A 108144-nucleotide genomic window follows, 5' to 3' on the forward strand; every position below is an offset into this window, starting at 1 on the left:
AACTGACATGAAGAAGCTCGAGGAAGCAGTAAGATCTATTGAGATGGAAGGGTTGCTTTTTGGTGCATGTATGTTCTTATTGGCATTTTGTATATGTTTTGAACTTTTCCAACTGTTTTCATTTTGATCAATTTCATAAAATACTTGAATTATAAGATTCAATATACTGTAATTTGTAAATGTTTAAAATGCTGTTCACTAGTCTTTGACTCCTTTACCATCATGTTTGCATTGCTTAGCCGTTTTTTCTTTTCGCGATTCTGATTTTGGTTTTTATTTGTGTCGTGGCCAAACTTGTTCCTGTCCGGTACGGTATCAAGAAACTGCAGTTTCTGTCGACGATCGTATTGAGGAACGTCTCACAGTCGAGCCCATCAATGAATATGTCCAATAAAATTTGTAAGCATTTTTAGTGGCTTTTTTTCTCCTAGTAATTCCAAAGGGTTGGTTTTGTATTTGGTGATAACACGCATGCATATCTTTGTTATATGGTTTTACATCTTGTTCTAATGCTATTTCATAACCTTTGTAGCAGAATTTACAATCGTGGGACTTGGAGATCAAGGCAACCAGAGGAATTGCAAATTTTAGAAAGTGTGTTCTAGGGGAACTACTCTGAATTGAGAATTTTTGTTATTAGAAACCTACTTGTTATTGCTTTTATATATTAACAATAATGAGTGTCTCCACCTATGGTTTAGCTCTTCAATTTCTAAATTTTTTATTTATGCTATGATTTAGCCCATTTTATATTTAGCCAGGATTTGCAGATGATGTGCTGACTTGATTTATGCTATGCTTCACGGCAAATGGGATACATGCTTTAAGAAATGAAAATGTTAAAAAAAAATTGTAGAACGTGCCCTTGTAGCTTAGTTATTGATGGATGAATGAGAAATGTGATGCTTCAAAATTCAACTGGATAAAAGAAGTTCCCAAAGGTCCAAAGAAATAAAAAAGTTGCCAAAGATAAAATTAAGTGTCGTCTTGACCTTCTTATCGTCAAAACCATATAACTCAGCAGCCAGAAAGTATCAGTAGTAACTCTAAATTACAAACAGCAGAAAGCATAGTAAAGATCAAGCAAACATTGTTTTTAAAGCTAGAACTAGAACACGTAGAGTCTTAATTTTCAGCTTCAAATGATTGCAGAAGACACCTTTTGCAAATCTCAAGTTGATTTTTACAAAGAGGGAGGACAATAAACTGGCTGATTTGTTAGCCAATCTTACTTTTATTTATAGTAACATGTGGTGGATTAAGGATATTCCCTATCAAGCACTTCTAATAGCTAATGCTGATGTACAATTCTTTATCCGAATAAAATTTCTAGCTTTTACCCTAAAAAAAATATTGCACTATATATAACAGAATGCATATGTAACATGTGCAATAATTTCTTCTCAATTTTTTGAGAAAAAAAATATTTCTAAAAATACTTGTGTTCCCAAACAGACCTGGCTGGAAAATGCACTAGATGTCATTGCTAATGAAACGAAATGCATGCTTTTGGTTATTAAACAGTTTGATCAACGTGCTTCACAGTTGCTATTGCCACACAGAAGTCTTGGCTGCTGAATTATTGCACATGCCAAGGCCAATATCATAGTTTGGTATGTGCTAGGAGAAGATTGGACTATATAGCCACCCTAGGTAGCTTCTTGTATACAATCAAAAGATCCTTTACAGTAAAAATAAAATGCAAGGATCGAATGATCTTATTAGGTATAAAAAGTTATTTATTCTGTAATAAGAAAATAAAATTATAACTACAGCTCCGTATGAAGGTTTAATTTTGATGGGAACTTCCCACAATCCCCGTTGCCACTGAAAAATTCTTTCACACCTAAAATCTGGTCTATATTCTATTGATCACCTGTATCTTCTTAGCATCTTAGTCCCCACAATAATTTGTTGTTAGGCCTAATTAAACTTAAAACTTTGGAATTACATCCCATCTAGAGTAAAAAAATGTTTATCATTCATTAAGTTTTTTGTACTATTGAGTGATTGAGATTATTTTAAATAAGAAAGAATGCATAACTTTGTTTTTAGAAAACTTTTTTTTATCTAATATCTACATATAGGTATCTCTTATAGAAGGCAATAAATTATATAGTAGTTAGCATCCATGAGTTAGAATGTTCATTATATGTTATATTTATTTAAAAAAATTTATTTAATTGCAATGAGTTTCATATTATGCACTCAACCTTATAAGCATGCATCACTATATATAGGTATCCCTATAAGCACTAAACCTACATCCTATATATACACGATAAAGTTTTTTAATTTCTATACATAAAATTTTCTAGTTAATTTTTTGTCTTGCATTCATAAGCTTGGCTTGCACACTTGGACTTGTATATATCATCACACGTGAAAAATGGACAATTATTATTACATATGAAAGTCCAATTTTTGAGGAAAACAACACATTCTTGGAGAATCGGTTTGCTTAATTTGAAACTGATGTTGCTGTCATCCACATATAGTGAAAGCAAATCACACGTATTTAATTAGCGTGGTCCAGAACCTAAATTTTGTTTGACATTCGATGTTATGATAAATATATGCATGTGTGCCTGCAATGTAAAAGCTCCTTAGCATTCTCATCCATTCTCCTTTTCATTTCACTTAAGTCAAGAACTGTGACATGAATGCACCTTGCCCAAGGCAAACTCAGATCCACATTAAGGGAAAGCGATACATCATGTGAAAGCCATTTATAGGCTAATGTTATAGAAAGTAGGGCTGTTTTTCTTATTTTAATTTGCCCAATTTCTCTCTGTGATGCTGCATGTATAATATATAACTTATATGCTGTGAATATATATATATATATATATATATATATATATATATATATATATATATATATATATATATATATATCTTATGCAGATATGTTTTTTTTTTATATAAAAAACATACAATAGTTAACAATTTTACTATAAATAACAATCTATCTAGCTATGATTAAATGTTGGTGTGAAAAAAAAAATATTATCAATGCATTCTAATTAAATTCTTGATGCATTAATTCCTTCTTTCTTTGTTAATTGAGGTGAGAAAAGGGAGAAAGGAAATCATGGTTTCTCATCTCACTTTTGAACCACCAACAAATGGTTAATCCAATTGGTAATGGGCTTTTGGGTTCCTTAAGCAGCCAGGATTTTAAATCCTGGCTTTTGTCTATGAAAAAAACTTAGTTAGGGACAACTTACTTTTGAGTACCTTTAGATTTCCCAATAATCTCAATGAGTAATGAGGAATACTCCTTGTAATCATATCTCATTTTTTAAGTTTTATTTAAACATTCAAATAATTTAAAATTTAAGATCATTAATTAAATTGAATATATGTATATAGTTTTAAATATATTTTTAGTCTATAAATAATTTTGTTTAATTTTGATTTTTAAATGTATATTTTTAGTCTTTGTCTTTCATGACCCAAAATTCAGAATTTATGATTGGTCAAAAGTAGAAACATCTCTCTAATTTTAAAACCTATCATTTACCCTTTAAACAAAATTTATTTTTATCAAAATACACAGTATTGTATTGATCAAAACAAAAAATTTCAAAAGTTAAAATCGGTCTCCTTTTATAAAATAATTATATGAATTTAAAATCTAAAATTTATAATTTGTTTACAAAATTCATTTTGAAATTATTATCAACATTGTTAGATGGTTTTCAGAAGGTACTTTGATTATTTCCATAAACAATTCAACAGTAGTAAGTTTTGGTAATATTTTTTTGGTGAAAGTAAGTTTTGGTGATGAAATAAACAAAAATGGCTTTAATTAAAGAAAAGTAGCCATGTCAAGATATCGCAAGGATTACCTAATCCTTCAGAATTGGAGTCCTATATTTATATTAACATATACATTTCCATATCTAGATTCAATAATTAAAGGTTAAATTAGTTTTTTTTTCCATCTAATTTATTAGTTAGATTCAATTTGGTTCTTTAATTTTTTTTATTCAATTTAGTTTTCTAATTTTTTTTAGTTCAATTTAATAATCTAAATTTTAAAATCAATTTAATTTTTTGAGAAATATTCATTTTGTGATGGTTTAAATCACTTAGTGACAGTTTTAATCGCTACAAAAGATGATTTCTTACAATTTATATTAAAGGATTAAATTGAATCAATTAAAAAAATTAGAGGATCAAATTAAAAAAAATTAAAAAAACCAAATAAATCTAAAAAATAAATTAAAAGATTAAAAAATTAACTTAACCATAATTAAAATACATCACACCACCCAGGGCAAATTGGGCCTTGGACAAATCATGGCAAACATCAAGCTCCTAACATCACTTGAATAGGGAACTAATTATTTTTATAATCCTTCATTTTTATTAATACCAGGTTCAGAGAACTAATTATTTTTATCAGCAATAAGATAATTTGTTTAATCTCATCAAGTCATAATTTATGTAATTTATTCAAATACATGTTTCTTGAAAACAGGTTCTTAAGGTTTTTTTTTTTTAAATCACAAATATCATTACTGAAATTAATCTTATTTGAGTTTGGTAGGATCATTATAAGTGACAAAATTCTCCATCAAAGTATTTAACATAGTTGTATATCTCGAACTCAAACACAAAATCTCTAATTAAACTGAAATAATCTCATGTCAATTGATCCATATATTTGATGGTTAAAACTATGTTTCTTGAATACAAATTTGATTTGGGAGAGAAAGGAGAAAAATATGAGAAAAATTTAGTGCATCCCATAACCCACAATTTTTATACTCTATTTTAATTTTAAAAAAAATCAATTATATATTTTGATCCTCTAACCCAAACAAAATATTAAAGAAAAAGATTGTGATAATATAGAGGTTCAAGGTCGGGGTGGCAATGACATATATCTTGGTCATGATCATACATTGCGATGGATATTTGTTGGGAGTGCAAACTCTGGGGCACAAGGCGATTTCATGAACAGAGGTTAGGAGTCATATTTTATGGACGTGGCTTCATGGGTCTTGGCTTTTGTGGCAGTAAGATGCATACAATAGTTTTAAGTTTTGGGTCGACAATTTCCGATAAGGTTTGAAAGGAAGTCGTCGGCAAGGATGACACGGGGTACGGTTGTTGCTATGTTGTCTTGAGTGTTGTTGGCAAATTTGGATTCTGCGATGGAGGTTGAGATTTCTGGGTTTTAATTTGTTAGAGATGTTATAATGACATTAGCACATGTTGTGTTCAATGTTGCCTTAATTGGTTCTGCATACGGATTGTAGATATGAAGAACAACAACTGAACAAGATGTGGTACGGTTTGGGTTGATGGTACTCTGAAATTTCAAAGATTTCTTACATAATTGTATTTCGTGAATCGTGATATTTGCATAATTGCCATCGTCAAAATAAAGGAATGTTTTTTGGTAACATTTAAGTTTATGGTTTAAGTTTATGTTTGGTTTACTGTTTGAAATGTTATCAAGTATATTCTAATGCAGATCCATCATATGAAAACAAAATAAATGAAAAAGTAAGGATTATGATTTATTAACAAATTTTGGCTAACAAAACTGAAAATTAAACATGTACTAACTTATTCTTCATTTTCTTGATTATGTAAGATTGTTCCAATTTAGCATGAGGTTGTTTTAATTTTATCAAATAATCTCAAATTTAAGTATATAGATATGTAACTGCGTTAAATAGTGGGATAAAGAATTTTGTTTTCTATAATAATCATATTTAATTCAAATATGATTATCTAATTTATGTCTTATGATAAAATGAAATGTAATTGAGAGAAAAATTTCATTAAAAATAATCAATCAAATTTTTTGATAAAAATTAATTAGGAATAAGCAGTTGAATATTACATTTTATATTAATATTATAGGTCAAAAAAACACTTAAATCAAATATGATTACTAAAGATACAAATAGCCTTAAATAAAATATAACCCTTATAATTTATGTTTTTTATTTACCAAAATAGAAAAATATTTTACAAAACAGTAAGATCCCTAACTATTTTTTAATTTTTTTTTTCTCTTATTATTTTTCTTTCTTTCTCGTTTTCACTTTACAACTAATCATAGCATTAATAACAAAGACAAATGACGGCCTTTAATTTTATTGTGGAATATACTATCTGTAAGCTCATCCTTATCCCTTATTTTCCTTCCTTAGCCCCACGCACGTTGCAAGTTCTTCTAAATCCAAAATCATCAACTGTTTGGTGATAACACTTGTTTCCTTCTAGTAATAAAAATGATTCTTCCTTTATTTATTTATTATCCTGACAAAATACAACGGAAACAATTAGTTTTTTTTAATATAATAAAAGCATAAACATAAGTATAAATACAATAAAGTGAATAATCAATTTTGAATTATTTCAGAGAACTCAAGTATAAAAGGTTTGTTTGCCCATATTTTGGCATTTGTTTTTTACCTTCTATGTCATAACTCATAAAAACAATTAAATCAAACTTACCATAGAAAGTTAAGAAAATAAGAGACATAGAAAGCAAAACTTAAAAAAAAACAAAATACTAAAAAATGAAACTTCACATCAATTATCTACTCTTTTCCTTAGTCATTTATCATATCACAAACGTCTAGTATTTTTCTCCTAAGAAAATATATAGTGGAACTTTTCTGGTTTTGTAAATAATAACGTATAAGTTTGTAGCTTACTACTACATAATTAAGATGACGAATGATTTATTTACACAACATTGGATATTTCAGGGTACAGTTCAAATGAAAGTAGTAGTTTGAGTGAGTCCAGTGCATGTTCCTCCAGTACATAAACTATTTAAAAAACAATTACGTGGAGGGTTGATAAACAATATTTTATGTATGTCTAATATAAATTCAAACATATTTGGGAACATTATTGGAAGAAGACAAGACCAGAAAAAACATTCGATCTAAAAAACAATGGCTTTTGCTTCGGGATCGTGCATGCCCGTGTTTGAAAACGAGATACCCGGAAAAAAAACAACAAAACAATGACGTTTGGATCAAACTTGAAATCTCCAGTGTCATTTCGGAGAGATTTGTTGCTCGATGCAATTAAGGAGATTTCAGTTGTCACCTTCTTGCCTAGGCAAGGGAACTGGGCAATGGGAACACCATGGTTCCTAACTGGTGGGCATTACCTTGGGAATTGACTACACAACAACCAAGGAATCTTTGGAAAGATATGGTCATTAATCCCAAGGAGATGATACAGTAGTGAGGGTTTTTTTTTCTTCTATAATGTGGACATGTTACCAATCTCTTTAACCCCAACAAAACAAGAATGAATGGATATTCATCTTGGGTATTTTGGAATTTTGTGTCAAGTGATATAGTGATGTTTTATAAACACGTTTCGCTTAGCTAGGCAAAAACTGACAAATGGTACTGACTTTTTTTTCTTCTTTCCATCATTTTTTTATATACAAATTTTAGTATGTTAAAAGAGTAGTTTTGTTAGTGAAGAAAATTAAATTCATAACTTTTTTTTTTCTTTTTCGTTTTTCTGAAGTAACTGACTAATCAACTTCTTTTTTGGTAAAAATTGACTGATCAACTTTGATCAATTTTAATAGAATCTTCATTTTTAATTATATTTATTTTTTACCTATAAGATTTAAATTTAAAATCTTAATTAGAAAATCAAATTCACTTGGACTAACGAAAAAATTGGTAAATGGAATTGGTGACTAAACCTCTTACCTTTTTCTTGTCAACTTTAACTAGATTCTCAAACATGGGCTGGTGCACCTAGGCTAAAACGAAAATCCTGATTCAACTGACCTACTACCCTGCTACATTTTTTATTTGTTCATTAATACATAAATTTTATAAAAAATATTCTATTCTTAATAAGTTTTCACTCTTTTATATAATAAATTTATAAAATATTTAAGAATTGAATAAAGATATAACTGTAAAAAAGAGAGAGAATAAATTTTAAACTTAAATGTTTTTTAGTTCTTGTAAAAATGGTAAATATAGTCTTAGTCTGATGAAAAAACATTTTGTTGATCTTTGTCTTCCTAATTATAATTTTTTAGAAAAAATAATGTCAATTACCCCTTAATAATATGACAAGCATTTAGTCATATCATGTCTATGATCCTCGGCATGTAACATAACATGTCTATCTATATATATCAAATCATTATTAAATGATGATAAGAATCATTAATTTTTAAAAATAATTCTAAACCTCAAAAATGATAAATCAATCATATTTGTGAGAATTAAAAATATATTTTTAGTAGGAAATTGAAGTACAAACTACAAGCTGGTTAGACACGTTTCCATGACAAACACAGTTCCACGGAGTTATCCACGGACAAATGGCCCATCCCAACGTGGGAAGAGAAAGAAAAGAGGATCTAGACATAGATTATGGTACCCATCTATGTACTTCCTATCTGCTAGCAATCGACTTGTGTCCTGGGAATGGGACCATTTTTGTGTTAGACTTTGAAAAAAAATATATATGGTAAATTAAACTATTCTAAGTTTCTAACCTATTATTTACGGTTACTGATAATTGATATATATTTTAATTATGATGTTATATTTATAGGCTTTATTAATAATTAATTTTTATTAGAAAATTTGATTGATTATATTTAGTGAAATATTTTTTTATTATATTTTTTTTATCTATGAGACTTAAACCTTAAAGGAAATTGACTACTTGGATCACTTTTTGATATACTTGATATTTTTTTCTTAATTCTCTGGTTTAATAGAGAATTTTTTTTTACTAATTTAAAGTTTGGCCAAAATATATGTAAAAAGATTAATATATATATATATATATATATATATATATATATATATATATATATATATATATATATTGATTCTAAAATTATTTATATATATAACTTGAAGCTATTATTTTGTTCAATTATGTTATTAGCAAAATTTAACTTTTTAAAAAATTGAACTCTCTTCTTATTTTAAACTTCTTCCCTTTCAATAGTTTAATATATACTATAATTTAACCCATTTTAATATAAACGAGCCTCTAAGAGTGTTTCCCCCCTCTCTTTGTCGATATAACTAATTTTTATGACTTTAAACTTCCAAAGATAAATTCAGATCATTAAGTTCTAAAGCCAATGTAGTACGAGTGTTCTAAATATCTCTTCATCTTCTACAACCTGAACATTGACAATTTAATGTTCAAAATTAACTCAAGAAGAAATTAAATGTTCAAAGAAAAGAAGAAAAAAAATCTTAGGTAGTTCCTTTATATTTGCTTACTAACAAATTAAACTCATTATTCACATTGAAAGGGAAGTATATATAATCACGAGATAAGAGGATAGAACAATATAATGAAGCATATGTTCAAAGGAAGAGTTTAATGTTTTATTAAACGTTTTAATATAAGCTTAGGTATGTGACTAATTAATGACCCTATAATAGATGAATCCAAACTAAACTCTCAGCTTAATTAATCATTATTCTAAAAAAAGCTTAATTAATCTTTTACTCTAATTCTGGATGTAGAAATGAGTACAGCCAAATAAATAAGAGATATATATAGGTTTAATTTTACTTTCATACCTAAAGTATTATGGTTGTACAATTTTAGTAAGTACATTCCAATTCTGTTAGAATTGGCTAGCTCCTAAATATTTTTTCAGTTACAATTGGGTCCTTCGTTGGTGTATAATCAATTCTAACAATTTTTCATAACATGATGTGTTAAATGCATGTGATGTGGCATTGACATGTTTACCTTACACCGATTGTTTGACATGATCATCAAACACAAAAACTAATGTGACACTATCATTACATGCAAGCAAAAATGCTGGTTAGAAATTTACACAAGTATTCAAGGTGATGTTTATATCCACAAGCTCATGCTCTAATAGCAACATAACAACTACTAAAACACTTACTTGTTTGATAAAAATAAAGTAAATAAATTTTTCACTCTAATCTTGTAAATTCATTTTCTTAATAAAAAATTGAGTTATAATATAGATATCCTTCCTATATGAAGTATTTCTCCTCATCACAAATAAGTACAAAATATAAAACACATTCAAATTGCTAATTGCCACTTTATGCAAACAAATCCTTTCTTTTAGACCCAACTCATGTTAACTTTATCAAACAAAATATGATTATTATATAATAAATTATAACAATAATTGTGTGAGAGCACAATCTTTTGATGGTATAACTCCACATTCCAACTACCCCTTTTAGCATGATGCCTCTACATGCATTAATGATTTCATAGGAACTGCCACTAATAAAATTTCATCATCAAAATACAATGGCCAAGAACATAATGGTTTCTTTAATTTGTAACTTAAATATATTTTTAGTTCTTATAATTTAATATTTTTTTTCTGTCTTTACAAAATTATTTTTATTTTTTTTATAAATTATATTTGTTTTGATTTTAGTCCTTAAAACATTTTAGATAAAAAATTTATCACTATTCAAAGTGTTATCAAAAGAGTCTCAAGAATTAAAAATAAAAAAAATATTTTATAAAAAAAATAAAAATAATTTTATAAGAAAAAAAATAAAAACATTAAATTACAGGACTTAAAAATACATTTAAACGTTTGCAAAAATCACACAGCTTATCGGATTGTAAGGGGATGGAAGCATATTGTCAGTCTCAGTGGTGCTTGCTTCAAGGGCTACCCAACTTGTTCGTTACCATCATAGTGTTCAAATAAAGTAGACAGAGTGATATATATTGGGCGCTAATGATTACATGGTGTATTATTATTGGCCAGCAATTCACCATTTCTTTTACCTGGTTCGGTTTTGGTACATGCATGCACATTAATTACTCTTCTTTCATTGTGTGCCCAGCGACAAATTTTTTTGGAAGAGGCCTTATATCATCTATAAATAGGTTCTGAAGCTAATGCTAGACATGATATCACTTTAGAAAGCATTATTAACCTTAGGAAATCTTTGGACTATATTTTATTGAGCACTGCTTTTCCCCGCTTAATTGATTCTCTCTAAACAACTTATGCGCAATGTATTGTGCTGTTTGTAAACTCCACTATTATTGAAAAAACAGAAATACATATATATATATATATATATATATATATATATATATATATATATATATATATATATATATATAACTAGAATAATTTATAAAATATACTAATTCTTTAATCAATGTCTTTAAATTCCTTGTCCACGGTCAATAATACCATACAATGGATAAATACTTGAATATTTTAAACATGTTACATGGATTTGATTCTCTAGTCATGTATATGAAAATAAATTTATTTAAGAAAAAATTTACTTTCATGATTTTTACATTTTAGAGGATTAGTCTCGTGATTTTCAGTTAAATACATATAGTATTTCTTGTTAAATATTTTTTATTATATAACAATAAATATTAAACAGTTTTGTACTATTGTTTTTTAAAACAGTCATTAGTATTTGTCATTTTTAACAACCAATACAGTACACATTGCTTGCCTTGCCTAGTGAAGCCACGTCGTGAGAATTTATATGAATGTCAATATGAACACGAATTCTTTGAATTGCTGCAGTTCCTTGGTTCCTCCTTGTTAGGCAGGTGGGAATCGAACGTTAACCATATTCCTCCCCGTTAGTTAGTGCCCGTTAAATCAAACTCCACCTCACACACTATTTTCATATTTAGAAATTAAACTTCTGTTCAAAGATGATCATGTGCCGGAATTGGAGCCACGAATCCGTTGGTTGGCATTCATGCTCCATGCGATCAACTCATTTGAGAAAACCTGTGTATTCAGAAAACTTCATTTCTCTGTATATCTCAACAGATGTGAATGTTACATATGTTGTGGTTTAATTCATCGTATATTAAAAAAAATATTTTCTTATAGAAGTTTAGTATACATTTTATTTTTTTAAAGAAAATATTAAAGTTTTGTTAATTTTTTTAGTGTTTTAAAATGGTTTGATTGAACGCTCTTAGTTTCAAGGAACACAAGAAAATGCCAAAAAGAATGTAAAAATGGTTATCTAACTTTTGGGTTGCCGTACTTGCATATTCTTCCTTGTGCCAACATATTTTATTTGCCCTAACATTATTCACTATAGAGTAGTTAAAAGTTATTAAAATCATTAATATAAGTCATTAGAGGTAACTAGGGAAACATTAAGCTTAAAGAACATCATAAAACTTAGGTTTAATGCTAAAAAAGGAAAATTAATTTTTAAAATCCTAATTATTGTGGGACTAAATATTTAAAAGTTATTAAAATCCATTTTCAATAAAATATTAACTTTTGGGGAAATTTTTGTACAAGGATTTGATTTCGACTATTTTTTATAGTTAACATGAAAATTCAAAATCTTAGGTAAGAAATTTGTAATTTAGAAATTATTAATTTAAAATATAATATAAAATATTAAATTTAATAAATATAATTTAATTTAGATTAAGGAGAATAAAATTATTTTTTGTAGCTTAATAGAGTACTAGAAAAGTAATATATATATATATATATATATATATATATATATATATATATATATATATATTACATAAGGGTAAAATAGTGATTTTCCTTAAAAATATTATGTTTCCAAAATTATATACATTATGTAATGTTAATTTAATTAGTTATCTAGGACGACAAATGGTGACTTATGACCCTTAATTATATTTGTTAGGAGAAAAAACAACTTATGAACCTTAATTATTTTGATTTAACAAACAAAGGAAACAAGTTTTTAAAAGCTAAAAGCAGATGAAAACGTTTTTGTTAGAAAGAGGAAGATAATCGTCTTAGTAAGACGATATACAATACACAGTGTTTTATTAAAGCAAATGGTCCTGCTAGCATACATACGTTTGGATATAGTCTTTCATGTTGTAGGAACAAAACACACATACAGTCTGGAGCTTATTATCAAAAGCGTTTCAAGGAAGTTTTGTGAAAGTTAAACAAAAATAGTTCATTGTCTATATAATAAAACGAGTCTACTTGCCCTAATAGAGTACAATAGTGTACTTGTTTGTGCAAAAGGATATATACTCTACAATACAGTAGTTCAATGAGAAAAACAAAATAAGCAAATTGCCAATTTAATTTATGCCACTTTTAATCAACCAGGCTACCATATATCTCTCGCGTGTGTAAGTTACTATAATAATGCGAATTTTCATACACTTTTTGGAGTGTATTTGTACAACCAAACAATTATTTTAGTTGAGAAAAAAAAAGATAATTTTCTATAGACCGAATACCATTCCAATAAATTGATTGTATGTGAGTTACACCATTTACCTTGATTCAGAAGTATGACTATGCTGATAAATGAAGTAGAGTTATTCAAAAGAATATGATATCAAAAGGGACGGGTTGTCTTTAACGGGGCTATGATTTAATAAACACTGATGAGAATTTATACAAACGATCGTTAATTGACCGATGAAATGTCAATCATTTCATAATTGAGACAACACGCATCATCAATCAATTCGGTTTAATGGGATAAGAGTGACAAAGGAGACATAGTGTGGTATATAGTGACAAAATATGCTCTTCACATTGCCACTTTATAAATCAGCATCGAAAGATAGTCATAACAACTGGGGTTGGAGTGTCCGGTTCAAAGGATTTGGATCATTAGTTGTTACAATGTCACTGAACACCTGAACAGCAAGTGTGTGTGAGCTCCACTAAACATTACACATTACACAATGTGTAGAGTGAAATAATAATAATAATAATAAGGTTTTAATAAATATCGATCATGTTTGCATTATAGTTTTCTCACATTTATTGATATCGTAATAAATTATGAACAAATGAATGATATGATTTCAATTGTGATCGTAACTTATTTTAAAACCTTGAAAATAATAATAAAAATGACAGGAAGCTATGAGTGTTCAGTTGAACCAAAACCAACAACAACGTGATGGGATGAAAATACAAAGATAGGAGACATCAATGCTCTCTGTCACATAGTACTTCCTCAAATTCCATGCACGTACGGCACTTAATATTGCTCATACCACTATCCGCCAATCAAAGTGACATGGAACGATGATACGATGGTGTTTGTGTATTTGAGCAGTACTGTGGAATTGAAAAGCTGTTGTTGTTTTTGTTTTGTTAGATCGTTTCTTGGACCACGTGATCTGATTGCTTCTGTGTTCTGCCTGGCTTAGATCCCCATAAAGATCTCCAATATCTTACAAACAGTGCCCCCCACAGCTCTTCTCTCTATCTCTTTCTCTTTTTTCCTTTTTTAACACTGCACTGCCACGCTACTCATTTTTCTTCCTCACATTCATGCACGCCAAATGCTGGCAAATACATGTAACCATAAACAGTCTTATTGTTATTAAATATCAACACACACACACAAAACTATCCACTGTTAAATATATTTTTAGATTATCATTCAATCATAAATTATTTATAATAAAATTATTAACTTTTAAAAATAATTATTTTATAAGTTTAAAATTATACAAACAATGATGTTGACGTGTGATTAATTGATAACATAAAATAATTTTATATTAACATTTAATTATAAATATAATAAATTTATTAATTTTTAAAATAAATATCTTAAAAATCATATAAATTATTATTTTTGACCAGTAAGATAATTTTACATAATTGACATTAAGACCATTAGACTCTATTTATATTCATATGCATTTTAAAAACATATTTCAAAATAAAAAAAGATAATATTTTAATATCTCATGTTATTATTCATAAAACATTATCTAATGTATAGAATAAAATTTTGAATTCTTTCTTGATAAATTACATAGTAGATGTATCAATTTTTTAAAAGTTTTACAAATAGCTATGTTGGTCTTTTTAAGGAATTATTGTGTCTAGCTAATACATAAAATCTAATATGACTGATATTTATGATTTCCAGGTGTATATATATAATGAGATTTTTGTATTATCAGAAATTAATATTTCTCACCTTAAACTTTTCAAACAGGAATTGGGAGTTTTCCCCTAAAGTATAAATATGATTATGGCTTTATACTAGTGCCATTATAGGGATTGATCGGAATATTGGCCTGCATGTGTTGTGTGTTGCTTATGCTTATATGATAACACACTAGAAAAAAGTGTCGAATATTCAATCTCAGTCGCTGATGGTGGCAACATATTACATCTCTATTCTATTCCCAAGTTGAATTTGAATTTTACCAAACATTTCCGAGACACGTAGGGTGGACCTACACAACGAGGTCATGAAATTTTGTTATGGTATATATGTTGAGAGCAACTAAATTTACTTTACAAAGAGAGAAAACTCTTCGTCTCTTTCCCTCTTGGTGTGATTACTTTTTTCCATCCTTCTTTTGAAGAGATAAGGAGATACTCGTTTCGTTAGGTAGAAGACCTAACTATCGCTGTTTGAACATGTGGAAAGGTATGCATAATTGTGCTCCTCAATTCCTGAATTTGAGTATCTCCAACATAAATTACACACAACACTTTTTGATTTCCATTGGCTCTATCCGTTTCGGTTAATAATTATGAGCCTCTAGCAATTTAAGAAGTTTTTTTTTTTGTTCATTTTTTTCCTTCTCTTTTTGCATTTATTAGTCATGCATGAAAAACATGTATTTGTCAAAGATCACAATCTTCAAATTGAAGCATTAGTAGAATATATGTTCTACAGAACCATGCTTGGTGGAGGAGGGTCTTGGTGTATGATAGCTCCTCCTACCAGCGAAATCTATTGGTCAAAGATTGTTCTTTGAATGCCCTTTGTTGTTACTCTAATTAATTTTCCCTCCCAATCAAAGTCCTTGTCTAGGACTTTTTATTAGCATTTGGCAATTTGCTTCATTAGCCAGCACCCCACTAATAGAACAATTCGGTACACATATATTTTATATAGTTCAAATTATTCGGGCATGTATACTTACAGATATATATCACCAACTATACAAGACCCCCTGAAAGCTAGCTAGCTAAATTAAATTATTATTAACTAGTTCACTGGATTCTCTTGCGTGTGCATAGCATGCCATTGTTTTCTTCAATATTCTGATTAAAGGCATGCCAGGTGCTTTTCATTTTTTTTATGTTCACTCACCCACGTAAGGCTTGACACCATTAACAATTGGGAAATTAATTTATGTGTAGTTCAGTCAGTAACCATTACTAATTAATTATTTGATTCTCCACCTTAGCAATTTAATATGTCATTGTAGCTATCATCTTTATTTTGTTTGGCTCGGAACATGTTGAATCTTTGGGTAATTAGGAAAAATCATGTCATCATGTAGAGACATTCAAATTATGGCTCTTATCTATTTATGTAAGAGGCGCATTCTTGTGTGTTACGGTTAGCTTTCATTTTCGTTGATTACATGCATATGTTGGGTATTGGTCAGGCTCTCTCTAACAAAATCTTGGCCCGAAGAAAATCCGGTGTGATGTCTCTCTCAGTTCCCATTGACATTACCCTTCCATGAATTAGAAAAGTTTAATGCAATATAGTTTGATCCAAGGATAAGTCATATGGTCCCAGAAAGAAAATCTTGAGAGATCCTTTTGGTAATATATTACCCGATTATTGACTCTCTCTCTCTCTCTCTCTTAATTCACGAAATTGGAAACTTCAATTGGTAATATAAAAATATGAAGGGTATATGAATTGACTAAATTTGACCAATCTTTGACCCTGAGATAAGAATCCAACGGTTCCAGTTGAATTGCAATTTTTTTTATTTTTACTACGTCAAGGGCCAAGAATGGAAGAACCTTGTGGGTTCTATTGCTGAGAATCTTTGTGATTACGATGATGACACGCAAACACAGGCAAGAACCGATTGGAAGGCCTAACACTTCATTAATTGCTTCATTAAATTTATTTTATTTTCTAGCTGCTCAATATAATTGCTTTACACAAATAGTTCATGACGTTTCAGAAGGAGGGCCAAATGCAATCTCTACAATGGTTCCATCGTATCTTTGAATTTGACATTTAGCATCCCTCCCTTTGCACAATGTACAATTTGGGTTTTGAATAATTTTTGTCACACCTTCATTTCGTGGGACTACTTCTCTAATCTATACCCATCCTGGTGAAAAATAAAGGGAGCGAGTTACTTACTTAATTAAACATACTTAAGTTTCTCTCTGACTCTCTCTCCTCTTTTTAATTAATTTATCATAAACAAATATGTGTGCGAGTATTAAACCCGTGCAAAATATTAGTATTATTGTTTAATTTTTTTTCCTTCTCATCAATCATAAATATACTTTTTAATACAAAATAAAAAATAGTTAACTCAGAAGATTTCTTCACTTAATCACTTCGATTCAATATTAAAAATCAATCCACGCTTTGTTGTTTTTTTTCCCATGACTTATCACGTACATTTATTATTTATTATTTTTCTGATGTTCTTACTATAAAGGGAATCACTATTTGTCACACACAAAACTATAAAGGGAATCAAATGATCAATTCTTATTTAAAAACTCTATTAATTAAAATTACAATTACAACAAAACCCTAATTTTATCCTCCTTATAATTAAACCTCCACATTCTCTCTCTCTCTATCAATACATGTGTTTCTCAAATTAAATATTTTCCATATCCTCCTTTTATCATGCAAAGTCCTCTTCCATTCTATATATAGCCCCTACCTCCTCCACCTCCTTTCCCCACTACAACACACACCAACAATCAAATCAATCCATCCAACCTAGACATCTCTCATCTTCTCCAAATTAACAAAAATGGTAGCTGGGAAATACCCTTCCCCCACATACTTCATCCTCCTGCTCATAACCATAACACGTTTGATCTCCACAGTGGGCAAGACCTCCCAATGGATGAAGGCCCTAACGCCGCCTCCGGAACTCGCCTCGGTCTCCCTCGATGACACCATCTTCAGCAAGCTCCGCAACGACCCAGAGGCCCTCCAGGGGAGGGCCTCCAGGGACTACGGGAACCTCGTCCGCGAGGTTCCCTCGGCGGTCTTCCACCCGACCTCGTCGAGCGACATCGCGAGGCTGATCAAGCTGTCGTACAACGGTTCTGTCCCCTTCAAGATAGCGGCGAGGGGGCAAGGGCACTCGACGAGGGGCCAGGCGATGGTACGTGATGGGGTGGTGGTGGACATGGCCGGGTTCAGAGAGAGAGGGAATGGAGAGGGAATAAGGGTTGTGATGAGTGTTGTTGTGGACCCTAATAATAAGAATGGTTATGGTTACTATTATGCTGATGTTGGAGGGGAACAGTTGTGGATCGATGTGCTAAACGCCACGCTTGAGCATGGACTTGCACCTATGTCCTGGACTGATTACTTGTACTTGACGGTGGGAGGAACTCTCTCCAATGCTGGCATCAGTGGCCAGACATTCCGCTATGGTCCTCAAATCACCACTGTCCGCCAAATGGACGTCATCACTGGTAAGACAACTTTCAATTTATTCAGTTAATTTTATCATATAATTTTACCAAATACTTATAAACCATATCAGAAACTTTTAATTTAATCAACTAACTCACAATTAGTTTAATCATATACTTTTAATTTAATCCACTAACTTATAAATTTGTAACTTTTCAGCTTGGAGGTTTGTAGGTTATAAGTCTCAACTTTCCACTAACTTATAAGTTAGTTTTAGTTTTATTGTATGTGGTACTTTTGAAAATTCAAGGATTTTGGTACTATAATAACTCGTTCAACTGTTGGCTTAGTATCAAAACTCTTGGATTTTCAAGTGTACTTCAACAACCATCTTAATTTAATTGATCAGGGTTTTAATATTGTGAAAATTGGTCATTGGACAACTTGGAAAGTGACACAGCTTGGAAAAGAAGGAAAGAGGGAGATGGGAAGGGAAAAGAAAGAAAATAACTTTTAAAATTAGTTGCGTGAAAAAATTAAGGTTGCTGAATTAAATTATGGTTCACCACGACTCTAATTGTGGCAACCCAACGTGCCGTGGTTGTGGATATTTTCAGAACTTTATTGCAACTTCGGTTATAGTGGCGTTTGTTCAATTCATTTTTTAATGTATCAGACTGTGATTGCGATTGAAATTTTATAAAATCTTTTTTTTTTTAAACTTGTTCTTTTGATTAGGATTAGGAATTTCAGAAACTTGATTCTATTTCATATACTTTTTTTTAATGTAATACCGAATTAGTGGTTGATAAACGAGTCTTTGTCTACAAATTTGGTGAATGTTAGCAACCGCTTTCCATCTGGTCCCATGCTTGAAAATTTTCTTAACCATGGAAATTAGTTCACACGGACAGTCATAGCCTTCAATTCTTGATTAATTGTTTCCTTTTCTAAAATATGGTGATACTATTATATTATTGGTCCAAGGTCTTGTTTTGGTCAAATTTTTTTATTAGAAATAAACGGGCTGCTGAATTTTAATTTACTCAAGTGTTTCTTAAAGAATATGTATGCATGCATGCAATTATATATTATTATTATTATCATTACTGTTATGTTTAATCAAGTTTAATTTGGTTTGGTTCAGGAAAGGGAGAATTTGTGACTTGCTCTCAGCAGACGAATTCGGAGTTGTTCCACGCGGTTCTGGGGGGCTTAGGACAATTTGGAATTATAACAAGGGCAAGAATCGCTCTTGCCCCAGCTCCCAAGAGGGTACGTTTAAAATCTTCAAGAATTGACTAGGACTTTGTCTTGTTGCTTCTTCCTCCAACATCTCTCACATAGTAACGCCAATTTCTGCATATGTTACATTATTAATTCAACCATCAAGCTTTAGGGAAGCATCAAATGTCCTTGTCCTAAATGCTTTATGTCATCATTTTTCTTGGCACCCTTTCGTTTCACATTGTGTTAGTGCATATTAGTCATCCATGAAAGACACATGAAAATAAAATTTGTTGGAAAAATATAAATCATATTTTCATAAGTCTTTTGAAATATACAGTAACCTTAGAGACCTTAAGCAATTAAGCCAATAAAAAGGGTCGTATTATCAAACCCCAACTAACAACTATTAGAAAATACTAACAAGTATAGGTGCATACATAAATATGTTTCCACTAGAAAGTATATAAAGTTGGTGAGATGATTCATTTTGAATTTTAGTACCTTAATTATTTAACTTTATCCTTCTATTTGATGGGACTCATCGCATAAGCCATACATATATACATAATCATGCGTTCATTATTGTTTTTCATTATGAGTTAATGAGTTGATTGTATGAACTAATGGTGAATTTCTCATTGGCAGGTTAAATGGGTGAGACTTTTGTACAATGACTTTTCTGCTTTCACCAAAGACCAGGAACAACTAATCTCAATCACTAGAAGGAAACAAAATATTGCACTGGATTATTTGGAAGGATTGCTGCTAATGCACCAAGGACCCATAAATAATTGGAGATCTTCTTTCTTCCCTTTAGCCGACCATGCCCGAATAATTTCGCTAGTAACTAAACACAGCGTCCTCTATTGCCTAGAAGTTGCCAAATATTATGATGGCCAAAATGAAAACAATGTGGACAAGGTACCGTCTCCATTCATGTGCATTTGCCTTCATGATGTGTCTTTTATTTCTTTTCTTTTAATTTTTTGTCTCACCTTATATAATAACCCTTTGTCACACTCAATATTATTATATTTTTAAAGAGTTTAATGGTTATACACTATTTTTACTTTATTTAATTATAAATTATCATTGATATATTTTTTAAGATAATTATCATAAAAGTTAATAAATTTATCAGTTATAATTGAATGATTGTATAAAATTATTTAATTTATATTGCATAATTTATTTTCTATTTGTAATCTTTTTTTACTATAAGTTGTTATATTGTAAGTAATTAATATTCTCATTTTCATGATTGTGTAGGAACTCAAAGTTTTACTACAAGGACTGAGCTATATCCCTGGATTTTACTATGAAAAAGATGTCTCGTATGTTGAGTTCTTGAATAGAGTTCGAAGTGGAGAGTTGAAGCTACAATCACAAGGACTATGGGATGTTCCTCACCCATGGCTTAATTTGTTTATACCGAAATCTCAAATCATGGAATTTGACTCGGGCGTGTTCAAGAATATCATCCTTAAACGAAACATTACCACAGGACCCGTCTTGGTTTACCCCATGAATAGAAACAAGTAATTGAGCTTAACTAACTAATCTCAATTTGTATTGTTATCATTAGGAAAAATGTTAATTGGTACGAAAACTATATACTACACTATTTTCATTAAAATTCATGAAAGTGAAATTTCTCTTTCCTAAAATAACTTCTTTCTCTTAAAATGAATTTTTGTTTTTCTCAATCTCCATCAATTACTTATTTCCTTTTTTGAACGTTTGAAAAGTCATTCATAACTTTTTTTTCATAAAAAGGTCATTTCGTACCAATTAAATAGCATTGCCTTTATTATCATATGTACACAATTCTTCTCTTCACTCACTTCTCTCTTTTTTTTTCCCATTAAAATTGTAAAACAAATAATCAGGTGGGACAATAGGATGTCAGCATCAATACCCGACGAGGATATCTTCTACACAGTTGGATTTTTGCATTCAAGTGGGTTTGATAATTGGAAGGCCTATGATGCTCAAAATAAAGAAATTCTACAATTTTGTAACGATTCTGGGATCAAGGTTAAGCAATATCTTCCCCACTACCGCACACAAGAAGATTGGACAAACCATTTTGGCCCTAAATGGAGGACTTTTGTAGAAAGAAAACACCAGTTTGATCCAAAAATGATTCTATCACCTGGACAAAGAATCTTTAACAATTAAACTAGCTTTAAAAAATATATATAATATGGTGGGACTACCCAAGTTAGCTAGCTGGCTGATCTCAAGTGTACACATAGGACCCAGAATTCAGATGATAGCCTTTGTACTTGTTTTTGTTAAGAGGGTGGGGTTAAAAGCTGCAGACTTTGGCATATATGTAGATCAGGTTACACATACTTTAGATACGTTAGGTTGACAAAATCATGTGTGAAAGATGCACACAGCTAGCTGTGTACCTTTCTTTCTCTCTCTCTCTTTCTTTCTCTCTGTCCCTCAATTTGTCTATCACTAAAAAGATTACTATAGTTTAGAACCTAGTGAAGATGGAAAAAAATCATTATATAGAGGATTTAATTTTATCACACGTTCTAATCATATACATTAATATTCTTAAATGTGCAATGAGTGTGTTCGGTGCCTTAATGATTCTTTATCTTTGTTAATTGTTAGTATATTATAGGGTTTTGTTTTTCCCTTCCTAATTTTGTAACGGCCATCCCTACTAGCAATAATTGAGATCCTAGGTTAACTAAGGAAGAGCATTATTGTGTCCAAATTGAGAGTCCTAGCTGTATGCCATAATAATAAATCATCGTAAGTTGCTAGATAGATGTGATAACGCCAAATGCCTTCAAATACTATTATTAATCTCCATCGCGAGATCCTTCGTTGTGATTATGTAGAAAAGATTACGCTGCTTTTACAAGAGAATACTCCAAGAAAGCAAGTGATTGCTCCTTAATATAAGAATCATACAATAAACAAATGGTGTTGTAGTCCATAAAGTGTATTTAATATTTGATGAAAGAGTGTGTAGACATCAAAGTGATAAAACTAATAAATTTAAGTTTGATGCAATTCGAAGTCGTAGATACTTAATTAATCTCTAAATCATATTAGTTTTAAACCATACAGATTTTAATATGTTGAATGGATTAATCTTTAATTGTGCATTGGAAAATATTATAATTCATAAAAAAAGAAATAAAGTTTAGACATGAATAATTACGGACTAATGAATGCAACCTATATATACTACGTCTCTCAATTTTGCGGAGAATTTAGGAATATTATAGTATTTCACTGAAAGGACACACAAGTGGCAATGATGAATATTTTAATTTGAAGTTTTAATTGGATTCCAAATTTTTTTTCCCTTCTTTTTTCCTGAAAAAAAAAATGTTCATCGAGTGATCAAGTCAATTACAACTAGACAACAAGAATACAAAAGAGAATACGTGGCTTCGTTTCACCATATAGAAAAGAAGGAACGCAATAACGACGTCAATAGTTATAAAATGAAATTGACAGAATATCTAAATGACTGTAGATATTTCTACATGAAATGAAAAATGTTTTTTTCCATTAAAAATAAGTTTATTTTTTGGGAATCTCGAACATTTTTAGTTCCAAAATATATGAATGAAGCCAAGAAGTTAGAAAAGAAAATGTTACGTCTGAAAGCAAGAAAAACATCTTAATTATATATGAAACAATCCAATCTAACTAAAATCTTAAATAATAGACTATTTCAATTAAAAAATGAAAACTAAGATGAGATCTGAATCAAACTAAGAAAACGATGTTGGAACAGCCAACAGAAATATACATCAAGAATATAAATAATAAGAAGAAAAATATGTCTAAGAGTTATAGGATTGGTTTAGTAACGAAGAGAGAAGAGAGAAATTGTGGTTCGAGTTATTATGTTCACAAACTATGATAGACAAGTAACACAACAACAAAAAAAATACAAATTCTAACAACCTAATTTTTTTTTATTGGCCTAATCATATGGCATCAATGTTTAAATACTCTAATCTTTATTTGGATATTTCTTATGTAAAGGGCTTAGTATTTTAGTCACTCACTTGCACACACTCTTAAAGTTCGGCAAGGAAGAAGAAAGATTTCATTAAGAGGATATAGGTACAAGGTACCTATCCTTAATTACAAACACAATACCAAAGCACTACAAATAACAATAGCAATAACAATAGTGTTGTTGTATCCTCATACCTAACTTCGATACTGGAATTTACCGTACACCTACGAAAAGCTTATGAGTGCTAATATGTGGACATTTTAATGCAAAGTTTGGGGTACATTTTAAGGGATACCTACCCTTGCAAACAAAAGTTTGAGGACCCGAATTCTAAACCTAATATGTGTTCATTTTAGGATGAAGAATGCTATCAACACATTCACTGACATCTTTTTTATTAATTGAAATTTATTAAAAAAATTATAAAATCAAAAAGTGTAATTCATTAAATAAGAATTAAACTCATAATTTTTATAATTTTCAATAAATTTTAACTGATAACAAAAAATGCGCTGACATAGTATGCTAGAGAATATATTTCTATCATTTTCTTTTAGTATTAATTCCTCTTTGTAGTGCTATTCTACTTTTCATTAATATTCCGAAAAATATGGTTCACAACATGTTTGGTATGATTAGTACAATGTAAATACCACCAACATATAAAAAGCTAACATTTCATACGACAAATTGGAATATCTTAAATGTGTTGGAATATTTAGCAACTAATTAAAAAAAAATAAAATAAAAGTAGTGTTGGATCGAATAGGAATAACTTTTTGCTTTTGGGGTATCCGACAGACCCACGAGTGCTTTTGTTGTGACAAAGTATTAAGCAACGAGTTCTTGTAGTACTAATCCAAAACGTTGATTTAAATTAAAGTAAACCTAGACCTAGTTGTCGTTCGTGTTATCCATCAATAAGAGGGTTGAATTTCTTGCTATCGTATTGTTAATTAACTAAGCAAGATTCCATAATAAAGTCACTCCGATCTTTGCCCCATAAAGCGAAACTTTTCTTTTACTTTTTATGTTAACAACGTGCTTTGCGGCCTCAACTGGGACCTAATTAGTTAGCTTATTTAATTAAAGAAGTGCATAATTGTAATTAATTAGCAAAAGAGGCCATGTAACAATTAATTCCAGCTTACAGGCAACAAGGAGACAGAAAAAGTTAGTAGCCTCATCATTTTGTTGACTTTTCTTGCTGCCTATAGAGTATAAATGCTTTATAGATCAATGTCTAATTGTTGTGCAAAATCTAGGACATGAAATCCCAACATTCACACAGTAACACTATGAATTAATTATGTCTGTGTTGATAATTAATACATTTTATTACAAGAATAACACTTGATTAATTCAACTATGATACCATATATATAATCATAACCAAATCGTAACTTCTTTGTCGCGCTTTTCCGCAAATCCTAAAGTTTGCCGCTGTATCTCTTTGTTACCCATTGTTTTCCACTTCCAAACATCTTGATATTAGTTTAATTGAAAGTTATAAAAAAAATTACCTAATTTGTTAAAGTTTGAATGTTGTGCTCGTAATTAACTAAGAACTTATACTGTTTAAGTTTGATCGAATTGCTTTGGAGGATTTTGCTGACCTGAGGGATTCCTTTTGCTTTTAGGATCAGAACCTATCTTCTATTCATATATAGCCGAATAAATCTATAACCTAACATAATAATTAGATGCTCGGGGGCATCATAAATGAGTGTCTTCGACAACCACACTCAAAGGGAATAAGTAGTAAAAAGAAAAGCAAAATTTAAAGTCGAATCTCGTCGCAATGAGTTAAGTTTTTTTTTTTTATGGTCAACTATATAATATATTTATCATATAATTGCTTTCAAAACTTAAGGTATGAAGTAGGGAGAATTCTCAAAAAAAAAAAAAAAAGTAGGACGTGTCGGAATTTTATGGATTAGTATTGTATGATTATTAGATTAATTTTTCATTATGAATATTAATCATGAAATTAAATTTTGTGGTTTTTTAATTACTAAATATTAGTTATTTGAACTCATGATTAGTTTGACCCTCACTTTTTTTTTTTAAATCAAAAGTTTAGATGAGTTGGATTCTAATGATTTACTATGGACATGACCGATGTTGAAATACAAGTATGAAGGTGAAGTCTCGTACTAGATATAAATAATAAAGTATAATATCTTATAAGTGAAAAGATTAACAAACCTAATGAATTAAAGTTTTAGATTAAAGTGTGTTACACTCCTGATACATTGATGAAAATCTCTCAATAATAAATCATAAAATATGAAGTCTCACATTAGATATATAAAAATAAGAAAGTTGATCACCATATAAGTTAAAAGACCCACAAACATAATATTTTAATATTTTAGATTAAAATGTAATGTCATTTCATTTATGTGGTGCACTGAGGACCTATTGGTGAAAATCACATTCACTAAGAATGTTCTCCCATCAACAATAGATATTGAACCTACATGCATAAGATATCAATCTATTTTTAACCAACTATATTAGCATTTGTTGGTCACTTTGACCCTCACTTGTTAAGTTAAATAAAAAGTATATATTATCTTATGCTAGTTATAAAATCATATTGTCTCACATTAAAAAAATTTATGAGGTACAATTTGTGGCAAACTGTAATATGTAGAGGAATTATTTCTCATTTGTTTACTCACAATTTTGAATTGAGACCGTAATCATAGAATCAAGGTTTTCTTTAATGCTAAACAAAGATTGTGGACATGAATTATGAATTCTTTTAAGGTACACAAATTCCAAATTTTCCTTTAATTAATTTGTGTTATATGAGCATGTCACAATTATACATCATTATATTTTTGTAAAATGAATCAGGGTGTTGATTGGTTTAAATTATTAGGGATTTTAAAAATCAAATCAAATCAATTTTAAGTTTTTTTCCTAAATAGAAGGGGATTTAGCCCCTTAATCAAGAAACAAAATCAATTTTAAAAGTGTGTTTGACAAGATACTCAAGAAGCTTGACTTCCTTTGACTAACTTATAAGCTAGTTTAACCTGTGTTTCATAAAACTAGCTTATAAGTTGGTTAAAGCTTAAACTAGTGGAAAAACTAAAAACTTATAACCTAAGTATCTAATTGATTGAATTGAAATTGTTTGATAAAATTAGTTGATAAATTTAAAATGATATAAAAGATTATAAATAATTATTTGATAAAAAAAATATTTGAAATAAATTAATGAGGATAAAAATGAAAAAAAAGACTAGTAACTTATATACTAATTAATTTTTATAAGTTACTTGAAGTAGTTTATGAAAATAAGGTAGAAACTATTAAATATTAAAAATGAACATAGCAATATTATCAAAAACAATGTTTTATGTTCAATATTAAGTATTGTAAAAATTATTATTATGTTAAAAGAAATTAATAATATCATATTTTAATAATACTAAATAGAAATAAAAATAATAATTTTCAATTAAAATATATTAATAAAAATAAAATATATTTTAAAAATAATATACCACAATAATTATGTAAGGTACACTACTAGAAAAATGGCTTTTTAAGACACGCGATTTACGACGGTTATTTGAGGAACCGCTTTAGAAAGTGGTGCGGTGGCATTTTTGTAATTATTGTGTAACAAATTTCATTTTACGACGCACTTTCTAAGGCGGTTATTGAAAACCGCCTTAGAATGTTATGTTTTATAAAATTTAAGCCGATTTTTAGAAAAAAACCGTCGTAGTTGTAAAAACAAATAAGGGAAATTGCCTCACGGGTGTGCACGTTTCTGCTAGCTTTCGAGATTGCGCTGCTTTGAACCCTAGACCTTTGTGCTTGCTCCTTCGTTTTCTGCTTTGAATCCTAGACCTTTGTGTTTGAACCCTATTGATTTTCGCTTTCTGCTTGCATGAACCCTACTGATTTTCGGTTTCTGCTTGCTCCTTCTTCCATTGAAGCTCCTTCACCAAAACTGGCAAATCGGATGCAACCCTAATTGAATCCAAGCAAGCAGGGAAGGGGAGTATTATTATTTGATACGAAATACAAAGCTCTTCAAAACCCAAACAACAACCGTACTGCACAACTCCACCACTGTGCAATGTAAGCCTCCAAGCTTCTCTCTTTCTTTCGTTTCTCATCTGCTAGATCTATTCTTTTTCTTCCATTATATATGTCCTCACTTTTCAAATCTAGGGTTTCCAAATTTCGCAGCAATTTTTTTAATTTTTTTATTTAGGCCTTTCTTTTTTTAACCGATTGCGATAATTGACTGTTTAGCGCACGCTTGATTGCCACAGATTTTGTGTGGATCGAAACGTCATTTGGGGGTTCTCTTTGAATTTGATTGAAAAGTTAAATTTTTTTATAGATATTCTGCGAATTCAAGTTGGGGGTTTGTTGATTTCAAGCATTTTAGGTGTGACCCCTTTGGAGATTGGGATCATATCCAATGCTAGAATTTTCTTAGGGGTGTTTGTTAGCTGTTTTCCACTAACTGATGTTGTTTGTTGCTACCTAGTTAGTGATAAATCGATGTTTGTGTTGAAAATGATTGCTTGTGTTTTGATTTACTTTATGATATGTTTTTGTGTGTGTGATAAATTCCTTAGAAAATGATGCTTTGAATGAGTTTTTTGATGGTCGGGTGCTCGATTTAATAAACATAATCTCTTAGGACCCAGACAAATATGTCTGACTTGACCCCTTCTCATTTTTAAGTTTTCTTTTATCAGTTTCATATATCTGGTTCCCTTCACTTGGTTGCGAAAGCTTTGAGTTTTTTTCTTTTCCTTTGTATTCATGGTTTTGCTAGTGCCTATTTAAATTTGCCACATTAATAATTAAGGTGTCTCTAATTAGCTTGTCTGCATATGAAAAGTTTGGCATCTATTGGAATTTGGTTGGTTTAATTTTGGTACTTCAATGTAATTGTGGTGTCACCATCAATAGCTTCCGCCGACTGCTGTGTTCTTCTGCTTGTGTTATTTTACTTTTCTTTTTTATGGCATTCTCTCCTATTTATTGCATTTCATTTGTTTGGAAAACAAATTTTTACATCTTTCTATGTTCGCATGTCATCCATTCACCATTCAAAATAACTAAACACTTAAAAATTCCAAGTATTGTTACCAGAACCTAATCACTTTGAGAGAAACACCCCAAATATATGAGAAATGAACTTTGACATATTTTAGGGTCCATGAAACTATTGAATATGTTTTTTCATATAGAATGTTCCATTATAAAATTCCCCTGTCTTCTTGATGGGCTAAAATGAAGTTTCTTTGTCCATGATTAAATGAGAGACTTTGACATCTCTGCCACTTATTGTGCTTGCTTCTAGTTCTCACACAGTTGTGATTTATTTTCAAACCAAGTAGAGAGAATGATCAAGAAGCATCAAACTACAGAGAATAATTCTTTTGTTTGTCTTACGTCTTGTTTTGCCTGATATAATTTATAATTATTGAGTCATGACTAGTTTGAAAAGTTCAGTTCTAACATGTTGATAATATAAATAGACTAATTTCTTCAAAAAAATGGTGATATTTTGGCAACTTTTTATTTTAAACCTCAAACTAACAACTCTTATTTTATTTTTTATTTTTTTTCTATCATATCAAGTTACATATAATCTATTATATAAATATTTTTGTTTCTTATTTCTTTATCTCTCTCAAATTATCAATTGGTCTTGGGTGTCAAAAGAATTTTTTCAAAAACAAAAGATTGAACTAAAACATCAATTTAATTCTTAAGATTCTTATTAATAATTAAACATTTTATTGTTTGATAATATGAATAAATAAATTTTGTCACAAGCTCTCAAAACTGTGAAGTAATTTAATTCATAAAATTGATATATTTGGGTTAGTGTCATGTTATAAGTATTAAGTATCTTTTAATTTTAATGTTATAAGTACGAAGTATCTTTTAATTTTAATTATGACTAAATTTTATTAACAATTTGAGTGACTATTTTTAGTGAAGGTTTTCTTCCTAATTATTTTTTTTATTTAGAAGGCTTACCTAAATTGATCTATCCAATTAATTTGATTTCTAATAATTATAAAAAATAATCAAACAATTTAAAAGTCTGAATTTGATTACTATGAATTAGTTTGATCCCTAAAATTAAAGATTAAATTAACTAATACTTATTTTACCAAACTTGACAAAAGCAAGCAAGCTAGTCTACCTCGGCCTAGAATACAGACTAACCCAAAGATTCCTCAGAGAACAAAAATGAACTAAAGTCCACAGAAGGATCTAGTGCATATCTCAGTACTTAGGGAGTAAACTCATAACATCACTAGATAGATGAATTGTTTGTAGTTGTATTTGTTTGAGTTTTTTTTTTCTCACAAATCTGTTTGATGGTGTGATTCGCCCAGTCTTCAGTGCTTCATTCACAACCAAAGTCAACTGTGGGAACTCCTGCATATATTGCTCCAGAAGTATTGTTGAAACAAGAGTATGATGGCAAGGTAGAGTGGTTATTGTTTAGTTTCATGGTATTGTTCTTTTTCTGTAGATTTATTACTGTTACTCTTAAATGAACAATTTTGTTGTTAACTTGTCATCATTTATGAGCTTGCAAATTTGTTGACTTTTCGTGATATAAGGATCTAAAGTAATAATATTGTCTAGTTTTTCACCCAGTCCAATGGTCATTAATTTGGTCTGCACTCCAAACAAAGGTCATTGTATTTTTTTGGTTTTCATCTCCACCTAATTTAGGTCTTTCTCGAACTAGGTGAGAATCTTTACTTAGCAAGAAAACACAGACAGTTCAAAATTATAGCCATGTCCGTGTTGTACCTGTGTCCATGTTCGACACATCTCGTACACTAGCTGAGAATCTTTACTTAGCAAGAAAACAGACAGTTCAAAATTGTAGCCATGTCGGTGTTGTACCTGCGTCCATGTTTGACATATCTCATACACTAAAATTACTTGTCGTCTCCGTGCATTTTGCAAAAAAGAAAAAAAATCAATGTAAAATTTTTTATATATCACAAGAACAGAATAACTTGATAAATTATAACCTTTTTATTATGTCTACAATTTAATTTTCTATATTTTTTCATAAGTGTCTAATGAGTTGCTTCTGTTATGTTTTCTTGCATTTAATATTAGCTTGCAGATGTCTGGTCATGTGGAGTAACGTTATATGTGATGCTAGTGGGAGCATATCCTTTTGAAGATCCTAATGAACCAAAGGACTTTCGCAAGACAATTCAGGTACATCAGATATTAAGATATGTGCTCATTTTTTTCTTGAGTAGTGTCTGATTGCTTGAGTATAACTTGTGGTTGCTGCTTGCTTCTTTGCAGTCTTTTATTTTAACTTGGTTTATTTTAACTTACAATTTCTATCTTATTCTGAAAATTTTCCGAAATGTTGATCACCACCCAGCTTTTGTTGTTGTATATAACATGGATACAACTGAAATTCTATCATTTTATCAGGTAAATGTTTTTCATCATGTTTTATTTTCTTGGGTTTTCTGTGTTTTCTGACTCATTTTTACATCTTATCAGAATTCACCAGACGAGCTTTATCTGTTGTTTGAGCAGTTCTGTGACCACTTCCATGCAACATCAAGGAATTCAATGTATATGAATTTCATATCTTCTCATTCAAATAATATCCACGCACTGGAACAGCTCCGGAGCATTAAAGATAAGGCAAGCAGCTCTGCAGGTAGTGTTGTTGGTTGTATCCTTCTAATCACTTGCCTCCTCTGTCCCTCCCTTCCTAGATAAAAGAAAAAACAAAAGACAATGTACGTGATGTGCTAATGTGTTCTGTGTATAAATTTTGTTTGTAGTTTTGCAGTTTGTGAAGAATATTTTTGAATCAAGATTCATTGTACGTACACATTACTTTTGAATCAAGAATATTTTGATAGAAAAGCTTTATACTCTATGATCACATCCCAGTGGCAAAAATATTTGCTTAGTAATATTCTAATTGATTAAAAAAAAGTTATAGGTTGTATACTTGTAATTGCATTTAATTCCAACCAAGACACGAGGACCAATCAAGTCATGGCTTGAGGAGTTATTTCCATCAACATGTTTCTAATTAATTTGAACCTTTATAGGCTGACAAAGCCATTGCAGAAATTGAGGCAAAGTGTGGCCAAAAAATTGAAGAATGCAAAGAAGAACAAAGGCAGCAGTTGATGCGCATTGAAGATGAACACACGTTGCTCGTAAGCATAGAAAAAGTCTTGAATTTGAAATTATTGGCTGCTTAGAAATATTCTATCATTGCATTCTATTACATGGGATCATAAGTGTTCTGATTTGTCTTTAGTTATATTTTTAATTACTTAATGTTCTAATTAATTGAAAAAACCATTTTTTTAAATAAAGTTACTTTCTGATTAGTATTTGTTAGAGATGCAATATAAAGTCATTCATGTATCGTTACCTAGCAGCTTGAGCTTTTTGGATAGTTTGTTAATGACATGGTACGAAATTCTCTATGACTATGTGGTCTAGAGATCAAAGCATTGAGGTGTGAACTTGAAGATGAGTGTCAGAAGCTGGAAGAGGAGTTGCATCTTCAAAAATCCAAAGTATGGAATACCCTGATATGATAAATTAATTTCTTGTCATAATTTTTATTATTATATTTATTCTTTGGAATATATTGCAGGAAGACAGACAAAGGGCTTTGTTGCAGTTGCAGTTGAAAGTGATGAGTGACAAGCCCAAAGAGGACCAAGAAGTGAATTCAAAATAGGTTTACTTGTGTTTCAATCTATTTGTTTGTGTCTGTCTTCAAATGGATGCCATATTTGCTAATTTTCATGTTGGGATACCTTTGGTAGTTTGGTTTGACAGGATATTCCATTATTTCAGAGCTTCCTAATTTTGTCTGGTGATGGTGTGTTTCTTGAATTCAAATGTCAAATCAGACACTGCATTCAAAGGCGGTTATTACATAATAACCGTCTTTGAATCTCGAGGAGATGTAACATTCAAAGGCGGTTATTACATAATAACCGTCTTTGAATGTCGACCAGACGTAACATTCAAAGGCGGTTATTATGTAATAACCGTCTTTGAATGTTGAACCAGACACTGTATTCAAAGACGGTTATTATGTAATAACCGTCTTTGAATTGTTCTCACTTTCAAAGACGGTTATTATAATAACCGTCATAAAAAGCTATTACGTTTCAACGACGTTATATATAACGACGGTTTACAACCGTCGTTAAAAGCACTTAATAACCGTCGTAAAAAGCCATTTTTCTAGTTGTGGTAATATGTCAAACAAACTGATAATATTTCTGTCTTGGTTTATATATTTTGGTTCAAATTGAACTAATTAATAAAATTCAATTATCTTGATTCGAATATCAACTTTAGCTTTTATTCAGAATTTGATGTGCCACCTAAACCATTCAATTCAAATTCTGTGTTCTTTTTATATGCACAATACAAAGTTTATTTAGCTGGTTCCTTGGCTACAATATGACTTTGTTTTTGTTTTTCTAAACCATCATAATTAAGGATTTTTTACCATTTGATGAGACCCCAAAGTATTGTTATAAATTTCAGTTCTTTAGATAAGTTGTGGAATTAATTTTTATTTCAGAGTTTAGGACTTAATTAGACTTAAAACTCTTAATCTCTCTTTAATTATGTATATTATATGAAAATTGAACTTAGATCTTTTCTCATAAATTTAAGGGATACTCGAGCTACACTCACTAGGTTTGCATTGCCAATTTTTGTGTTTATATTTGTTATTGAAAAAAGATAACATCAGGGTGTCTGTTGAAATAGGTCCAACAAAACATCTTTTTTTAAGGATAAGTGACAGTTAGTTGAGGCTTAAACACCAGATAAAATATGTCAATTGTGAAAGACTTACAAAAATATCAAGTCAAACTCTAAACATCCGTATCACCTATTTTATACTTTTAGTTTAGAGACTAAAAGATGCAAATTATTTGAGTATTGTTATATATAATTAACGGACCTAAGCTTGCAACGTTGATTTGTGTGGAGTAGGGGGAGCAGGGAAGATGTGAAGGACAAAGTGAAGGGAGACATGAAAAGGAAATTAGGTAAATGCATGAAAAAGTTGAAGCACCTTGCGATGACGTTGTGTTTTTTCTTACTAATTTTTATTGGCTTTGCAATTATTATAAGAATTTAATGTTTATGTACTAATAACTTTACACTGTTATTTAATCATAAATTATCATTAAATAAATTTATTATACAAGATAAGTTGTAGTTAAATGATTATGAAATTTTTTTATATTGTTAGTCTATAAGTTTTTTTTTTCTTATTACAATGCTGCGTAAGTGATGGTTATTGGTTAGTGATAAGTGAGGATTATTTGAGCTAATGTATTACGGTGAGGTATTTTGTACTGCAGTTAATTTTGATATTAATGAAACATTTGAGTTATTTGCGTGAATAAAGTTGTGTTAGAATTGATAGTTGGTACTGTAAAATGAATTTTAGTAAAAATAAAGAATGTAATAATAATTTTGAAAAAAAAAATATCAAACTATCTCTAATGAACTAACCTTTTAAATTGAAATTTTTTTAATTTTTTTTATCTTGAATCGCAGATTATATGCATCCCTCAATCAACTGGATTAAAAACTAATCATTCTTACGATATGTGACTGTTGTTAACCCAAAAGAATTTTTACATGTTAAAAATTAAACATAAATTCTTTTATTAAATTAATTATTTTCATGAATGTGAAGACAATGAAATATTACTTTAACGATCAATTGAAAAAAGTTAACAAGATGTTACAATTAAATTAAATTATAACTATATATCCTTAAAAAATTTCATTACCTTCTGAAACCATCTTCACTAGCATATGGTAACCACCAACCATGAACATTGATTTTTCTATTTTCATAAACTTATTAGGACCAGCACTATATTGAACACCAAAGCACCAAGATAGAATATCCAACTAATCCACAGTACCTATTTGGTATCAAACAATTGCACAGTCAATTGAAAAGCAGATCCATTTTCAAAACAAGCGAATATACATTCAACTTAAGACCATTATGGCTCTGAATCTTAATACATTCGACCTATGAAGACCACCATTTATGCATGAGTCAAAGTAGCAAAGAGTAACGAATGGACACATTCAAAAACAATTATTATGATACCTTTATTAATTTGTGCCCCACCCACATCCACTGACATCAATCTTACTTTTTCAGAGTCACACCAGAAGTGCTATCAACTATCCAAAAGAATTCATAATTACCAATTTAAGCACAATGCATAACAGAAATCAACTGCTAAGAATGATTTGAACCCCCCGAAGATAAGTTAAGTTTAGATACAGGCATACAAAGGAAAATTCGGACACCATGTTATACATAGCTACTCTTACTTAATCATCAAATTGTTGTTCCATCCCACATAATCACATTTATCAACTCAAAAGAAAGTTGTGGAAATTCTACCAACCATTATGATATGGCCTCCCAGGAAAACAATTCCGCTACTAGATTTCATAAACCAAAACCATCACAACATTATGTATATGTCCAAGATGCACAACAAAGTTAATAGATAATTGAGTTCTTTATGTATATTGTTAAGGATTTGATTTCTGACTGTGTATAGAGAAGACTTTATTGAAAGAGTTAACACTCACTTCATTGATTTCTATGCCTCAAAGGAATTGGTCTCTTACTATCATTGAAGAATATATTTGGTAAAACCAAAAAAATAGATGTAGGTGAGGATTTCAACTTAGTCAAGCCTTAATGAAGCAAACAACATTATCATATCACCACAAGAATACATCATGATACATAAAGGGGAAAGATCCTGAAACTACAATGTGTGACAACCATAAAATTAACAATGCGGATTTCCCAGATTCACACACGGAAAAGGTTTATGTTGCGTTAATTCTTAAGACCCAAAGGAGTATGAACAAAATTCAGTTTAAACTCCATGGCATTGTGTAAATGAAATATGCGAGATAATTCACATACAAAAGACTTATGGAGCCATAGACACTATTAGATTATCAGAACATGGTGTCAAACTATCAATATATAAAGCAAGAATGCAGCAGCACCTCCTTTACAGTCTCATTTCACTGCACAAATTTAGAATATTAAACATGATTCATAGAGCTTAACCATCCATTCATGATAAGAAGTGCTCATACAGACACTAAAGCTGATGAGGATCAACAATTACTAAGAAACAACTATGAAATGATAACATGACCAAATCTGATTTCTGATAAGAATGAATTACATTATAGCTCAACAAATTGATGGAATGTTAGAAAATCAGTCCTAGCCTCCTAGGAATTTTTACTTTTCCATGTCGCCTCCATTTGGTGCCACTTGGCATGCTTAGGATGTGGCTGTCACATAGCATGCTGACGTGAATTTTTGTTTGACGCATCAACGCTTAACGGATCTAATTTAACATCAGGACTAAAAATGCTGGCAGAAACCAAAACCTGCCAAATTTTTTTAAGGGACCAGAAATTTATTAACCCATAAAAATAATATATTCACATATGGTAATAATGTTTTTTTTAAAAAAAAAACATGTACAAGAAATTCGCAGACAAAGGCAATCAAGTTTGAGTGCTGTTTTTTTACACCCAAACAGTGCACACACTCACTTGATACCTCTTATTTATCTTTATTGTTTTGTTTTTTCTCCTGTCAATTGCTTGTCTTTTTATCCTTTCTAGTTTTTTCTTATCTCTTTCTAAATGTATACACTCTTGGATATCAATGGAATTTTTTTCCCACCAAGGACGAAGACAATACAGATACATCCTTATTTTGAATTAGTGTTTCAGAGCTTTTAAAACATCTGAAAGTGAAGCCAACTAGGAAAGTCTGGCCATATTTGGCACGAAATTATTGCTTACAATAACCGATTAACTTTAGGAAATTTCTCTTATGTTTCACGGATATTTTTAAATTTAAAATTAGATTTAAATAATAGTGTTTCAAATAAATTAAAAGCATAAGATTAGCTAGAGAATAATCTCTAAAAATAGTCTCTTTTAAAATTTATAACAGTGGCAGATATCCATGACTCCTCTTTACCATTTATTTTTCTTCCATTCAACCTAATGAAGCAAGATTTTCAACTTTGACAAACACAAAGCTGGTGATCTCAAATGGCATGGAACATCAACCCTATTAGGGTTGGCCTAGTAAGTTTGAGTAGTTACACAAGGTCTTAAATTCAAATTTCATTATCGTAATTGTATACACAAGACAGGATCAGTTGGGGACCCTTCAGGGTAAATTTTTGTTGTGGTTCCAAAATTCAATTGGCTTGAAACTTCGAGATATACCATAAGTATATCATTAGAAAAACACAACAAAGAGTTCACGGGTGTTTGACACATATGCAAGCAAGAACAGATACCTAGCTAGCAGTACCCTTGACCTGGTGCAAGGTTTCTTCTATAAAGTTCACAACAACTGAGGACAACTCTCCTTGATGATTACTGAACATATGATTAGCTCCTCCAATGACATGTAACTTATGGTTTTGTATGATCTTGGCAAACTCAAATGCATCTTCAACAGGAATAATTTCATCGGAAGAACCATGAATTGTAAAGACCCTGTCATAAATGATGCGATTTGACATTTAGCACACCTATGCATAGGGTAATTTCATAGCTTCATCAAGAATTGCTGCTAGAAGCACGACCTTCCTACAATGTAACTACCCAATTCTATTACCCAAGAAACAATGTTTCTCCTACAATGTAATAATACTTTACAGAAATTTGCATACCATACTAGTTTCCCAATAAATCAAAATCAAAGCGAAAAATAGTATCCAAACCACACACACAAAAAAAGAAGAAAAACAAAGTATAAAATATCAAGAGCATATTCTAATCTTGAAAATCCTCATTTCATCATAGTTTCCCAATGTCACAAAATAAATAGGTAGGAGTTCTTTTCATGAAGCACCAAGTACCAACTCTACAACATACAACATAAATTATGGCTGCTGGTAGAAGTCAAACAGGAAACCAAAGATAAAACAATAAAAATATTTCATTAATTTTTAATTCTCTCAAGCAGAAACTTGAAAATTTTTAAAGAATTATTTTTTGTGCTTATTTTCTATATATGATTAGTTTGACAATACTACAATCAACCTATTAAAATCAAATTTGTTAAGGGAATTCTTTTTATAAAATAATATGGAAATGTTCTAGAGAAAAATTCTTAAAAAATTGGACTTTGGCTATGAAAGAATAATTCAGGTGATCCAGCTTTTGTTGGATCTGCTTCAGAAATATTTTTTCGTGAAACTATGTAACATCAACCCACTTACTTAATCAACAAAGAAATGCAGCGAGAGGCAAAAGGTGGTAGCAGAAGGGACCAAACAACTTATTCATTCACCTGCATTCTTTGTCAATCTTAAGGCATGCTTCATGTATATTTATACCCAAGCGATCCATCAAACTTTCTTCAGTTACACGGAAATCAAAACTTCCTGCAACATAAGATGTCCTCAGATGATCATTTAATAATAAAATAACTGAGTACCAATGTGTGAAAGAGACAGAAACAAAGAATGCAATGTCATGTACCACAATATCCATGATAGTCATCAAGCCTGTAGAAAAGTTTATCTGAAGTCCCAAAGTTGAATCAATTTGCTAGTATTGGACAAGATTGTTAATGATTACTACTGCCTAGCTTTTTCATCTTTGTCCCTTATCTTTTTCTTTCTTTTTTCATCTTTAGAGGTTCATTTTATTATCACTAACCACAGAGCGGTGGTAAAATAAGGTCGTGAGACTCTTATTTGCCACCCTATCTAGTCTAGTAAGAGCATCTACAATGTTTGGTGCAATAAATATCAACAATCACTCGTCTTTAATTGATTGAGGACTTGCCTGACGTGGTAATCTTCCCACAACAAAGGTGGCTTTTGTCTGGGTAGATTATTTGCATATGTTGATCGTGTATGCTGCGGCTTAAACTAAAAGTTAATGATGAACAGGCCTTCATTTCCTTTAGGTATTTTATGTTCTTGTTGGTTAGAAGAGAAGTCTTCTCTTACTCTTGGTCGCAGGTGAAACTTTGACTGTTGCCTTTCAATTAGAACTTCATGCTGGGGAGATAAAAGGTTGGCTTGGTGGTTGAAACAAAAAACCTCAAATCCAAATTTTAGCATAAACTCATATGGAAAACAAAAGAAGTCATGGTTCTGGACAAGCTAATTAAGTATTGTCAGAGAAGTCTTATAACTGTTTTAGGGCAGTTAAAGGTAGTTAGTTAGCTAGTCTTTAGCTATAAATACAGACTAACCGCCTAGAATTAATCATTTGGTAATTATGGTGGTTGGTTAGGGAGGCTAGGCTCTAATCCCTAGATTTATCTTTGCACCACAAGATTAATAAAACGAGAGTTTTGGCCAGATCTATCACTGCTATCAGAGCAAAATTTTGATCCTGAACCGTGAAGCTATTCATGGTTTCAACGCGAGGAAGCATGGATGCGCGCGTGGAATTTCTGGAATAAGGCTATGAAGGCATGATCAATACGCCTGAGGACGTCGCGAGTTTGAAGCGTTTGTATGAAGATGAACGCATCTAGCGAGCGGAGTTGAAGGAACAATTAGCGGAGCTAATGGTGACGGTGCGGAACTTGCCGCGCACCAATCATGGAAGTGGCAATCGCGACCATGCAGAACGCCAGAATCGCAATTATCACGATCACGATTGAGATGCGAAATGGTGGAAACTCAAGATTTCGATTTTTGATGGAGAAAATGCATTTGGCTAGACGAATAAGGTGGAACGTTATTTCAAGATTAAAGGCGTGGAGGAAGAAGATCGAATCCATGCAGCAATGGTCGCAATGGAAGGGAAGGCGCTAACCTAGTACCAATGGTGGGAATTTTGCACGAAAAAACCCTAATTGGACCGATTTCAAGCAAACTGTGATTCAGCGATTTCAGCCTTCGATGAACCAAAGCCCCTATGAGCTACTACTCAGTCTGAAACACGAAGGAATAGTAGAAGAATATCGCGAAAAGTTCGAATTATATGCAGGTCTCCTGAGAGGAACAGAACCTGAGTACTTGAAAGGGATATTCCTGAATGGGTTGAAAGAGGTGGTCAGGGCAGAGCTGAAGTTGCATCCAGTAAACTCTCTCCCTGAACTGATGGACTATGCGCAACGAATAGATGAGAAAAATTCACTAATAGAAAAAGGTAACTCTGAAAGAAACAAAGGGGGTTCAACTAGAAGTTACAGTTCCTCAAGAACTATAACATGGGATCCAGGAAACAAAGGCACCACGGAAAAAACAAGAGAGACGAGCTCGAGCTCAAAGTCAAATAGTGTGAAGTCCACTCAATGTTGTTAATGGCGGATGGCGGTTCATGGCGGAAAGTCAAAAATCCGCCATAAAAATATGGCGGATGGCATAGCGGAAAATGGCGGATGTCATGGCGGACACAAAAAAAAAAAAAAACATATATATAAACTCATTGAAATTGAAAAAAACAAAGGATTGCATTCAAATAAACTAAAAAAGTTTCATGAGTTCATACAATAATCAAGTACCAACACCAAATAAACTCATTAAAGAGTTCAAAATAAGAAAATGATAAAAACATAATGCAAAGTGCAAAGTGAAGGTTGAGGCTCTAATCATCTTCTCCAATCCCAACATAATCATCTTCGTTGTTATCATATGGTAATGGAGCATCTCCCTCTCCCTCTTCCCCATCAGACGCCTCAAAATTGACCATGATTTCTTCTTCTTCAGATTCAACATCAATATTCTCCTCAACATCTAGATCCTCATCATTTTCTTGGATTGCTTTTTGCTTCCTTGATGAAGATCCAACAACCATTGCCTGTTTTTTAGAAGTTTGGGCAGCAGCAACACTTGTTTTTTGCTTTTTCCGCCTAGTATACATCCTACACTCTCCAACCCCCGAAGCCTGATACACAGTTGCCCAATTTAGAGCATCATCATCTTCAAATACCAAATCATTTCCAGCATCATTATCATCATCTTGATCCATCTCTCCCACGAGCCATTCATTGCATACATCAATATCATTAAGAGAAATTGGATCAATTTCATCTTTTGCATTATATCTTTGCTTCAATTGTTGGTTGTATTTGACAAACACCAAATCATGCAACCTCTTGTGCTCAAGCCTATTTCTTTTTTTGGAATGAATCTACAACATAACAAATAAATGTTGATTTCAATCTCAAATATACTCCAAATATAACTTGATCATCAAAATTAAATAAAATTAAAAAGTATAGTTAGAGTTTTGTCACAATTACTTGCTCAAACACACTCCAATTTCTTTCACATCCTGAAGCACTGCAAGTCAAACTCAAAATCTTAATAGCCAGCTTCTGCAAATTTGGAGTTTGTGACCCAAACATTCGCCACCAATATGCTGCAATACCAATTACCAACCAAGAGCATAACTTAGAATTCTGAATTCTAACACTAATACATAAAAAAAATAGTATGATAAAAGTTTCTTACTAGGAGAATGGGTTTTCCTTTGAGCCATTGCAAAGTCGGAACCAAAGTGGTCAGCACCAATCTTGTAAAGATGCAACTCGGTTAGAATTTTCTGTTGCACATCAAATTGTGGAATCAACTTCTTAATGCACTCAAACAAACCATTGGTGACCTCAAAATCAAACTCTAAGTCAGTGTTGTCATAAAAGAACTCTGGATTTAAGAAGTGGGCAGCTGCATGCAATGGCCTATGAAGCTGACAATTCCATCTTTTATCAATGATTTCAAACACATCTTTGTACTTGCTTTCATTGTTGTTGAAAGACTTCATAATTGTTTCTTTTGCCTTGTCCATTGCTTCATAAATATAGCCCATGGCTGGTTTCCTTTCACCATCCACAAGACGAAGCACTTTCACAAGTGGAGCCATGACTTTAAGAGTGTAAACCACACTATTCCAAAAAGAAGGCATGAGCACTACCTTTGCAGCTTCTTTTCCCTTAGGCTCCTTAGATAGCTTGTTCAAGGTCCATTCATCAGAAGTAAACATTTTTCTAATATTGGCTTTCTCTTTGTGAAGCCTTTCCAAGGTTAGATAAGAAGTGGCAAATCTAGTAATAGCATGTCTCACCAATTTCCTCTTGTTTGTAAAATTTCTCAACAAACTTAAGGTACTAGAATGGGCATAGATAAACCCAACTAGATTAATTGCCCTTCTAATGGTCTTCCTTATCAAGGGAAGCTTCCCAATATCTTCAAGCATCAAATCAATACAATGAGCTGCACAAGGAGTCCAATAAATATGTTTCCTTTTCTCCTCCAACAACTTACCCGCTAAAACATAGTTGCTCCCATTATCGGTTACAACTTGAACAACATTCTCTTCTCCAACTTCCTCCACAATGGCATCAAGCAACTCAAAAAGCTTTTCACCTGTCTTCACAAAATCAGAGTCATCAACAGACTTCAAAAACATGGTACCAGCTTGAGAGTTAATCAAAAAATTAATGATGCATCTTTGTTTCCGATCAGTCCATGCATCGGACATAATAGTACAACCATACTTGACCCATTGCTCCCTATGGCCTTTCATCAAATTTTCAGTATATTCAACTTCCTTCTTCAAGAGTGGAACTCTGATGTCATGATAGCTAGGAATGGGCAAATGTGGCCCATATTGACCAATGGCTGCAACCATGTTCTCAAAGCTTTTCAATTTAATGAGGTTGAATGACAAACCTGCTTGGTACCAAAAGCGAGCAATATGTTGATGCACCTTCAATACTTCATTCTTATCCATTGACTCTCTTATGTTCATTTGCCTCAGCATCTCTATTTTTCTCCGATTGATTGCATTTTCTAGATTCTTACAGAATTTGTCCATTGGTCCTTTTTTAGTCCCACACTTTGTCTTTGCACTTGCAGCAGCATTACAAGAGTCCGCAAACTCATCTTTTTCACTTCCATCACATCCAATCGGTTCACCAAATTCAAAATCTCTTATATTTGCCATATTACCACTGCCAGAAGTACTGTAAGTGGTCCCACTTTTTTTTGTAGCCATATATTCCTTCAACTCTTCGATTACATTTGGGGGAGTTTTTTTGCAAGCTGCAACGTTGCCCGACTTCCCAATCAGGTGTTGTTTGGCTCGGGTTATTCCTCCCTTAGTGATTTTTCCACAAAAATTACAAACAATGGTGTTTGTATCTCCTTCCACTAGTGAATGGCAATATTTCCAGCCTGGGTCTGCCTTATTTTTCCTCGTTGCACTTGCAGTAGCAGCATCGGATGATGGTTCAGCCATTTAAAAGAGGTCTGAACAGAAAAAAAAAAAATTGTGGTGTCAAATACGAAAAAAAAAAACAGACTGTTAACAGTAAAAAGGGGTGTCAAATAGCAAAAGGAAAAAAAAAAAGCTGTAGACAGAAAAATGGGGTGTCAAACAGCAAAAAGCCCAAAAAAAAATTAAAAAAAAAAAAGAAGCAGACCCGCGTCTTCTTCTTCTTCGTTCGTCTTCTTCCTTCACGGGGTCTTCTTCTTCGTGCGTTGTCGGGGTCTTCTTCTTCGCTCGTCGCCGCCGTTCGTGCGTGCTGCAGGGGGTGGTGTCGCGGCGGCTGGGTGGTGTCGCGGCTGCAGGTAGGCTGTTGGGTGGTGTCGGAGCTCGTCACGGCGGTTCGTTCGTGCGTGCGGCTGGGTAAGCTCTAGAAGTCGCGTGCGGTTCGTTCGTGGGTAGGCTGAAGGCAGAAGGATGAAGTTTTTTATTTAATGAATAGCCGGGTAGGGTTGGGTCGGGTCGGCCCAACTCCTACCGCGGACAAAAACCCACGAAATCCGCCATTTCCGCCACCCCGCCACGACCGCCATGGCTATGGCGGCCGCCATCCCAAACCCGCAACGCCACCGCTATTCGGTGGCGTTTTTTTGAAATTCCGCCACGGAAAACCGCCATGGCGCCGCCATGGCCGCCATTTAACAACACTGAGTCCACTAGAGCATACAGAGGTAGGCCTTTTAAGAGGCTTTCAGATGTTGAGTTCTAGTAGAGGGTAGAAAAAGGGCTTTGCTACCATTGTGATGGGAAATTTAGCCCTGGTCATATATGCCCCAATAAACAATTCCAAGTCCTTATTTTGGGAGAAGGACAAGATGAAGAAGACGAAAAATAAGAGGAGGCAAGACATGAGAAACAGCTACAGAGCATTCAGCTGTCCCTATACAGCATGTCAGGATTAACTTCAAAAAAATCCATCAGACTTTGGGGCAAAATTGATGAAAATAGAGTCATTGTATTAGTGGATTGTAGAGCCTCTCATAATTTCATTTCAGTTGAAGTATTAAAACAACAGCAAATACCTGTCACAACTACTAAACCATATAATGTGGAAGTAGGGGATGGACGAAAAATCAGGTGTGAGGGAGTATGCAATAATGTAAAATTGCAGATACAAGGAATGCAAATCTAGCAAGACTTATTTTTCTTTGAAATGAATGGAGTGGATGTGGTATTAGGGATGGAATGGTTGGCATCCCTAGGTGAGATAAGGACAAATTTCAGAGAGTTAACTTTGAAGATACCTACAACTGAAGGGTCTTTCACCCTAAAGGGAGAACCTGCAATGGCCAGATCTGCTGCTTCATTGAGGTCCATTGTCAAGGTCCTGCGAAATGAAGGAGAGGGATTCCTGTTGTGCTGTCAAGACCTACAAGCTGTACGAGAAGCAAACCTAATGCCTACATGGATGGAAGGTATTCTTAAGGAATATAATGAGGTATTTCAGGACCCTAGTGGTCTTCCTCCTTCAAGGAGACAAGACCATAGCATTGAATTAAAAAATTGAGCTGGAATCCCCAACATAAGGCCCTATAGGTACCCTCATTATCAGAAAAATGAAATTGAGAAGCTAGTTGATGACATGCTCAATTCAGGGGTTATTCGGCCCAATATCAGCCCTTATGCAAGCCCTATTATACTAGTGGAAAAAAAAAGATGGAGGATGGCGATTTTGTGTGGATTATAGGGCTCTCAATAAAATAACTGTCCCCGATAAATTCCATATACCTATTAGAAGAATTAGGGGGTGCAGCAATTTTTACTAAACTGGATCTCAAATCCAGTTATCATCAAATAAGAATGAAGATATTCCAAAAACTGCATTTAGAACCCATGAGGGCTATTATGAGTTTGTAGTAATGCCTTTTGGTCTTACGAATGCCCCTTCCACGTTCCAAGCCTTAATGAATGAGATCTTGCGGTCATACCTAAGGAAGTTTGCCTTGGTATTTTTCTATAATATCCTCATCTATAGCAGAAGTAAAGAGGACCATGGGACTCATGTGAGAGCTGTCCTATCCCTATTGGCTGAGAATAAGTTGTTGATCAATAAGAAAAGGTGCAGTTTCGGGCAGAGTCAGTTAGAGTATTTGGGGCATATAATTTCTGGGGAAGGTGTAGCTGCAGATCCCCAAAAATTAGAAGTCATGAGAAGTTGGCCTACTCCTAGCGATGTGAAATCCTTAAGGGGATTTCTTGGACTCACTGGGTATTACAAACGTTTCGTTCAAAACTATGGTAGAATTGCAAGGCCTTTGTATAACTTACTAAAGAAAGATGGCTTTAAATGGAATGAGGAGGCTGAGGAAGCTACCAGAAAATTGAAGATTGCAATGGCAGAAATTCCTATTCTCACTATATCTGATTTTACTCAACCCTTCACTGTGGAGACTGACGCGTCTAATAAGGGATTAGGGGTAGTGCTTATGCAGCAGGGGAGACCATTGGCTTTTCTAAGCCAAAGTCTCTCCAATAGGGCTCAGAAAAAGTCAGTTTATGAGAGAGAACTCATGGCTATTGTGTTGGCAATATAGAAATGGCGACACTACTTAATGGGCTGCAATTTCACTATATTGACCGATCAGAAAAGTCTGAAGTTTTTAACTAATCAGAGATTACTTGGTGAGGATCAGTTTAAATGGAGCTCAAAGCTAATGGGGTTTGATTTTGATATAGTTTATAAGTCGGGATGTGAGAATAAGGAAGCTGATGCATTGTCTAGAAGAATGACATATTCGGCCATTTCTATGATCAAATTTTTTGATGAAGATGGGGAGTCTGAAGTTTTGGCAGACCTGAAACTGAAAAAAATTATGCAGGAATTAGTGGTAAATGGATCTGCACATCCAAGATATTCCTTGCATGATAAAAAATTATGATATTCATTCAGGGTTTTTCAGAACATTTAAAAGGATAGCAGCCTTAGTTTATTGGGAGGGTATGAGGCAAGACATCCTACGATTTATGGCTGCATGTGAAACTTGCCAACAAAATAAATATCAGGCCCTATCTCCAGCTGGTCTGTTGCAACCTCTCCCTATCCCTACACAGGTTGGTCTGATATATCTATGGATTTCATAGAAGGACTACCAAGAGCACAAGGCAAAAACGCAATTCGGGTTGTGGTAGACAAATTAACTAGGTATGCTCATTTTATCCCCCTTAGTCACCCCTTCACTGTAAAGGACATAGCTGATCTATTTGTCCAAGAGGTTGTGAAATTGCATGGGTTTCCAAACACCATCATTTCTGACTGGGATAAATTTTTTCTAAAAAGTCAATTTTGGAGGGAATTATTCAAATGTGTAGGAACTAAATAGAAATTTAGTTCAGCATATCACCCTCAGACGGACGGCCAGACTGAGGTGGTCAATAGAGGAGTGGAAACATACTTAAGATGTGTTACAAGGGAAAAACTAAAGCACTGACCTTCCTGCTTAAGTTGAACAGAATTTTGGTTTAACTCTAACTATAATAGTTCATCTAAGCTCACTCCTTTCAGGGCTCTATATGGCAGAGACCCACCCCAATTGCTTAAAGGCACCACTGTTCCATCAGCAGTAGAGGAGGTCAATAGAATGACCCAAGATAGGGACTCTGTTGGACCAACTCCGAACTAAATTGCTTAAGGCTCAGGACCAGATGCGAGCCTATGCCAATAAGCACCGTAGGGATGTTAACTTGGCTGTAGACGATTGGGTTTACCTGAAATTACAACCGTATCGGTTGAAATCTTTGGCTAAAAAGTTGAATGAGAAATTAAACCCTAGATTTTATGGATCATATCAGATTTCTAAGGTCATTGGTAAAGTGGCCTATCAGCTCAACCTACCACCCGAGAGTAAAGTCCATCCCGTCTTTCACGTGTCTCTATTAAAGAAAGTCATTGCTCCCAAGGTGAAACACCCCAACCCCTCCTCCTATGCTGACTGATGAGTTGGAATTAAGGGTAGAGCCTCTTGCTGTAAAGGCTGTCAGAAACTACCCTGCAGGCACAGCTGAAGTGCTCATCCAATGGAAAGATTTACCTGACTTTGAAGCCACATGGGAATCGATTTCTGTTATGAAGCAACAATTTCCTGCATTTCACCTTGAGGACAAGGTGGCTCTCTTGGGGGGGAGTATTGTTAGCCTACCTGTAAAGCAAGTGCATAAAGGAAGGACCCATGGCAAGTATAAGCGGAAGCCAGAGCAGCCAGAACCAGCGTTAACTGTAGCTGACTAAGATCAGTTACAGCTTAGTAGTTAGTCTTATAACTGTTTTAGGTCAATTAAGGGTAGTTAGTTAGCTAGTCTTTAGCAATAAATAGAGACTAACCGCCTAGAATTACTCATTCGGTAATTATGGTGGTTGGTTAGGGAGGCTAGGCTCTAATCCCTAGATGTATCTTTGCACCACAAGATTAATAAAACGAGAGTTTTGGCCAGATCTATCACAGATTTGCCAAGAAAGAAGGATTGACGAAAGAATAGAGAGGAATTATATTATTCAAGAATCAAGAATGAAAGAATGAGTATGAGATACCCTGGCAGTTTGAGGAACCTGGACCCTCCCTAAACCAATTCTGAAATCTTTTCCTTAGTTACAGTTACAACAGTTACAATAATTCCCTCCTCCTCTTAACTCATTTTTGGGTTCCTCCTTATGTAAACCTGTCTAATAGGAAGCCTAACTCTATCAACAAACCATCAATAGACACTGAATATATTGATATATCTCTCAAAACATGCTAGACTCCTGGCATTAAAGAATAACCCTGAGTAAATGAAACTATGAAAGGTTACCTGACCTCCTCTTCTTCACATCAATGAAACCATCCCTCCTGATTCTTTCCAAATAATCTTTTCCAAGGTGTTCTTCAATGCCTGCCTTCATATCATAACGCCCAGAGAGGTTGACAACTGTTTTAATGTCACTATATTTTGAAGCATATAGAAGCACTACGCCACCTCCTGCGTAAAGATACAGAAAACCATTAGTAATAGTTCAACCATGCATGCAAACTTTATTTGGTCAAAAGATAGACTTGTTAGGTTCCACCAACTACAAATGAAATGCAATAACCACCCAAATGGAATAGGAATTTTCTCAACCTTGGTCCTTACCCAACTGGGATCTATAGAATACCTTTGCTCATATAATACAAGTTAACAACTATGGTAAAACGAAAGATATTGACCATGTTTATTTTTAGAACGGTTTGAGAAATATAACCAAAGTATTGACTTTTCTAATGCTAGACGTTTTGACTAGGTATTATGCATCAATTAAATGAAGTTTGAATCTGGCTTTATATCACAAGTTACACAACTCTTCATATTGCAGCATTCAAGGTTGCAATCTTAACATCCAAAGCATGGTTAACATGAAATCATTTTGATAAGGATAGTTCTCATCATTTTTCAGGCATATAATGAAATATGATCGATGAATGATTGGATAAATCAACATAGATAATCATATATCTAAAATGATATTTAGATCTATCTTTCTTAACTTTTTCTTGTTGGTAGAAATATTTACCGATTTGGAGAAAAAGTCAACCAACCTTTACTATGACCAACAATTGCACTGATTACACGGTTAGATTCATGGAAATGTTGAGCTACAGCATGTAAATCATCAACCTCGGTCCAATAGTTACCAAACTGAAACAAACCTTCACTTTCCCTTCAAGGAAAATCCAAGAGCTAAAGTTAAGACCAAACTAAGAGTGGAGCAAGGCTAAAGATCAAGACCAGATGACAGAAATTTTAGCATGTATAATGCAGTGTAAATGGAGAAACTACCACCCCAGTTTACACCAAGCAACTGAGTTCCTTCCAAGCAACAGGTTGGGTATGCTTGGGTACATATCCAAATTTCTTGGGAGCAAAAAAATTGTATGTGGCTTGAGACTTGGAAAAGAAATTATAAGGAGTACCAATACTGTATCTGTATTCATGCAACATAGAGCAGCATACGCAGTGACTGAATCAGATCTCAACAATTACACTATTGAAATTATAGGTAAATTGAGTTACTGAGGATGGTACATACCTACACTCCTAGCATGATAAGACTCCTAAAACAATACAAAGATCCTAATATCCTAGCAACTAGAACTACAAGAGTAATTTCAATATTAGTTATGATAAACAAAAATAGCCTCTGATACCAAAGCAATCACATTAGAGGATCACCTATATAACTTTTATGCTGTTTTAATGATCAAACTATCATATTCATTCATTCAGTGACGCATGATGTTGGTATTCACAAAGTATCAGTATTTTTACCATTGAGAAAGTATCAGTATTTAGTATCACATTAGCATGTGACCAAATTGATAAAATAAAAAATAAAAATATTCAAACCACATGCTGCTTTTCATACACGTAGTCATCTTGCACCTATTATTATCCATTGAAAACTGAAGAGCCTAGAATGCATCTCAAAAAGAGCAACCAAGATAAAGAGGGTCCAGTCCACTTTTCTCTATTTCTCAGTTTTTAGATTATCATTTGATAGTAAAATTCTGAAACTCTAATACAATTTAACAACCATTTACAGTAACATGCAAAGCCACCTAAAAAACAAACACGTACTTAATATGTTTAGACTTTAGACAAGTAATGGTTATACTCTGCATTGCTATAAACTTACCCATTTCCAGAAAAGTCAAAACGGAAAGAACTAATTTTTGCATTTTCCAATGCAACAGCAAGGTTCAATATGAGATTGGTATCCTAAAAAGAAAAAAGAAAAAAATAATCAGGCACTAAAGGAATTAAATAATAATAATCCACTCCCATATTATAAATTAAAGTATACAATTATTGATTTTAACTCTCAGTATTCTATCAAAATTTTCTATCTTCTCAGTTTTGGATGCATATTTCACATGATAAACTTGCAATTAAGCAAAAAAAAAAAAAATCCACTTAAAAATCTCAAACTATTGTGTGTGTGTACTGTGGTCTCATCATCTCATGATATTTTTTAATTATAAAGTTTAATTATTTTTTGCGTTACCATGATAATAGTGTGAAACATTCACTAGGAACTAACTAATGACCACCTTTGATAGCATCTCTCTTCTAGCAACGCTTTTTCCATTTTCCATTACATATTAAAAGCTATCTATTTATATAAAATATACATTTATACTGTGATAAAATAATAATAAGAAAAATAATAATAAAAGAATAAAAAGGCTTAGCATATGAAAGAAAGTAAGAAAGTATTAACCTTTGTGCATCGAAAACCATGGCACAAGATTACAATGTCCCTGGTTCCAGATTCATGCAATGTGCCCACAAGCTTTTCACCGTGCTTGTTGGGTATTATGACTCTGTGTCGCTGAACAGCTGAAAAAGCAAATGAAATACCAATCATCAAATTTCGTCAGTGAAAAAAAAAAAATCAATTCTGAATGAGCGTGTTGGTGTTGTGGATGCGATGAGTGGTGAATGTAAATCTCGCAAAACTCACTCACGTGGGTTTTGTGGAGGCAGAGCCATCTTCAAGGGTGGGTTCCTATCTTCTCTGCGCTTCTGAGTGGCTGTAAGGTAAATGCAAAACTGCAAAGAAGACGTCACGTTTCAGAAAATTGGCAATTTTTCGAAATGGCCACCAATTGCAGATCACAGTGTGCAAAAGAAAACATTCCCTTTTCTTTTGTTATAGAAATAATTGTGTTTTGGTTATAACCAAGTATCTCACGGACTAAAGTCAACAATTAATCTCATCCAATAAGTGTTTGTCCATATATCAAACTCATCAACATCTACTTAAAAATATAGGATTATTTAAGAGATTGACATCTTTTAGTAATAGATGTGTTTCTTTATATATCAAACTCAGGAACATGTATTTAAAAATAGAGTTATTTATCACTTATGTTATATTATATTGGTAAAATAATTGTGTTTGGGAGGTTTTAAAAAAAAATTAATAAAATGAGTAGTAATTTTCTGTTTTTTTCATATGTTTCTCTAAAGTTTAAAATACTTTATAAAAAATTTATTTTCTCCTTTTTTTTTTTAAGAAACAACTTTAACTCCTTAAAGAAAATTATTTTTTTTATAATATTTGTTTAAGTTTAAACAAATTGGTTCTAAGGGTATGTTTAGTCCTTTTTTTTGTAACTTTTTTTTGCTTAAAGGGAGAAGCTGAATCAAACATTTTTCATAAAAAATTCTGAAAAATCAAGTAACTTATCTTTATATAATAAAATTTGAAAAAGAAATAGCTTTTAAATAACTTAGTAGGAGGAACTTTATCGAAACTTCATGTAAACTCCTTTAAGATCTCCTCTTATCATACGAATAACTTTCTTCATCTCCACTTCTCATTCCAACTATTTTAGCTATTGAAGCATTCTTGTTCACCACCAAAGAATATAGTCTTGAATATTTTCCCTCAACAGTACTTTCCCCTAAAGCCAAAGGCCACACCAAAAAGATGTAAAATTTTCATCTCCTACCTTTTTACAAATCAAATTAGAAAATCATTCATTATATTCCAACTCTGAGGATTTTATATCCCTCCACCATTGAGAACGCATACTCCCCCTCCTCTCCCATACTTGTGCCTTAAAACCTTGTACCATAATGATTGGCACTCTACCTTCATACTCCACCTCCATTTCTCCATAAGGTTATATTAAATGTCTTTATATATTTTATCCCAAGACCCCTTTTCTCTTTCTCCATACACACTCTCTCCCAAGCAAGCCAATGAATTTTATCCCCCAACTTCCTTCCCACCCCATAAAAAACTTCTAAAAAGAGATTTAAGAAAAGAATGATACCTAACGGAACCTTGAAGAAGAAGAAAAAATAGATCAGGAGGGATATCAACACTAACTTGAGCAAAACCATACGATCTCCAAAAGAAATATGTTTATTATTCCATGATGTCAATCTTGATCTCACTTTATCCAACACCACCTATCAAGTAGACTTCTTATAATCTGCCCCAATAAGCAACCCCAAATATCTAAAAGGAACGGAACCAACTTTACAATTAAAAACATACATTGTTGCTTGTACCCAATCAGGTGATACATTAACAGCCACCGGACTCTCATGAAAATTCACCTCTAGACCAAAAAGACAGCTTGTACAATTGAAGAATTGCTTTAATTGTCATCTCATTTCTCCAGTTGTTCATACCAATAACCAAAGTGTCAATATCAAATTGTTAATGTGACACACAATTATATTGTCTCTCGAATTCAAAATCGTTAAACTTCATTCATCGTCATACTTAAGTCTTCTGTCACAACCAAGAAAAAAAAAAAGGAGAGAGTGGATCTCTTTGTCTTCAACTCTTTTCCTACCCTCAATTCTTTTGTAGGGTTATCGTTCACTAAAACAAAATTTTTTGTTGTGGATATGCACTCACAAATGAGCTTATTTCAAGTTGATTTAGTTCATTGCAAGCCCTAAAAGTAACCAACGAGCTTCCATTGGGTACCAAAAAAGTAAGGAAATATTTGTTATTAAAATTGTTAATAACTAGAACCAAATTGTTTAAAGGAAAAATGTCCAACTTTGAACCAATGATCGATCTTAATTACTAAACTTGAGATTATACCTTGAGTTAGAGTTTTTTCACATGAGTTTTAATTATTTATTTTCTAATTTTGTTTTCCTAATCAAATCCCTCTCAATTTATTGTTGCTTTTAATAGCATAAAAGAAGCAAAATTTATACTAGTTTATGTGGATCTATCTTTTTTTTTTCTAACTACAAAGTTAAGTTCTTTTGCTTTTTCGATGAGAGCTTCAAGTATCCTATAAGTTTGATCTCTTGGATAAGTTTTGTCACTAATTCAAAACTCAGTCACACCTCAACCTCTTCATCATTTCGTACGAATTTATTAATATACGAGATTCAAACCCAAAACCTCCTCATAAAGGATTCAACCTTATTTATTTCCTTACTCAAAAATATTTTATAAAAAGAGTAATAAGGTGGTGTCATAAGATGCACTTATATACATGCGTTACCTTATAACTCATGTAATGTGGATTTTTTGTGTAAAAAATGTAATGTGGACTTTTTAAGGTAAAATTCTAGAAAAGCTTCTTGCAAAAAGGAAATTAAATTCAAATCACTTTTCTAAATAATTATGTGACTATTAATTCATCGTTGTATTTTTTTTTAATAAGTCATCATTGTATCTGGTGATACATAAGAGTGAAATCAAGTCCTTTTGAGTCAATAATTTGTTTATGATAGTTTTATAATTTATCTCTTTATTGTTTTATATTTTTTTAAAGGACAATGTAAATAAATATTTTATAGTTATTAGTTTTATGATTATGTGTGATTCTATATTCTCATTCAATCATAAATTAATATTATATAATTTTTATGGTGATTATTAGTTAACAAGTTACTATACATTCTAGTTTGTAGTTTGTAATGAGATGATCAATATATAACATTTTTATCATTAAAGTTACATCCCCTTTCCTTCCAAAATGATTGCAGATTTAGTTTTTGAAAAAAATTCTAAATTTATTGATGTTTTTAGTTTTCAACGAGATATTTAAATATTTATTACAATTTTATCCTTTAATAAATATTGTTATCTTGAAAGACTTAATAATTATAATAAATTATAGAAAAAAGAAAAAGAATCAAAATATTTTAATAAAATTATCCTCTAACAAATTCTATTTTCTAGAAATATTTTTTTAATCTGTAAACCTTAAGTATAAGTTATTTTGAGATATAAAGTATATTATAAAATTGCACAATTCAACATGAGATACGATTTTTTTTTAGAAAAAGCGGCGTAGGGTATTATCGCTTTCTGTATATATCCGTAAAGATTCCCAAATTCAATTCTTTATTTTTTTAAAGGATTTTCCATATATTTTTTCCACATTAAATTAAATTTTGCGACAATTTTATTTTTCCTTTTTTTTATTTTCTTATATCATACCGTCATGATGTCAGTTGCAATACAGATGTAGTGTATTATTGTTCAAATAATAGTATACAATAATATTCTGTCAAAAAAAATATACAATAATATCAACAGTGTTAAGTTGTTTGATTTTATTTTTAAAATATCCAAATAATAATATGGGGAAAAGTTACAGGAGCGAAAAAAAAAAAAAAAAGAGGCTCTAAATAGTTAGATAATGAAAACCATACAGTTGTATAATGACTCCTATTATATTATTTTTTTCTTAATTTGCTTATATTCTCTTATAAGGATCTTCCAAATTGGTGTCTGTGCTTCTACTTTTGATCACCACACAAAGCTGGGCGAAGGAATAACACGTGATTAATTGGTAGCTGCATGTGCTTCTACTTTTGATCACTGAAAATTAGAAAATTGGGTCAATTCTTTGGGCAACACAAGACTCTGGTCCCAGGAAGAAGACTATTGGTGAGTTATGACTCATTGGACTCATTGGTTTGTCTGGAATTGGTGGAAAAGGGATGTTCACGGCGGTTAGCTTCAGATTTAGAAAAAAAAATCGAACTAATTAATTTTAATTAGGTTGATTTGATTTGAATTTTAGGGAAAAAATTTATCTAACATGAATCAAACCAATCTGATAATATTATAATAAATAGGTTGATTCAGTTTGAGTCATCCATTTTGACAAAAAAAAAACATGATTTTGTTCCCATTTTGACAAATAATAATGTCATACTACAATGTAACATATTTAAATGCTATTAACCTATAAAAACAATCAAATAGTAACAAAAATTAGAAAAAATAATACATGATTAATTATAATCATAAAATTCTATCTATATATAATAATTAAAAGAAAATAAACTAAATTATCTAACACACACCTTGATTTTGAAGACAAATGAAAAGTTAAACACAATGAACATTCAAAACAATAAATAGTAGGCAAATTAAGTATTAAAAAAATAAATATATAATTAGTTTGGTTTGAGTTTTAAAAGTGTGAATCTAATATCTAAACCAATTAACATCAGATTTTAATTAGTTTGATTTGGGTATAACCCAAACAAAAAAAAAATCTGAATCAATTTAATTGATACAATTCGGTCGTATTTGTCAACTTGATTTAAACCGATAAACACTCTACGTGAAACCGTGGAAACATGCATAAAGGAACCTTTTTATTAGGACTTGTATGAGGCTGACGTTGTGAGTGGTGACACAGGAAAGTTCATATATTACGGCTATTGTCCACAACCCACCAAACCAATGATGCTGCTGGCAAGAGAAAACGATGGTTAGAGCACAAGCAAATCTAGGGCGCCATTTATGCTTCTTTGACTTGTTGGCTTCCATCTTAGACAGGGTAATAAGGTGGACTATGACCATATCTAATATCATTATCACTTATACTCGTGTATTTGTCTAGTATATAATCCAGTACATAAATGGAACTTCTCATCTATGACCTAGCTAAAGTACAAGAAAATTGTATGAACGTAGTAAAACTCAAAAGGTTAATGTAACTGCCCCTTTCAATAAGGAAAAAGAATAATGGGCTTAACTTGTTAAAGTGAAGGGTGATGTTAGGTGCACTCAGCATTATTGCCGGTGCATCCAATATTTTAAGTAAATGGACGAAAATATCTTTCACTTAAGTTGATCCGTATGAATTATACAGATTTCATACGGATCAAGTTGATTAGTATGTTTAAATTATACTTACAAATCAAGTTCATTTGTACAAATCATACAAATCAATCATAGGATAATTTTGGAATTAACAAAAAATGTAGTAAAACTCAAAAGGTTAATGGGTTTAATTAACTGCCCCTTTCAATGAGGAAAAATAATACTTATAATGGGCTTATCTTGTTAAAGTGATGAATGATGCTAGGTGCACTCAACATTGTAAGTGAATGAACAAAAATGTCATTCACTAAAGTTGATCCGTATAAATCATACGGATTTCATACAGATCAAGTTGATCAGTATGTTTAAATTATATTTACGGATCAAGTTCATCCGTACAAATCATACAAATCAATCATAGGATAATTTTAAAATTAACAAAAAATGTTGGGTGCACAAGCAATAAAGTTGATGCACCTAGCATCACCCTAAAGTGATTAGAATGAAAAAAATATAGAACTGTTGATTTTCTTGTAAACTCTTGTTGAAATCTTATTATTTTTAACTTTTAAATTAACCAGAGTTTCACATATAGTATCTTAATAAGAGTTCAAGTTTTGATATTTTTTTAAAACAATCTTCTAACACTCTCTTTAATTAATTAATTAAAATTATAAAATTTTATTAATTTATCAAAATGAATAATTTTAATTAAAAATTAAATTTGATTTTTTTTTGTTTTGTCATTAGGTATAAAATATTGGTACTAGATTATTTTAAATATTTATAAACTTTGACAGAAATTAATTTTCACCCAAAAACTTGGTTGGTCGACTATTTTTAATGGGTTTTTTCTCCTAAAGTTATCAATGGCCTAGTCCAGTTTAACCTAAAATTCTCATGGGTCATGCTTTTTTTGGTATGTTAGGCTAGACCAAATTGACTCTTTTATTTTTTTTTAAATTATACTAATTTTAAAAGAAAAATAAAAAATAAGGTTGGGTCAAGAATTTTTAGGACTAACCTTGACCCGTTTGACCTAATTGGTCAGGCCTAATTAGACCGGTTCTTTTTAGGCCATCATTTTTACCGCTCACCCTAGTTTGGTGGTATGCTCATCAAACCGAGCCAATTTTAATAGTTCTACTCTCAACCTTACTTCTTCATTCCCAAAGTTTGAAGCAAAGATTGTATTTAAGAGATTTAAGTCTAATTTCACTAAGACCAACATAATATTAAAAGTATTGTCATTTATTAATTCTAAGCAAACAACATAATGTTAAGTGTAATTCACTAACACCCTCTTTTAAGATTTTATAATCTTAATAATATATCAAAGTGAATAATTAATACCTTTTAAATTTGATTTTTTTTATCTTAATATAAGTACGAAATAATATCAACTTTGACAATGATTAGTTTCCACAAGGAAACTTGGTTAATTGGGAAATATTTATTCAATGTTTATTTATTTTTATATAATTTAAAGTATTTAATAGGATATATTTAATATTTTCACACAATGAGTTTACCAATACACAATAATAAAACTCTTACAATTTGTTAGACTAATATTATACTCTCTTATTAATTCTTTTTAATTTTTAAAAAAATTAAATAAAAAGGTTAATATATTAAATATTTTTTCAACATAGAAAATATTAAATATTTTTTATTCAATAGGGTTGAATGATGAGAGTAGAGATAAACAATTGGGCTTAATGTGTGAAGCCCAATAAAGAAACATAATAAGACGTATAAGAAGAGTTTTTTTGTTTAGGGGTTTATTATACATGTAATAGAGTAGTGAGTATTGGAGAGAGCGAGGTGTTATTTGATTCATCATCCATCAGATTTGAAAAAGCGTGTCAATGTTCTTTCCATATAAACTCTTCCTTGGCCTCACTCGCTCTCAACTTATTCAGTGATTCTTCAAAGGGGTTAAGGTTGCTTTTTCAACAAATTTGGGGTCACAAATCACCATGGTTATTAAAATTGAGATTTTACCTAGGATCGAGAGGGAAATAAAAGATCAATACCGAGGATCGTAACTCAAATAGTAAGATTCTACTTTTTACTTAAAATATTAATATATTTTTTGCTGAATTTAAAAATATTAATATATAATATTACTACATATACATAAAATATAATATAGATAAAGAAATTAACATCTAAATCACAAATTTAAATAAACTTAAATTAAAAAACACAATCATAATAAATTATAATTGCATGACATGTAGATTAATAGAATTAAAATTCATAACATTTAATTTTTTAATACTATTATTTAATTTATTGTATAATATATTATGCATTAAATAGTTTGTTATTATTACTATTATTATTATTATTATTATCATTATTCAGTTTATTATTATTATTAATATCATCCAATTTAATTTTTTGTTTTATATAAAATGTTTATTTATGAAAAAACAAACTAAAAGAGAAAAACTTGGTTCGAAATAAACGTTTAAATAAATTATTGTTACTGCAAAATTAACGTTGAACCCAATTTATTAAGCAGAGACTCTATATCACTTCATAGTTTAATACTTATTTATCAATCTCTAACAATTTGTAAAATCAAAGCAAGTTCGATTATGCAATTGTTAATAGAATCTTTTTTTTAATAAGTTAAATAGATTCTTAATACTTCACCAAAATATAAAATCTTAATAAATTTTATTGATTAAACTTATATGTGTAATTATAAATTGATCTCACAATTTGAAATGTAATGTAAAATTAAGAGTATTGTCCCCAACAAATTTATGTAAATGAGTATTGTCCCTATAACATAAAATATTTGGATTTATCATTGATGATGATATTGGTCTTTTTTTTTTTTATGAATTGTTCTTCAACATCTCTTAGTTTAATTTATCCTCACTGAAGGTACTAACTTGTTTGGTTTCAATTTGTGCTTATTAAAATTCTCTATTGTGATAGTGGAGGCGTAATTAATCAAAGGAGTGAGGAGTATCAAAAGAACATATAGTCGGAGCAGGAAAGGCACGTGAAATATGGAACAAATAAGGTTAAATTCAATGTTAGGTTGACTTTGGTCTAACTAAAAGTAGGATTTTTTTTATTTACATTTACCTGAAATCCAAATCTATATTTTTTTTTAGTAAAAATGTGAATCTTATTTGGGATTTTATATTTGGCCCTATATGTTTATTTTGGTTTAGCTTTTTAAAAAAATATTTTTCCTACATCACTCAAGAAATATATTTCTTTAGAGAGAAGGTAAATAAAACTAAAAAAAAATAATAAATGTAATGAATATGTGATTGAAAAGGAAAAAGAAGTACAAAGATAAATACAAAAGTTGAAATATGAAAAAATAGGATTATAAATTAATTGAATGTGTCTAATTTATGTACATTTTATGTTGCTCATTAAATTTGCACTGATACATTTTTCCCCTTTTTAAACTAATAAGAAGAAAATATACGAATGATATTGTTAAACACCAACCGATTGTTCCAAGATCATCATCCACCAAACCGTCAAGAAGTTATGGGAGATCATGTACTCCTAACTTAAGTTAGCAATTACTAGTATTTTTTTTTTCCTTAGAAGGTTCACCTTTGATAATCTTAAGTTGGCAACACAAAATTTTATAGTTGAGAAATTTCTTAGTGAGGGATGTTTGGAACTATGTTGAAATGTTGGATAAGTCTAGATGATAACTTTGTAACAAGGCCTTGAATGGGGATTTGAGTGGTACTTAAGAGTCTCTACCTGACCTAATGAATGTTGATGAATGATTGCTTGGGTTGTTATTGCTCGTTTGTACCTAATGTTGAAATTGAAGGCACCACCCTTATACTTGGCCCACCTGGGATAGAGAAGAAATCAATCAAGAAGGCGAACTTGGACTTGAGTTTAAAGATCTAGGACATTTTGTATCTAGGGTTTTCAATTGATTTTTTGTGAACTAATTGAGTGTTTATTTTTTGTTTTCGGGGTTAGTGTTGGTGTTATGATTATCTTATGTATGGTATGTGTCTTTAATTTTTATTTCTAGCTAGTGGTTCTCTACTTTCACAATAGTGTATGCAAATTTGGCCCATTCATTATTAAAATATAAATTAAATACATTTACCCAAGCATAAGATAATTGGAACACCAACACTAACCTCAAAAACAGAAAATAAAAACTCAATTTAGTCCTAAGCCAACTCAATTGAAAACCCTAGATACAAAATGTCTTAGATCTTCAAACTCAAGTCTAGCTTCGCCTTCTTGATTAATTCCTTCTATGTCCTATGTGGGTCAAGTATAAGGGTGGTGGCTTCAATTTAAGCATTGGTGTAGGCGAGCAATATCAACTAGGTGGTTGTCCATCAACATCCAATAGGTCAAGTTGAGACTCTTCACTACCACTGGAATCCCTATTTCAGGCCTTGTTGTAGAGTTCTTATCTAGACTGATCCAACATTTCAACATAGTTCCAAACATCCATTCACCAAGAAAATTTTGAACTACAAAATTCCTTGTCAACTTAAGATCATTAAAGATTAACCTTTGAAGGGAATAATCTACTAGTGATTAAGTTAGGAATACATGGTCTTATAGTCTCCAAAAGGCCATAAAGTTGTGGAAGATCTTGTACACACTAAGAAAGGTGTTGTTCATAATTCTTCTCAATAACTTTAATGTTCAAATCTATTTTCATGCATAAGCTTTGCATGCTTTACAACAGTGTTATCAGTTCCATTTTAACTTTACTGTTATCACAACATCTTTTTGAGAAAACATTTTGAGCATACATTTTGATGAACTCTTCTCAACAATTTTCTAGTGAAGCTTATTGATGTAGTCATCTTCATCTAATGATCTAGTTTGAGAGGGATCTTTGATGTAGATGGAAAGCAATTAAGGTTCTTATTGTAGGTGTCACAACGTGGGTCACAACGGGACGAAAAAATAAAATTAGATAAAAAGATAAATTATTTTCCATAAAATGAAAAACATGGAGAGTCGCACCAACATTTATTTAAAGAAAACATCAAGAAAACCAAAAAGGATAAGGAATGGTCTACGATTTGAGAAAAAGAATTTGAGGATCGTTTACGCACGGGAAAGGTGCTAGTACCCCACATGTTCATCATGAAGATGACAACCTTTAATCGAGTGTGCTAAAAAAATAAAGTGACTTTTAAATATTTATCTTCCCTTGAAAATATGAATTATATTTTTGGTATATTATATTTTTATTTAGAAAATGAAATCAAATTTTTATTTTCTTTTAAAAAAAAGGTTTTTATTGTTTTTGTTTTTTTTTCGTTGACAAGAGATTTGCTCTCACTCCTATGTATCTCCAAGTGCAATGAGAAAATCAGACTTACGTAGTTCTTTATAAAAAAAATGTTTGCATGCTAGATTTATTTTATTTTATTATTTTTGAAAGATTTTGGTTTTGTGGTAAATCTTTTGAAGTCAAGCAAGTCGGAGACCCACTATGACATTCATAAAATTTACTCATACTTTATTGAAACATTATCAAGCAAGTCAGAGACCCAGCATGAAGTGCGTGAAATTGAATGATAATTTATTTGAGAATGTTATCTTTTTGGAAAAGACTTTAATTTTGTGATAAACTTTGTGAAATCAAGCAAGTCAGAAATTCAGCATATCATCCACAAAATTTACTCACATGTTTTTGAAAAACCACCAAGCAAGTCGAAGACCCAACATGACGTGCACATAATATAAGCGTGTACTAAAGAATGCTAATGCGGATTTGTAAAAATAAATAAATGAATAAATAATTGACATAGTGCTACGAAATCAGATAAATAGAATGAGAATAGAAAGGGATAGAATAGAAGTGGGAGAATACACATAGTAATTAAGGATGCATGATTAAAACATGGGGGGAAATAAAATGAATAATGAGATATTTACAATGTATTATTAATTAAACTAACTAGCTAGACAATGATAAAAAAAATCACATTGAAGAATAAAATAAATAATAGAGACCATAGAGAAATAAAATAAGATAAAGAGCTATCAACTAATATTTATAATTATTTTTATTTTCCTTTTTTTTCCTTTTATTTTTCAAAGTCAAAGGGCTGACTTGGATTTAGTCAACACCGATGGAGTGCTGACATGGCAGGCCTAATCACCCTTCTTAGTGGCAAGGGTGTACATATAAATAAAGGAGGCATAACCATCAATTTTATTTTATTGCGGATTTAAAAAATGGGTTGGGCCAAAAATGAAAAAGGTGCATGTGTGGAAAAATTGAGGTGTAAATAGTTGTGTTCATTTTTTTTCTCGCCAAAATTGACTAGGGCCAAAACAAAAAAAGGGGTGCATGTATGAAAGATGTAAATAACATTTTCTATTATATTTCAGATTTTGCAAAAAAGGGTAGGTCCAAAACGGAAAAGGGGTGCATCTATTAACAAATGGGGTGTAAATAGAAATTTTTGTTTTTTAGGGTTGAATTGAAACTGGGTTAGGGCGACCCGACCCAACCCGTGATTACGCAACTGGGTTGTAAAACCCTAGTTGCCTTGCGCAAAAAATGGGGCGACCAACGCGGAAACCACCACGGAGGGTGGCGCGCTACTCGTGGTACCACTGGTGCAAGGTCTAGCGGTGCAAGGCCACCATGGGGGCGGTGACGTGACGGTGGTGGCGGCACGAAGGTGCAAAAACGAAAAAGAAAAAGGAAAAAAAGAAGGTGAAAAGGGGACCTGATGACTCTAGTGAAGGGCCCAAGGGCGAAAGGTAAGGGCGGTGCTCCTACACTACCATAGGATAACGACAAATAGTGGCGGCAGTAGGGACAAAGGCACTGCGGCCTCGCTGAAGTTGGCAAAAGACTGGAAAAAAAAAACAAAATTGCATTGAAGAAGCATTTGCACAACCAAACAAAATAAAGGGATGATAAAAGAAAAGAAAAAAAAACAAGATCAAACCGTGTAGGCCTCGCTGACTGCCATGGTGTAGTCACCACGGAGGATGGCGCGGTGGTTCAAAAAATGAAAAAATAAAGAAGAAGGAGAAAAAAAAGAAGAAGAAGAGACAAAAAAAACAAAGAGAAGAGGGTCAGAAGGAAACGTGAGAGATTGAGGAAAGAGAGGTTACCTAATGATCCATCTCTCTTCTCTGACAAAGCTCGTCAAATGGTGCTGTCAAGTTGGTTCGTTTTCCTTCCCAGGATCCGTGTTTCTATGTGCATTAATTGTCAGACCTTCCTTTCTTCTTTTTTGGTGGCTTTTATCTTGTGCTCCTTTCTGACCTAATGGGTTCTCTTTGAGAGTCCAATAGACTACAAAATATATTATTATTACTCTTTTTCTTATTATTATTTGTTTTTCTTTTATGTTTGAGTTTTTTTTTACTCTTTTTTTTCGTTTTTTCTTCTTCTCTTTTCATTTCTTTTTTTATGTTGCTTTTCTTACTTTTTTCTTTTTCTCTTTTTTATTATCATTCTCTTTTAATTTTTTTACGTTGTTTTTTTACTCACTTTTTTATTCTTTCTTTTTTTCCTTTTTTTCACTTTTTATGTGTTTTCTTTTCTCTCTTTTTTTATCCTTTATTTTTCTTTTCTTTTATTTGTTTCCTTTTTTTTTTGTTTGTTTTCTTCTTTTTTGGCCCTGCCTGAATTAGGGTCTTATTATTGGAATACTTTGATGATGTAACACATCAAACTTGTATTCCATCACTTTGATATGCATCTTGTTGTAGCTAGAATTTTTTCCTACTACTTTATTTGATTTATTTGGCCCTTCATATACCCAAATTGGAATTTTGTTGTATTCATAAGAGTGTTAGATAATTTTTTTCCTTGAAATTCAAGGCATTGGTCTCATATCATTTAGATCTTTATAGCTCAAAATATTACAGTTGTATCATGTTATGTAGACAAAACGTCTCCAACTTCAAGTTATATTATGATCATGATCCAAGTTGCATCAATTCACGATTTCTTCTTTAAAAATATAGACCTTTCACCAATCTTTCCATGGACTACAAGGTCACCTCAAACGCATTTCTATAGCTCAGAATAAATCCTTCAAAAGTCTTTCCTTTTGTTGAAGTACCATGGTGAGTGTGCTCCAACTTTGTAGTATTTGTGTTTTTCATTATTGCTCATAATTTCTTATTAAGAGCAATATTCTAATTGTTCTTGAGAAATGACTCCTTCCCATGAATATCACTTTCTTTTTCATTTAGTGAGCTTATTGAGTTCATCACATGTAGTATATAACAGTCTGGAGCACACATCAAAGAAGACAATGATGGATCTAGAGGGGGACTGGAAGGGACCCTAGCCCTCCTCTCTTGGTATTTCTTATGTATATGTATATGTATTTTTAAGTTGGTTAGTGTAAAATTATGTAAAATTAATTTTATATTGTATAAAATAATGATGGTATAGATAGTATAAAATTGCAAAAAAAAAATAGTTTAATTTGTTGTTATCATGACAATGATTAAGGTTGATTAAGATGATATCTAGTATAAAATTATATAACATTAGTTGTGCATTTGTTGTTATTATATTAACGGTTAAAATTATTATATTTAAATAAAAATTAGTTTCAATTGTAAAAATAATAAATATTTTTTAAAAAAGAATATTTATTATAAGTTAGATATTTAAAAAATTACAAAGGAAGAAAAAAAATCAGCTCCCCTAGACTTCTGGATTCGTCCCCGAGAGAAGAAGCTAATTAATGGTAGTTAGAAGCTTGCATGCTTCAAGAATCAAACGTGGCTGTTGTACTCTAAAACTTACATTCGTGAAGATTCAAAATAACTTGAGTATATGGTAGATTGGTAACTTAAATAATAAAATTACCACTTGATTCACATGTATTAACAAAGAAAATAAATCCACTAGTTGATTTTCTTTTTTGTGCATTTAAAAGAGCGGCAAATAAATTTAAGGAGAGTTTTTTATAAGCACAAGCAAGAGTCTGATGCAACTACTTGAGTAGAGTCATCTAATAATAAAGCTCCATACCTATAAGTAGTCCAAATTACACTACAAAATTCAGAGTCAAAATTAAGCAATATCATTAGTAAACGCTACAATATCATTAGTCGTTGATTTAGTTGTCTCTCTCGAGAACTTGTTTAATCTTCTGGCACACAGCAGCATTTTTTTTTCTATAGTTCATTATATAATTAATAAAGATAGTAGGTGTTATTATATTATAAGAAGTATTATTATTAAGCAGTGTATGTATAAGAATAGACTAAGGATGAGTGGGTGTCATTATAATATTAGAAGTATTATTATTAAGCTGTATTTGTATAACAATTGACTAAGGTTCTCTCGTTCCATTTGTGTTTTTAAAATATATACTAATGTGTTTGAACATTCTAAACGAAAAAAAAATATGATGGGAGGAGAAATCTAATTAAAAATGTTTAAATAAGTTTTTTTATAAATTAATTATTAATAAAATAAATAAATATTATTAAATTCATTTCTCGCATCAACTAAAAATAATAATAAAATAAAATACAAAAATATATAATAATTTATCTTATAAGTCGATTTTATAAAATTAACCAATTTAATCTAAATTTAAATATTAAGATATATCAAAAAAATTCTTAAATTATTATCAAGCAGGTCTGTATAATAAGTTGAGAACAAACCTGATATTAACTTCTTTAGAAATTTCAAAAGAATTGATGTCAAGTACTGGAAAGAAACACCGTGCCTTCCACCCTTGACTAATTTTCAAAGCTTTCAAGCATATAGACTTTGACTTTACTACTTTTCCACCCATTCCTACTCTACTTTTCTTTCATGCTTTCACTTTCCATCAGTTCTAAAAACCATCTCAACTTCCATCTAGGCCCCCTCTTCTCTCTCTCTTTCTCTCCTTATACCTTCAGTAGTAAGTGCTTCTTTGCCGCTACTTTTCAAACTCTCTAACTTGCCTGGAAACAACAAGACAAATATATTTTTCCAACACCCACATGCAGGTGGTGCTATAGCTTTTATTTGCTTTTCTTTTTCTGGGCAAGCACAATTTCTTTCTAATTTTATTTATTTTCTCCTCCATTCGTTTTAGTTTCACACCGCATATCATGTCTCATCTCATACATTTTCCTCACAGTGGGATCAACCTACTTTAGTACTTTTCAAAACCCTTTCTTTCTCTCTTTGATCCATTCCTTCCTTTCACACGTGAAGTAAATATATTTCTTCTTGAAATTTTTAATGGCTAATTATTGATGAAAGCATTGAAGATTATTTTGTCTCCCTAGCCAGCAGCCAGCACCTAGCATCAATCTTGATTCTTCCATTCTACTCTCCTCACTCACATACACAGATCCACCACATGTAGGACTAGTAGATTGCATTTCATAAAAGTAATGGCATATAGAAAAGGGAAAAAAAGTACTATTCCTAGGGACACAAAATATATACTCTTCTATCTCATGATCATGATGCAAAAGCATTAGCATCAAGCACCATGCACCCCATGGAAAGCGTCTTCTCTCTCTCTGTGGCCGCAAGGGCTGATTTTATCCAATTTCTGGTGCAGTCTTTTGGCTGCAGTTACATTTGTCTATGGGCATATGATTCCATTTCACCAAAGTATATTTATGCAGCATATACACATATTATTCCATTTTAATTATATTATAAACATTACATATATAGTTCTGAGACTTTGCTGATTTTTTTTTTTTGGCATATATATATAGTCGTTTGAGCTTCTTGGATGGTATCTACAATCTAAGGAACAACCAAGCAAGTTCAAGTTTGGGGAGTGTGCAGGCACAACAGCTTTTCAGTCAGTTCCGGACTTTGACATTTGATATCAATGATGAGTAAGGCTATTAGCTCTAATGTTCACTAATTTTTAATTAATGCTTAATTTGCATATGGAATGTTATAATAAACAAATTATTCTTCTTTTCTAAATAAAAGCAAGCATATATAATTTGTTTGTTTTATTCAGCCGTGTTCCTGGACTAGCTTTTCGGAATCAACGGTCATACCTTGAGCTCCAACAATTGGAACTTCTCAGACTAGCATCCACAGAAATACAAACACAATTTTTTCAGGTAATCTATTCTTCTAAAGAAAGAAAATTCCCTTCAAAGTTCAAATTAATGCTATATATTTAACTATTCTTTAAGGTTATGATGGTACTAAGTTTAGTTTCTTTTTTTATTTAATTTTACAGGAGGCAAGGATTAAGGTTCGTTTGTTGTAAAAAAAAATCAAAATACTTTATGTTTTTGTTCCTAATAAGTTTCATGATGAACCAGAAATCTTATATATTATTGTATCTTCTTCTTCTCAGACTGCTGTTTTCATGGGGTGTAACAAAGGAGAAATTGAGCTTGGTTTCTTAAATATGTCCCAAGTAAGCAACTACATATATTCTACCATATATTAACATATTTAATGACAACTTCATATACTAAAAGATGAATCAATATTGTATTTTGAATATTGATTTCCCAAATTATTTTTTTTGTACAGGTTGACATTCAAACAACACTTAGGAGTTTGTTTCCTGAAGATTTTTCCACTAGAGTACTGTCCCAGCAAATTGATCAAAACCCTCCAGCATCATCTTCATCTTCTCTGAGATCAATCTCCACAGGAAGCCCTGAATACTCATCACTTCTATTCAGTATTCCAGGAACTTCTCAACCCCACTTTTCACCTGAGACACTTGGAGCATCATCATCATCAAGACTAGTGCCACCAATGCAGCCAGTGCCAAATAGTCCTCACCAACAAGCCATTAATAATATTCAAGCATTGGCACAAGTCCCTTCTCTAACCCAATTCCCCACACCAGAAACTGAACATGATGCAATCATGAGAGCAATCCTCTATGTTATATCTCCAACAACTTCTCATCATCATCATAATCAACAGCACCAACAAAACTTGCCTTATAGTAGTAATAATTCTCTTCCTGTGGTGCATCCTGATGCTAGTGCATTCCAGAGGTATAGACAAGACTTAGGCTCCAACAACATGGTCTCCAATATTCTCAGAAGGCAAAGCCTCATGAAGAGATCTTTTGTGTTCTTTAGAAACTTGAATTTTATGAGAATGAGAGATCGCATTCAAGCAACGTCTCGTCCCACCAATACTCAGCTTCATCATATGATATCAGAGAGAAGAAGGCGTGAGAAGCTAAACGAGAATTTTCAATCCCTTAGAGCACTTCTTCCTCCGGGAACAAAGGTACAAATTACTAATCAATTCAATGTTCTTTTATAAGCAATGCATTATGCAATGAGCAAAACTCATACACAACACCATAACTATATAGTTAATTAATGCTGTTTTCTAATCAAAATTTGACGTTTAATTTGGATGACTATGATAAAATATTAATTTTAATTAAAGAACAACTATAAAGTAGATACTACAGAGAGAGCTTAATAGGCTTCCAAAGCTCAAGTAATCAGAAATCATTCTTATATAATTTTTAAGATAATTATTATAAAAATCAATGAATTTACATGCAAGTTTATAATTAAATGATTGTATAAAAATAAATAAAAAACCAACCTTTACACCACTACAGGAAAATTAGATTATTCGTTGCGACTTTTGTAGTTGATAAATAAAAAATATCGTTGCAAAAACAACTTTAACCAGCGAGATACTTGTCACTACAGATCGCTACCTAAGTTTTTACCATTTTGTTTCCATTTGTTGTATATTACAAAATTAATGCCTTGAATTTGAACATATTTTAATATGATAGAAAGACAAAGCGTCTATACTGATAGCAGCAAAGGAGACATTGAGCTCTTTGATGGCTGAAGTTGATAAACTGAGCAAAAGGAATCAAGGGTTGACGTCATTTTTGTCAGCCAAAGAATCTACAACTGAAGAAACCAAGGTAGCTAGTTTATCGCCAAATAAAAGATTAAGTGTCATAATTTCACATGTACCCGAATCAAGCTCATCAGAAGAGAGAATGGTGGAGTTGCAAGTGAATGTGAGAGGACAAGTTTCTCAAACTGATTTATTAATCCGGTTATTGGAATTCTTAAAACTGGCTCACCACGTGAGCTTGGTTTCCATGGACGCAAACACCCACGTTGCAGAAGGGAATAATGCACTACATCAACTATCCTTCAGATTCAGGATTATTCAGGTATGTGTACGTATATCTATCTCTAGAATAATTCATGAAATAGCATAGAATAACTTAGTCAGAAAGAAATATTATATAACAATGGAAGCTTAAGTGCTTTCATGTATAATTTTTGTTTAACAAAAATTATACATTATAATTTTTGTGGGTCCAATAGACAATTCTATAAGTATAAGAAATTGATTGGTCATAAAATTAAACATTATACTATTATTATGATAATATATATCACAATGAACTTGCCTTTAGAGAAGGACTCTAAATGTACATTTGATTAAATAAAGACACTTGTTTCACCTGCTACTTCACCTAGGGATTAACTTAGTTTTTATAATGAATAATATATATATATATATATATATATATATATATATATATATATATATATATATATTTGAAGTCGAGTGAGCAAGTGGAATACATGTTTAAGTTAGCCACTCGTAGCTAAAAGAAAATATATTATATACATATAAAGTAATATGAGTATTATTTATGTTAATGCAATATAGTATCACTCAGTAAGGAAGATTTTACCTTTCAAAATCAGTCCCACCATGTAAGGACATGCAAGACATAAATATAAATATTCAAATTAAAAGAAAGTTTTGTCTACATAACTAGTTGCACATGTCAAACTTTTCAAAAATGGGTGGCGCACGACAAGTCTATTTTTGCATTATGAGAGTGGAATTCGTGCATACAAAATCAGACAATTAGATTAGGAAAAATAAGTGACGGCTTCTTTATTACAGGATCCAAGAACCCCCCTTATAAGTATAATGATGAAAAATATATTTTTGTTTACATATTACAATGTTTTAAAGTTAAGAGGAAGGAGCTTCGAACGTGCAGTTGTGATTGCTAAGATGGTTTGGTTTTGTGTGCTTAATTTGTCACCATCCGCAGATGACACAAATTACGTATTCAATTCAAAAAAAGTAGGTTCTATTTTGGCAGCCATAGAAAATGAATCAGCATAAAATATGCTGATAATTTCTATACGTATAAAGTTGTCTCGTAAGAGAAGAAAACTTATAAACTTGTGGTGGTGGCTGTTGTATTATAATTATACAAAACGACTAAAAAATAACGTCACAATTTTTTAGTACTACGTGTCATCCAATTCCGATTCAATTTGGTTTCGGTTAGTCTACTATTAAATGATTTTTTTATGGGAAAATATTAGTTTGATAGTTTTATTAAAAATATAAATTAAAAATATTTGAATTTGTGACTTTTCTTTCTTCTTTTCCGTTTCACCCTAATTATTACATCAATTTTATATATTTCTCTACCGATATATGTTACTTCCTCTGGTCTCCAAGAAGAAAAAAACATATTTCACACATAGGAATTAGTTATCTTCATTAAAAGTGAGTCTCAATTAAAAATTGAATATTTTTCTTAAACTATTATTTATTTGATTTTGATATCAAATATAAAAAAATATTTAATCTTATTAAATAAAAATTATTTTAAAAATAAACTCATTAAGACATTAATAATTAAAATTTGTTTATATTTTTAAAAAAAAGTATTGCTTATATTCGTAATAAAAGAGAGTATGATATATTAGTATATTATGATGTGTATGGATTATGAGTTAATAATTATCTACTGACAATATAAAATAATTGAAATAATATGACTTCAAATAAAATTATGGTAAAAGTTAATAAATAGTACAAATATATCATATATGATTTACAAATAAAATAGAATGTAAAACTATTTTTTTTTTTACTGAATGCAAGTAAAACTATTTTATTGTCAATGTATTCTGTCATGTTCTATTTGCCATCACGTATATATTATACTAGTATTAATTTCGTAAACCACATTAAAATTCGTGAAAAACATAACCCAAAAAGACTATTATAATTTATATATATGTACCCAAAAGATTATGATTAGTAGGGACCTTTTTGTGTGGAGAATAATCAGATGTGGATGTTATGTGTAGGGAAGTGAATGGGACGAGTCTTCCTTCGAGGAAGCAGTGAGAAGAGTAGTTGCTGACTTGCTACAGTACCAAATGGACCAATAACTTTCTTTGACCAACTTCACCACTCTTTGATTTATCCTGCGGCGATAGTGCATTCTTGATTTTAGTTTAAGTTCCATCAAATCCATTTAATTCAACACCCCACCAGTTGTTGTTATATGTTGGTTTCACAATTAAATTGGTTTTGTTAATTAAGTCTATTTATCATATTTGTGTAGGTTGTTGATTTTTTTTTAGTGTAAATCACGTATTTTTTTTATTAGAAGTAATTTTGCTCGAATTGAAGTAATCGATCTTATTATTAATAATTTTATGATTTTATTTTATTTTTCTACTGTATATGTACTTCAATGGTGATTGTTAAAATCCTAATCATCTTGTTAGATGATAACATGTCAAAAGGTCCTACATGACATTTATCAAAGTAATTTAGATGCAAGATCATCTTAAAGACTAGAAGTTGATGTAATTAGATAAATATTGATGAATTAAAATGAATAATTGTCAAGAAAGAAAAAAAATGGAAAACGAAAGGAAGATACGTCGTATAAATAGCCTTTCAAAAAGAAAAGATACGTCGTACGTATAAATAAAAAGACAGATAACCTAATTGATTTTAATGAAACTATAATTAATACTGGCTGATTCAATTGTATAGTGGTCGTGGACCGACTCTTGGCTATAATGTTATGCATATGATATTTTTTTGAGGTATAGAGACAGTGTGTATTGTAGGATATTAAATTTGTACATTGAGTCACCGACAACTAACTTATTTAATTAAACTGAAAAAGTAAAAATGAATTCATTGTTATTTTTAATTAGAATACTTTCAATTTAATTTCACCAAAAAACAATACTTATATATCTATCTACTTTATAGTAAAATGATCAAGTAAATGTATATTTATTTTCTCACTTTATATATTTATCTAATTTTGAAGGAGTCAATGAAATCCCACACATCATATAACCAATTGAACCGATTTAAAGGGACTTATATAATAATTATTTTAATTTATATCCAGAAATATCGTAGCTTATACATCAAATTTATTTTCCTTATATCCTTTGTGCTTATGTGTACTCTGTACTGATGAGTGCTTGGTGTGAAAGGGATTTTAATTACTAATTACAATCTATGTTAAAGCTAATTCTGGCTTTCTTGCATGCATTGATGAAATTTTTTATGTCGCCGACTTCAATTTAGCAATTTACACAAGGACCAAGGGAGCAACATTTGACAATGAAACAGATTGATGGATACAATCCATTTCAAAAGATGGTCAAAATCATAAAGTCATTATAAAATAGCAACCCACAAACTAATGGTTTTGTAATTATTCATTCTATCATGTACATAGGATTCTATCGTTAGTCAATGAATTTTCTTTTTGGAAATTTAAATTAATCATGTTGGGAGAGAGATGACGGTTTTGACTATGCATCCTCTCAGGCCAACTTATTGTTCAAAGAATTCAATAAGTTCTGAATACAATATAATGTTTTTGTTTTCTTCAGTAAGATCTATGCCGAATCTGTACCACAACCACAATTTGTTACATTACATGAACATATTATTGGAAAATTACCTAGAATTTTTTACGTGAGAATAAGATTAAAAACCATTGACTCTTAATCTTATCATAGATGGTTAAAATTAAAATAAAATAAGTCGTATATGATGGTATGATATTATATATTGATTATATATCTATACATAATTATATAGTCTATATTTATTTCTCTTACTTTTATATATTAAAATAATTCTCCATCAAATATATATGTCATATTTTATTTTTAATCATTTGGATACTATATGAGATATTAGCGAAAATAATTTTTTATTTTTTAGTTAAATTTTGGATTAGTCAAAAGTCAATTTTTTTTATGAACAAGATGGTTAATATAAAAAATATTCTACTTCTAGTTTCTAACTACTTTAATTAAAAAAATTATACAGTAAGAATTATATATATTCATCAAAAGAATACCAATGCAATTACCTATCAAGGAAGATAATTGTCACAAACAAACGAAGCTCGCACAAGATAAAACGTATTAAAATATGTATTCATAAACAAAGTCAAGACTCAAGATATTGGTTCTCACATTTTAGTATTTTAAGCACACAAATATTAATTTGGATAAAAAAAAAGATATTTTTTTGTAAATAAAATTTACTGACCGTAAAATTAATTTAGACCAAACGGAAAAACTAATCAAATACGGAAACTAATGTTCAATCCAACTTGTCTTCTTATAGATTTTAAAAAGGTTTTACTACTATTCATGTAATCCTTTTACTACATTGTTTTTTATATATATTTTGGTCCTTATACCTAAAAAAAATTACCAGTACATGTTTTAGTTCTACATAATAACTTTTAGTTATGTTTTGGTTGGTCTCTTCCGTCAATTATCTCTTTCAATGTTATTAGTTAATACTGCCACAAAATTGAATTAGGCAATGCAAGACCGTCACAAATTTTCTTATAATTATAAGCAGCCGAAAATTGTTCTCGTCACAAAATAGAAATTATTTTCACCTAACATTTGCTTGTAAGCAAACAAGTTACAAGCTAACTCGGTCACCTTATTTGTATTAGTGCATAATTGTTAGAATAAAATATATTTAATTAAATTTCTATGAAATAAACAATAACAAAAAAGATAATATAGGAATGTTATAGAGGAAACAAACGGAAAAAAAAGGGCAAATTGATGAAAAAGTGTAGAGATGCATTACCAATTTTAAAGGTTGTTGGAATGCAGGTATAATATGAAGTCTCATTATGGATAGAAATGAACAATTTGAGTAATATATGTGAGAAAAATATGCAAATCTAATGCCTTACAATTTTAGAGTTTAATATGGTATTAAATTCACTTATATAATTTTTTATGGGTTTCTAAACTCCCTCATATTTCTCAACAAGTGATATCAAAGTTGATGGTTCAACCAAGTAATTGGCTCATATAAGTATAGCGGTGGTAGTAACAATGTGGTGGAGGTAGCAATGAAAGTGGTGCAACCAATGGTGGCGGTGTTGACAATGGTGACGATGCAGATAGTGGTGATAATGACCATTACTAGAAAATAAACTTTTAGCATCGGTTATTAAGAACTTTTAACATCCATTATCAACTGATGTTGAAACTATCAATATTAAAAGTGTCAATGTTAACATCATTTTTTGAAAACCGATGTTAAATTAAACTACACAGCATCACAACATCGATTGTAATTATACATAGCACAACTGTAATTTGAGTTCTACCTTCCAAATTTTGTGATTGTGCAAAAGTCTTCCATCCATAACTAATTTTTGCAGATTTCCTCCAATGATTATAAACAATCTTGCATTTCGTAATCCATTCCAAATTCAGATGGGTGAACCTGCACCTTTCATAAATGAGTACATCGTACTCGGCACATCCTGAAAGTAACATTAAGTTCATCTTAGATATATATATGATTTTAAAATTTGGCAGACAATGGTGTTTTTGTACTGATTATATATAGTGTTGAGTTACTCATCAAACTGTTACAAAACACTTTGTACTCATTCAGCAGGAGTTTAAAAGTGAATGGGTTAGGAATTTGGTGGTACAATGAGTGTCATTTAGGATAAGCTTTTGGTTAAGAGTTGTTTTTGAAGATGTTCAAGAAGAAAATACTTTGTCCAAAATGGGTCATGGTCACTTGATGATTTCCTATGAGTCAATAGAAATCTCTAAGTTCTGTTCATCCAGCCAGTATAGTTGGGTTCACCAGATCTTGGTTATATGTAATAAAATGCATGTTGTCATTACTGTCTAGCAGCTCACTTCACCATAAGACTACATTTAAAGTAAATTAACATAAGCAATATTGATGTGTTATATCATGTCGCGTTTATTTGAGAACAGTCTTGAAATTCCTAACCTGATCCTTAATATGAACTGTGTTGAACATTTCATCTGGTTTTCTATTAATCTTCATCATTGTTGTAACCATTTTATTCTAATCTTTTGATCTTCATTCATTGTTTATAAACTCCATTTACAATATAAAAGTTACTATTAATCCACAACATCTGTTTTGCCTTAAATATGCTCAGTTAGAAACTATTAATCCAACGTTGTATAGTCTCTAATATAAAATTACCCTTTGGCTTAAAAGCTAAAGCTGCTTAAAAATAGATATGCATGCCTACCTACTAGTAGTAAACCAAGAGATATGAGATTGGTCTAGTACATGCCACGGAGTTGAAAGACACAGTGCATATACCCATTTTTGAAAACCAAGAATGGTATTCCTATTTTCAAAGTATCAATTTTTTGCTTCAAGTTAAAAACCCTAACATCATCTTGGGTCTGTGACAGAGGATCGAAAATTTTAACCTAGAGTGTATAAGGATTCTTATCAAGTGAAATAGGTCGACGCATAACTCTGTTGTGGTTGGCCGTTAGATGAACTGACCATGCTCTACCAGTTTAAACATGGATTTCTACTTGACTATATAGGAAAATTCAACTCTTTAAGTACACGTTAATCAATTAATGTTTTATCATTTGTTTCTCTATGGAATTGCATCAAAATTGCAAGAGGTACTTCAAGTTTCCCTTCACGTACACACATTTTTATTCATTATTTTTTTTCTCTCTAATCATATCAACTATTGGAAAAAAAAATTAGGGGCCTAAGGTCTAAGGTTGTGGCAGAATTCTCACACCAACACAAAGTCTCATTATAAGAAAACAAACAGAACACATAATTTAAGATTAACTGCAAATTTGACCGCTTTAGTATTTCTGGAAAACAAACAAAACATAGAATTATCTCACCAACACAAATCCGATATGAAATAGTATATTCAAAGTTTCAAACTGTCAGTATTTGTAGTCATTGAAGCATAACAGAGCAAGAAAATAAAACCAGAGATCCGTTGAGGACTGTCTCTAATGGCGTCGGTGAGGTGCTGAGAGTCCGAGATTGAGTGAGGAATGACAAGGTCTAGCGGCGGCGCAGTAGTGCAGAGGTCTGGCGTCGCATCGCGTCGTGAGTGAGGAATGTTGCAATGCGTTGTGGCGACGTGAATGAAGTGAAGACCGAGAGGCGAGAACGAATAGGCGAAGAGAAAGAGAATAGAGGTGTGAGAGGCAGCGATGACGTGGAGACGGAGAGGCGGAGAGGCACCACGAGAGGTTGCAGTGCCAACAGTGAGAGAGTTTCAATGCCACAAGTGCGAAAGTGAGGGATTTCGAGTGAGAGTGAAAGTCAGTAAGGCAGAGGAAGGGAGCTCGAGGGTTTTCGACGCCATAAAATCATTATAAAAGATCCCACAACATCGATTTTTAAATAAAATTGATGTTAATGAAGTAACTCAACATCGATTTTTGGAAAAATCGATGTTGAGTTTTTCTTACGTTTTTACCAATAACATCTATTTTTCAAAAAATCGACGTTAACACGAGTCCATTAACATCGGTTTTTGAAAAATCGATGTTAGTGAACTCATGTTAACATCGATTTTTAAAAGATCGATGTTAATGGACTCATGTTAACATCAATTTTCTGAAAAAACCAATGTTAACAAACTCGTGTTATTTACGAGTATGCCATCGTATTTTTGTTAACATCGATCTTTTATAAAACCGATGTTAATGTAGCAATGTTAAAACCATTATTTGTAGTAGTAGACGATGTGGTGGTGGTAGCAATGGAGGTGGTGAAAACAATGGTGGTGATGGTGGTTGTGGTATTAGTGGTGGTGGTGGTGGTTGTAGCAATGTCGGTGGTGTTGGTTACGATGGTGGTGGCTTTCACAATGGTGGCAGTGGTGGAGGTGGTATTGTTAGTAGTAGTGACAATGAAGGTGGTGGTGGTGATAGCAATATCAATGGTGGTGGTGATGTTGGTGATGGTGACGGTGACACTAATGGTGGTAACAATGTTGTTGGTAATGGTGATGTCGGTGACAATAATAACAGTGATAGTAATGCTTATGATTGTAGTAGTGATAGTCAATTATGACGAAGACGACAATGGTGACAATGATGAAAGTGTTATTAGTGATGGTGACAGTAATAGTAGAGATGGTAGTAATAGTAGTAGTACCAACAAAAAAAAATCATTGTTAAATGTAAAAAATATATTTTTTTTAAACTAAAAACCAAATTCACAAACAGTTTTTTTTCTTGGTTTTAAAAATTGGTATAAAAGTATTTTAAAAATGATTTAAAAACAATTTCAACTTTATTTTTGTCAAACATATGTATTTTAAAAATTACATTTAAAACTCTAAAGCCAAAAAATCACAACCCTTCCACACAAATCCTAAACTAGTGAGATGATGTTTCAATAAGTGCTGTAAACACACAATCAAGTAAAATTGTACATAAATGCATAAATCCTTTGAAATATCATAAATGCAAACATGGAAACATAGATATATAATTGTGCACGTTATTATTTATCTTTTTCATTTTTTTCTTCTTTAGAAAAATATTGAGCTTAATTAAGTTGTTAAGGAGCATCCCCTTATTTTTGTCATAAACTCGTATATTCATATTATTATATATACTCCTCTGGTTCAAGGAGTCCTCAACAACTTATATTTATCTTTCGCCAGTCTGACGAGCCATTATCATTTATTTGTAAGCATTTAGTATCATTGTGCAATTATATGTAAGTACGAAGTCTCATATGTCAAGGTAAAAACATGACTAATATAATATGTTGTTGTAGGGCTCTCGGGCATAGGCCAAGTATAGTCGTGCTTAGCATTGGACCCCTAGGGCGACTAGGTCAAGTATAGTCTTGAAACATGACTAACAAAGTAATTAAAATGATATTTAGTCTTTTATTAAACATAAAATTAATTATTTTAATCATAATGCTACTTTTATTTAGGTGAAACAAACATATTTTCCTCAATTAAACATAAAATTAATTATTTAAATCATAATGATACTTTTATTTGGGTGAAACTAATTTTTTCCTCAATTAACCTAAATATCAATTTATTTATTAAAATTAGACTGGATTTAGCTCTTATTAAACCAATCTTTTTTCTATGTTTACCAAATCCTAGTCAATCACTTTTAACCATCAATCGTATGTTAATCCCTCTATATTAAAGTGTTAAAATAAGATTATGTCATTGTTTTGTGCCAATAAGCCATTTTTAAAGTTGTAGAGATTAGAGTTCATCTTAATCCACTTAATCTTTGATTAGGAGTAACATATTTTTAATGTAACTCTAAACTGTATTGTAATACTTTGTTAGTGAATTTAGCTATAATCACTTTTCCTAAGAGATTTTAGTTGTCCCTAGGAATTTTTACTTCAAAAAACAAATGGAGTCAGAACATTAGATAAATAAGTTTCTTAATATAGTTAATGAGGTCATCTTGCAGTAAGGCCAAGACAATTGAGTACGGTCCTTTTGGGATGGAGATAACAGACAAGGATTAGTTATTTACTTTTCTAATTCTTCTTGTTTGTTGGTGTTAGTAATTTCTTAGCATTTTTATAAGAGTGGTCACCAATCGGGTCAAGTTAAGTTTCGGAAAATTCTTAATCTAATTTAATTAAAATTGATTAGATTGGGTTAGGTTGGAATTAAAGTACCTTTTGATAATAATTTCATTTATATCAACCCAGTTAAATTTAAAATAATAAAGAAAAACTTAAAATAGGAAAAAAAAAGAAAATATAAAAATTGAAAATCATATATTTTCTTAAAAAATCAAAACTATTTACAAAGCATATTTATTAAATTACATTTCTTTCTCGTGCCTTTAAATGTTTAAATTTAATACGTATAGATTAAGAAATATTCAATAGAAGTAAAATATTATTATATTTAGACTAAAATATTTTTATTTTATGCTTTATCTTTAATACCTACATCACTAATAGTGAGATATAAATTAAGGATATATTTGGGGGAAAGTATTAATAATTAAATTTTAAAATTTTAAAACATCAATTGTTTTGAGATTAAAAAAACTAAAACATTATAAGAAGATGTTATATTACATTATTATTTTTATTTTTTAATTGATGAGATTGAGTCAAATATATGTAACTGCTAAACTTAATATCTAACCCTAGTTAATCGAGTTTGTACAAACTTAACTCGGTCAAAACCGTGAACCCAACTCCTTTTTTTTCTTGGGTCGATTATTGTACCCATCATAATCCCTACTTCTGAATAATAATTTGTCAATCTGAAAATTCAAAGAATCAAAGCAAAAATGTCAAGTTTGACTTACCTAATGTATGAACAATTGCGTGATAAATGAAAACAATAAGAAAAGCTCGGTCCCCAAATATAAGAAACCCACTTCCTTATAACGCCTGGCCCGAAACCTTGATATTGAACGCAAATCTTGTTTGGAAGTTGGAATTAGGACAGTAGACTAATCCTGAGGTAGAAATTAGATTTAAGTAGCTGATGATGTGATGTGATGAAAACTTGATAAGTGACATCATTTCAGAGCATATTGAATGGATTAGAGGAAATTGAAACGAGCAAACTATACTCACAAGTCACACCCTGGTCTTTTATAATGCACAATTTGCAAACGTTACTCCTATTTTTTTTAACCTCTTTAATATACATTTTTTTTATAAGGATACCTACCGGTATAATATATTTGATGAACAATAAAGAATATTAATGTAATATATTTTGGGTCATTATGATATTAGGGTAAAATATTTATTAATTTGATTGATAATTAATTATTTATCGGAAATTTTGATTAACCACTTTATTTTCATCCACAAAATTTGAAGTTGAGATTTTATATAAGGAGATCAAGTACAAAATACATGATTGATACTTCATAAGGAGAATTTTGTAATTAACATAGATTGATTGGATGATGCATCTTGAAAATACATCAACTAATAGGTATATACATATAATTGCTTAGTTGTAAAAAAAATTGCAATACAATTTGTTATATGACGGGGTTGAAGGCACACATGCAAAATTGATGAGGCTATGTCATGATAGTATGAAAATTTTGTGTAATTGTTGGAATGCAACGAATAATGTGCTTATATTGCAACATTGTGATTTAAGGGTTCATTTAATAGAAACATCAATGTAATGGAGCATATGTTCCGTACCTTTTTACTAGAAGGTATGTGATTTTATATTAACAGAAGTGTAGATCTTCAATGAGTATCAACATATTGACAATGTTGGTGTTAAGTGTTAACATTTATGTTTGTGGTTGCACACTTAAAATTACTCATGGCCTATCATGTGCATGTGAACTCGTTAGATATACCTTTGAGATCCACTCATGTGCATTGAAAAAAGTTATTGGTTACTATAGAAGAAATGGGTAATTGTTGGGGAAGGTGGCTGAACTTGTTAGATATGTAAGAATTAATGTCTTATGTGAGAGGCATGTGATTTATGTAGGAACTAATAAGTAAATAATTAACGATTAATGGCTAAATTGTAATTGGGCTTAATAGGAGAAGTTTCTAGAACTAATTGCTACTTGATGGGAGTAGTGGTTATAAAAGGGGTTTAATACCCACTAACGTAAAATAAGGTCCCCTTTCTGACCAGAAAAGTGTTCTCTCTCACCCATAGCCATCACGAACGGAGAGAGGCAGAAAAGAAAGGCCAAAACGAAGTGAAATCTTATTTCTCTCCTTTTCCAAGGAAATCAAAGTACAACAGAAGTTCCTATGAAGAAAGGTACAAGTCTTCCTACGGAGAAAGGTACACAAAACATTATCTATTGTTTATTGATTGTTTGTGAGAATCATAGGTTTCAAGATCTTGTTGTTTCCTATAATTGATATTCTAGGAAATCTCTTAAGAAATTTTTACATGTGGTATCAGAGCATGTGTTATAAAATTTATGATTCTCCAAGAATGATTTAATTTTTCCAAATTATGCATGAACACTAATTATGAAATTTAGGGATAATTTAATTTCTTCAAATTATGCATCAAACCTAATTATGAAATTTAGGGATTTTAATTTTTGTTACATGTATCTTTAATTAATGTTTTAATAATGTGTCTTTCGCGTTAATTATATTTTCCGCTACAAAGTATGAAATTATGTATATCATGAGAAAGCTTCTACCGTGCCATTAATGGACGTTAAGCATTTAACTAGAATGAGAGTAGAGAAAGCCATTAATTTATTTCTAATGGAGAAAGGCTAATTCAATTGTTTTGGAGAAAGCTGTGTGACCGTAAAGTAGGTTCCTTTAAATTCCAAATCATGGAAAAGGTTGCTGCACGACGTTCCGGGAAGAAGAAAGGAAATATTTTGAAAATTGCTATTTGCAAACCTCTTTTTGTTATTTCCAATCCCACTTGTGATTTTTTTTTTAAAAAAAAATGATTATTAAACGTAATTAAAGGATTGAAAGTTTATATTCTTTAATTAAATTAACGTGAATGTTTTGCAATTATTGGTAATAGTAAATATATGTATATGCTACATATTTGTTTGAACGTGTTTGAATGCAAAAAACACAAATAAATATAAATATTATTTTATGGCCTGGAATGAAATTAATAGAATGACTAGAATTGTTAATAGCAATAAGTATGTGCAGACCATATATAATTGATTGAAATTAAATGTATGTTGAATTTGTTAGTCACCAAAGTGACCAAATTTGTAAGGTTATTTAATTCCAAATTAATGATATTTCAATTATATTTGGTTGGAATTAAATGTATGTTGAATTTGTTAGTCACCAAAGTGGCCAAATTTGTAAGGTTATTTAATTCCAAATTAATGATTATTTCAATTATATTGGTTGGAATTAAATGTATGTTGAATTTGTTAGTCACCAAAGTGGCCAAATTTGTAAGGTTATTTAATTCCAAATTAATGATTATTTGATTACTCATAGAATAATGGATGCTAAATTATATGATTATTGGTTTATGGGTAATTGAAATTCATTGTTATAAGGCATTTATGGATCGCCCAAAGGTTGATTAGTTGTTCTTATAATTAATGAATATAATTGTAGGCAATTTGTGTGTATCATTAGTTTTATTTATATGCCCAAAGGAAATAGATACTACTAATTGGTGCATATTTAATTGCCAAATAATGTTAAAATTTTATTAGCATCATTATGTTTGTATGTTGTTGTTGGTGTATCACCCAAAGGAGAACATCAATATACATTGTCCGTTATTGAATGAATCATATGTATGACATGTATTTTATGTCTCAAAACACTTATGTGAATTTTATTATGTAATACATGTTTTGAATTCATTGGATTCTTATGTATCATCTGTAGCCAATTTTAATGGGCTTAACTTCTCTGACAGAAATGAGCAAGTCCAATTTCACCTTAGTGTTTTGGATCATGATCTTGCTATGTTGGAAGAGAAGTTTGTTACTATTATTGATGCTAGTAGCAATGAAGAGAAAGTTCATTATAAAACTTGGGAAAGATCTAACAGACTCAGCCTAATGTTGATGAGAATGACTGTTGCAGACAGTATTAAGACAACTCTCCCTAAAATCGAAAGTGCTAAAAGTTTATGTGATTAGTGGGAGAGTGTTCTCAAACAGCTGATAAGTCTGTTGTTGGGACATTAATGAGTACATTGACCACCATGAAGTTTGATGGTTCACGTACTATGTATGAACATGTCATTGAGATGACAAACATTGCAGCAAGACTTAAGACCTTGGGAATATAATGGCTGTGAATGAGAACTTTCTTGTTCAGTTTATTCTAAACTCATTACGTCTGAGTTTGGCCTGTTCTAAATGAACTATAATACCATGAAAGATAAATGGAATGTGCATGAATTGCACAGTATGTTAGTTCAGAAAAAACGAGGCTTAAGAATCAAGGAAGTCACTTAGTCATTATGTTAGCCACCAAGGGAATCAAGGAGCTTGAAAAGAAATTTATGAAGAAGCATGATAAAGGCAAAGGGTCATTAAAGAACAATGACGACTCTTTGCAAATCCAGAAGAAAGGTATCAAAGGGCAATAATTGTCAATTTTGTGAAATCAAGACATTTCTAAAGGATTGCCTAAAGTGTAAGTCTTGGTTCGAAAAGAAAAGTGAGCTTAATGCTCATGTATGTTTTGAATCAAACTTAACTAAGTTTCCCATGATACATGATGGATTAATTCTGGATGTATGACTCATGTTTCTAACATTATGCAGAGATTCCTTACAATCCAAACCATAAGCCCAAATGAGAAGTTCATTTTCATGGGGAATGAAGTGAAAGCTCAGTGGAACAGTTGAGACTTATTGTTTAAAACTCAACACTGACATCGTTTAGATTTACTGGAAACTCCTTATGTACCTAGTTTATCTAGGAATTTAGTTTCATTATCTAAACTTGATGTTACTGCATACTCTTTTAATTTTGGTAATGAATGTTTCAATTTATTTAAGCATAATCATCTCATTGGTACTGGTATTCTTGTGATGATTTATATAAATTGGAAATAAACAGTTTGTATGCTGAAATGTTTTAACTCTGCATCATAATGTTGGCACTAAACATAGTTTAGTGAATGAACGATCTGCTTTCTTGTGGCATAAACGTTTAGGTCACATTTCTAGAGAAAGGATGGAAAGATTAATAAAGAATGAAATTCTTCCTTATCTAGATTTTATGGATCTAAATATTTGTGTGGGTTGTATTAAGGGAAAACAAGCAAAACATACAAAGAAAGAGCTACAAGAAGCACTCAGCTTCTTGAAATTGTGCATACTGATATTTGTGGACCTTTTGATGTTAGTTCTTTCGAAAGGAATGATACTTTATCACCATTATTGATGATTATTCACGTTACGGTTATGTCTACTTACTGCCCGAGATTTCTTAGGCAATGGATGCCTTAGAAATTTACTACAATGAAGTAAAAGGCAATTAGACATAAATGTGAAAATTATTAGATATGATAGAGGTGATGAGTATTACGGAAGATATGATGAAACTGGGCAACACCAGGTCCATTTGCTAAGCTTGTTCAGAAACGTGCATTTGTGTGCAATACACAATTCCCGGTACACCACAACAAAATGGTGTATCAGAAAGGCGTAATAGAACTTTAATGGATATGGTTAGGAGTATGTTAATCAATTAGACTTTACCCGTATCTTTGTGGATGTATGCCTTGAAAACTGTCATGTATTTGTTGAATAGGGTTCCTAGTAAGGCAGTTCCAAAGACACCTTTTGAACTGTGGACAAATAGGACACCTAGTATAAGGCACCTGCATGTTTGGGGTTGCCAGGCAGAAATAAGGATTTACAATCCGCAAGAAAGAAAATTGGATGCAAGAACAATCAGTGGATATTTCATTGGTTATCCAGAAAAGTTAAAAGGGTATATGTTTTATTGTTCTAATCATAGTATGAGAATTGTCGAAACTGGAAATGCAAGGTTCATTGAAAATGGTGAAATCAGTGGGAGTACAGTTCCACGAGAAGTGGAAATTAAAGAAGTTAGAGTGCAAGTCCTTTTAGCTTTGCCTCTAGCAGTAAGGTGATTCTACTTCAGTTATTGCTACAAACAGTAATGAAGAAGCAACACAATGATGAGCCCATGATACATAATGAACCTATTATGGAAGAACCACAAGAAGTAGCATTAAGAAGGTCTCAAAGAGAAAGGAGACCAGCTATTTCGAATGATTATGTGGTATACCTACATGAAACAGAAACAAACTTAAGCATTAATGATAATGATCCAGTTTTGTTTTCACAAGCTGTAAGTTGTGATAATTTGAGAAGTGGTTAAATGCCATGAAAGAAGAGATAAATTCCATGGAACATAATGGGTTTGGGACCTTGTAGAATTACCAAAGGTTGTAAGAGAGTTGGTTGTAAGTGGGTCTTCAAGACTAAACGTGACTCTCATGGCAACCTTGAACGTTACAAGGCTAGACTTGTTGCTAAGGATTTACTCAGAAAGATGACATTGATTATAAAGAGACATTTTACTGGTCTCACGAAAGGATTCTTTCAGGATTATCATGGCATTAGTAGCCCATTATGACTTGGAGCTACATCAGATGGATGTGAAAACGCCTTTCTTAATGGAGATTTAGAGAGAATGTTTGTATGGACCAACCAATGGGGTTCTCAGTTGAAGGAAATGAACACATGGTGTGCATACTAAAGAAATCAATATACAGTCTTAAAGCAAGCTTCCCGCCAATGGTATTTGAGGTTTAATGATACCATTGTTTCCTTTAGATTTAAGGAAAATACTGTTTATCGTGTATGTATCTGAAGGTCAGTGGGAGTAAGGTTATTTTCTAATTCTGTATATTGATGATATCTTGCTTGCAGCTAACGATCTTGGTCTTCTTCATGAGACTAAGAAATTTCTCTCTAGAAACTTTGAAGTGAAAGATATGGGTGAGGTAAGCTATGTGATAGGGATAGAAATATTCCATAATAGATCACAAGGATTGTTAGGCTTATCTCAGAAAGTATATATCGATAAAGTACTAGAGAGATTCAAGATGGAAAGGTGTTTAACATCACCTATTCTAATTTAGAAATGAGACAAGTTAGTCTCGCACAATGTCCTAGAAATGATATGGAACGAAAACAAATGAAAGTATTTTGTATGCATCAGTTGTTGTTGCATCTGAGAGCTGAATTTGTAGTATGTTTTGAGGCTACAATTCAGCTAATTGGCTGCGGAACTTTATTTCAGGGCTTGGAATTGTCGACAGTATTGCTAGGCCGCTGAAAATGTATTGTGATAACTCCGCAGCAATATTTTTTGTAAGAACGACAAGTACTCTAAGGGTGCTAAGCATATGAAATTGAGGTACTTTGTCGTGAAGGAAGAAGTTCAGAAACAAAGAGTGTCAATAGAACATATTAGCACAAACCTTATGATAGTTGACCCTTTGAATAAGGGATTATTGCCCAAGACATTATAGAACATGTTGAAAGTATGGGCATTATTGTTATTGATGATCATTAAGTGTAATTTACCTTATGTAATTTTGCTGACACTCTGAGCTCAATTATGATATGTTTCTGATTACCTGTTCTCTATGTTTGCATGCATGTTTGTGTTAGAGTAATGTTAACAGGTTTTGTCTTGAATGAAGACATTATGTTGGACCAATTATGTACTCCTAACTAATGGTCATATTAAGGAGAAGACTAATTTGTAGTACATGGAAGGGACTATGTCGATTAGATGATGTACAACCGCCATGACTCGAATTGGTTCCTATTCTTAATCATGAAATTATGATGTACCCAATGTATAGAAAATTTAGTCAATTTTAATGCGCATTATGTTAGTTAATCTATTTATTTATTTAGTCCATAATGTTTATTAATGTCACATGAGCCAAGTGGGAGAATGTAAGAATTAATGTCTCATGTGAGAGGCATGTGACTTATGTAGGGACTAATAAGTAAATAATTAACGATTAAGGCTAAATTGTAATTGGGCTTAATAGGAGAAGTTTCTAGAGTAACTGCTACTTGATGGGAGTAGTGGTTATAAAAGGGCTTAATACCCACTAACATGAAATAAGGTCTCCTTCCTGACCAGAAAAGTGTTCTCTCTCACCATAGTCATCTCGAACGGAGAGAGGCAGAAAAGAAAGGCCAAAGGAAGTGAAATCTTATTTCTCTCCTTTTCCAAGGAAATCAAAGTACAACAGAAGTTCCTATGAAGAAAGGTACAAGTCTTCCTACGGAGAAAGGTACACAAAACATTATCTATTATTTATTGATTGTTTGTGAGAATCATAGGTTTCAAGATCCTGTTGTTTCCTATAATTGATAGTCTAGGAAACCCCTTAAGAAATTTTTACAAGATATACCCTTGAGATTCACTCATGTGCATTGGAAAAAGTTATTGGTTACTATAGAAGAAATGGGTAATTGTTGGGGAGGGAGGCTTAACTCTTACACATGAGGTCGATGTATTATTAAAGTGATTTTCACAACTTGATGTGTGTGAAAAAAATCATAATGGAAACGAAAGTTCATGAACTTACATTTTTGAATATCAGTGCATTGTGTCCTCATCTATAAAAGTTTAAAACAAAAGAAGCACTAAAGTATGTGAAATTTACTAAATATGCACCTTCAATTTGAAGTGAGTCAATAGGTTGGATTCGTGAGTCAACCAATTTTAAAAAAAAACTCATGACTCAACCCATACATGAAGGAATTTGAACATATTGGTTAAATTTGACTTAAACCCTAAAAAAACTCAACCCAAATCATTTGGGGTGATTTGAGTCAAATCAGATTCATGAGTGATATGTACTTTGAACACCTTAATGTTAACACAAATTCAAACAATTATTCAAAAAATAATTTTGTACATTTGATGTAACTGAAACTACTAATAATTACATAATGAAGAATGTTTAAGAGTATGGGTGTTCATGGATTAGAATGAATTAGTTTTGAAGAGAAAAATCATTTGATCTTATCATTTCGATTTTGTTAATTTAGCATCCAATCAGTTTAGTCCAAATTTTTTATTAATTTGATCAAATCCAATTTAAAACAGTTTGGATTGTATCCGTTTTTTGTTTTAATCTTACTTTTAAATTTTTTTTAAGAAATACCAACTAAAAGATAAGATATATAATAAATATAATAACAAATAATTTCAAATATCAAATATTTTATTTATATGTCATTATATATCTAATAGTAGAATATTTGTTAACCCAAATACTTAGTAAAAATATCTTTAATTAAATATATTTTTCATAAATAGATATAAGTTTTATGATAATTTTACAAATATATAAGAAATAAAAATAGAAATAAATAATATTATAAATTTATGGATATATATATATAAAAGTTTAGTTTCAATCGATTTCTAAAATCAAATCCAAAATTCGATCCGATACAATTAAAAGTTTCAGTTTTCCAATATTTTTATCCGTTCAGTTTTTTATTTATTTGATTTTTGATTTTTTTTTATTTATATTGGATTGATCGTTTTATGAAAATCCTTATTTAAGAGTTTAATAATTATACATAAACCTTATATAATAAAAGTCATGATTTCATTTATATGACTTTTGAAATATAAAAGTCAACCAATTTATCAATACACGATAAATTCTGACTATATAACTATATAAAGCTGTTTTGCATCGTTAGTATATAAACATTAAATTTAATTTTTAATTATCCAAGTTTCATACAGAAATGTTTACCTCATTATCTCACGTTAATTAAATTTGCTAGATTGGACTAAATTCTTTTTATGCTTAACTGATGCACACAAACACACATGACGCACTCTAGGCTTTTCAAAATGCGCAGTTGATTATGCAATCACTTCGACTTTCAAAAGTGAAAGTGATTTGTTACATTAACAAATTGATTTTTCAGCACAGTAGATATATGATGAACTAATTGCCGGGTGCCATAATCAAATCAGTTTTGTTAAAGCTAGTAATTAAGATAAAAATAGTAAAACACGGTAAAATTGCATGAGTAATAAATATTACATTTTTAATGAAAATATTTTTCAAACATTACTTATTGAAAAGAATGTTTGCGTAAACTGTTTGAGAAACAGTCAGCAAAAACTTGTCAAGTTCTACTCATTATTTGATAGTTCTCATACGTAGCTTCTCTTTTCTATCTGACTGCAGGCAAACTCATCCATTCCCTTCAATCAACTTCATCACACATTCATGCAACCAACAAATCAGAAACATTGGATAAAAGATCAAACAGCTCAAATATCAAACATGTGTTTTAAACGTGATTGATTTCTCATTCTACAGCAGCAGATTCGGGCCAAAAAAGGCAAAAACAATAAGTAGCTAGTATTAGCTTCTGCATCATTTTGTAATTTGACGTGAATTTCAGATCAGTTGACTTGTATCCAAACACAGCATAAGTCTAATTTAATGATACAAGATGATCTGAGATCTTCATCTAATAATTTTGACCAGCTGGAAGGGTAAATGCATGCAAAATCTTACAGCAAGGAATACATATACACACAGACCATTATATAAAGTGAAGCTTAATATCCTTCTAGGGCCCTTGATTCCTATCATTAGATAGTCTTTTCCTCCCAGTCACAAAACTTGGACGCCCCATGTGACTCGTGGCTCGCATAAAATGACCAAAAATTTCAATTTACAAAGGCAATGTGCCTTGTGCTTGCAAGGAGGAAAAGTGTTCAAAACTAGGAAGCATGAGGCATCCGTGCTTTTACCTTTTCGAGACACCTTCATCTGTGAGGGCCCTTTGAGTAGGGTACATTTTTTGAAGCAGGGAGATTAGAAGCACCCCATATTTTGAGGTTATTTGCAAATTTATGCTTCCGCAGCAACAGGGGCAGGAGCAGGAGCGGCAGCTTCATCGGTGGAATCAAGCGATACCATTTCTTCCATTAGTTCCATAACATCTCCAATCATCTCCTGCTCCTCTGGCTCCAGTTCTGGCTCAGCATCAAGAATCTTCTCCCTGAGCTTTGTTGCTAATTCTTGTACTCCATCGCTCTCAGCCAGGAATCTCTTTAGAGCATCCTTGCCATGGAAATTCCTGCCATTATATTCAAAAAACGAACCACTCTTCTTTATGATTTTGTATTTTACGCTCAACTCTATGATCTCTGCTTCTCTACTTATACCCTTGCCAAACTCAATCTCAAACTGTGCAGTTTTAAATGGAGGGGCATGCTTGTTCTTCACAACCTTGACAAGAACCTGACTTCCTAAAGTCTGCATAATAAAATGCCATAAAGGATAAGTACTCGTACCATAAATTAGACCTTAATATGTTCAAAGCAATATTAAGACCCACAGCTGTAAAATATTGCACAAGCAGAGACCACATACAAAAGATTAAGTGCCTGTTTGCATAAGCTTATCCAAAATCATTTTTGAGAGAAGAAAATAAGAAAAAATGAAATGAATTTCTCCACAAGCTTTAATTAGCTAATGCGTAAGTTAAAAATCATCTTTTTGAAAAGCTATATGAGAAAGCTTCTACAAATTAGCTTATGCATAAGCTAATTTTAGCTTATGAAGAAACTCATTTCATTTTTTTTCTTATTTTCTTCTCCTAAAAGTATTTCTGGAGAAGTTTATCCGATGTCCAAACAGGCCCTTTAAGTGTAAGAAAAAACAGTCTATCCTAGATAGCTAGTGAAGAGCACTAGTTTGAGGGTCAGCATTAGAACAATCTTGCATCCAACAATCAAATAATAAAGATCCTTCGGTCTAACTGTTGTTAGAGTACTTGTATAATTATAAAGGTATGATACATTGGGAAGAGAAGAGAAGAGAAGAGTTCACATATATACTCAAGCTTATTTGAGCAGGCATGGCAATAGTAATGCAGGATGCAAAGAGAAGAATTTAAAGATGATTTGTACCTCTTCACCCTTCTTGACAAACCCAATTCTTTTGATATTTAGACGCACAGAAGCATAAAACTTCAGTGCATTACCACCACAAGTAACTTCAGTGGGCCCACCATATCCCCCAAAAGTAGATATCTTTGACCTCACCTGGAGAAGCATACAAAAGAATTCCCATAATTAAAGGAGAAACATTTCTCATGTCTCAACTAATTTAAAAAAAAAATACTAGTATCGAAAAGAAAAGATGCACATTCTTACACAAGATACAAACCATAGTAAAATATAATAACTTCTGTCAAGAACATTCCCTAGGATCAAACAACTATCTCAATCAAGCACAATCATGTAGACCTCACAGAGCAAGCTCAACTCTCTAAAAATTTACAAATTTGGTTAACTAGCAATTGGAAACGGGCACACCAATACATCAGTCCAAATAGATCAGTATAACATGACTCAATTTATTAGTAAACAGAGTGAAAATGTAGCTTGGCAAAATGACATTAAATAGGAAAAAAACACCAGCAAAACAAAACTAGAAACACCATAACAATCTGGTTTATAAAACATTCAAATTATAACAGCAAACTCGTACTATAGAACCTAAAAGCACATTGGCTGTCAGACACTAACCAAGCCCAACCTTAATCACTAAATGGAAAGTGAACTACTCCGGTTCAGAAAATATAGTCACGGACCGAGATGGAATTAGTACACATCAGACTAGCCCAACCCAAACATAAATTTGTTATGCATGCTAAATTGCTCAATTTAAATAAATAAATATTCACAAATTGTCATAGGAAAACATGATGATAGAGAAATGAAACTGTAGCTGATACCTGGTTTATAAAAATCAATATACACTGTGAAAGTGACAAGGAGTGGCACAATTTCCGAAGAGCCTGGCTCATCAACCTAGCCTGCATTGCCATGTGAGCATCACCCATCTCACCATCAAGCTCGCCTTTAGGAACAAGAGCAGCTACCTATAAATGGAAACATAGCAAAAAGTTGAAGACACTATCGCAACTTATGTAAGTTCAGAACATCAACCCAGTGAAACAAGATATCAATGAAATCATCTTCAATTCCAGACCATATCAAAGCTAAAAAATTATATATATATATATATATATATATATATATATATATATATATATATATATATATATATATATATAATGTGAGTATAATACTCACATAGTCAGATATATATGGTAAAATATTTTAACAAGTTCTAAATTAGACTGTGTCTATGCTAAAACATGTGTCATTTCCAGAACAGTATCCACATCACATGTTTCAGGCTCCCAAGAAACTGCAGCCAAACACATTATTTGCTGCACAATACAGGCAAAACAAAGATCTCCAAGTGCATAACTTACATTAAAATTATTTCATTATATACAATTATGCATACATACTGACACATGACAAAAGTCATTCAATATTTACTTTTTTAAGTAATTTAAAGCATTTAATAGGGTGTATTAATGCTTTCACACCAGGTGCACATGGAGAGACAATCAACAATCACACACATAAGTATTAATAAAAACAAAACATGCGCAGTTCCATACTTACACTATCAACAACAATTGCATCAACTGAACCACTCCGGATTAAGGTATCAACAAGGCTAAGTGCTTGTTCGCCACAATCCGGTTGTGAGAGAAGCAAGTTCTTAGTATCTACGCCAATTGACTCTGCAAGTGTCTTATCAAGTGCATGTTCAGCATCAACAAAGGCACAGTAGCCTGCATGATACAAACAAATTAATTAACAGATATACTATTTACAAGTTAAACAGTACCAAAAATATACAACCTTCTTGTTATCATTAAACTTATGGGAACATAAGCCCAAATTTAACATAGCCCCCAAAGATAACTTTTCTGTAAGATTTAAATTATACAAACAAACTCTTCTTTCTTTATTAAAAAGTATGACAAGTGGGGAGGATAGGACACAACGCTGTTTATCCAACTGAAAATCTGGAAGTGCCTACAAATTATTGGTATAGGATAAGCCTCTAACTTATGAGAGTTTTTTAATTGTAAAATCCTATTAAGACTTTTCAGAGAATAGAATGCCAAGCTCTCTTAAGTTTATAGTTGCTTACTGTTGGAAAATAGGTCATGATGTACCTATAGTAGTATCTTACTATTTATTTTTATCTGTTGTCATGAGTGAGGCAAGAGCCCAAGCTTTTGACGGACTATACCAAGCTCTAGGAACCAGGGACGGAGAAAGATCTATATATAGGCTTGCTAAGGGTAGAGAGAGGAAGACTAGAGATTTGGATCAAGTAAAGTGTGTTAAGGATGAAGAAGGCAAAGTCTTAGTGCATGAAAAAGAAATCAAGGAAAGGTGGAAGGCATATTTCCACAACTTATTTAATGATGGATATGGATATGACTCTAGCAGTCTAGACACAAGAGAAGAGGACCGGAACTATAAGTACTATCGTCGGATTCAGAAACAGGAAGTAAAGGAAGCGTTGAAAAGAATGAGTAATGGTAAGGCGGTGGGGCCAGACAACATACCTATTGAAGTGTGGAAAACTCTTGGAGATAGAGGTCTTGAGTGGCTCACCGAACTCTTTAACGAAATTATGAGGTCAAAACGCATGCCGGAGGAATGGGGGAGAAGCACGTTAGTGCCAATTTATAAGAACAAGGGGGATATACAAAATTGTGCAAATTATAGGGGAATCAAGCTCATGAGTCATACCATGAAATTATGGGAAAGAGTGATCGAACGGAGATTAAGAAAGGAGACTCAAGTTACTGAGAATCAATTTGGTTTCATGCCGGGAAGGTCGACCATGGAAGCGATTTATTTATTACGGCGGGTGATGGAGCAATATCGCATGGCCCAACAAGACTTGCACTTGATTTTTATTGACTTGGAGAAAGCGTATGATAGAGTGCCTAGAGAGATTTTGTGGAAAGCTCTAGAGAAGAAAGGGGTTAGGGTTGCATATATTCGAGCTATCCAAGATATGTATGATAGGGTATCGACTAGTGTTAAGACACAGGGTGGAGAGTCAAACGATTTTTCCATCACAATTGGTTTACATCAAGGGTCAACCCTTAGCCCCTACCTTTTTACCTTAATTCTGGATGTCCTCACGGAACAAATCCAAGAGATAGCGCCGAGATGCATGCTTTTTGCAGATGACATAGTCCTCCTTGGAGAGTCGAGGGAGGAGTTGAATGAGAGGTTGGAAACTTGGAGACGAGCTCTAGAAATACATGGCTTTCGCCTAAGCAGAAGCAAATCGAAGTATATGGAATGTAAGTTCAACAAAAGAAGGAGGGTTTCTAACTCAGAGGTGAAAATAGGAGACCATATTATCCCTCAAGTCACACGGTTTAAATATCTTGGGTCTGTAATACAGGATGATGGGGAAATTGAAGGGGATGTGAATCATCGCATTCAAGCAGGATGGATGAAATGGAGAAAAGCATCGGGGGTGTTATGTGATGCAAAGGTACCGATCAAGCTAAAGGGAAAGTTTTATCGGACTGCGGTAAGACCGACGATTTTGTACGGAACAGAATGTTGGGCGGTCAAGAGCCAACATGAGAATAAAGTAGGTGTAGCGGAGATGAAGATGTTGCGGTGGATGTGTGGTAAGACTCGACAGGATAAAATTAGAAACGAAGCTATTAGAGAGAGGGTTGGAATAGCGCCTATTGTAGAGAAGATGGTGGAAAATAGACTTAGGTAGTTTGGGCATGTAGAGAGAAAACCGGTAGACTCTGTAGTGAGGAGAGTAGACCAGATGGAGAGAAGACAAACAATTCGAGGCAGAGGAAGATCCAAAAAGACTATAAGAGAGGTTATCAAAAAGGATCTCGAAATTAATGGTTTGGATAGAAGTATGATATTTGATAGAACATTATGGCGGAAGTTGATCCATGTAGCCGACCCCACCTAGTGGGATAAGGCGTTGTTGTTGTTGTTGTTGTTGTTGTTGTTTACCTGCTCTGTTTAGAGCTTTGTATCTTTTGTACTTACCTCTCTTCAGCTTACTGAGTAAGCTAAGTTTTCTAATATAATAGAGCCCAAGTGTGGAGAACACACTTAAAGGATTTCCATTCAATCCTCTCCGGCTATATTCAAGTCTTACAAAGAATTTAATGACGGAACTTCTGAAAAAATGAAGGTAAATAAATTTATTTTAACTTGTGCAAAAAATTTGATTCATTATAGCTGCTTAATTCATTTTATTTTATCTCCTATCACTGTTTGTAGAAAAGTTCATCAAAATTGGTTCATTGAAGCAGGGATTGATAAAATAAGAACACCCTTGCATGGATTAAAACACAAAATTTCCACTTCCAAACAAAAAGCATTCATCCAAAGAGTGTTTTAGAAAATGATTTAGACATTTTTAAAAAATTATAAAATTAAAAACAAAAAACATCCATCCAAAGTATTACTTCAGCCACACAAAAGAGAATGGGAAAATTATTAAAATAATTCTGACAGCCTACAAATGATCACTACATTACTGTTGTGGTCATATTTACAAAAGACAAGTTGAAATTGTAGATGTAAATTGTAAAGTGTAAATCTAATACAACCAAAAGCAATAGACATTTCAATTATCTTCAAAAAAAATTAAAAAAAATGCATATTAAGATAACCTCCTTGCTTTTGTGCTTCTGCAATCACATGCAAAGCAAGAGTTGTTTTCCCAGAAGCCTCTGGACCAAATATTTCCACAACACGCCCCTACAGACATCACAGTTAAGTTACATATAATGATCAGAATATAGCAGTAGCATAATGATATAATAGAAACCCCAGAAAAATTCCAGTCTGATTGTACTACTTGAATTAGGAAACGGAGCTGATACAGCTCTTATGGACAAGGAAAAACAGTAAACCAGAGCCTATAGCTCCTCCAGAGAGAAACTCTCATAACTGCCCAATACTATACCCCCAATGACTCCCTCCTTCTCTCACCATCTTCCTATATCCAATATTCTAACAGAATTCCCCCTAACGTGGTACCCACTGCCATGTCACAAACTAATTCTCCCTTGGGCTCAAATCCATCAACTGATCCAATTCCTCCCTATCAATCTGTGATCTGCAGGTCCTATCGTGACTGAACATATGATTGTTTATCTCATTGCTTTTTTCTCAATATACACACACTAAACTATTGAAACCACATCTCATAACCAGAAACATACTTTGCAAAGTAAACTATTGAAACCCAAACAACCTGTTAAGAACATTAACAAGAGATATTGGCCTTATAAACTGAAACATACACTGATATTTTCAAAGGAACAGATAAAGTTGTGTAATTGTAATAGGCAAATACACAAAAGAAATATGGAGGGAAAATTAACAAATTTAACCCAACGGCCTCACCCCAAATCAAAGGAAAATGAAAAGGCTTTTTGTCATCAGCAAGAGCACTTATTCAATATATTTATAAAAAAAAAAAAAAAGAGTTCAAAATGGTTCAGGTACAACAGAAGACAAAGACACACGGATACCTTTGGAAGACCTCCAACCCCAAGTGCTATATCCAGAGCAAAAGAACCAGTAGACACCACAGGTACATTTTTTGGTGCCACGGAACGACCAAGCCACATGATAGATCCCTTTCCATATGCAGAGGTGATCTGATCAATAGCTTGTTGTAATGCCAAATCTTTCTTAGACAAGTTCTCTTCACCTGAGTCACTTCCATCTGATTTAGACCTCCTTTTACCTTCAAGTGTATAAAAAATTAAAAACATTATCAACTTAAAATCAGCACAAACTCTTAAAATACCCAAAGAAAAAGTAATAATAAAAATCTTGCAGCATGAAAAAAGCAGCAACCCCTAAGCCAGTATATGTGCTTACTATGCTAAAATGCACAAAACTCATGCAATAATAAAAAATAAAAATAAAAAATGCACATTTTTATGTTCCTGTTTCGCCCACAGCAACAACTATCTACTAATTCCAACAGTCAACACAACAAAACGAATAAACATTGGTGGTTCCAACTTCCAAAACAGATAGTTATGTACGAAAATAAAAGTAAAAATGATACTTTGAAAAATCCCTTACGAGTTGAAAAGCTCAAAACTTGAGACGTGCCCAATACTCCTGGTTTAAAGCAAAAGCGCTGCAAGCAAAAGGGTACAAAAAAATCATCATCATCATTCATTCACGCATCAATCCAAAAAGAAAACATTTTTTATAAATAAATTAAAAAAAAATGTTCTTTAAAAAAGGAAAATATAAAACATGTAATGCATCACCGTTAGAAGGTCAGAGTGGAAGAGAGAACGTTTGAGGAGGGAAATGTTAGCGTTGCGAAGCAGACTCGCCATGGAATAGAAGGCACCAAAAGAGGAATAATTATTATTTTTTCAGAAATGAAGTGTGCAGTGTCAGTGAGTGAACTAGCTAATAATAGACTGGAATGTCTTTTTTTCTTCTTTGTTTTTTATTAATTTTATATCGGTGCAATGAATTAGGGTTTGCTTTCCCTCCATTTTCAATTTCCACTGTCATTGCCAATTTCCAAGGGGACAATTCTTTTTGTTTTTGAGGGAAAGGTTTCTGTGTTGTTACATCTTTGTTGGGTCTGGCCCATGAAATTTTTTTATAGGTCTGTTATGGGCTTTGCTAGGTGCACCAGGATTATTGCTTGTGCACCCAACATTAAAACAAAATTTCAAAAATATTCTTAAGTGTTTTTTATTTTTACGGATCACATAATCCGTATGACTCATATGAATCACATAATCCGTATGAGTTAACTCATAAGGATTACGTGATCCGTAAGTTTTTTTTAAAAAAAAATTAATAAATTATTTTTTTAATAGTAAATATTTTTTATTTATAAAAAAAGTATACAGATTAAATAATTCGTATGAGTTATATCAAAACTAATTGTCAAAAAATTTATTATTTAAATTTACATACACATTAAATATACATTAAAAAAACTTAGTGTTATATATAATAACATTATTCATTTTATAAGATAATTGGACCGTTAGTTTAATTGGTTAGAGTGTCGTGTTAATAACCTGAAAGTCACATGTTCGACTACGATTTTGTTGTACAAAATACATATGAAATCAGGTATAAATTATTTCAATATCAATATACTCCTTTTTCTATGTTCAAGGTTTTTAGTAGTAACTTGGGATTATCAATCCAAATTCAAGTTCTAGCTGACAATACAAATTCTATCTCATGCACCAAGCATCATATCAAAATATTAAGCCGATCAAATCATTATGAAAAACTCTTTTAACCGGAGTTAGGAAAGATACAATAACATAGATTAACTGTGAATATTCTTTACATGCATGATCGTTTATTTAATTCATTCTTTACTAATATGAGACTTTCTACAATCCTATCGTATAGAAGGCTATTGTATTTTGTACCTCCATTATTGTATCATGCACCTTTCATTATATTTTGAAATGTAAATTTGTATTTTAAAATGGACTTTTCAGGATATAATGGGAGGTGTCTAATGAAATAATGTGAATGCAAGATATAAATGCCAGTATGAAAAACTAAATAAAATCTCTATCTCATATGCAACATTTTTTTGCTGCCAAGAAACCAAGTTTTCATCTATTTGTTACCCCCATAGGGGTAGTAAGTCTATCCTTTTGCCCTTATCAAACCAATATAATTGAGCTAATGAACTTTATAGACTCTTATGGCACTAAGTCCAACTATTGTTCACTTCACTTGTAAACCAAAATAATTGAGCTAATGAACCTTCAATCAACTTTACATGGCACCTTTTGCAACGGTGGTCTTTATATGATGTGGAGGACTGTGATTTGGACTGCACTTGCCATAAAGGATATCAGGAATAATATGGTATCTGCACTTCAGTTCAATTCTTTGCATATTTGTGAACTAGACCAATTTTTTGGTGAGGTATGTCCTTACACCATAGTGCTAGGCTTCTAGTTAATGCTTCTTGAAGTTTCTAATGTTAGGTATGCTGAGAGGATGCCAAATGTTTAAATATCTTTTGTTCATTAATTACAAGGACTCGAGGAGCAACCTTGCTACAGTACATTTGCCTCACCTTATTACTTTAATTTTTACTCAAACATTACAGCCAGATCTCTAAAAGGGACCTCCTATGCTTCTATTGGAAAAAAAAATGTTTTTTTAAGGACTGGGAAAATGTTGCCCTACTTGCAAACCTAAAAACATATTTAACCTTAAATTTATCATTGAAATATGAAATTGAAGACCTGCAATTTCTTGGAATGGACAAAAAGTACTTCTTACCGCAATACTAATTCAAATTAACAAAATTGTGAATAAATAAATTAATAAGAAAAATAATAGTAACAAAGCACAACCTATGATATATTTTAAGTATCTGGAATGAAATTCCAACAGTAACAAATCACAGCATCCCTGACTATAATATAACCCCACATTCTCTCAAAATGGATGGGAAAAAGAAGAAATGGACTCTCAATAAATTCAGACTATAGGATCTAAGGAGGAAAATGAATCAAGGACCATGAAAAATTGCATGAAACTGAAACCCACTTTTCCATCAGGCGCACCATAGGACCTCAAAAACACCCATCAGCCACATGACACTCCGAAGAAATAAACAATTACTGCTGCTTGCACTCTGGAGGTCGCTCACCATCACCAGCCTGTGCCCTTCCACTCTTCTGAAAATTTATAACCCAAAATGGAAATCAGGAATGCAATGACCAGAGCAATGAAAAATAAAGAATGTAAAGTATACAACATCAAGCAAAACAAATTTATAACAGAAAACACATGACATATCTTGGGCAAAATCATGTGTCCATATAATTTCATTCAGATCACAAAATCAAAATATCTCACCTTAACAGCAGATGACTGCAGCAACATTCCAGAGGAAATTGACAACACAGTGCAGGTGAAAAACAAATGCATTAACTCACGTTCAAACCTCAAATAAAATAAAGAATAAACCAAGGTTTCAACACTCCATATCAATTAACAGTATACCTTCTTTTTAGTCTTACTGTCTTCCTCCTCTTCATCGCCGTCATCATCATCTTCGTCCTCATCCTCCTCTTCATCATCCTCATCGTCATCTCCATCCTCATCATCTTCCAGGTCTTCAAACTCGTCTCCCTCAACAGCCTCCCCAGTAAACCATGATACAGCATGAGGGATAATTTTGTCTCTTATTGTTGACCTACACAGGAATCAAGATTAACTAAGAACAGATTCAAGAATACAGGTGCAAGTAGCAACAACAGTTATGCTAAGAGCAAGCAACAACTTGGACAAGAAAAATTATGCTAAGAGCAAGCAACAACTTGGACAAGAAAAATTATGCTAAGAGCAAGCAACAACTTGGACAAGAAAAATTATGCTAAGAGCAAGCAACAGCTTGGACAAGAAAAATATAAGGTAGCTCATATATAAGGTAGCTCATACAAGCAAAAGGTAGCAATTAGGCATACCCAATGTCATAATCTTGTTCCATCTGATTCTGAAGTTCCTCAGCCTGTTGAAAAAATTAAGTTATTATAGCAATAGACAAAAGCTTCATATTTTTAGCCTTAGGTTTATTGGGACAGACTGTCATACCAAATCTTCATCAATGTCAACATCATCCTCAGGGACTTCTGGTGGTTTGAAAAAATTGAAGAAACTTTCACAGCTCTCGGTTTTGGTAATTGGTTTAGCATTCTTTGAACCCTTCTTAGGCTTTTTCTTCAAAACCTTCTGAGTCAAACATTTTCCCGGGTACCATTCAATTTCCGTCCTATTGAACAAAAAAAAGGCAGCAATCAAACCTTAATCAACATCGAGCCAGAACCTTTTGACATGATTGTGAACAAATGGAAACAGATTACATAATAGCATCAGGTAAAATGAACAGCATACCCAATGGCTTTCTCCAATATAGGTTCGTCCTCATCAATCATATGATATGTTTTTGTCAAGATGGTATTTGAAAAGTAAGGATTGGTATCAAAGAAGAACTCAAGCTTGAATCCTTTAGGATTTTCTATCCTGCTCCACTTGATATCTTTAAGAAACTTGAGAGCACCTTCATCACGCTCTGAAATCTAGTTAATAAAGAAGCAGTGAAAGGATCACTAAAAAAGTTTTTTTTTTTTTGGACCATCTAAAAATGGAACTTTGATGCAAAACTCATAAGTCAGAACATTCAGGGGGAAGAAGTTAACAGTTGGAACACCATTGACTAACCTCTTCAGCTAACACGTCATTATTTTTCATTGCATTGAGCCAAAAAGAAGGCACTCCTTTCTCTACACAAGTCACAAGCAAATTGCTATATCAGCAAATTGAAACAACACAAGAATAAGGTGCCATTTCTATACTCACTACCTTTATCCTCTTCTGATTCATCTGTTGTTTCATTTGCTGCCCCTTCCACTTCAATAACACCGTTTACGATTTCATAGCGCTGCATCCATTTATAATAAGTTCAGTGACAAAGCTATTAATAAAAAAAATCAAACAATCCAATACAAATCAAAATCAAGAATTTCAAAACTGATTTAAGGAACGTATGCTCAAATTGAATAACAGAAACAAAATGTCATCAAGTTTGGTATCCATGACAAGCAGATCATGCAACCGAATTATGCAACACATTAAAAGAAAACTTAAACATCATATGCAAGTCTCTACATTACAGAATCATCAGGATACCTTTGTGTACAATGGCTGATACAATTTTTGGTACTTGGCTTCAAGAGCTTCTTTCTCCTTCAAGAAGTCTGCCTCTATTTCATCATGTTTACCCTGTAATAAACAAATTCAGAAGCTCACATTATACAGTACCACATTCGCTCATCTTTGCAAGATAGCTAAATTAAAAAAAAATTATTAATAACAGAGAAGCTCGTGTCAAAACAATCAATGAAAAAGGTCTAACCATAGAGATCAAACTCCAATCAAAATCATAACTCAAAACAATTATTTTTCCCTCACAATTAAAAATAAATAATTACTCGGTACAAAAAAAAAGTCAAGAAAAATAAATGAAATAATGAAAAAAAAATTACATCATAGCAAAAAATGCTTCACCTCAGCCAAAGCTAAATTTCTGATTATACAAGAGTCCAAAAGAAATCAGAAACTCTAGAAACCAATTATCCCTAGCAAACGTGATCTTTTAAATGCACCAACATCATAATGAATTCAATGAACTATACAATAAACCGACAAAGGGATAAAGCATAAACAATCCACAATAGTAGGCATCAAAACTGAAAAAATTTACGAAATTGGAGGAATGAGGATATACCTGAATCTCTCTAAGAGATTCAACACGCTTCCTGACATTGGGGGATAGAGTCTCCAGAACATCAGAATGAGCCCCAGCCAGACTCTGAATCTTGCTCTGCGTACAAAATTCAAACACCCATAAATTATATACTAAAAATAAATAAATAAATTAACCAATTACCCAAACACCGAAACCCAACCATAAAACTTGTGTTCCAGCAACGCACACAAAAGAATCCAATCATTCTTCAAACTGACAGAAACAGAAAGAAAAAAGAAAATTTTCGTATTTCAGGGATTGAGATACCTTGAGAGCATTGACTAGGTCGGCGCGATTCTCTTCATTGAGGGCTACACAGAGGGAAATAAAAAAAGATGATTGAGAAAAAGGAAGAAAGGAAGAAAAAAAAGAATTAAGTGTGAGAGGAAGGAGATGCGAACCGGAAGTGAGATCTGTCACGGCGATGTTGTCGTTGTTGTTAGTCATTGAGAAGGATGTGAGAGGTAGAAAGGAATAAGGAGGGAGAGAGAGAGAGAGAGCCAAAACCCTAAAGAGAGAGAGAGAAGTGAAAATGGTAAGCAGGGTTTGACGATGGCGTCTATAATCCTTCTTCTCCTCTCCCTCCTTTTAAACAAAAAACAAACATTCCCCTCTCTTTGTTTATTTTTAAATTTTTAATTAAAAATCTTAATCTTAATATCTCCTCTTACTCTTGCTTCAAAAACTTCTTAATCTCATCTTAATGTATATAAAAGTAACCGGGGTAAGAATGGATTAGACAAGAAACACCCCAAACCCAAGATTATGTTACCTCAACAGCATAAAAAAAAATATTACCTCAACATGAGAATCAAATAGAAATACATCCTCAACAATAAGAAAGTTTAACACAAATGAAGGAAATAAGATTAAATTATTTATTTGATTTGTATAGTTTTAATATTTTTATTTTTTTAGTTTTTATTGTTTGAAAGTAATTTTTTAGTTTATATAGTTTGTATTTTATTTTTCTTTTAGTCAGTGTAGTTTGAAAGTTAGTCCTTATAATTTACATTTTAATTTTCTTTTAGTTACCATAGTTTAAAAGTGATCTTTTTAGTCTCTAAACTTTATATTTTAACTTTTTTTTAGTCCTTATTATCAAAATATGAGTAATATTATCCATTACAATTAACTATAAAAATATTAATAAGTAATTTGTAACTAATTTATCGCAAGATAATTTATAATAAAAAATAGTTGATAATTTATAATTAATTTGTAACTAATTATTTTTATATATTTTTTGTAGTAAGAACTAAAAGGTAATTAAAATACAAATTATAAACACTAAAAAGATCACTTTCAAACTATAAGAACTAAAAAAATTCTTTTTAACTATAGGGACTAAAAGAGAATTAAAATATAAATTATAGGGACTAAAAAAATCACTTTCAAACTATAAAACTACAAAGATAAAAATCATACAACTATAAAGATCAAATAAATAATTTTACATTAAAATAAATACAGTCTTATCTTAATAATAATAATATTCTTAATATTAATTTTAATCTTATCTTAACTTAATCTTAATATATATATATATATATATATATATATATATATATATATATATATATATATATAAAGTAGAAATCATTTTCTTAAATATGATAGTCAAAATTTCTCGTACAAAGTAAGGATAATATTGATCAACTCAAGTAAACATAATTAAAAAGATGAAGTGATTTATTTTTTATGCATAAAAAATAAATTTTGAAAAAAAATCAAATTACACAATATTTTAAACTGAAATAATGATGTAATTGTATTGTTAACTTATGAAAATTATATTGCAAGTATACGGTCTTAGTGATTTATGTATTAAATATTTTTATAATATATACAAAAGTCCTTAGGTATTTACTATGTGTTCATTACTCTTTCACTTCCTCACTTAAAAAAAAGTTTAAATATAATTATGGTTCACTTATTTTTTAAAATTTGGTCTTCTCAATTAAAATAAAAACATCTAGTACTTTTATTTTTAAAATTCACAATTTTAGTCTTTTATTTTAGAATATAAACATTTAGTCTTTTACTTTTAAAAAAATATGTTGTTTTAATCCTTTTGTCAAAATGAAAGTGTGACAACTAAGAGATTAACATTGACTATATTAAACAAATAATTATGTGTCGTGTCATTAAATTTGGGTCACATCATATTAATTTCTTACTAATCAATATTTTTTAAATTTGATAAAATGATTAAAATTGTGGATTTTATAAAATTGAAGGATTAGATGTCTCTATTTTAAAATATAGAGACTAAAATTATAGATTTTGAAAAATATGAAAATTAAATGTCTCGTTTTTAGATAAAGAAACCAAAATTGCAGATTTTGAAAAATAAAGGGACCAAAAATATATTTAAGCCAAAAAAAATATTATACACTTATTCATATCAATTAGTATTAGTTTCATATAGCTTATTGCTTATTTTACTTGATGACGGTATTTATTGATCTTACCAAGGGAGAATCACGCGGTGTATTGGATTATGATTTTAAAGGATTTTATAAAAAAAAAAGTCTTGTAGTATTTAATAGAAAATTTTAAATGGTATAAATAAGTTTTATGATAAAGACTTTTAAGATTTTTTAAGGAGGACAACAAAATCCGATGACATTCAATTAAGATTTTTTATAACTTATAAAAAGTCTTTTGATATTCAAAAATATAGAAATTTTGAATAATTATTTTTTAAGAAGGATTTCATCATACTTTTTAGTATAAAATATCTATTAAACAATCTCACTCAAACCCTTGAGTTTTTTCTAGATTTTTTTCTTTTTTGTCTATTGGTTATTAGACTTTTTTCCTCTCATCACACATACTTTTTTCTTTCTTTAATATTGTTCAAGTTGTATGTGTCATATATATTTTTCCTATCTTTTGGAATAAAAAATGTCAAACATATTGTTCCCTTTTGCACTTTTCTGATTAAATTAATGTTTGTCTTATGTGCTAAGGTCAATCATGTTTTCTTTATACGACTATATTCATCATCCGCTCGATACAATATTTTTGTGAATGTCACCTTACTTGAAAAGCTTTGATATTTAGTGAGTTGAAAAGTAACCTCACTTAGCTTTATTAACTTTAACACACATACATATATACACAATACAAGGCTTAGAGATAAGACAGCTTGATGGGACATTACAATGCTGTCTTCTGAAACAAGTTAAACATAAAGCTAGAAGCAAGCATGTACACACATAATTTAACACTCCCCCTCAAGCTGGAGCATATAAATCATATGCACCAAGCTTGGAACATATAAACTGAATCCTAGTTCCCCTTAAGGACTTAGTCAAAATGTCTGCTGGCTGATCATTAGAATTGATGAACTCAGTGGTAATCTCCTTGGACAATAATTTTTCTCGAATGAAGTGACAATCAATCTCTATGTGTTTGGTCCTCTCATGAAAGACTGGATTGGACGCAATGTGGAGGGCTGCCTGATTGTCACAAAATAACTTCATTCGTGCAACTTCACAAAACTTCAATTCTTGAAGAAGTTGCTTAATCCACATAAGTTCACATGTGACCAAAGCCATAGATCGGTACTCAGCCTCTGCGCTGGATCGAGCAACAACAGTCTGTTTCTTGCTTTTCCAAGAGATAAGATTCCCTCCAATGAAAACACAGTAACTTGAGGTAGATTTCCTATCAATAGGACAACCAGCCCAATCTGCATCACAATATCCAGATACTTGCATATTACCCTTGTCTTCATATAGTAATCCTTGACCAGGAGCTCTCTTTATATATCTAAGAATACGCATAACGGCATTCCAATGATCGACATGAGGACTTTGCATAAACTGACTAACCACACCAACAGCAAAGGAGATATCAGGTCTTGTAATGGTGAGATAAATAAGTTTTCCCACAAGTCTTCTATATCTCTCAAGGTCAGGATAAATATCACTCTGATCTGCCATGAGCTTCAGATTTGGATCCATGGGGCTATCAACAGGTCTGCAATTTTGCATGCCTGTCTCCTCCAAAATGTCAAGGGCATACTTCCTCTGTGAGATCACAACACCATCTCCTGACTGAGCCACCTCAATACCAAGAAAGTACTTCAAATATCCCAGGTCTTTGGTCTGAAAATGACTGAATAAATGCTCCTTTAGCTGGACAATCTTAGTAGCATCATTCCCTGTAATCACTATATCATCAACATATACTATCAAATAAACACATTTTCCAGGGGATGATTGACAATAAAAAACAGAATGATCGGCTTCACTATGTTTCAACCCAAAAAGTTGAACAATATGACTGAATTTACCAAACCAAGCCCGAGGAGATTGCTTCAAACCATAGAGAGATCGACGCAACTTACACACAAGACCATACTCCCCCTGAGCAACAAACCCAGGAGGTTGCTCCATATAAATATCCTCCTCAAGGTTACCATGAAGAAAGGCATTTTTAATATCAAGCTGATGAAGAGGCCAATGACGCATGGCAGCCATAGCAAGGAACAAACGAACAGTAGTGATCTTAGCTACCGGAGAGAAAGTGTCACAATAGTCAAGGCCATATATCTGAGTGTAGCCTTTAGCGACTAATCTAGCCTTAAGCCGATCAACCTCACCATTAGGACCAACTTTAACTGCGTAGACCCACCTACAACCCACAGTCTTCTTGCCAGGGGGAAGAGAAACAAGTTCCCAAGTACCATTATGCTCAAGAGCCTGCATTTCATCAATCATAGCCTGTCTCCATCCAGGATGACTAAGTGCCTCATGAGTATTAGAAGGAACAAAATGCGAAGATAGAGAGAATACAAAGGAAGAATATGAAGGAGACAAACGATGATAACTTAAAAAATTATAGATAGGATGAGGATTACGAGTGGATCGAGTACCTTTTCGGATGGCAATGGGCCAGTCTGAATCAGACGAAGGTGAGGAAGCAGGATCCATGGCTTGAGGATTGATTGAAGAAGAATGAGAATCATGAGGAGAGGCTTCAGGTATTGGAGAACCAACTGTCTGTGTCCTGTGTTCATGTGTAAGAAGAGGTGGAGAAGCAACTTCAGTCGGATGTGGTGGAGAAAGTGAAATTTCATTGACATTTTGGTGTGAGATACCTAGGGGACAAGGAGAGGAAATAGGAAGAACATTCTGGATGGAAGAGGAATGGTCTGTAGATGGTGAGAAAAATGGTGTATCTTCAAAGAAGGTTACATCTGCAGACATATAGTATCGTCTGGTAGATGGAGAGTAACATTTGTAACCCTTTTGAAGACGAGAATAACCTACAAAGACACACTTGATTGCCCAGGCAGAAAGTTTGTCTAAACCAGGAGAAAGATCATGAACAAAACAAGTACAGCCAAACACTTTAGGTGGAACATGGAATAAAGGATCATGAGGAAAAATAATTGAGTGAGGGATTTGATTTTCAAGGAAAGATGAAGGCATTCTATTAATCAAGAAACAAGCAGTGAGCACCGCATCCCCCCAATGGTGTGTAGGAACATGAGATGCTAACATTAGTGAGCGTGCGGTGTCAAGAAGATGACGATTTTTCCGTTCTGCTATACCATTTTGTTGTGGTGTATGGGGACAAGTAGATTGATGTAGAATGCCTTTTGAAGATAAAAGGGAAGTAACATCATGAGAGAAATACTCTTTGGCATTATCACTTCTAAAGATCTTAATTGTTTTTCCAAATTGGTTTTCAATCTCATTTAGGAAGGACACAAATATAGGCAAAAGTGCTGATCTATCTTTCATTAAATAAACCCAAGTACATCTAGAGAATTCATCAATAAAGGTTACAAAATATCGAAAACCAAAAGATGTAACACGGCTTGGTCCCCAAATATCAGAATGAATGGTAGAGAAAGCTGAATTACATCTTTGAACAGTTTGTGGGAATGAAGACCTAACATGTTTTCCTAGTTGACAAGACTCACACTCTAGGACTCGAAGATTCTTCAGACTAGGGACCATCATTTTCAGCTTTGGTAAACTTGGGTGACCTAGACGATTATGCAAAAGTTTGGGATTTGAAGTTGCAAAACAGGAAACAGAAACATTGGATTTCAAGTAGTAAAGCCCTCTTGATTCACGTCCTTCTCCAATCAATCGACCCGTGCCATGTTCCTGAATAACAAAAGAATTAGCTGTAAAGGTTACTGAGCAATTTAAAGAACGAGTTAACTGACTCAATGAAATTAGATTATAGGGACATTGAGGAATAAACAAAACAGAGTCCAACTTTAATGAGGATGATAAAGAAACTTGACCGCTTCCTTGAGCTGCAACTTTGGAACCATTAGCTACAGTAACAAGGTGAGAAATTTTTGGAAAAGAAATGGATGAAAAAGAGGACTTATTACCAGAAATATGATCAGAGGCACCTGAATCAAGAATCCAAGGATTGGGACCGTCAATAGATTGAGAAATACATGCCGTCGAGTAACATGGTACAGAGGAAGATGAGGCTTGACTGCTGGATTTTTCAGATTTCAGCTTCAAATACTCTTGGTACTCTTCATCAGAGAACTTGGACTCTGATTTTTCTGTCTAAGCCACCTTGGCTACTTTATCAGGAAAGCCATGTAGAGAATAGCAATTCTCTTGAGTGTGACCCATCCTCTTGCAATAAGAGCATTGAGGACGTCCACCTCTACCACTCTGACCTCCTCTACTGTTACGGCCTCCCCCTCTCCCACGAG

At 31.8% G+C, this 108144-nt stretch overlaps 8 protein-coding genes across 12 annotated transcripts in view; 4 read left to right on the forward strand and 4 right to left on the reverse strand.

The window, feature by feature from the left end:
- Positions 1 to 264, forward strand: part of LOC100797389 (elongation factor 1-delta) — a 1210-nt gene extending 946 nt beyond the window's left edge. Inside the window, 2 exon segments of the mRNA XM_041005260.1 lie at positions 1 to 68; positions 203 to 264. The exon segment at positions 1 to 68 is cut by the window's left edge and continues 46 nt beyond it. Of these exon segments, the coding sequence (XP_040861194.1) occupies positions 1 to 68; positions 203 to 264 (130 nt within the window).
- Positions 265 to 17602: 17338 nt separating this feature from the next.
- LOC100797928 (cytokinin dehydrogenase 3) lies at positions 17603 to 22393 on the forward strand. Its single transcript, XM_003534875.5, has 5 exons — positions 17603 to 18436; positions 19525 to 19652; positions 20253 to 20528; positions 20877 to 21145; positions 21497 to 22393. Exons 1-5 carry the CDS (start codon positions 17761 to 17763, stop codon positions 21786 to 21788), a joined length of 1641 nt encoding a protein of 546 aa, XP_003534923.1. The 5' UTR covers positions 17603 to 17760; the 3' UTR covers positions 21789 to 22393.
- A 13301-nt stretch (positions 22394 to 35694) lies between these two features.
- On the reverse strand, positions 35695 to 50801 carry LOC100783246 (uncharacterized). 4 transcript variants are annotated; one of them, XM_003533711.5, is made up of 8 exons: positions 50481 to 50801; positions 50234 to 50352; positions 49649 to 49731; positions 48552 to 48673; positions 47788 to 47955; positions 38060 to 38153; positions 37059 to 37260; positions 35695 to 36126 (listed from the first exon to the last, which is right to left on the reverse strand). In XM_003533711.5, the coding sequence occupies exons 1-7, from the start codon at positions 50503 to 50505 to the stop codon at positions 37059 to 37061; spliced, it is 813 nt and encodes a 270-aa protein (XP_003533759.1). In that variant the 5' UTR covers positions 50506 to 50801; the 3' UTR covers positions 35695 to 36126. The 4 variants fall into 4 exon arrangements, 2 of the variants coding, with proteins under 2 accessions (XP_003533759.1, XP_040861339.1); XM_041005405.1 differs by lacking the exon at positions 35695 to 36126 and having other exon boundaries at positions 36711 to 37260; XR_001382603.3 differs by lacking the exon at positions 35695 to 36126 and having other exon boundaries at positions 37122 to 37260; positions 37989 to 38153.
- LOC102661783 (uncharacterized) lies at positions 40168 to 47770 on the reverse strand. Its single transcript, XM_006586953.4, has 3 exons — positions 41190 to 47770; positions 40979 to 41097; positions 40168 to 40866 (listed from the first exon to the last, which is right to left on the reverse strand). Exons 1-3 carry the CDS (start codon positions 42973 to 42975, stop codon positions 40321 to 40323), a joined length of 2451 nt encoding a protein of 816 aa, XP_006587016.1. The 5' UTR covers positions 42976 to 47770; the 3' UTR covers positions 40168 to 40320.
- A 14768-nt stretch (positions 50802 to 65569) lies between the features above and the next one.
- Positions 65570 to 71025, forward strand: LOC100798452 (putative transcription factor bHLH041). The gene is made up of 8 exons (XM_003534876.5): positions 65570 to 66170; positions 66281 to 66406; positions 66538 to 66643; positions 66766 to 66780; positions 66886 to 66948; positions 67068 to 67787; positions 68317 to 68712; positions 70676 to 71025. The coding sequence occupies exons 1-8, from the start codon at positions 66046 to 66048 to the stop codon at positions 70757 to 70759; spliced, it is 1635 nt and encodes a 544-aa protein (XP_003534924.1). The 5' UTR covers positions 65570 to 66045; the 3' UTR covers positions 70760 to 71025.
- Positions 71026 to 75783: 4758 nt separating this feature from the next.
- Positions 75784 to 76739, forward strand: LOC102661072 (keratin, type II cytoskeletal 2 epidermal-like). Its single transcript, XM_006587958.1, has 2 exons — positions 75784 to 75956; positions 76376 to 76739. The coding sequence occupies exons 1-2, from the start codon at positions 75784 to 75786 to the stop codon at positions 76737 to 76739; spliced, it is 537 nt and encodes a 178-aa protein (XP_006588021.1).
- Positions 76740 to 88201: 11462 nt separating this feature from the next.
- Positions 88202 to 96851, reverse strand: LOC100798983 (DNA repair protein recA homolog 3, mitochondrial). The gene is made up of 8 exons (XM_003534877.5): positions 96385 to 96851; positions 96191 to 96248; positions 95626 to 95843; positions 94759 to 94846; positions 91685 to 91857; positions 90940 to 91086; positions 90110 to 90244; positions 88202 to 89453 (listed from the first exon to the last, which is right to left on the reverse strand). The coding sequence occupies exons 1-8, from the start codon at positions 96454 to 96456 to the stop codon at positions 89046 to 89048; spliced, it is 1299 nt and encodes a 432-aa protein (XP_003534925.1). The 5' UTR covers positions 96457 to 96851; the 3' UTR covers positions 88202 to 89045.
- A 1607-nt stretch (positions 96852 to 98458) lies between these two features.
- On the reverse strand, positions 98459 to 102028 carry LOC100783783 (nucleosome assembly protein 1;3). Of its 2 annotated transcripts, XM_003533713.5 has the most exons (12): positions 101837 to 102016; positions 101703 to 101746; positions 101415 to 101510; positions 100817 to 100909; positions 100490 to 100568; positions 100349 to 100410; positions 100022 to 100206; positions 99722 to 99899; positions 99595 to 99638; positions 99131 to 99323; positions 98984 to 98998; positions 98459 to 98802 (listed from the first exon to the last, which is right to left on the reverse strand). In XM_003533713.5, exons 1-12 carry the CDS (start codon positions 101880 to 101882, stop codon positions 98743 to 98745), a joined length of 1095 nt encoding a protein of 364 aa, XP_003533761.1. In that variant the 5' UTR covers positions 101883 to 102016; the 3' UTR covers positions 98459 to 98742. The 2 variants fall into 2 exon arrangements, with proteins under 2 accessions (XP_003533761.1, XP_003533760.1); XM_003533712.5 differs by lacking the exon at positions 98984 to 98998 and having other exon boundaries at positions 101837 to 102028.
- Between the last annotated feature and the right edge of the window lie 6116 nt (positions 102029 to 108144).

The sequence above is a fragment of the Glycine max genome, chromosome 9, assembly GCF_000004515.6.
Source record: "Glycine max cultivar Williams 82 chromosome 9, Glycine_max_v4.0, whole genome shotgun sequence".
NCBI lineage: Eukaryota > Viridiplantae > Streptophyta > Magnoliopsida > Fabales > Fabaceae > Glycine > Glycine max.

Excerpts from the sequence above, each read along its gene's own strand:
- LOC100783783 (XM_003533713.5), bottom strand. The coding sequence starts at position 101,882 with ATGACTAACAACAACGACAACATCGCCGTGACAGATCTCACTTCCG. Across the intron at positions 99,900-100,021 it reads ATATTGGAGAAAGCCATTGG|GACGGAAATTGAATGGTACC; the intron begins GTATGCTGTTCA and ends TTTGTTCAATAG. Across the intron at positions 99,324-99,594 it reads GAACAAGATTATGACATTGG|GTCAACAATAAGAGACAAAA; the intron begins GTATGCCTAATT and ends ATTCCTGTGTAG.
- LOC100797928 (XM_003534875.5), top strand. The coding sequence starts at position 17,761 with ATGGTAGCTGGGAAATACCCTTCCCCCACATACTTCATCCTCCTGCTC. Across the intron at positions 18,437-19,524 it reads CCAAATGGACGTCATCACTG|GAAAGGGAGAATTTGTGACT; the intron begins GTAAGACAACTT and ends GGTTTGGTTCAG. Across the intron at positions 20,529-20,876 it reads ATGAAAACAATGTGGACAAG|GAACTCAAAGTTTTACTACA; the intron begins GTACCGTCTCCA and ends ATGATTGTGTAG.
- LOC102661783 (XM_006586953.4), bottom strand. The coding sequence starts at position 42,975 with ATGGCTGAACCATCATCCGATGCTGCTACTGCAAGTGCAACGAGGAAA. Across the intron at positions 41,098-41,189 it reads AAGGAAAACCCATTCTCCTA|CATATTGGTGGCGAATGTTT; the intron begins GTAAGAAACTTT and ends TTGGTATTGCAG. Across the intron at positions 40,867-40,978 it reads ATTGGAGTGTGTTTGAGCAA|ATTCATTCCAAAAAAAGAAA; the intron begins GTAATTGTGACA and ends GTTATGTTGTAG.
- LOC102661072 (XM_006587958.1), top strand. The coding sequence starts at position 75,784 with ATGCGTTGTGGCGACGTGAATGAAGTGAAGACCGAGAGGCGAGAACGA. Across the intron at positions 75,957-76,375 it reads TCAATGCCACAAGTGCGAAA|CAATGTTAAAACCATTATTT; the intron begins GTGAGGGATTTC and ends ATGTTAATGTAG.
- LOC100783246 (XM_003533711.5), bottom strand. The coding sequence starts at position 50,505 with ATGGCTCTGCCTCCACAAAACCCAC. Across the intron at positions 50,353-50,480 it reads TCTGCCTCCACAAAACCCAC|CTGTTCAGCGACACAGAGTC; the intron begins GTGAGTGAGTTT and ends TTGCTTTTTCAG. Across the intron at positions 49,732-50,233 it reads ATGGTTTTCGATGCACAAAG|GATACCAATCTCATATTGAA; the intron begins GTTAATACTTTC and ends TTTTCTTTTTAG.
- LOC100798983 (XM_003534877.5), bottom strand. The coding sequence starts at position 96,456 with ATGGCGAGTCTGCTTCGCAACGCTAACATTTCCCTCCTCAAACGTTCT. Across the intron at positions 91,858-94,758 it reads AGAAGCACAAAAGCAAGGAG|GCTACTGTGCCTTTGTTGAT; the intron begins GTTATCTTAATA and ends TGTATCATGCAG. Across the intron at positions 89,454-90,109 it reads TTGTCAAGAAGGGTGAAGAG|ACTTTAGGAAGTCAGGTTCT; the intron begins GTACAAATCATC and ends TTTATTATGCAG.
- LOC100798452 (XM_003534876.5), top strand. The coding sequence starts at position 66,046 with ATGCACCCCATGGAAAGCGTCTTCTCTCTCTCTGTGGCCGCAAGGGCT. Across the intron at positions 66,407-66,537 it reads ACATTTGATATCAATGATGA|CCGTGTTCCTGGACTAGCTT; the intron begins GTAAGGCTATTA and ends TGTTTTATTCAG. Across the intron at positions 67,788-68,316 it reads TTCTTCCTCCGGGAACAAAG|AAAGACAAAGCGTCTATACT; the intron begins GTACAAATTACT and ends TTAATATGATAG.